Source organism: Brachyistius frenatus, unplaced genomic scaffold (assembly GCF_029030835.1).
Source record: "Brachyistius frenatus isolate BFR_SWC_R1_liver_20210118 unplaced genomic scaffold, ASM2903083v1 Contig_5, whole genome shotgun sequence".
Lineage (NCBI taxonomy): Eukaryota > Metazoa > Chordata > Actinopteri > Embiotocidae > Brachyistius > Brachyistius frenatus.
This window is the reverse complement of record NW_027210604.1, coordinates 6896024-7037205: the sequence shown is the minus strand read 5'-3', so window position 1 is coordinate 7037205 and position 141182 is coordinate 6896024. Positions and strand designations below refer to the sequence as shown.

At 40.5% G+C, this 141182-nt stretch overlaps 14 protein-coding genes, 1 long non-coding RNA gene and 1 other non-coding gene across 20 annotated transcripts; 5 read left to right on the top strand and 11 right to left on the bottom strand.

Annotated features, from left to right (window-relative positions):
- Window positions 1-4781: 4781 nt before the first annotated feature.
- nf2b (NF2, moesin-ezrin-radixin like (MERLIN) tumor suppressor b) lies at window positions 4782-15157 on the bottom strand. Its single transcript, XM_069719822.1, has 17 exons — window positions 14817-15157; window positions 14435-14550; window positions 13545-13670; window positions 13207-13329; window positions 13022-13105; window positions 12699-12767; window positions 12462-12544; window positions 12272-12347; window positions 12026-12163; window positions 11160-11234; window positions 10940-11053; window positions 10687-10809; window positions 10232-10449; window positions 9169-9271; window positions 8277-8407; window positions 8021-8186; window positions 4782-6662 (listed from the first exon to the last, which is right to left on the bottom strand). The coding sequence occupies exons 2-17, from the start codon at window positions 14522-14524 to the stop codon at window positions 6615-6617; spliced, it is 1767 nt and encodes a 588-aa protein (XP_069575923.1). The 5' UTR covers window positions 14525-14550; window positions 14817-15157; the 3' UTR covers window positions 4782-6614.
- Window positions 15158-15268: 111 nt separating this feature from the next.
- mettl27 (methyltransferase like 27) lies at window positions 15269-19303 on the top strand. Of its 4 annotated transcripts, none has more exons than XM_069719752.1 (6): window positions 15524-15592; window positions 15753-15877; window positions 16212-16340; window positions 16608-16743; window positions 17103-17198; window positions 17329-19303. In XM_069719752.1, exons 2-6 carry the CDS (start codon window positions 15764-15766, stop codon window positions 17535-17537), a joined length of 684 nt encoding a protein of 227 aa, XP_069575853.1. In that variant the 5' UTR covers window positions 15524-15592; window positions 15753-15763; the 3' UTR covers window positions 17538-19303. The 4 variants fall into 4 exon arrangements, with proteins under 4 accessions (XP_069575861.1, XP_069575853.1, XP_069575849.1 ...); XM_069719748.1 differs by having other exon boundaries at window positions 15542-15598; XM_069719760.1 differs by lacking the exon at window positions 15753-15877 and having other exon boundaries at window positions 15269-15602.
- Window positions 19304-19305: 2 nt separating this feature from the next.
- On the bottom strand, window positions 19306-21275 carry LOC138633483 (claudin-4-like). Its single transcript, XM_069719737.1, has one exon. It carries the CDS (start codon window positions 20780-20782, stop codon window positions 19814-19816), a length of 969 nt encoding a protein of 322 aa, XP_069575838.1. The 5' UTR covers window positions 20783-21275; the 3' UTR covers window positions 19306-19813.
- A 1512-nt stretch (window positions 21276-22787) lies between these two features.
- LOC138633513 (claudin-4-like) lies at window positions 22788-23540 on the bottom strand. Its single transcript, XM_069719785.1, has one exon. It carries the CDS (start codon window positions 23538-23540, stop codon window positions 22908-22910), a length of 633 nt encoding a protein of 210 aa, XP_069575886.1. The 3' UTR covers window positions 22788-22907.
- A 4309-nt stretch (window positions 23541-27849) lies between these two features.
- LOC138633473 (claudin-like protein ZF-A89) lies at window positions 27850-30795 on the bottom strand. The gene is made up of 2 exons (XM_069719725.1): window positions 30238-30795; window positions 27850-29110 (listed from the first exon to the last, which is right to left on the bottom strand). Exons 1-2 carry the CDS (start codon window positions 30718-30720, stop codon window positions 28550-28552), a joined length of 1044 nt encoding a protein of 347 aa, XP_069575826.1. The 5' UTR covers window positions 30721-30795; the 3' UTR covers window positions 27850-28549.
- A 1563-nt stretch (window positions 30796-32358) lies between these two features.
- On the top strand, window positions 32359-33374 carry LOC138633523 (claudin-4-like). The gene has a single exon (XM_069719796.1). The coding sequence runs from the start codon at window positions 32397-32399 to the stop codon at window positions 33027-33029; it is 633 nt and encodes a 210-aa protein (XP_069575897.1). The 5' UTR covers window positions 32359-32396; the 3' UTR covers window positions 33030-33374.
- Window positions 33375-33515: 141 nt separating this feature from the next.
- Window positions 33516-37936, bottom strand: LOC138633529 (claudin-4-like). The gene is made up of 2 exons (XM_069719809.1): window positions 37261-37936; window positions 33516-35581 (listed from the first exon to the last, which is right to left on the bottom strand). Exons 1-2 carry the CDS (start codon window positions 37734-37736, stop codon window positions 34936-34938), a joined length of 1122 nt encoding a protein of 373 aa, XP_069575910.1. The 5' UTR covers window positions 37737-37936; the 3' UTR covers window positions 33516-34935.
- Window positions 37937-45113: 7177 nt separating this feature from the next.
- Window positions 45114-51575, top strand: LOC138634932 (uncharacterized). The gene is made up of 2 exons (XM_069722169.1): window positions 45114-46055; window positions 50897-51575. The coding sequence occupies exons 1-2, from the start codon at window positions 45388-45390 to the stop codon at window positions 51573-51575; spliced, it is 1347 nt and encodes a 448-aa protein (XP_069578270.1). The 5' UTR covers window positions 45114-45387.
- Window positions 51576-58426: 6851 nt separating this feature from the next.
- On the top strand, window positions 58427-64908 carry abhd11 (abhydrolase domain containing 11). The gene is made up of 6 exons (XM_069719713.1): window positions 58427-58670; window positions 60407-60542; window positions 60924-61097; window positions 61312-61482; window positions 62192-62373; window positions 62856-64908. The coding sequence occupies exons 1-6, from the start codon at window positions 58540-58542 to the stop codon at window positions 62989-62991; spliced, it is 930 nt and encodes a 309-aa protein (XP_069575814.1). The 5' UTR covers window positions 58427-58539; the 3' UTR covers window positions 62992-64908.
- Window positions 64909-64997: 89 nt separating this feature from the next.
- Window positions 64998-73448, bottom strand: bicdl2l (bicaudal-D-related protein 2-like). Of its 2 annotated transcripts, none has more exons than XM_069719693.1 (7): window positions 72905-73448; window positions 72232-72815; window positions 71129-71248; window positions 70887-71045; window positions 70040-70122; window positions 69791-69911; window positions 64998-65976 (listed from the first exon to the last, which is right to left on the bottom strand). In XM_069719693.1, the coding sequence occupies exons 1-7, from the start codon at window positions 72936-72938 to the stop codon at window positions 65614-65616; spliced, it is 1464 nt and encodes a 487-aa protein (XP_069575794.1). In that variant the 5' UTR covers window positions 72939-73448; the 3' UTR covers window positions 64998-65613. The 2 variants fall into 2 exon arrangements, with proteins under 2 accessions (XP_069575794.1, XP_069575803.1); XM_069719702.1 differs by having other exon boundaries at window positions 72232-72737.
- Window positions 73449-76041: 2593 nt separating this feature from the next.
- Window positions 76042-79507, bottom strand: sumf2 (sulfatase modifying factor 2). Its single transcript, XM_069722472.1, has 9 exons — window positions 79289-79507; window positions 79058-79205; window positions 78841-78955; window positions 78577-78621; window positions 78324-78474; window positions 77353-77408; window positions 76831-76915; window positions 76390-76531; window positions 76042-76296 (listed from the first exon to the last, which is right to left on the bottom strand). The coding sequence occupies exons 1-9, from the start codon at window positions 79326-79328 to the stop codon at window positions 76194-76196; spliced, it is 885 nt and encodes a 294-aa protein (XP_069578573.1). The 5' UTR covers window positions 79329-79507; the 3' UTR covers window positions 76042-76193.
- Window positions 79508-80056: 549 nt separating this feature from the next.
- cct6a (chaperonin containing TCP1, subunit 6A (zeta 1)) lies at window positions 80057-86197 on the bottom strand. Its single transcript, XM_069719683.1, has 13 exons — window positions 85978-86197; window positions 85361-85424; window positions 84711-84845; window positions 84360-84533; window positions 84014-84117; window positions 83660-83930; window positions 82990-83072; window positions 82228-82324; window positions 81934-82081; window positions 81051-81184; window positions 80812-80914; window positions 80546-80618; window positions 80057-80451 (listed from the first exon to the last, which is right to left on the bottom strand). Exons 1-13 carry the CDS (start codon window positions 86112-86114, stop codon window positions 80379-80381), a joined length of 1596 nt encoding a protein of 531 aa, XP_069575784.1. The 5' UTR covers window positions 86115-86197; the 3' UTR covers window positions 80057-80378.
- Window positions 83164-83300, bottom strand: LOC138635288 (small nucleolar RNA SNORA22). Its single transcript, XR_011312111.1, has one exon. It is a non-coding gene; the product is annotated as a small nucleolar RNA SNORA22 (small nucleolar RNA).
- A 499-nt stretch (window positions 86198-86696) lies between the features above and the next one.
- LOC138633438 (protein NipSnap homolog 2-like) lies at window positions 86697-94890 on the bottom strand. Its single transcript, XM_069719669.1, has 10 exons — window positions 94663-94890; window positions 93115-93242; window positions 92967-93012; window positions 92725-92819; window positions 91583-91653; window positions 90337-90477; window positions 90185-90216; window positions 89202-89296; window positions 88786-88869; window positions 86697-88038 (listed from the first exon to the last, which is right to left on the bottom strand). The coding sequence occupies exons 1-10, from the start codon at window positions 94752-94754 to the stop codon at window positions 87974-87976; spliced, it is 849 nt and encodes a 282-aa protein (XP_069575770.1). The 5' UTR covers window positions 94755-94890; the 3' UTR covers window positions 86697-87973.
- Window positions 94891-95156: 266 nt separating this feature from the next.
- Window positions 95157-97229, bottom strand: mrps17 (mitochondrial ribosomal protein S17). Its single transcript, XM_069719657.1, has 3 exons — window positions 97141-97229; window positions 96627-96770; window positions 95157-95912 (listed from the first exon to the last, which is right to left on the bottom strand). Exons 2-3 carry the CDS (start codon window positions 96747-96749, stop codon window positions 95595-95597), a joined length of 441 nt encoding a protein of 146 aa, XP_069575758.1. The 5' UTR covers window positions 96750-96770; window positions 97141-97229; the 3' UTR covers window positions 95157-95594.
- A 34045-nt stretch (window positions 97230-131274) lies between these two features.
- LOC138635124 (uncharacterized) lies at window positions 131275-132118 on the top strand. The gene is made up of 3 exons (XR_011312061.1): window positions 131275-131312; window positions 131677-131709; window positions 132060-132118. It is a non-coding gene; the product is annotated as an uncharacterized lncRNA (long non-coding RNA).
- Window positions 132119-141182: the final 9064 nt, after the last annotated feature.

The following is a 141182-nucleotide window of genomic DNA, read 5'->3' as shown; positions in this document are numbered from 1 at the left end:
TTCCTCATCAAATTCACCAGGGCGATGACACGCAGGGAAGCAGCTCGCTTTCATCTACGGCGTAGCAGAATGGCCACGAAAGGATCGATATCTGTGAAGAAGCAATACACCTTGTGCATCCCCCCGGTACCGGTGGATAACTTGGCTTCTTTCCTAGATACAATTCTGCGGAGAAAAGTGCCTTAATTTTGTTTCTATTGAATGTATGATGTACTGAAAAAGAAAAAGATATTAAAACCCCTCTGTTGTGGTTTCGTTGGATGACAACCCTCGTCACCCAATTTTTACCTTCTCCACATGCCTCACACTCAGAGAAAGAATGAGGTTTGCATTCTTGCTTTTGCTGAGACAAGGCCTCCAGCATCCAATTATTTCACCCCTTTTTAAATGCCTTCACAGCAAAACCCCTTCAAAGGCCTATTCGCTCTTTCTCTCAGTGTAGGACGTGATTCCACTTTTATATCTCTGTGGCCCTTCCTGTCCAACCAGTGCTGCCTAGAATGCAATTCGGCCTCTAAATGCCCCTTCTCCCTTCCTCCTCAAATCTGTGTGCCAAATGCCGTGGGACAGATCGCAGTTAAAACAGATGGGAGAAACGGTCTCAGGATGTCCAGAGCTAAAGCGTTAGAAAGCCCACGTCAGGCTAAATTAACTCCCTGAATGATACTCATTCTCCCAAATCTGATATTTCTGTGGCTGCTGGACATCACGCTGTGATGAATCCCTGTGAGGGAAACTCTCTCCTTCATCTACTTATCTCCCTCCCTCTTCTTTAGTTCTTTAAAAATCCTTTTTAGCGTGTAATCCTAATCTCATCCGAACAGATCCATTATGGCCATTGAGACAGTTTATGCGGCAAAAGGCCCCCAATGTGATTGTCTATTTGGGAAAGTTTCTTTTTTTTTTATTACTGTGGAACACCCTGTCCACCTTATTTCAGCATTTCCCCCCTTCACATATAGGTCAGTCACGATCATGAAATTTTCATTGATGAGTAATTCTAATACAAAAATTGTGCCCAACGATTTAATTGTTTTATTTTGTAAATTTGATGGAAAACACGCATCTGTTGTCTCTGGTTTGGCTTTTGCAATTACATTCACTGCCAACAGATGCTCATAGAAATACAGTCGGCCCAACATTACAAGTTATGTGCCTCAAGATAAACAGTTATTGGTGATAATTCTCCACTGATGTGCCATTAACCAAAGCAGAAGAAGAAGGTGCAACAAGATGACGTCAAAGAGATTAAAATATAAAAATTCTTTTAGTTTCATCCAGCTGTTTCTTTAAAGATACGGTCGGTCTGTGTTATATGAGCTACAAACTACAACTGCTGAACGAATGTGAAAAACAACAATGGCTTTTGTTTGACAGTTTGACAAAGGGGCCGGATCACTGACAAAAAGCAAGCTGTGTCAGGCTGGTGGAACACTTTTGATGTGATACAGTGTCTTGCAGTCGCAGCTGTGCACACATAGTGTGTAACAAAACACAGACACACACACACACACTTAGCATAATGCTTAGGCCTTTTAGTGGGACTGAGGGTTATCTGATTCACTTAAATCCAAAACAAGTATCTTTTTCTTTACCTCACTCCTTATCTTGCATTTTGATAAGAACTGTGATAAATGAACAGACAAAATTGTCCGTTGTTTGTCCACTGCGATTGATTCATAAGCTTTACAGGTTTTGTTTTTTCATCAATGGGGCCAGGAGAAAATAAAACTCCCTTGTTTGGCACCCTTAAACAAAAATATTTGAAGCTAGTTTGGATTCCAGGATTCTTCAGATTGAGACAGATGTTCATTTCTTATTAGGTCTTTTTTATCGTATCAAAAAAATTATCTTTTCTTCTTCATCTCTTCTCTATCTATTTATAAACACTAGAACAAGAACTCTTGATTAAAGAAGTAGGATTATTATAAAAGACATGATATGTACACATATATTTAAAGGAGACACATTTACTCCGACATGAACATGAACTTGCATGTGATTGAATTAAAAGTAAAGAACAGCCGGTGCAGGACAGGTAGGAGGCTAAAGAATTCAAACTGTGTTTTTCTAAACTCGTTTCCAAACAGCTGTGATCTACTCAACATAAATTCTTGACACAATGCGAGTTTATTTATCACCAAATTCTCGTGTCTGACTTGAAATTTTGCACAAATCCATCCTTGAACAGAGCGAAAACAAATCGTGATCAATATCAGTCATTTAGCATAATTATCTTCACGCATGTATTTGGATGCAGATCCCAGTATTTTTTATTTTTTTTTGTGGGGGGGGGGGGGAATTGGGTTTGGTGTTGCTTTTTGAGATTTCTTTCCAGAGAGATGCAGTACTAAACTTACATCACTGGAGGGTGGCATTTTCATACTGAATGAAAGTTATCAGCTATGGCTAGTAACACAGATTTTGCAATTACTTGATGTTGTGTTTAGGTGAGATCATTTTCAGTTTACAGAAAATCAAATATGATAAATACCTGAAACCCTCCAGAGTCCAGAAGAGCTCGTCACAGGACGTAAAGGATTCTGCTGGTGTTCCTGAGCAGCATCGTCAGGATGCATTGTTCACTGAAAAAGACATAAAAATATGCAGCAGGTAAAAAAATTACTGTCCTCATCAAAGATATAAGTACACAAAAAGAAAGAGCCTTTTTTTTGTTGTATTTATAGAGCTGAATGTACTACAGGTACTTACATCTGCTTTTACGGAGCACTGTAGCTGAATACAGCTGCTTATTCATAAAAACCTGCCTACACCCCTAAAATAAAGTGACACACTTCAATAATATACTCTACTAGCAATATTACATCTTGCGCACAACAGGAAACTTTCAGTAACAGTGATATTGATGAAAACGGTGACATTGTATAGTACAGATATCCGTACAGAACAAATTCATACAGTAAAACTAAACAAGCAAACTTTAAACAAAAAGATAAAAGACAGAAAATGGAAAAAAAAAAAAATAAATACTAATGGCCAAAAAAAAAGTGTTGAAAAAAATCTTACCTTGTCTCTTTAGTTGTTCTTTGTCCCCATCTCAGCTGTTCAAAGATATTGTACAGGTACTGAAGAAATACAGACGTTACGCAGCCTGAATAATTCCCAAGAGCTGCATGGGTGAGCAGCATCTCAAAATGCAAACAAATCTCACAAGCTTCCATATTTTTGAAACAACCCCGCAGGTTTAGCAGACACACTTTGAAACGTTTTAGTGGAGCGAGACGAGGTCAGAACTTAGTATGCGGGTGAACCGTGTATCAAACGCTGAAGGGCTTTTCATTATAAACAGATACAGAAAACGATGGCCTTCTGCCAGCCGATGGCATAACTTCATCTCACAGTCAATCAGTGACAGATGTAGACGTTCATTGGACTGATGATGAACTATTTGTGGTTTAAGTATCAAAATGGTTTTACAGAAGATTTGGCCGAAATCTCCCCAGACAGCCGATGCTTTCTCCACCTGTCTCCTGAGTGAAGGGGGCGGGGTGAAACATTCAAATTGGAAACGAGCCAAGTGATTGGCTGCTTTTGAAACAGGAAGTTTGACAACCAATCACAAATAAATTAAATTTGTAATCACAAATAAATACAACAACGCAAAGGAAATTCAGTGATGTCCCTGCATTTGTTGTATTGACCCATCTTAAAATAAAATCTCAGATAAGTACAAATATAGTGGTTTCTAAGATGAGATCTTGAAAACCTAAGTATTCAAGAAACGTTTTGATACCAAGACCGATCTCAAGTACTAAAACTTGAACTTGCATAAAACTAAAAAAAAGTCGCAATCACTGCCGTTACATACAAATTCTTTCTCTTTCTCTATCCAGATTGCTTACAATTAATAAACTATGTGTGCAGGCCATGGTGGTATGTTTTGGTTTACACATCACAAAATGCTGCACTGTACATTAATAAAGTCTAAAAGGGGTATAATAACACCATTGTAACAACGTTAAAGTAGCAAATTTTCATCTCAAATCCTACAACTCAAAAATGATAAATTTGGTAAACACAAAAAAAATGCTCTTTAGCCTATATTTTGACACCAATATTTCAGAATGCCGACACACTTTGCAGTTTCCCAAAGTATTTTTTCTTTATAGTAGCCAATCTGCATAGACTCATGTTGCATTAAGTGCCCAGCTACAGTATCTTCCAATTCAATGAACCATTTCTTCTTCTGAAATAGTCATTTCAGGTTTGTACCTCAGCATTCAGCTCTAATCAACAACCCTCTTTTAGACTTTAGGTAATCAAAAAAGCAAACAAGCAATTGTTTCTTAAAAGAAAGTGCTTTCTCAACTGTGTGCTTTGTAATTATTGTAAATTTAAGTTTTCAGTTCTCAATGATATCAGGTCAAAACACACTCAAGTAATCCTGAAAGATTTAGCTCATCCGTAGACTGAAATGTCATTACACAAATCTACGTAACTCTGGTCAAAAGTCTGTCTCTTGAATTTGGGCGTTTTCCAAATTGGAAATAATCCTGGGCAGGACTTTCATGATACCAACATCACAGTCACTACCAGCAAATCAGACATCAGATTCTCTGCAAGAATGTGTATTTCACTGCATTTTCAATTGCATTTTACAAATTTCTAAAATGGATCTTTCATAACAAAGCCTATTAAGAGCATTATGTGGTCTTGATGGAGGACTTCGTGTATTTTACTGACACATTAGGAAGAAAGAATGATTAGATAATTGTGTGAGACAATACCTAATGTGTGCACAAACATCAAACAAAACACTGTTGTATCATCACTGTTGTAATTAAATGATATACACGAAGTAACTTGAGGTTACAAAGCACTGAGAAAACTCGTTGACAAATTGCAACATTTTTGTCACTTCAAAGTAAACATAACCTCCAAAGGTTTCCAGATGTGATATTATTTTTTAACACTGGGTGTGAATTTGGTAGGAAAATGTCATTAACTAAACACAAAATTACAAAAAGTCCCTCCACAATCATCGACCTCTAAAATGTGATGGTGATGTTATTTGAGGATTCATAGCACAAATAAATAAAGTTAAAGAAGCAAACTGAGGCACTTGTGCATTTCAACTGCCAAAATACCGTTTAGATAAGCTCAAGGTTAGCGTTACTCATTGATAACTCCATAATGAACCCATCATTTGTCACTGTTCAGTCCATAATTAAATCATTCTAATAGGCAGGTCCAAATAAACAAACATGCAGAATCACTGGCTGAACATCCAGCCTTTCCCTTTTTTTTTTTTAAGGATGTAACGGAGTAAAAGTTCACTCTACTTGTGAAATGCAGGGTATCCACTGCTGTCAGAGGTCTTTAACCTGTGAATTACCATTCTACATATCCTGGTTACACACAGGATACCATACTGTATATCTTAGGGGGAAAACGAATGCGATTTTACCTGCAGTGATTGTCTCCAACACTAACCCTGAGAAGTGCATGAGCTGTGAAAGGTATCAATCAGCTATTCTGTAAATTAATGAAAGGTGGATATGAACTCCAAAGTTAAAGTAACCCTAATGCTAAGAAACATGGGTGCGATGACACCAAAAAAACCCCTCAGCATCTTAAATCATCAGAATAAAGTTCAAGGCACATCAGCAGTCTAGAGTACAAAATATGAAGCCTTGAAATGACAGAGCTCAAGCTTGTAAGTGTGCACTACTATTTCTATCAACTACCATGATGAGGCACAACAAACAATAAAGGCACCTGTGCTGTTATCAGTAAAGGCAGTTCATGAAGAGAAAGAAACAAGTAAATACAAAATGAAAGAGCAAAACAAACATCAAACACTGAATTTGTGATGGAGTGTTACATCCGGACAACGTCCCTGTTTACATCTGCTTCTCAAATGTGGACATTTGTATGAGCTGCTTCTTTTCTTAATTACGTTTACGGGCCATAATCACAATGTTAATTTTCACATTACATGTCACTGTTTAACAGTTATCTTGAAAGTTCCAAGCCACATAGTTTGGTTAATATGAAATCTGGGTTTCATTGATGTACTTTTTTCAAAGTAAAGTTGGAGAAACATTTTTGCTGGTTTGAAAGAAAATGACCAAATAATTCCACATTTATAAAATCCCCTCCCCCCCAGCCTGAAAAAGCTTATTTATCGAATTATACTGGACGCAGGAACTTTCAGAATCCCTGACCCGACATGTTTTAAGGCTTTACAATATAACTCATTAATAAGGCAAGCATATTTCTATATCAGACCATCTTACGGCTAGGTATCCCTTAAAACCACACGGAAAATATCATCAAAAAATAACCTCTTAATCTTCAGCACCATATCCTGAATAAGTGTTATATGTCACACAGCAATATGTGTTTTACATACAAAAGAAATGTCGAAGGTGCTGTAGTGTAGTAGGTGATACCACCTAGCATGACGGCCGTGTGCAGGCAGCCACACTACTGTGTTGTTGTGGATAGACTTGAAGTCTTTTACAAAGCACAAAGTCTAGATGTATGTACGTGTCTGTCGGTTGTTAGTTTCAGTCACGTAAAAATACAGGTAACGTGTTGAGAAAGTCACAGCAGCTGGTGCCCTCCTTCCTTATCTTGCAGGACCTGGATCACACTTCTTCAAAGAAGGCCATCTGAGACATGTACGCGGAGTTTCGCTGCAAAACAAGACAAGTATGAGCCGTTTGAAAGCAGAGACCAAAAACAGTACAAAGAGTGTCAAGACTCAGAGGAAAAATTTACACCATTTTGCAAATATCAATACTTGTGCAATTAATATATTCAATTATTTCATCTCTCACATCTTAAATGTTTTTCACGTCACAATTCCCAACGGGAACCCTTTAAACTGTTGGCTGTTTTTACTCACTTTGTCTTTATTTACAGGCCTTTGAAATAGTCACTATGTCTTGGCCACGCATGCTACAAACTGGTATTTTCAGGATAAGTCAGGCTTCCCATTGGATGGAGTTTTAAGATGTTAGTTCGGATCCAAACTGGTTGCGAAATAAAACAAACAAACAAACCGATTGAGGTAGACCAGCAACTCCTACATTCTGTGAGGTAAAATTACTGTTTTTCTTAAAGGAGTCTGGTGGCTTTGAAGAGTGCGATATTATTACATTACATTCAGCTGACGCTCTTATCCAAAGTGACTTACAACACACTGATGGTACACCATCAGGAGCAAATTTTTTTTTTTTTAGGGTTCAGTGTCTTGCTCAAAGACACTTGGGCATGTGGACAGGAGGAGCTGGGATTGAACCACCAACCTTCTGATTAGTGTGCAACCCACTCTACCGACTGAGCTACAGCCTCCCAGCTATATATATAGAATCAGATATCTTCCAGATATGAAGAATTCAGTGCCCCATTTGGAAAGGGTGTCTGACAGTAAAGTAAAGCGGTGAAAATATCTTAACCCTCGTGTTGTCCTTGGGTCAAAATGACCCGCAGCTGTGTTCAACCAAGTTCTATTTTATTTCTATATTTTTTGGGATCATTGGTCATCATTCTTCAAATAAACCCTCACAGCCTCCTTGTCACCAATGATCCCAAAAAATATGATATATATGTGTTTGAACACAGCTGCGGGTCATTTTGACCCAAGGACAACACGAGGGTTAAATATCACTTTACACTTAAAACTGATATTGATTTAAATTGGGCTTTTTTTTTTTGTGGCTAAATTACATTTTGTCACCGACACCATCCACGGCAGTGCGTTTCTTAGCTGCCTGCTTCTCCTAAACTGGGGACGTCCCGACCCCCATCAACCGCAGGTATTACACTTACTACGCAAAAGCAGCTCATACGACCACAATTCAAGCAATCTTAACTCGTCCCTTTAAATCAAAAGGAACTTGTTTGTGCCCCAAGCATACAATAATCATTACGACGGGTTATCAGTCAAATTGGCACAGTCAAAATAAAATATTCTGACAGGTAACCAAACATCAATAAATCTCATAATTTTCACAATAATAAAAAGATTATGTGAAGTGATCATAAGTACATTGCTGTGAGGTATGTAGACAGGCTCCTGGATGTATCCCCTCGCCTCACCGGGGAGGCTGTAGAGGCCGGCCTGTTGCTGCTCCTCCAGCTTCAGAGACTCGATCTCCGACTTCAGCTCCTTCAGCTGGTCCTGCAGGTGTTTACTCTTCTCCATGTACTCCAGCCTGTATTGACAGCGACAAGATATCGTCAACAGAATGAGCACAACTTTCTTTCTTAAAGCAACGTTGCAGGAGATTTAAACTCGAGCTCACCTCTCTCTCTCAATCTCCATAGACAGCCTTTTCATGTCAGAGTCCTTGAAGTCGAGACGCGTAGATGCCGATTCGTAGGCAAAGTCGGCTGCTTCAGGAGGAGCCGGGGGAGCGGAGTAGGCTGCTATGAGCTGAAAGACAAGTGAGCGGATGTTAAAAAAAAAAAAAAAGTAGATTGATGAAAGGGAAGCACGGCGCATTTTGACACACGGTGGCCAAAAAAATATAAATAGATTGTTGAAGTTTCACTTGATGTAGCGCCTCAAATGTTTTTATTAATGTCACTATTTGACAGCTGTCACTCTGAGTGACATGGCATGAATGATACAAACTATTTATATTGAACTGTACCCTAAATTCCAACATTTAAACAGTTGGTGGTTGCGGCGCCAAAATTCCTGCTTTTATTTTCTTGTTGGTGTAGCAGCGCTCTCAACTTGGTTGCTTCAAAACAATTTCTCTGTCGCAAAAACTCAATTGTAATTCCTTTTCCGAGAAAAACCCTCAAAAACATTCGTATGTCAATACTTGTTTGTTGACAAGTACCGATGTAAATCAATATCCTTCGCCAAGTCTCATAAAACCAGAGGAAGAAATTCCCACCTCGATCAAATCAGCAACTTAAATGAGGCAAGAAGTGGAAGAATTACAATAACCCACTCTAGAAATATCTCCTGAAATGCAGTGAGCATCACATATTGGTGATTTATACTGTCACAGTATTGAAGCGCACAAATTACCTTGAAAGCACAGCAGCTAATCAATAACCTTGGATATTAAATTGACTGCGCTGTAATAACCTGGATTTATATAAACTGCATTCATCCATACAAAAATAAACAACACAGGCATCACAAAGAGCACAGCAGCAGCAGTGTAATCATCACAGTACAGGGTATGTTGTTTTGGTGATCTCCAGCAGCTTCTGCTTGGCTCGCCGCTCAGCGTCCTTTGCCTCCGTCAGGTCCTGTTTCAGGTGATCCGCTTCCTTCAACCTGAGACCAGAGGTTTACTTAGTTAACGGCTGACAAAACAGAGTAACAGTGTTGTCAATACTTAGGAATTGTATCAGCAGATCACTTTTCCTTTTTTACTTATATTGGTTTCTGCAGAGCACGATATGATATATAGTGTAAGTATTGACGGACTATTTACTGAACAGATTTTTGAAATGTGGAACTGAAGCAAAGCACCAGACTGAGGGAGAGTGTTTGTATTTGGGAACCGTTTCAATCCCTCAGTTTAAAAGGGAAAAAAATAGGGAACAGGTGGACTGTGCGTACTTTGAGGTTTCATGTTTTTGTCCTGAAATTCAGTCTGAATCATGGGGCCCTAAATAGAAATGTGTGTATTTGTAGACTATGTCAAATCAATTCAGTTTTCCACAGCTAGACTCCATTCAAGACCTGATTAAAGCAAATAAGATGTACCTGAACACAACTCGGTATGCCACAGCAAGCGACATGAGTACTGGTTTAAATGAGATTTCAGTTTTTATATTTTTAATAACTTTATTTAAAAAAAAATGCACTTCATCTTAATGAATTATTGAGTGCAGATTGATGGGCAAACATGGAAATTTGATCTAATTCCACTGAACATGATAGAATGTTTGAACTTTTAGAAACGAATAAAATGAAATGATCAGAGCTGTATTGTTAGTCAGTTAAACCATGTCTGGTTCATGACAACAAATGTCTGCTGAAGGTTTTGGGAGATACCACTATATACGCCGGGGGGGGGGGGGGGGGGGAATCATTTAAAGCCTTCTGTGGCTCCAACCGCATGAAATCTAATAAATTACCTCAAGTGATGCCTTCTGAGTCAACATTATGAATTAATGGAGAAATCAGGAGAAGCATTAGATAAATGTTATGTGGAAAGAAAAGCTTTAAGGCAGGTAATTAACTAAAACTATATCAACTGAAACAAATGCTTTAAGCGACATTTCAGACCTCCTCTCCGACTGCTCCACAAGTTTTACAGCCAGCTGCTCCGCCTCCCTCATCTTCTGCTCCATCAGCCTTTTCTCCTCCTTGGTCTTCATGGCTGTGACCTCTAACCTCTGCCTCTCCTGCTCAGCTTCGGCAGCCTTGTGGGCCAACAGCTTGGCTTCCTCTTCTGCAATCTGGGCCTTCTCTGCCAGCAGGTCTGCTGTCTCCTCAGAACGTAGCTGCAGAAAACGAAATGTGACATTTATTTCATGTTTTACCAAGCAGTATAAAATGAGTTTAGGAGATAGTATAATGGAGGAATCTGGCCCTTATTACATCATGTTGTTTGTTAGGTTTTTTTTGGCCAGTTTCTATCAACACTTCTGTCATGTAAGAGGACGATAAAGCCCGCTGGCCGAACATAAGCTGAAAGATCAATTATCTCAATTATTTCGTGTCAAGGACGAAGCTCTCACCAGTGCCTCATTGGCCAGTCGTGACTCGTCCTGCAGCTGGAAAAGCCTTCGTTCCATCTCCTCTTTTGCTCGTTCTGCTTCCTCCCTCATCTGTTTTTCCCGCGCCAGGATCTGACGCTCCATCTAGACAGAGGCCAAGAAAACCAATTACAGTTAAAACAATCAATCATGATCGGATGATCATGACTGAACGGTGTATACATCCCGTTTAATATTATATTCGCATTGCCAGTGGATTTGATAGAGCACTGACCTTCTTGCGGGCCTTCTCCTCTTTCGCTTGAGCCTTCATCTGCTGCACTTCAATTGAGTCCACCTTCCTCCTCCTCATGAATAGATCATGGTTTCCGATGCATAACTGCAAGATCTAAAGAGACGGTTAATTAAAAAAAAAAAATCAGCAATAACTTACTTCATATAACTCTAATGTAACTTTGTGATAGTTGAACATACAGACAAGAGGGGAAACCAACCAGCTTGTTGACACGTAGTTGAGACGAGTAGAACTTGAAAACATCTTTCTTCTTGTCCAGGGGTTTGATTGTGAACTACAACAATGGAAACCTTTAGTTCAGTCAACAGTGATGACAGCTTTAATGCATTAACAACAGTGCAGTTGACTGGTCCGAGTGAAAATCTTCCACCGAAAGATTCGAGGTTTTATCAAACAGCTGAATGCGTTTCCATAAAGGCTAATTCATGCTCGTCTCCCGAGGCAGCTGCATACTCGTGATTAAAATAGCTGACTTGCACGTGTTTCTATACATTCTACGACCAGACTTCAGAGGACCTCTGATCACAACCTCCTGATGGCAAAATGATGACTTGCTTTGTTTATTGTGTTAGGCTGGACAGCATTAAACAGTCAAAAAAAGAAAATAGTGTAAGAACTCGCTTAACAAGAACATAGCCAGGATGTGAAAAACAGTGCAAACATCACGAAATACAAGTGCTCCAAGGACTGTGGAGCAGAAAGTGCAGTTTTGTTCTCCCAGTCAGTGCGGTTTCAAATTTTGGACTGTGGACGTCTCTGCGGACGTCTCTGCGGACATCCGTGTGGACCCTCATGGACATAGGCCGATTTGGGCCAAAATTTACGTCACGAGAACCCATGCAAACACAGACTCAGAAACCACAATTATGCCTAAATAAAAACAGAAGTGTCTCAATTCAGGCAGCCGAAAAGTAACACAAAACTACTTATCATCTTTGGCTTTGCACTCTAAAAAAAAAAAATCAAGCATATTTGCTTGTCATTATGGATGATGGGTTTGCATCCAGGTAGACAGGTTTCAAAAACTGAAGAAAAGCTGTAAGAAAGTCCGCTGCTGGCGCTTACCTCCTTTTCACTGTAGGAGATGTTACGGATGCCGCTCCAAGGAAAAGACTTGTTCGGGTTGAGTTTGCTGTTGGGGCTGTAGATGTGAAGTCCCTGAGCGTCCACTCCAAGTAACAGGTCTGTGTCCCTCTTGTTTTGCTGTCAATGAACAGACATGACAGTAATGTTAAAGGCTTCAGATTTCATAAAACAATGCAAAGTTTACTTATGTTGACAGAACATCAAATGACAGTAATTCACACCCACAGTAATGGCAAAGTAGCTGACTCCGTACATCTCAAGGTCCTGGGCGATCTTCAGGTATTCCATCTCAGCTTCATCCCTGTATGGATGGTATAAAAAAAGATTTATCACACAATCCAGAAATACACCTTCGTAAAGGTGTTCATTTATCTTCATATGCTGGATTTCAGGAGCCCTGCTGGGTCAGTCCTACCTGGCGATGCCTCTGTGTTCAGCGTACCAAGCTGTGATCTTCTCCTCCCACATGTCAGCTGTCATTTGGTACTGCATGAGAACCTGAAATACAGACACAGGATCACAGGGAATACATTATATACTGACTGCACAGACACCAGTGAATACACACGGAATAAGTGCTGTAAGATTAAAGCACTTCAACCTGACAAATACTATGAGTGAACAACCTGTTTTTATAGCACTGTGGACTTACTCTTTTTGGCAAAAGTTCATCTTGTGATAGGAAGCCCGGCTTGTGAAAGTTTGGGTCATAATCCCCATACTGTGATTGAGATTTAGGAAGAGAGAGTGGTAAAAGCATTAAAGTCACACATTGAAAAATTTAATTCAGATTTTTCTTGTGTTGTAAAAAATTTGCCCATTATCTCAAGCTGACCAAAACCTTGTATTTTGTATCTGAATAAAGCATCAACATTGAAATTCAGATGGACTGTAATGGACAAAATGTTTCAAGACAGAGGAAGGTCAAGTTCACTGTAGGTGCAACAAGAATTTAACTGTACGCAGCTTTCTTACCTTGGCTTGGACAGCATACGATGCCAACAGAACAGAGGCTTCAGGGGAGCAGAATATCTCTTCATCTAATATCTGTTTCTTCACCTAAATAAGAGTTTGTGTGAACATGTATTAAACCACGTAAACACATTTCAAGCAAAGAGATCAATTCTACCGAGATGTCAAATTAAAACAGCCACCACTACCTGTAAGAAAAAGAGGTGCTGAGTAATTTCTTGGACCAGTTCTTCTTCTACTTTTTCGGGGAAGAATTTAGCCAGGAAATGAAATGTTATGGGAGAGTCTTTAGGAACCTCCTGGTCCAAAACCTTAATGAACAAAAAGGCACCGGAGGAGGAATGAAGGGAGAGAAAGGTCACGTCATTAACAGTGTCCGTGCAATTGGATACTCGCAACATACTACACACTTAATCATGTGCTGATAATTTATCAACAATTTAAATAATCAATGAATTGCTGAAGTATTTTATTGAGAAAAAGATGGCAAACATCAGCTCATCCCAGCCTCTCAGATGTCACTCACCCGTTTGTCTGGTTTCAGCCAGGCGTAAGTGTCCTTTACCGTGTACCTGAGTCCAAAGAACCAGGTCTCCCTCAAACCAACAGTGCGACACACCAGGTCAAACAGATCTTTACCTTTCCACTTCACCTGAGAAAAACAGTAAGTAATAAAGGACACCAGTAAGTTAAAGATGCTGAACGCTAACGTGTTTGTTTGCAGCTGCTGTTCTGTACCCGTCTATCAGTTTAAGTATAAAACAATAACCCGTCCTCGCTTTGTAAAAAGTGAAACATCTCTAAACATTTCGTTAAAATTCTGATGCGAGTGTTTTTCTGCAGTGTTTGACAGCGAGTGCGAGACACATCCCTTAAAATAAACACCACTTCCACTCACACCACGGAAATTAAATTCGGTTTAATGAGATAAAACATGTACTTTTACAGAAAGAAAATAGAAAATACTATTTGTATTAATAGATCAAATGGGTGCAGAACATATTGAGTCACTTCGTACCTAAATTATCATATCAAATTATGAACAGGATCTGTGCAGCTGATGATGAAAACAAAACACGTCTGATGCTTTCCCAAGAAGGCTGCCTGGTGTTTTTCGGGAGGTGTGCGTCTCAGATTGCAACAAGGATGCTGAGCTCTTTTCTCCTTCTTTCTAACTGTAGTGCACGGGTACTAAAACTCATGAAAGGTCACTGAAAATACTGCAATTTACGCAAAGCGAATAATATTATCGTGCAAGGACGTTTCTGCCTTTGCTTCAAGTGAGCTCGGCCATGAATTTCATGCAATTGCTACATACAACATATGACTATGCATTGACCTGTGTATGGGAATTATCCACACAGAGTCAAATAAAGCATCATTCAAGGCTCAAACGTTGCCTAAAACAATCCATACCTCACAGCTAAACTCCATTTCAGCATCCATAGTGATGACTTTGACTTTGAAAGTCTTTGGCTGCTTCTTCTTTAATCCTAGGATAGACATTTTCAGGGCGTTTCTGTTACAGAAACCTGTAAAAAAAAAAAAAAAAAAAAAAAAAAATCAACACGCAGCTTTCAGGGGCAAAACATGACATTTTACAAGTGAAAAGACCGGACGCGACAACAACATGTAAATGTTATTTTAAGAGCTTGACGAGATGTGCAACTGGATCGAGTTTCTGAGCACATCAAGCGACAAGAATTTAAATTTTCAAGTAGTTTTACAGAGATAAAAACACGGCATTTCTTTGTTTAACAGGCATTTAAAAAAAAAAATGTAAAGGAGGCCCCATTACCAGCGAGTGAAGTCACGAACTTCTGCCGTCCAAAAAGGCTCAGAAAAAGGCTGAAGGCTTTTGTGTTGGGGAGGGGGAGACCAATGCTAAGCTAACTTCTATTACCGCAGTAAGCAGCGTTAGCTTTCCAGCTATGCCACGAAAACGGACCAAAACAAGTTGCAGAAAGAGCGCAACTTTTGAGAGACCTCCATCATGAAACGTGTCGAATTAAAGATATTCTGGATGTTAAAGGAACTTTTGTTTAAAAAAAAAAAAAAAAAAAAAAAAAAATCAGGCGACTTTCCAGAAGATTTTGTGTGTGTGTTGTTTTGACTCCCAGTCACTCTACAGGTGGGAACACGAACAGCAGCTCGGGATGACGCCGCTGCGCATGTGCAAGAATTTTAGAACGTCTCCTTCAATGGTTGTCGGAAATATTGATTTTGACGTTGGGAGCCGAGAGAGTGTGTGGTTGCCGTGAAGGCAGCAGCAGAGACAGTCTAGTCCAGGTCCAAGTCTCTGGGGCAGTATAGTGGCGGTCTAGACTCTGGGTCGAATTATTAGCTATAAAAAAAAATATTACATAAAGGCAACAAAACGTTTAGGCAGGTAAGAGGACTAAAGCTGTTTTTGTGGGACGTTCACGCTCCTTTCCCTGAAAGTCTTTACTGGGGGAATAGAAGAGACACAATATGAACTACTGTTACTTCCTGGTCTACTTTGCTGCAAATATTTCATATGGAGAGGACTGTGAGCTCAGGAAGAAGAAACTGCTCGATAAGACAACCAGCAAGGTTACTGTTGGTAAACTCATTTTGTCTCTGCAGGTCCATTTCTTGTGTATAAAGAACAATATAAAGTGATTTGCATTTTAGATGAAGGATCACTTAATCTATAATGAATGATGTGTTGTTTTTATTGCTTTACTATATTATCTTTGATTCTTTTGAACAGGGTTTTGAAAAATGTCAACAAACACATTTGAAAATGTGAAAAAGGTTATATTATCAGCTCATAAAGGCTCCACAGCAAAGGATAAAGTCACGTTTTACAACTCCTGGGCAGAGAACTATGATCAGGTAGGATAACTAAAGTAGGTGCAAAATATTGGCTTTAACTTATTAATGTGCAGAAATAATTTAAGGAAAAAAATGCAGTACAAGAATATAATGTTGCTCTGTATCCATATAATATTTTTAAATGATTACTGCCTCCGACCATGTATCTTGCCAAAGTGTAGAGTACCATGCTCAAGTAAATGTTATATCTTCATGTTATGATTGTATTTCAGTCGCTGTTAATAATAATTTTATTTTATAGTTTTTATACATGATTCATTTATATGTTCCGATATCTGTCCATATTTCTCTTCTTCTGTGTGAAAAGCCACTGCTCTTTCTTAACACTGAATAGGATGTGGCTGTTCTGGACTACCGTGCACCAAGTCTGGCAGCAAACACCATTTCATCCCATTTCAGTGGTGAGCGTGAAGCAGCTGTCGTGCTGGATGTGGCATGTGGTACAGGACTGGTGGCCAAGCAGGTTAAAGAAGATTCCTGCATATTAACAGTCTTGACATCATATGTAATTCAATATATGATAAAAGCCTTTTTCAAAAATACTTTACAGTCTTTCCTGTCAGAATGAGTACATAAACTATGACTTCTGTGGTGACATCTGTACTGTTTAAGTTCAGAAGATGTTGTAGTTTCAGCTGAATGTCTATAAATTTCACATAATGTGATGCAGCACTGACTTTGTCTCTTTAAGTTTGACTGATAAACAACCACATGCATCTCTATCACACAGATGAAGAAACATGGATTTGGACATTTCGTGGGTATTGATGGAAGCGAGGCTATGTTAGAGATGGCCAGAGAGAGCGGCTTGTACCAGGACATGAAACATTCCCTGCTGGGAGAGGAGCCGCTGCCTGTCCACTGGGGTAGTTAAATCTTTATTAATTCACCACAGTCATTGATCACTGTCCTGATCCTCAGGCAAGGTGGTTTCATTCAGTTTATGTGTGTCTTTAGTCTGTCACTGCTGGCTGCTGTGGCAGATTTATTATGTTCATTTATGATTGTATTTCAGTCACTGTTAATAATAATCTTATTTTGAAAAACCCTAGATGTTATGACTATTATTAATCCTTTATATTATTATTCGTAGCTGTAGAAACTGCTTTTGGAGCTACAATGATTTCATTTGAATTGAAACCCTTTTCTTTGATAAAAGAAAGGGGTTTCAGTTTTACCAAATCATGAATATAATTTGTACTTCTCTCCTCTTCACTTCCTCCAGCGGCTTCGTTTGATGTGATTGTGATTGTTGGAGCACTGAGTGTCGGTCAGGTGCCTGTTTGTATGGTCAGACAGCTGTGCAAGTCTGCCAAACCAGGTGAGAATATGTGTTTTGGTTTGTTGTTGTCTCAACTTCAGTTGTGATCTTAAGTTGTAAATCTGCTCCCTTTGCTGTGGCTGAGCTCAAACCACTCAAACACCACTGCACTGTCTATTCTTTACACTAGGTGGCTACATTTGCATGACAACCAGAAGTAACCAGGACAATGTGGAATACAAAGCCGCCCTTGAGAGCGAGCTGAGGCAGATGGAGGAAGAGGGGCTCTGGACTCGTGTAGAGGTCACTGAGGTGAAAGACTGGGAGAGAGCCGTGTCCGAGCAGGAGGACGGCTACATATCGGGTGCCGTGTACCTCTATAAGAAACTACGGGCATAACACATCAGTGTGAGAGGATGTGGCATCACACCAGCAAATGTGCTAAACAACATTATTGATGAAGAGACAAAATATACAAATAATTCACGAGACACTAAAAGAAATTGGCACAGCCATATAGACCCAAAGATGTGGAGCTACATTCACTGATAATATGTTTACTATAACCAAATTGTTGCCAAATTATTTTCTGAGAAAAAGAGATTTTTATGTTTTACTTGAACTCACTCACAGTCTGAATCTGCTCAGTGACTTTACTGATATACTGAAAACCTTTCTGATCAAGTTTAAAATAAAAAAGACCTGACCAAATTTTGTTACAAACGTTGTAGGTATCACTGCCGAAGATAACCAGCTGTCTCATGCTCTCATGTTTTGCTGCATTTGTCGCATGTAAAGATTGGTGAAGGATTACTGACAAAATATGGAAATTTCCTAATTAAAAAAATGCTTGTAAAATGCAAATTAACACAAATGAGTCTATATAAAACAAAATGCATTTTTTTCCATGGTATAAAAACTGTGTCCTGTAATTGGACAGGGGGATTTTTAGTTATTTTGAATGAGGCAGAACAGCAGAGACTTGTTCAAATCACATGTTGCATCTAGACATTTTTTGTACTATAGGTCAACCTAATACTGTTGTCATATTATTCAACCATTTAGGAAGATTTCAGTGTATTTTACTCTGGCAGGGACTGAAGTGTTCATGTGCACAATAGACCATGAGATGGCAGTGTTTCTTCAGCATGAACATCCACCCTGACCAAAGCTGAGGTCTTTCAGCCAGTGTGTCTGGGCTGGCCTGCCACAGACATTTCATTTAGATCTACATTCTAATACCAAACACACCAGGCACACTTTTAGGGAAAATATGTATAAAATTAAGCATTAATGATATTTCTATTTAATGAACTGGTGAATTCATAAACACAATATATTTATATTTATTACCCCAGACATTGTTAAGTAAGATGATTTTAACATCCTTAAAGTGCCAAAATGTAGACCCAACTATGCACCTTGTGATATTGTCAGTATTTGCTTTCAACCACTCAGGATAAGGCAGCATCCATCTGATAAAATTATATTTTATGAACAATTTCAGCAACCTCAGCTGTGTAGTAAAGGGAAATGAAAAATGGTGTATTATTCACACATTTTTGCATTTTCTTCCTCTTTTTATTTTTTTATTTTTTTTTACAATATCTAGTAAATAATTTTTACTCATTAAAGTCACCATGTATCTGTCCACTACACCAAGTCTTCATTCAAGTAAAACATTTATATTTTGTATTCTGAACAACTGACTGCAGCACATCGTAACCAGATAATGATGCTCCAGTGCACATTTAAATAAGAAAAACCAACATGTTCCACAAACATGTTTCACCGAAACTAAATGTTGAATCCTCAACAAACACAATATGCTTCCCCCTGTGACATTGAAAACCTCTGCTGTAGTCACACTCTCTGTCAAACCAGTTTCTCCTGTGAATTTAAAAAGCCAGAAGTAAGACTGAACTTCCACAGAGATCACGAACGGCTCCTCTCAGCACGTCTCACATTTGTTGCATTACAGTCATTTATTGAAAAGTAAATGTACAAATGTCTGTCAGTAAGCTGTTCAAATAAAATAAAAATACAAAGACATTTCACAATTGTGACAAAAAGCATAATCTTTACAGAAACTCCTGTTGATGACGACAAAATGACAAAAACTTGTTCAATGCAACAAGTGAAGTTTTTCATGGCCACAATCTCATCAAATAAGCACATTAAAAATATAATGCTATTAAATCTGCTATCATATTGACTGAATTATGCATTTACTTCAGGCTACTTCATCACTCATGTTGCTGTATGTGCAACAGGAACAAAAACCTAAAGAGGTAAAATTCTTCATGCAGACGGACTCATCCTCGTTTAGTGCATTCAAACACTGACAGAAAAAGTTGATACCAATGTCATTTTCTTCATTAACATGTCAAAGTTAATGCCAACAATGTTTAGTTCATTTGGAAAGAAGAAGATAACTACAGCAAACTTCACTTGCTTTACTTGTTGCAGTTACATGTTAAAGCTGTTTCTCCTTCATGTTATTGAATCCAGTCCAGACCTTTAAAAACATGATGGTGTATATGAACTATGAACTAATTTTCTTAAGTAAACAATCACAGAATAGGTAAACTTCTACGTCTAAATAACCATTACAGTAACAGTAAACTATATTGTTTGTGTAAATGCATATGTATTTTTGAATGTATGCGGTCATATTATAGGTATGTTCTCGCTGGATTCGAAGATACATCTTCATTTTCACTCTGGACAGATGAAATCTCCTCCTTTTCCGCTCGTTTCAGATGAGACTTTGTAGACGGTGCCTCACTGTGTTCAGATTTTGTCGACTCGGGTCTTTGCATCTGTGACTTTGTTGATGGTGCCCATGATCTTTCTGACTCTTGTCTCAAGCCCTGCTCAGGCCTGTCCTCCCAGGGAGGCCTGTTCAGCTGAGACTTTGCTCCCTCGTAGCTTTGAGACCTGGGCAGCACTGCTCCGACAGGCTGAAACTTTGCTGATGGCACCCTGCTGTGATAGGAACCCGCCTGGCTGGACCTGTTCGAGGAGCGGACCACCAGGTAGCGGACAGAGGGACTCTTGTCTGCGCCGTGGGCATTGATAGGGCACGCTGAGCTGATGAATAAACCGCCTCCCAGAACGAGCAGGATGGATGCTCCCCAGCCAATGTAGAGACAGGCTCCAATCTCCCTCCGTTGAGCATCAATGGAGGCGCTGTAGAACTTCCTCACCACTGCCCCGGCTACCCAAGATGTGGGAATCAAACAGAGCAGCCCTGTGACTATCAGCACAGCCCCTGCTGCCACTGCCACCTTTCCCTTAACGCCACCTCCCTCATCATCTAAGAAGCGAGTGCACTTCCCTCCAACGAAGGCCAGAATGAGGCCCATGCCACCTGTAGTGATTGCAAGGATGGTGAGAGCTCTGGCGGCCTGCAGGTCAGCGCTGAGAGCAAGGAGGGAATCGTAAGGTTTACACTGGATCTGCCCCGTGCTCTGGATCACGCAGGTCATCCAGATGCCCTCCCAGATGGTCTGCGAGGTGACGATGGTGCTGCCAACGAAGGCCGTGACTCTCCACATAGGAAGCACGCAACTGATGATGACCCCTGCCCAACCCGCGAGGCACAGGACGCTGGCCAACATCTGCATCCCCATCGAGGCCATGATGGTGTAGAGGTGGAGGCGAGATCTCTGGAGTCGAATCAGATATCCTCACAGACCTTTGATGTTTTTCTTGCTTCTGTGGAGCTTCTCTAGCTTTCCCTTCTGGTCTCTTTGGTCACTCTTCTCTTCTCTTGTCTTTCTGTGAGTTTCTGCTTTGTCAGTCTTTCTCAACATGTGTTGCCGTTTTCAGACGCCTCCATTTCTGCGCAATAGTTTGGTCTCAATACAGTTGCAACGTTGTAAAGTATCTATCCCAGGATCGCAGAGCCTTCCTCACTGTTTCAACTGTCCGTCCTGCCTCCAGTAAATTCTACTTGATTCCAGGTATGTCTCAGTTCAGCCTCACTTCATTTGTTTACTGCCTGTTTTCCATCTCTCTGTCCCTCCCCTTTCGTGTCCCAAACTGCTCTCTCCCCCCCTCACTCTGTCCCTTCTCTCTTTATTTCTCTGCCTGAGAGACTTCTGTCTTTTTTTTCACCTGAGTGGCAGCCTGTGTGCTACTGGTCAGGTGTTGATGCACCACACCTACTCTATGGGGAAAAGAAAGGGGAGGAGGCTGACAGAGAGGTAGAGAGAGAGAGAGAGAACTGCCTGTGACATCATCTATTCCCTCCCACATTATCGTCATCTGATGAGATTATTGTGGAAACAACAAGCATTAGATAAAGCAGCGAAAACAATAGGCCTCTGGGCATGAATCATGGTTATAAGACACACTCCCGTGAGGGACTGTGTTGTTTGTTTGTAAACAACACCTTTCTGGAGAAATGCTGAAATTGAATAAAGGGGATTTGATTCGATTAAATAAATGTATTAATGTTCAGAGGTCAGTGTGTGTGTATACACATCATCCAGCAATACATGTGAATAATGTGTGCGTGCAGAATGTGTTTGTGTAACGAGAGGAGAGCAATGTGCAACACAATGTTTTGGAAGAAAACCAGTTTCACTGTAGCAGCATCTACTGAACAGAAAAACCTGTTTGAAACATACAAAACCCTTCCCAATTCACAAGCAAACACACACACACACACACACACACACACACACACACACACACACACACACACACACACACACACACACACACACACACACACCGCCAAACCGAACCTTTTAATCAGGCTCAAAATAATCTTTAATCTCTCTTGTCCTTGGAAAGATCAGACAAATCATTTTTGGGCCCATTTTTTTTTTTTTCCAACATTACTACAAACAAAAATGAGATTTTTTTTTTCAATAATTTGTCTGACTTGAAAATCAAAATTCAGCATTATTTTCGAAGGAAATAAAACCTGCACACACAAAGTCAGCTATATTTTGTCTTTGCCTGTCATCTCATTCTTTAGAAAAAAACCGATCCATCTTATAAGAATGGAGAAGATTACATAGACACAAACATAATTATCATTCAGTCTGTTTATTTCTCCATATTGCATTGGCAGGCCTGATACACTGTCACACAACCTGTTTGTAAGGATTCCTTGATGAGCACTCGCAAAACCAGATCCACTCTGCAAGTTAAACTCTTCCTGTCTTTCAAAAAAAAAAAAAAAAGGCACCATGACGAGATGGAAAAAAAGGAACACATAATCTCAGATGCTCAGAGATATGTCGTACAGATGACCTGGATTTTAATGGCACACAATAATACAGAGAAAAAACATCAACCAAACAAAATCTTAGGATGAATCTATTCAAATAATCAACAATATTTTAATGGTTTGATAAAGGAAGATAATCCACTGATTAGATACAGAGGTAGATTTCATATTCATCAGTTTTTAACACGTTTCGATTCTCACAGATCACAGAAAATCCAGAATGAGTTTGTGGGTCTAATAAACAACATAAACAAAACCATATAAGAAAAACGGTGAGAAAGTGTCCATAATGGTGTGAAATAAGAACAAATACATCCATTCACAGATAGAGAGTCAAAATACTGCACATTTTACAACATGTATGAATCTTCCAGAATGACTGTACGAGACTAAATCACATGCATAAATTACACACTCATACTGCAGACGATCCAACATTTATAACTCTTGACTCGTCTTTATGGCACAAACGGAGGGGGGAAACTTTCATAAAACCTTTGTCTTATTTATTTCTAATAGAGCTACACGTAGTCCTTGCTGCTGTCCACAGAGCGCGCCTTGGAGTACTTAACATCATAGTAATTCTCATCCCTGGGGGCACAGGAGCTGCAGAGGAGGCCTCCGCCCAGGAACAGCAGCCCCGCGGAGCCCCAGCCGATGTAGAGCGAGGCTCCCAGCTCCCTCCTCTGAGAGTTGGTCAGGACCGGGTTGTAGAAATCACGGATGATGGTGTTGGCGGTCCAGCAAACAGGTATGAGCACCAAGAGGCCTGCAATGAGGAAGATGACTCCAGAGGCAAGAGCCACTTTGCTTTTTTCTCTCTCGCCCTCCACAAAGTTGGTGCACTTGCCCCCAACCACGCTCAGCAGGATCCCGAAGACCCCAACGATGATGGTGATGATGACGAGTGCCCTGGCGGCCTGCAGATCTTGAGGCAAAGCCAGCAGAGAATCGTAGACTTTGCACTGCATTTGGCCTGTGCTCTGGGTCACACAGTTCATCCACAAACCCTCCCAGATCACCTGAGAAGTGACGATGTTGGCACCAATGAAGGCCGTGACTTTCCAGGTGGGGAGAGCGCAGATGACGATGCTCCCCAGAAAGCCAATGGTGGCCAGGACCAAACCCAGAATCTGTCTTCCACCGGACACCATGCTGAAGCTCTGCCGGTCCCTTCAAAGAGGCAAGACTGTTTGTTCTTCCGAGCTGGAGAGCTATTATCTGAGAGACAACAGAGCGGGCAGTGGTTTTTACGACCCACTCACAGGAGAAGTCAACAGTGGGGTTGAGAAGTCAAGGGAGGAGTTTTCTAGTGTTACCTCCAAGCTGAAACTGGTTTGAGAAGAAATCTCACCTAACCAGGTTTCTTCACAAAACCAGTGGAAAGGACAGCAGAGCTTCAGAGCCCCTAATGACAAAAACACAGAAATCCAGCACACAGACAAAGTGTTTGTCAACAAGACACCATCTTGTTCCGTAAATTTAAAAAGAAATCCGAAATCATCCACCAGAAATAAAGACATGCAGTATATGTTTGGATTATAAACATTTTACAAAGAGGGACTTAAAGTATGAATTTTGATCCCTTAAGAGAAACCTTTTTACAGTTTATAAACCAAGATTGCCACAGAGCATTGGCATTTTGTCAGTGTTGATCACCAGTGTCTCTGAAATGTGTGGGAGTAACTGACAGTAACACACAAATCCTCAAAATAAATAGTTTGTGATAGTTTCCAGACAGAGCACATGACTTCTCAAATGATTGCATTGCCAATCGATACTAGTTGAGTTTGATGACATGCAGTTGTTTCAATCTACAACTTCCTGCAGGGAAACTCCCACTTCTCCTCCTGGCAGTGGTGAATCAACTACACAGCACCACATCAACAGAACCTTTGAATCTGGTCAGTGTTCAGTTCACTGTGTTGAGGGCAGATATTTGCTGAACTGTCCTGCAAGTGTCTTTAGACATAAATCTGAGGAGTACTCCAGGTGACCCTGATTCAGAGCCTGACTTTCACTAACTAAAAAACCATGAATAACAACTTATGAAGTATAAAATATTTAAAATTCCCTTCGGTGTACTGTGAATTATTCTCGTAAATCTCACTGTACTCTTTACTAAACTGTACTCTTTTGGCTAGGTTGGTACTAGATTGGATCAGCTGGAGATATACATAGTCTAAACTCTACTGTTGCTGTGGTGATTGATTGCTTAACTGTTAATTAACTTGTCCCTGACACTAACCCCAACCTTAATCATCCCATAATCTAACAACCAATCACAGGCAAAGTGTCCCTCCTGTTTATGGAATCTGGCACTAATTGTGACCATTGGTCAGCCAAATGTTGCAAGTTCTTGTATCTGTTTCAAATTAAATGCCCTTATTTAAAATTAAAAGCCCTCCAGTGTTTCATACATGGTCCAGACATATACTATGTTTTGACCAGGCCTTGTTATGTAATAACGGAAATGTTTGTTTGTATTTGTATTTCATGAATTTGTGGTGGTCTTAATGGGTTTGTTCACAGAAGTAGGCATTCATTAACATTTAGATAGAAAAGATCAGTGACCACATTTAATAACTAAGTGATTCCTGAACAGCTAAAGATCCAGATCTATTACATTAATATTGGACATTTGGCTTCATACTCATAAATAAGCCCCTCCCCTTATCTGGTGTCCCTGATCTGTTTGATGAATAACGACCAAGCATCCCCTGCTCAGATACTGACTGTGTCCCTTGAGGCTGATTATAAAGCCCAGCCACTCTTGGAGACAGGGAGTTATTGTTATGCACTTGGGCTACATGCTCTACCATCCTCCTCTGATCAAACATCTGAGGGGTGTTTGATGTTATTGCATCAGACCTCAGAGTGGCTGAAAAGTCACTGAACTGAGAGCTGGAGTTGTACGGCATGTAGTAGTAGGAGGGTTGGGGTCTCTCCTTCTCCCCACAAATAAAGCAGATCAGAGCACCACCGAGCAGGAGCAGCACCGAGGAGGCCCAGCCTATATAGATGAAGGTCCCCACCTCCCTTTTTACGGGAGCAGCCACCAAAGGATCATTGAAGAGCAAGGTGGTCACTCCTGCTGACCAGCTCACTGAAATCAGGCACAGGATGCCAGCCAGGACACACACAGCTCTGCCAAGCAGACACGCCTGGAAAAACAATATACAGTATAGGCCTTTATAAAATTCATCAACATGCAGAATTGTTGATTATACCATACTATATTATTACGATGGCCTAGTTTTTGGTCACAGTTTCTTTTTGATAGTCACACTAAAATAAACTAAACTTAGAAGGTTTTTTTTTTAAATCCCACACATAATACTGTCATAATATTTTACATATACAGACCGTCAGCTGCTACATCATTTCACCATAAAAACTAGACAAGGTTTCACCATAAAAACCAGACAAGGTTTGTATGTGTTTTTTCTTTCACATCTCCAGATGAGTATGAGTGCCAGATTAGATTAGAGAAATATGACATCACATGGAAGTACCGTTTGACACAAAAGTGTTTTTCTGGTGTGTAAATTAGGGGCATTTATTAGAGACAATGAGTCGTGCAAGTAGGCTCAACGTCATAGAGCACCTAAATGCTACTTCACTCTCAATAGTACAAAAGCCTTGATTTTGACGTGATTTCACTGGTAATGTCATTTAATCATGCTTTAGTTAGTTTTGCAATACAAATAAGGTTACATTGTCATGAAGTCACTAGAAGACCTTGACGGTCATTTTGAGGAGTGTCACAAACAATAGATGTCTTTCTGTTTCTACTTTGATTTGGAATACCCAGTTAAAAGATTAATATAGTTATGATAGTCATTTTAATTATATAAATAAGGTGTTGGACTTAAATGCCCTGGGTTAACTGTGTGGGCAATAGATTGCCAACATGAGCCACCAAAACACAATCTAGATTGAAATGGTAATGACCTGAAGGTTCCTGCATTTTTACCAAATTTTTGAGTCTCTGCCTTTGAGATGTGTCAAAATCCAAATACCTTTACTATCTAATTTAATTTAATTTAATTTAATTCCTACATGATGCATATTTCAAAATCAATTTCTGTTAACTCAAGTACCACAAATTCACAAACAGGATCAACATCCTACAGTTTATTTCGCCAGGTATGAGATTAATTAAGCCCTGCCCTCCATTTTCATTGTCAGTACATTTTTGGGCTCAAACCGCCTGCTACAGTGCTACAGTATTACTACAGTGCTTCTCTGTAGGCCCAAAACACCGGGTACACATGGCAAGAATAACTCCATTACCTTCTTTTTGGAGGAAGAAGTGGACGGAGGTTCGAGTAGGTCAGGTGGATCTCCGCTACAGTTGGCTATTCCTCCTCCTCCGAGGGTGACAATGAAGCCCAGAAGGCCGACAATGATGGAGATCAGTGTGAGGGGACGTCCCGCTTGGATGTCAGGGGTGAAAGTTACAGAGGTTGTGTGTCTCTTGCACTGCATCTGACCGGTTGCTTGCATGATGCAGTGTAACCACAGACCGTCCCAAACCTAAGACAGAGACACAGGAACTCTTCATTGAGATTTTAAAAGCCAAATAAGATTTAAATTGAGATATAATGGAGGAGGAATGATGCATAAACACTAAATTCCTGTTATTGGGTTGAGAAGCCGCTCATGTGCTCAGTTATTCTCAGAGGCAATGAAGTCTTTTACGTTTTGGTAAATAATATAATCCAGAATTATGACATGACAACATAATTTACATAATTTGCATTGTATATTTAATTTATACTGTTTCATTCGACCCTGCATGCTTCGCTGATTGTTAGGCCTTGTTTTCAATTACAAAATAGTCGAGCTGCTGGTCAACTTGATTGGAAATGATCAAAATCTGTGATGCATGTCGACTTACCGATTGTGCAGCCACAACATTTGCTCCCATAAAAGATGTCTCACGCCACATTGGGAGACCACATGTCAAACACACTCCTAAAACACCCAACAGACACAGCGCCAGGCCCCCAATCTGCTTGCCTTGACCTCCCATTTAAAAACATACAGTTCTGCAGCAGTAAAGCAAAACCAGAGCCACAAGAAACAAGCCGAAACTGTCCACTGTGATTCCAGAAAAACAAGAATTCAGGCAGTTTTTCAGAGAAAATGATTAGACGGCATTTCTCTTGTCTTGCGCCAGTTGAAACAGAGAATAATGCTCTCTTCAGCTGGTTTGTTTTCCTGTTATGCTAAGTCGTCAGATGACACAAAGATCAATAGAAGTGGTCCAGAGAGGGGGAGCTGGTGAGCTGTCTGTAAGTAAATAAATATTCAAACACCTCTGAGCTTTTTGAAAATCAAGTTTTTCAGGCTTTTAGATACATGGAAACGGTTGATGTGGAGCCCTAAGCCTGTTTTCTCAAACTTGAATTATGCTAAATAAATGTGAATGAGACAAATGATGCAGAACTTAAAAAATACAAATGTACATAAATAATTTATTGGTTTGTTAAGATACGAAACAAATCACAGTTTTGTCCTTTTGATGTGGCAAAACATCCCCAGCAACTGGACAACTTTGCAATCATATACTTCAATTAGTCACTGACTAACACAATGATTCAATAGTTAATTTGATAAACAATAATAATATCTTTTCATTATCCTGATTGATTTATTCTGCTTCAATTTGCTGAAAGTCCAAAGTCATTGCAAAATTAAAGTTTGTCACTACACAAGCAGTTAAAAACAGAATACTGTAGAAGATTATGGTTAAACATCATATTTGATAGTCTTAGAAATTATCATTATTCTTGTAGCATTAATGATTTATGCTATACGTACAAAAGTGCTTCACATAATCTCAGATATCCGCATTAAGAGACATCTATTTTATTCAGCTTTATTTTTCCTTTACATCTTTAAACACAACATAAAAACTGCTTGGCCTGTGTGTGCAGTTTATTATACACTTCAATATGCAACATTTTCTACACTGATTTGAAACTGGTTTGTTAAAAAAATTCATATAGTGCAATTAAAGTTGAAATAAATGAAGAAAATAGAGCTCTAATCAAAGCCCAAAACAAATAAAGTCAATCACAGTAAACACATCATTGTCCATGTTCCACTACTGAATTGATGGTACTGTCCAGTTCATTTTGTCTTCTTCTCGTCCTCAGCATCTGTAGGTGCTACACAGCACCCCTCCTCCAATGACGAGCAGAGCTCCAGACGCCCAGCCCACATAAATGGAGGCCCCCAGCTCTCCCCTCCTCTCCGCTGTGGCCACGGGGTTGTAAAAGCCTGTGATGATGCTGTAAGCTGACCAGCTGACAGGAATAATACACAGCAGCCCTGCTAATATAAACACCACGCCTCCAGCCACGCCAACATTGACTTTGGTCCGCCAGTCGTCACGAAAGAAGTTGGTGTAGCGGGCCCCGACCACAGTGAGCCCGATGGCCACCACGCCAACAGCAATGGAGACGCAGATCAGAGCCCTGGAGGCCTGCAGGTCTTGTGGTAGAGCCAGAATAGAGTCATAGGCTTTACACTGAGAGTGACCCGTGCTCTGGATCACACAATTCATCCATAAACCTTCCCAGAAGACCTGAGAGGTGATGATGTTTGACCCAACAAAGGCCGTCACCTTCCACATGGGCAGCCCACAGATAAGGATGGTGCCAAAAAAGCCGATGATTGCCAAACACACACCAACCAGCTGAGTGTGCATGTTGTCAAAAACAATCCACACAATGAATTTAAGTTTGTCACAAAGTCAAAACAAAAAAGCTACAAAAAATCAACCCTCAGTTGAGACCATTTTTACTTCAATCTTTCCCTCGGCTGTAAACGCGACTCGTTGTGTTTTACTGAATGGTTTTGCGCTGCAGGTATGAGAATAGCAACAGGGAGGGGACTCGCTAGTTTGTGTATCAGGTTTCCTGCTTGTCCTGATTCCTGCTGGCCCTGAAAGAGAAGGAGGGGAAAGCTTTTGACAAAAGCCACCGTGTTTGAAAAAGGTTTTGTGATCCAAAACAAAAGGCTTTGATCACAAATCTTAAACACATTGAAACACATGTTAATCATGGCCGGCAATGTAAAGACAAAAATGCACATTTGGTCAGGTTGGATTTTACATAAAAACCCATTTAAAGCTCAGTTTCAGGGTTCTGCATCTGCTTCCCTGTCACAGAGCCATCGGTAATGTGATTAGTAAAACCTCTTCTGAAAAAGGGCTTTTCACATGTGTGAATTAATGGTCGTTACTCTTCTCTCATGTTGCCTTATTTAAAATTAGGATCAAATCAAAGATCATTCTAGTCTGGATCACTCAAGTGATAGACTATAAACTTATGACCAGACAATTTAGTTGCCATGTCTGCTGAACTACCTTCTTTCCCAGCCAAAATGATACATTTGCCAAATATAAACTTAGCAATTTTAATTTCTAGTAGTGCTAGGTCAGAGGCATTTCCTTGTAGTATGGACGAGGTTGTCAACTTTTTCCAACATGTAGAAAAGCGGGGAAGGGGCCAGTTCAAGCTTTCAAGACCAAATCACCACTTTTAAATATTGGGCACCACACAAACAAGAACACGGGGATTAGAGGCCAGAAATTTTTATTAAAAATTATTAGTAAAAGGCTGACATTAAAAACATTACTTGAAGTACATATCAGTTTCCTGGCGCAAGAGACTTTCAGTCACTTCAAACATAGGCTCTTCCGCTGGCTGTTGAACGCGGGCCTATGTATTTGACGGTCGAGCGATCTCTTTCCTTGATCTGCTGACACTGCAAGCAGAGAATAACCCCTCCAAACAACAGGAATCCTGCTGATCCCCAGCCGATGAACAGCGACATGCCGAGCTCCCTTCTCTGTGCGTCGCTTACAGTGGGGTTGTAGAACATTCTGATGATCACGTGGGCAGACCAAGTCACCGGGAGGAGGCACAGGATGCCCCCGACAACCAAGAACACCCCCCCAGCAATGGCTACCTTCTTCTTGGACTTCTCTTTTTCAATGCAGTTGGTGCACCTTCCCCCTGCGACAGAAAGCACGAGTCCCAAGAAGGCAATGAAGATGGAGAGCACAACCAGGGCCCTTGCCACCCGCAGGTCTTGGGGCAGAGCCAGCATGGAGTTGTGGATCTTGCACTGCATCTGTCCTGTGCTCTGTTTCACGCAGTTCATCCACAGGCCCTCCCAGAAGACCTGTGCCGTCAAAATGTTGTTCCCAACAAAAGCAGACACCTTCCACATGGGCAGGGCACAGGTAATGATGTCACACAGAAAGCCAAGGGATGCCAAAAAGATGCCACACAGCTGGACACCTGCAGAAGTCATTTTGTCTCACGTAGAAAGAATCAGCTGCAGCAGAAAATAACTATTGAGAGTTAGTTCTCACCTGTAGCTTTTATATCCACATGGTATATGCTGTGGTTTCTCCTGATTGGGTGTTCAAAATGTGTCAAACTGAAAACACCTGTGGCTGTTAAATTAGTCCCAGGTTGCGAACAACACCCTGGTAAAAGCTGAGACCTGTGGAAATTGAAATATTGTAATTTTTTTTTGAAGGATTTGTTTGGGGAAAGTGCAGCTGTCCATAGATTACATATTTAGCTTCAAATAAAATTACAAACTTTTATTAGAAAAATGTATTAATCAGGTTTGAAATATATTCACCAATTTGGTATTATGTTTTATTAATTTGAAACATTCTTTATTATTCATTTTTCTTTTTAAATCACCAGACTCACTGCATACTTTCTTTAAAAAAAATATTTTGTGTTATTTTGAACGAACTGGGATTTTTTTTTTTTTTAAAGTGCCTGTGATGATTTTGCTCTGACTATTTGCTCATTTAAAAATCCGGCTTGGGAAGAAATGTGACATTAAATGATGTATGTCCACATAAATTTGTGTTACTGCCAAGGTGTAATATGTAAAACCAATGAACATAATATTTTATTGATGACCTCCTGGTTAACTCCTCATTTCATGTTCTTTTACCAGTGCAGCAATTAAGCTGAGTGATTGCAGCTGTGCTAATTATCCAGCGATCCTCAGCTGACCTGTTGGATTGAGTTTTCTTAGTGTGTACACAACGTTAAAATGAACAAAGCTAAATATATCAAAACAGACAAAGGGAAAATGTGAAGGAATTTCCAACAGATATTCCATGGGAAACAATGGTAATGATAAATGGTGATATCTTACACATAAAAACACAACTTTAAGCTTTATACATTAAACTTTCAGCAAATAAAGTGCAAATATGTTGAATTAGGTATTTCTTTCCCCCTGCAGTTCTATGAAATGAGCTCAAGCTTTTTGTTTAGTATGCAGCCTCACTGAGCCACTTGTCTGAAGATAAATATTTCTCTTCTATGCCTTTAGCTGGTTTCATAATCTGTTAGTTGTGTGCAGTAATCCTCTCCTATCTGGTATTTTAGTGGTTAATGTGACAGTTTTAATACTATTTGTATATTTAATTTCCCCTTGAATTTAAATGTGTGGATATCATTTTTTTTTTTTTTTTACCAAATCAACATTTCTACTTTTTCTGACTGGCATAACTTCCCAATATTTCCACACATCCAGTAGCAATGGAAAAATCTGACCTGATTAGAAATCACTGCTCCTGAAAAAGTTTTATTATCCCACTACTGCAACATTTGTTTGTAAAGGAATTTGAAGTTCATGATTTAGAGTATCTTTTTTTCCATAAAGTGCTATTTTCATGTTTCACTTTTGGACACCCAAGCTTTTGAACCACACCGTTACAGCTTCTTTTCTTCCTCTGAGCTCTGCTGAGGCCTCTTTGTTGGAGAGACACCTCTGAACTCAAAGGCAGCATGATGGATGTTTATATCTGAGCAATAGAGCCAGAGCCCACCCAGAGGAGGGGAGAACTTCGGGGCATTTGTAGGTCATATAAAACTTCCCCATAGACGAAGAGAACTTTTAATCGGCAGCCCAGCAAGGAACTGAGACACAAGGAGAAAAAGAAGGAAACTGCAATGGCATCTTTAGGGCTGCAGATTCTGGGTGTCGGGCTGGCAGTGCTCGGATGGATTGGAAACATACTGATCTGCATGTTGCCCCTGTGGAAGGTGTCTGCTTTCATTGGGAACAACATTGTGGTGGCTCAGACCATCTGGGAAGGACTGTGGATGACCTGCGTGGTGCAGAGCACAGGCCAAATGCAGTGTAAGGTCTACGACTCCCTTCTGGCCCTGCCTGCGGACCTCCAGGCGGCCCGGGCCATGGTCGTCATCGCCATCCTGTTCTCCCTGTTCGGCCTTCTGCTTTCTGTGGTCGGAGGCAAATGCACCACCTGTGTTGGGGACAAAGTAGCAAAAGCCAGAGTGGCCATCTCTGCTGGTGTTTTCTTCATCCTGAGTGGGGCTCTCTGTCTTGTGACCGTGTCTCTGCCTGCGAATACGATCATAAAGGACTTCTACAACCCCATGATTCCTGATGCTCAGAGGAGGGAGCTGGGCGCCTGTTTGTACATGGGCTGGGGAGCAGCAGGACTACTACTGATTGGTGGTGCTCTCCTCTGTTGTCAGTGCCCGTCAGGAAGAGACCGCTATAATGGAGCAAAGTACTCCCCGCCGAAATCCACAACTCCCGGGAAGGAGTTTGTCTGAGCTGCTGCTCATGTAAACCTGTTGCTTGTCAAGTCAGGATTTGCATTGTGACTAAAGTCTGTAGACTAACACACTGTGGCCTGTCTCTAAAAGGTATATGAGACACTAAGGCATTCATCATGTTAGATTATCGCAGCATGGGTTTAGGTTTTCAGTTATTTTTGTAACTCATTCTTTGTTTTGTATGGTGATTTCAATATTAATCACAACTCCTCTGATGTTTTCATGAACTTTTTGGCAACATAAGCACTTCAGAAAGGTTCATGTATATTTGTTATATGAGATGTATTTTACATTTTTTGTTTTGTTGATCATTCAAACAATAAACAGTATTTTTGTCCACAATGTTGTGTGAACTTTAACAAAGTACCTTTAATTACATGCACTTTAGGTAAGTTTTCCCACTTCCCTTGAGAACAATCATTCGACGCTACATTTCAGAGTAATATTGTATTATTTAATATTTATTTGATGGTTCTAGTTTTTTATTACTTTAAAGACTAAGTTTTTCACGCGGTATAATGAACATAAAAAAATATGCATCATTATTAATTAGACTACAAAACAGTAGGGTGTAAGGACAGTGGGTGTTGAATACATAAAATTGTCCAACTTTGCTCCGCTACAGTGAGCTAAAACATTTAAATGCAGGTTAAACATTCATATATCAGACAGAATAATCCAATACTGACATGCATTGACTGAGGCCATGCTGCATAATGTGTACGTTTACATTTGAGGCCTCAAATTAATTTATTTTTGTGGATAATAGCTCTGTACTTTTACAGAATAATAAGTAATATTTTGGTACAGTACTTTTACTCGTAATTAACTATTTTTTATATTTTTGTATTGCTCCTTTTACCAAGGTAAAAAAATCTGACTGGCCTGATTTCAGCCGAGAGGGCAAAATGGACACCGAAACAATGGTTAAAAATTACAGGGTCTTATTGTTTTTTCTTGCCAGACTGCATTCAAACAGAAATTCAGTAAACAAAAGGAAAACCATTGAGGGGGTTTAGGATATATCGTCCTGACAGGACTTGGCAGATGTGCTCTGACTGGGCAAAGTGTAAATATCCATTCTCTGCAGATATAAGACTGTTCCTTAGCAACATGAATCCAAGCATACACTGCGCACTGTTGTCTCTGTCGGTGACATCCATTTTACTCAGGACAGAAACCGTAAATTACAGACTCGATACAAGGGCGGTTCATTACAGCATGGCAAACATCTCGACCAGATACAGTAAAATTCCCAGGAGTTGACTCCCCTGAATTCCTGAACGCCGCAGTGAGAAGTACAGTTTCAGTTTTATTACGGTGTGTCTGCAACTGCAGTGACCTCGAGAAAAACTACCCAGCAGGATGAAAAAATAAGCTTTATTTCTGACATCTAAAAGACAGTTGAAAATCCAGCAGAGATCATTATATTATCAAACAGATAAATAATTGTTTTTGTCTAATCTCAGAGTGAGCTTTTTGAAAAAGTCTACATTCAATTGGTTTTCATAATTGTTCTGGGTTGCAACTCATGCAACAGTTAAATTGGGGCAATTTAAGAAAGACCATTTGTATCACACTATTCAATGAGAGTATGTCTAGACTGTGTTGACTCACAGTAGGGAAAATATTCATTTTTGAAAAATAGAACTGAGAAAATGTATTTGAAAGGTTTTCACTACCTAAAATAACTTAAATGTTCCTTTATATAAAAAAAAAAAAATCATTCAAATTTAGAAACTGAGGGGAAGAATTGTCCTTAATCAACCAAAAGCTAAATTAAGTGTTGTCTTCTTTTTTCTTACTTTATTTAGCTTTAGCAACAGCATTTTTTTTTTAGCACTCTGGGAATGGATCTGTTGTTGCTCCTTTTATTTTAGAAAAACCTCTGGAACTGAAACACTCACACATAGTCCACATTTGAAGATGCGGTTCTTGCAGGGGCAAACTTGGCAGGTATGTAGGGTCTTTCGTCTTTTGGGGGGCAGTTGTTGCAGAGCAGGCCTCCTCCCAGCAGCAGCAGCCCAGTAGAGCCCCAGCCGATATACAGTGCAGCTCCGAGCTCCCTTCTTTGAGCCGTGATCACCATGGGGTTATAAAAGTCCCTGATGACTGCATGAGCTGACCACGACACCGGAATCATGATCAGCAAGGCAGCTATGATGAATATCACTCCAGACATGATGCAGGCTTTGGCTTTGGCCACTTCGTCCTCCATGCAGTTGGTGCACTTCCCTCCAATCACGGCCATGAGGACGCCGAACACCCCGATGATGACAGAGATGATCACCATGGCCCTGGCAGCCTGCAGGTCTTGAGGCAGAGCCAGCATGGAGTCGTACACCTTGCACTGCATCTGCCCCGTGCTTTGGACCACGCAGGTCATCCAAAGGCCATCCCAGATCACCTGGGCGGTGACGATGTTTGCCCCGACGAAAGCGGTGACTCTCCACATGGGCAGAGCGCAGGTGATAATGGTGCCCAGCCAACCAATGAAGGCCAGCAGCACTCCCATGATCTGGAGGCCCTGAGAAGCCATAGTTATGTTGCTGCAGCCAGGATTCTGCTCAGTAAACTAGGAGAAAGAAAAGGTTGCTCGAACAGAAGTCTTCGCGTCTTGATGATTATCAGACTCCAAATGCATAAAAAATGCTGCAGACTTCCTGTTTTTGGGGTCTTAAATATTGCGCTGTCACTTCTGCTTGAGGATGTGTTGGCTCTGCTCTGATGCTGAGGTCCCACTGTGAGAACATAACTGCCTCCTGTTATGGTTCAAACTTTCAGGGTGGAGTTTCTCTCCCACCAGACAAAGAGAGAAAGCTGAGACCTGATATCCACAACTCTTGTTCTCTCTCTGTTCATTGTTCCCACACATACAAGCTTTGTTACCTCAAGCAAGCCTTCAAGAGTGGAGACAATGGGCCTAGATCCCAGCTGTGCTCGCACACACACACACACACACACACACACAAAGCTACACACAAAGGTGTGGTCAAGCTGATCTCCAGAGTTTTTGTCAGTGTGTTCAGCTAAAACAGACGAAATATGGGAATATTCTAAGAGAAAGAAAACATTTACAAAAGCCAATTTTGATTCAGACAACAGAGAACTAACCTCTAAGTTGTTCTTATATTTACTTTGGGCTTGTGTGTAATACTGAAGATGATGCAATGGAGTAAAGGCTCTTAAGAGGAAGGAAATGCTGTTCACTTTACCTCAAAACAGATACCAACAGCTGATAATTACTGCAGTAAAACCTCAGGGAGGTGAACATTTCCTTTTCAATATTTATTCTCTTAACAAATTAAAAAATGGTCCTGTGAGTCCACACAAAGTCCAAACACCTTTGCCTTCCAGCTCACAGTTTGAACAAAGCAAAGGTTCCATCCATCTTGCCTCTTTTGCTTTCTGCCACACCTAAACCTGATCAACAAGAAAGTCAGACAATAGATGCCTCTTAAATGCTGTAAGGGTATTTTCAAAGGGATCCTTGTTTTGAATATAATTCTGAGGCAAATGCAGACTTATTTATCAATAAATGTGCAAAAAGTATCATTAATGTTCAAAGCAAGTGAATATAAAGTTTAATGAAATATTTCTTGTAAAATATTAATGTTTCATTTAAAAAAAACTTTGAATGGATTATGTATGTTGTGTGATAATAAAAAGCAAGTGATTTCGGATTCGTAAACAATAAAAATATTTATTTACAGAACTGGCACATACTGAATTGCATACACATGATTCAAAACGATCCACATGCATAGTTACAAAAGTGAGTACTATAAAAAAAAAAAAAAACTTAGGTTATACAATAAACATAGTACAATAAAAGACTTACAATCTTCAACAACCAGATATATACAGGAAATTAAAATTAAAGTGAACTTCTCCTTTGGGTGTGATTCCTTTCTTTCTTCAAAATTCCTTTGAACACTCTCATGAGGAGTAAGGTTTTCATAAAATAACATCCTGAAATTTCAACACTCACAACCCAGCAGCACCAGTACATATGTCCCAGTAAATATTGATCTGTAGAAGCTGATTTCTAGAGCTGTTTCAGACATAGTCTTTTGTAGACGCTGGTGCCGAGGCTTCAGATCTGGCAGCTTTGTACCTTGTACTGTAGGAATCTTTATCTTCGCGAGGGCAGTTGCTGCAGAGCATCCCCCCTCCAATCAGCATCAAAGCAGCTGCTCCCCACCCAATGTAAAGCGCAGCACCCAGCTCTCTCTTCTGAGCGTTGACCAGCACCGGGTTGTAGAAGTCCCGGATGATGGTGTGGGCCGTCCAGCAGACGGGGATGAGGCAGAGGACTCCAGCTGCGATAAACACGACTCCAGATGCAATGCCCACTTTGGCTTTAGATGCCGGGTCCTCCACACAGTTGGTGCATTTCCCCCCAGCTACGGCGAGCAGGATAGCCAAGATGCCCACCACAATGGCGATGACAATTAGGGCCCGGGCAGCCTGGAGGTCGGAGCTGAGGGCCAGCATGGAGTCGTAGACCTTACACTGCATCTGGCCCGTGCTCTGAATCACACAGTTCATCCAGATACCTTCCCACGTGGTCTGCGAGGTGATGATGTTGCTGCCAATGAAAGCGGTGACCCTCCACATGGGAAGGGCACACACGAGGATGGCACCGATCCAGCCGATGATCCCCAGGGCCGTGCCCAGTATTTGGAACCCAGCAGACACCATTGTGGGCAGCGGATTTGTTTTTGCCTCAGTTGTTTCAAAAGAAACGTGTTCCTCTTTTCAAAAGCTCTCTCTGTCTACTGTAATTCTTCTTTTGGAGTGGTGTAGGCCCGTGGGCGTTTTTTTTTCTCCTTCTGTGATGGAGGCAAGTCCTCGTTTAGTCAGATGAGTTTGCTGAATGGGTGAGGATGCAGAGGGGAGCAGGTACATATGCCGGAAGGTGGAGGGGCCGTGGAGACAAACAGCTCAACAGTCCCCTTTTTTTTAGCTCCACCTCCAAACTCCACAAGCCCAAAACCTGTTTACCCTCCCTCACCCAACCATCCTGTATTATTAGGTTTCAAAAAGGAAAACAGCTGAACCACCTTTGCATGTAGCACCACATGGAGAAGAACACACAAAATGTCCACACAGTATTAAACAATGTGTTAAAAAAGTTGAGGCTAAAAGGCTATTTTTTGTTTTAGCTTGTTTTTTTCTTTCCCCCTCCCGGTTTCACCTGAACCAGTAGGTGGGTGGAGTCATGTTCTGAGTGACACATGGCTCAGTCAGATTTCAATGACAAGCCCTGTGACGAAAACTTCAGGCTCACCAAATATGGGCTTGTGATCAGTGATTTTGTTGTGTTACACCTTCGCAAAGTATGAATGACGTGCTGCTGGAAGCAAAAAAGAAAATCAGAATGTCCACTCTCAACTAATTAGCCCTGTGACAGACTTTTCAGGGAAATGTTACCGCAGTTTTATGGTATGAAGGGTGGTTGGGGTGGACGGTGGGCAAAGAAAACTCAGGAGTTTAATATCGGGGTTCACAGCACGAGATTCAAAGTCAGAAATAGATTATTACTGACTGGAGATGAAAAAAAATCAACCAGGAAAAATAACAATGCTAATTTCAACTGTAACTAATAATTCTAGACATGCGGGGGGCAAATACAGCTTGAAAAACCTTGCTCACATCTTTACACTTAGAATAATTTAATAAGGAGACACACAGCTTACTAGATGTAACCTTGTTCTGTTATAACGCAGGTTGATTCTTCCTCAGGTGATCATTATACACCTATATGATTTAATGAATGTCCCAGAGGTTTAATAATGAAAGACTTTCGGAAACGGTGTTTATGATGAAATCCGCCTATGGTCGTTTTGTTACTGTAAGAAATTGAACTACTTTTCTCAAAAGGGACAAATATGATTTATTGGGAACAAAATAATGAAGTGAAAAAAATGTAGAGAGCTGAAGTCTAAAGTCAGAGTTCAGAGGAGCTCTGTTACGTTTAGTCTGTGTGTTCTGTTAGTTAGACTGAAGGCTGATTGTAAGTGTGAACATACAGGAGTGTTTTGTTCACAGAAGATCAGAGTAAAAGAGAAGTGAAATTGCTATAAGCGGAACAGGGAGGGGCAATAAAGAGCGGTCAGTCAGATGATGTACAACAGATCTGGCAAGTCTGGATTTTAAACTTAAAATGTTGGAACATTGACATTAAAGAAAAATGCTGAATTCTCTGAAGTTGTGCTGTTCTGTCTGCTATTCTCCGCTCTGCCCGAGAGGAGGCAGCAGCTTTACTGTGTGTGTGTGTGTGTGTGTGTGTGTGTGTGTGTGTGTGTGTGTGTGTGTGTGTGTGTGTGTGTGTGTGTGTGTGTGTGTGTGTGTGTGTGTGTGTGTGTGTGTGTGTGTGTGTGACTGTGCTGAAGATTTGATATGAAGTTTCATATTTGATTCACAGGCAGCCTGATGAAGCCAGTATTAAAATGTAAATCTTCTATTTAAAATACAAATAGTACTCTTGGTATAGTTCCATGCAGTTTTGTTTGAAATTTCACGTTTTATCTGTAAGCACATAATGCTCAATAACGCTTGACTTACTTTGTATGTAGGCCCACAAAGAGAAAGAAGAAGGACAACTGGACGATTGTGAAATTGCATCGTGTGTTGTTCAAAGAGTTTTTAACTGCAGTTCTTATGTGTCCATAAATCTCTAAGCAGCCATTAAATCCAAGGCTCCCTACCTCTTTTAAAGCACTCATTACTTAGTAACTGAGATTCTCCTTGTAGAGCAGCAACACCACAAACAGGTGACCTAACAAACCCTGCCAGTGGAAATCCCCATCTCTCTGGGCAGTTTGAAATGAAAGTGATTAAATTGTTAACAGGCACCCGGAAAAATAAATTCTGGTGTATGTGGGTGTGTGAAACTGTCTCATTAAAAATTGTTTTACTTTGTTTGCATTTTTTTTCAAATTTGGGGTGAATCATTTTTATGATCCAGATGTGCTAACAGTTTTGATTACATTTTACTGCATCTAACATGACGAATTAAGTGTTTGCTGTCCTCAATAGGATTGAAGAGGAGGTGTTTCAGTTTCTATGGTAGTTATGCACAAGTTCCATGATTGTCAATTGTGACTTTTGTGTAATCTTCTTCCTTTTATTTATTTGACATATATTTTAAAAACTTGTAGTTTTAGAGACTAAAAGACTCATTAATTGAAATCAAATTAGAATTTTGGAGTTTAAGAACAAGTGTGGTGGCACACAGATGGTTTACATGGAGTATTCTTTATCTGAATTATCACTGTTGCATGTTTAAGATGAAGTATTGTTTTAAATAAGGAACTGAAATTAAGCCCAGAAGTCATAAGTAACAGCATGTACTTAAAAGGTGATATTATGCAGAACTATTAGTGTTATATTACTACCTCACTGGGTCATCATACTTGGATAATTAATAAAGGCTCAAAATAATATTTTCATGTTGCAGAGTGTGTTGGAGGAGCTAATTAAAAATACTTTATAAACTGGCAACAACAGTTGCTTTACTTTCGATTTTGCCGCCATTACAAGTCTTGCTGGAAAGAGTGGACAGTTTCTGGGACAGAGGAGCAGAAGTTATATACAGAAGACGTCATTTGTTATACAGGTAATTATTTGTAGTTAAATTAAACATTGCAGCTAGCTGACTGCACTATTTGCATATCAGATGTTAATGTTAACTTCTGACTTTTCACAGTCAGATGATAACGTTAGCTTCTAGCCAATTAACGTACAGTGTTTTATTCTGTGGACCAATCGTTTTTAGCAGCAGTTTGTTGGGGCACACACACGTATTTTAGTCTGAAAATTGGCTTGTATTTAATGAAATATATTTTTCACCACTAATTAAGTCTCTGTGCAGGAGAATTACTGTGTAGGAACTATACCAAAAACAACAGAGTTAACAATAGGACATTATTCCCAAAAATGACTGTGGACGAAGTTGAAAAAAGTGCAATAAAGTGCTTTAAAAGCTTTCACCAATGTTTTTAAAAACAATAGATTCTTACATTTATACTAACAAAATAATGACGACTTATTCTTTTTCTGAACATAGTCTGTTTAAGCTTTGTGATTCTGCATTCATTTAAAAAAAAAAAAAAAAAAAAAAAAATTTACCCCTCTAATGATTTTGACTCCTCTCTCTCTCTCTCTCTCTCTCTCTCTCTCTCTCTCTCTCTCTCTCTCTCTCTCTCTCTTCTTCTTCTTCTTCTTCTTCTTTCTCCTTCTTCTTCTTTCTCTCTCTCTCTCTCTCTCTCTCTCTCTCTCTCTCTCTCTCTCTCTCTCTCTCTCTCTCTCTCTCTCTCTCTCTCTCTCTCTCTCTCTCTCTCTCTCTCTCTCTCTCTCTCTCTCTCTCTCTCTCTCTCTCTCTCTCTCTCTCTCTCTCTCTCTCTCTCTCTCTCTCTCTCTCTCTCTCTCTCTCTCTCTCTCTCTCTCTCTCTCTCTCTCTCTCTCTCTCTCTCTCTCTCTCTCTCTCTCTCTCTCTCTCTCTCTCTCTCTCTCTCTCTCTCTCTCTCTCTCTCTCTCTCTCTCTCTCTCTCTCTCTCTCTCTCTCTCTCTCTCTCTCTCTCTCTCTCTCTCTCTCTCTCTCTCTCTCTCTCTCTCTCTCTCTCTCTCTTTTTTTTTTTTTTTTTTTTTTTTTTTTTTTTTTTTTTTTTTTTTTTTTTTTTTTTTTTTTTTTTTTTTTTTTTTTTTTTTAATTCGAGAAGAACATAGAAGGTCAGATGCTAATCACTTTTATCACACTTCTAAATGACAAAAAGAAACTCGTGATTTACATGTAGTGTACCTTCTACAGTGCTTCCAGCCTGGAAGGATATTTGTATAACTATCCTTCCTCCTTTTATAATCAGTATGTTGGCAGTAGTTACAAACCTGAGCACGTATCTGAATTTGCTTTGGCAGTTCACCAAATAGATAAGGCTGTTATTCACACATTATTTCCTCTGAAATACGCACCCATTTGGCTATGATGATTGTGATTGTGTGAGTGTCTGGAAAGGAGCTCACACTTACAAATCCACTGGTGGACATGCAGAAAACAACAGGGAAATAGATAATCCATCTGCTAACTGAAACTCATTTATCAACTTTTGTGAGAGACCAGTGAAACTCCCCAAACTGAACATATCTACTTCTATGAAATAAATAAATACTGTTGAGAAAGAGTATTTATAAGCAACGAAGAAATTAACTGAATGTCTAGTTCTCTGGGTCAATCAATATGCAGGAAGTACAAAGTGATCGTGGAGGTTTTTTTTCACAGTTTTCCGCAGAGCCCCTCATCTTTTGCAATTGTTGCAGTACACTCCCTCCACTAGTTAGGTGCTATCTGGGAATCTCTTTGATCCATCATTGATTAATCTTAGGACGTCTGTACAGAATGATCTGCACCAAAGTTCATCATAACAATAAGCTTATGCTTCGCTTCATCGTTCTTCTGTTGCTATTCCAGCAGTGCAGCTTGTATTTTTCTCAGCACTGACACCTATTGTTTATGAGGAAGACGGCTTGACAAATGGGTACAATGTGAGTATAACAGGTTATGTAAAGGATGTAAGATGGCGCCGTGCTAGTGGCAGCCTGTTACAGCAGCTCCCCCGAGTGTGTTTTGTTTGAAGTATTTTTCTTTCTTTCTCCTCTCTTCGGAGTTGTTGTTTTTTTTTTCTTCACGTGTGTTATGTGACGGTCAGACAATGGACCGTAATTTTTCCACTTTTCTGGTGACCGCAATAAGACTATACAATAACTCACCTCTGGCAAAATCCATCACACAACAATAACACTGTTGTCTGTGTTTCTTGGTTGTTTGTATATAATATATATATACTGTACTGTATATACTGTATATACTGTGCATTTTATATTTAAGATTTTTTTTTTTACTGCTATTTTATTGCTTTCTATTATTCTATTATTATCTTATTGCTTCCTGTATGCTGCTGTAGCGGAAAAAAAATTCCCCTTGGGGATTAATAAAGTAACTACCTAAAACCTAACCTAACCTAAATATCAGAGGACCACGGTCATTGGCTAAATTGAAGAAGAGATTTGAACTGTACAATTTGTTGGTAGATTGTTTGTTTCCTTCCTTAACACAAGATGATCTCAATGATTTGCCTTTTATTAGACTTTATCTTATCGTAGTAGCTGGCTCAACCTTTTTTTAATACGTGTAGTGCACTAATATTATAGCGTGATAATGTATGTACACGTATATGAGATAAACGTGTTTCAGATTGGGAGAGTGGCAACAAGCACTGTAGTGATCATTTGGATGAAAGTGTTGAAATACAAACACTAACTCACACAAACAGATTCTGCTTGCTCGCCTTTAAACCACAAAAACCAAGAGGCTCACTTATCTTATTTTCAGGGGTCTTCCAAAACCTGGGAGGAGAACTTAGTTCATGGTCAAAGTTTGAACATAAACTGTTCATGTTCAAGGAGGTTTTCAACAAAGGAGACAGCACAATAACATTTTACTTGCTAGCTTAATGCTTCTCCAAAATATAAACCTAAAACATTGCATGTACCGGTTCTGATTGAAAGACTGAGCTTACGTCGTACAAAAAGCAATTAGTGAGCATAATACTTACGAGAGAGGTCCTACTGTAATTTTATTTGCTGTGAATCTTTGTCCTGTCCACTCTCGGCCTCAAACATGTTCGGATGGATTTGAGAAGTTGCCATTTACAATCAAGAGCAAGAAATTATGTCAGTTAATAGGTTTACGGCGGACTTTCGGTACAACCACATAAGCAAGAGAATGAGGCACGAGTTTGCCACTACTTGTATGCAATCTTCCTGGAAGTTCACCAATCAGAAGAAAGAAGGATTTTAGGGAAGGGGGCCTTAAAGAGACAGGAGCTAAAACCGATTATTTCAGAAATAGGATGAACTGTGGGGGTGAATCACATGAGCATGAGTCCCCTTTAAATACACGGTGATGACCCACACCATTATACAAGGTGACGTGGTTCTACACAATCACAATGAACATAGGTGGGCAGTGAAGTTCAGTTTTACTGCATATCATTAACACCACTGCGTCGTCCTAGATACTCTCTTGCACACCAAACACCTTTTATTAGACAGCAGAAACCAGTCCACAACAAATCTATTTTTCTCTACAGATCCCCAAGACAACAACATCCAGCTGCTTTAAGACACCATCTATGTATCTGTGACTATTTTTTTTTTTTAAGGTTTATGCCCTCATGGGCTCGGGGCTTAGTGCTACTTGAGGCAGAAATAAATCATTAATGTTTCTTTCTTTTTATCACATTGCCGTTACTTAAAAACTTTGATATATTGTAGTTTGTTATAAATGCTCCCAAACAGGCTTGTTTGTCCCATTTTTTTAAGCTAAAAACAGAATGATTGGTTGACAGAAGCCAGAGTTACACACCCATAAAATATATTCCAAGCATTTCTAGTTTGTCATTAACTCAGATTTTACTGTTAGAGTGTGTGACCTAGGTAGCTTGGACATGTTTCTGCTATAAAAACTAACATGTTGGAGGTGAGGCAATAAAAACATTACACATTGCTACCATTGCTTTAGATGAAAACAATAATATAAAGTGGAAAAAACATGAAGTTTGCTCATATTTAATATGTTCTCAATTTCTCCTTTTGTCCTCCTCTATCTTTCTCACACACTCACACACATACACACATACACACACACACACATTTATGACAAAGTATGTTTGTATGTTACAGTCTCATGTAGTCACTTATCCACCACATAACGAGGTCTGCCTTGGCCACTCATTACCTCCTGACAGCAAATAAGCAAACACACCTCGAGCTACCATGGTCAAAAGGTTAAACCATAAAAACAGTCTTCATTTCAAAAAGCACACAAATGAACGCCAACACACCCAGGTGATAAATGAGGTCAATGCCCTGGACTCATCTGATTGGCTTAGTTTGGCGAATGATGTCATCTCCTAGGTGGGCCAGACCAAGTCGTCATCAAACGATACGCAGATAAGGGGTATTGACTCCTTAAGAGCAGCAGATCACAGGAAAACAGCATTTGAGCTGGCAGGTACATGCAGCAGAGAGTTTGTGGAGGAAGACAACTTTGACAAATCGACACTTCTTGATTCAGCAGCAAGTGCAACAGCTACAACTTCCGGAGGAGAAATACTTTGTGGAAAGAGTAGTCGACAAATAGGAGCTCGAAGGACAAAATAAAGAAGGCATAAATATAGGGAAAAATAGAAAGGTAGAAGGAAAGAAAAGAAGATCAGAAGGAAGTTGATCTTGACTTGAACCAAAAGGGGAAAAAAAGGACATACTGAATCAAGGAGAGTCTGGGTGCACGATGGCGTCTTTTGGACTTGAGCTGGCCGGCATCACTCTGTCGGTGCTGGGATTGGTGCTGAGTGTGACCAGTTGTGCCTTGCCGATGTGGAGGGTATCTGCCTTCATTGGTGCCAACATCGTCACCGCTCAGGTGTACTGGGAGGGACTGTGGATGAACTGTGTGTTCCAGAGCACGGGCCAGATGCAGTGTAAGCTCTACGACTCCATGCTGGCTTTACCTCAGGACCTGCAGGCCGCCAGGGCCCTCACTGTCGTCTGCATCATTGTGGGGTTGGTGGCACTCCTAATTTCCATGGTGGGAGCAAAGTGCACTAACTGCATCGAAGATGAGGGAGCTAAAGCCAGAGTGATGGCCTCCTCTGGAGGGGCGTTCATCGCAGCAGCTCTGGCCTTACTGGTGCCTGTTTCCTGGTCAGCACACACCATTATAGTTGAGTTCTACAGTCCACTCATCCCCGCTGGGCAGAAGATGGAGATCGGGGCAGCGCTGTATCTGGGATGGGCTGCCTCTGCCCTGTTGCTGACAGGGGGGTCCATCCTCTGCTGCAGTTGCCCTCCAAAGGAAGAAAAAACACTGAGGTACAGCATACACCCCCAGAGTCATATAGCATACTCTGCTGCTCCGAGGTCGGTGGCTCAAAGCTCCTACAACAGAAAGGACTATGTGTGAGGGAAAAAGACCACACAGAGGAGATCCTCTTCATACCATTTTCACATGTATCCTACTTATTTGTACATCTTCAGGGAGTTTGTATAGAAATGTAGCCAAATAATAATCACGCTGGTTTAACTCGTACGAATTTTTCACTGGAAAAATGGTAAAAGAACCAAACCAGGTTTTATGTGTTTATTAAATGTGTCTCGATGTTTTTGACACTCCTGACTGGATTTAAAAGCTTTTCGCAGTGGCTTTACGATACTGTTTACACATTGCAATTTGGTCTAAAGCAAGCAGGGGAAAACTATTTCAAAAGACCAAATCCCAGAGAATTTTTTTTATTTTATATATTTATTTGTGCTCATAACATCTGGATCCAATGTGGATATTCGTCATTGTACTTATAATTGATCAATGTGCACATATTACGTATGATACTCGCAAAGCTAATAGAGACACTGTTGTAACTGGAAATAATTTGCATCTGATATTTTTATTTATGTTCTTACAAAACAGGACAGGCTGAGTCACAGATACAGAAACAGTATACAGCTTAGCAAAACAGAGCTTACTTTGGGCTCCAGAGGAAGGTCAAAATGGCGGAGTGGGCTGTAAAAAGAATAAGGGAAGTCATACAAAATCAACATTTAGTTAGTGATATGTGACTGATTTTATGTGTTTCATCTCTATCACATTTCAGCATTTAATGTTGCTGTGCTCAGACGCTTTCTACAACAGTTGAAACTTGTATATTTTACTTGGTTTTGGCATTTGTTTTTTTTCATTTGTATTAACTTTGTGTGTTTGACAAAAATGTCACATCTCTTCTGAGAGTTTTCAATACAATATATATGTTGCTTGCCATCCTGAATGTTTTGAGATTTACTGATATGATTGAAAAAAACTTAAATAATTAAGTAATAAAGATTTCTACTGGTAAACACTGATTTATGGTGGTCTGAAAATATTTAAGATGATTGTTTAATGTAAAAACCCTTCTGATAGAAAAGAAACAAATCATAAACTGCAGCATTTCATTCTGTATTGTTTTGAGATATAAGAGGAAATTAAAAGTCAACAGTCTTTACAACTTTAGGAAATTAACAATAACTTTTTTTTTTAAACTACAGCATGAGATGAATAGGTCTGTAACGTGACACATCAGAGCTGCATGTGAAAATAATCATGTCATCAAATATGTCATTATGGGAAAGAAAGTTCCTTCTTTTTGGTGTCTGACTCAGAGTCTGAGCCACAGATACCAACTTTTTCCTGTTTTGAATAGTCAAATACTTAAACACATGACCAGTTTCTGCTCCCTACGAACAACACTGAATAAACCTCTTTTAACGTTCAGGAAATATTCTTTTAATTTAAGCGTTTGAAACTCCTCTGTGAACATGAAGAACCCCATCTGTGTAAAAAAACAACAACAATACCACAGTCTGGAAATACTAAGTATCAGCAGGGAAACTCCTTGGAAAGTTGCGCAAGATTGGGGACGTTGTAAAATTATACAACTACAACAGGAAGAGGAGAGAAAAAAAGGAAGAAAGCGGCTCCCCATGACGTTCGTTGGAGCATTAAGCAATTTTGAGTCTGTGGCAAAACATTCTCTGGCTAATAAGAACACTGTGTAGAAGGTGGGAGATGTCCATGAAGGAGAGTCTCTCAGCAGTGAAGATGGGGAGGGTTTCACCCCTCTGTAAAAGACTACGTGGGTAAATAGTGCAACAATATAAGAATAGTGTTCCTCAATGTAAAATTGCAAAGAATTTGGGGATTTTATCATCTACGATACATAATATCATTAAAAGATTCACAGAATCTGGAAAAATCTCTGTACACAAGAGACAACGGCAAAACCCAATATTGGATATCTGTGATCATCGGGTCCTTAGGGGCCACTTCGTTAAAAACAGACACTAGTCTGTAATGGAAATCAGTGTACGGGCTCAAAAACACTTCCAAAAACCATTGTCTGTGAACACAGTTCTTCGAGCTCATTTAAGATGGACTGAGGCGAAGTGGAAAACTGTCCTGTGGTCTGACGAATCAAAATGCTTAATTTTTGGCCGCTGCATCCTCTGGGCGAAAGAGGAGAGGGACCATCAAGCATGTTATTAGTGCACAGTTCAAAAGCTATCATCCACGATGGTATGGAGGTGCGTTCGTGCACATGGCATTGGTAGCTTGCACATCTGGAAAGGAACCATTAATGCTGAACAATATATACAGGTTTTGAAGCACATGCTGCCACCCATACAACATCTTTTTCAGGGAAGGCTTTCTTTATTTCAGCAACACAATGCCAAACCGCATTCTGCACATATTTAAACTGCATTGCTCCATAGTAAAGGAGTCCAGGTGCTAAACTGGTCTGCCTGTAGACCAGACCCATTGAAAACATTTGGCATCAAGAAAAGAAAAATATGACAAATGAGAATTTTGAACCGTTGAGCTGTTGAAATCCTATATCAGGCAAGAAGGGGACAACATTTCACTTTCAAAACGGCAGCCACTGGTCTCCTCGGTTCCTAAACCTTTAAAGTGTTATAAAAAGAAGAGGTGATGTAACACATTGGTAAACATTCCCCTGCCACAACTTTTTTGAAAAGTGTTTTGAAATGGGCATATTTTACTATATATATATTTTTTTTAATCAAATAATACAAAGTTTCTGTTTCAATATTTAATATATTGTCTTTGTTCTATTTCCAATTCAATATGGGCTAAATGATTTGCAAACCATCACATTCTGTCTTTATTCACAGATTACATAGCATCCAAATTGTTTTGGAAATGTTGTTGTAAAATTAAGCCTTATATTAACCTTCAGAATGGGTGTATTTTGTTTTACTTTTCTGAACCTGCTGTAACAAGTAAAGTAGCTGAATAAATATTGTGGATTAAAAAGCACAATATTTGGCCCTTAAATGTAATGGAGTAGAAGTATAGAATAACAGAAAGTGGAAAAGGCAAAGTATAAGTATCCCAAAACTGTATTCAGGTACTTGAGTTGTACTTCCACCATTGGTGAACTCAATTTACAACATTACATTTTCTCAGTTTTGACATTCATTCTCGCGCTTTGATAATATGATACATGGTTTAATAATAAATAGACATCTAAACTACTTTGTTTTGCCCTCAATATCTTTATATGTTGGAGAAATGTTTAAGTTAACTTTTGAGATGTGTTTTATTGTTTCATGCTTAAATGGGTGTGGTGCTTTTATTTTGACACCTGTAATGAAGCAGGAAGTGAGAAACAGGAAGTAGGAAGTTGAGAACTGCAAACTGCAGAGAGCATGATCTCAGCTGTATGGCATCCCATGTCTAATCCGCATTAATCAACGATGTCAAGATGATTTAATTTGTATGAAGACATTAAAAGGAGCAAGAACGCTCACAATCCTGGCTCTTGAAAAGGAGTTTGGCTTGCTGTTTATCTATGTTAACACTTCAGAAGTAAAACACATAGAGAGAACAGTACATACTTGCTTTATTTTCAGTTCATACCTGTGTGGTTGTTTTGATAACACAGGTAGCCCGAAGGTTATGACTGTTGTCTCAGTACACATGCAGCGACTGATGTTGCTACATAAACACCAGTAACCATCTGGTGGGGATGCTCGTGATGAAACAGCTTCACTGTTGCCCAGCCATTGTTTTTGTTAGCGTGTGTTTTTCTATCTTTGTAAAAGCTATTTTGGGCCCCACGCTAATGATTTTAGGATGTTTGTGAAGAAACTTTTTACAACATAAATGAGAAACAATAGGTGACAATTCGTTGATAAACACATCGATGTCTTTGAGAAACAATGAATAGAATGACGTTTCCAATAATATAGCAGTAATTAATTTATATGTGCTTTGGTTTAAATTCAGATAAAATAGCTACTTAAAACTGGTGCAGAATTACATTGTTTGTTCATAATGAATAAGAGCTTTCCCCAAATTTTTATTTGTGACAAAATATCAAAAAATATCAAGTTCAGTTATTTAACTCAAATTTAACATTTGTAAAATACATTCTAATTATGAGTCTTATAGGTTTATTCCTTGAAAAATCTAACTACATATAGTATACATATTGTAGACTATATATATATTAAAAAAAAATTTTTGCTAAATTAAAAAGATAAATATTTAGAATGTCACAAACTAAATTGTGCCGGTATAGTAACATTTTTGGTCAGAGTCTAACCGATACTAAGAAGATCACATTGTCTGTATGCTAAAGGTGTCTGAGAACTGGCCTATTATGTTATCTCCCTGCTCATATTTGCTTTTGGTGCAGTTATTCCGGTTTCAATCAAAGCTTTGGGATTGTTTTCCTATCACTGAATCCTGATTGTTTAAAAAAAAAAAAAATCCACACGACAGTAGCCAGGACAGGAAGTGAAAAAAAGATAGGGACCGTCTAGAGGCTGAAGCAACCTCTTGGTCCTTGTTATTGTTGATTTTGGAAGTCAGGAAACAGCCATTTTACCTGTGACCAACCCCCACCAACCACACACGCACACACACCTACACGCAGACAAACCCAGCCTCCATCACGTCTCTCCTCTCCTGCCTTGCCTCCACCATCCCTCCTCCACTGGATGTGCACTGTTGGTGGGGTTTTTTTTGTTTGTGGTTAAAGACGACTTCCTCTTTACATCATCACCAGAGGACTCCTCCTCACTCCCCTGAGGTATAAAGGATCTCCTGTTTCCGTGGCAGCATCTCATTGCTACATCACACCCTCTTGCAGGTGCTCACACTTTAACGGACGCCTGAACAACAAAGTAGGAGACTTTTTACTGTGCTCTGAAAGGCTTTGTTTGTTGGACGATCCGTAAAGTCTAGCCACATTTTGCGACACAGCCAACATGTCGATGGGTATGGAAATTGTGGGCATCGCCCTTGGATTCATTGGATTTGTCCTTGCCATAGTGACGTGTGCCCTGCCGATGTGGAAGGTGACGGCCTTCATCGGAGCCAACATCATCACTGCTCAGACCATCTGGGAGGGTTTGTGGATGAACTGTGTCATGCAGAGCACAGGCCAGATGCAGTGCAAGATATACGACTCATTGCTGGCCTTGCCTCGGGAGCTGCAGGCCTCCAGGGCGATGGTCATCATCGCCATTATACTCGGGGTGCTCGGGGTCATGATCTCCATCGTCGGCGCGAAGTGCACCAACTGCATCGAAGACGAGCCGTCCAAAGCCAAAGTGATGATCATCGCTGGAATCTTCTTCGTCCTTGCTGGACTTCTGGTCCTCATCCCTGTCTCCTGGACCGCCAGCGTCACCATCCGGGATTTTTACAACCCCATCCTGGCCGACCCTCAGCGGAGGGAGCTGGGGGCGTCACTCTACATTGGCTGGGGGGCAGCCGCCCTGCTTCTGATTGGAGGGGCAATGCTGTGTAGCAGCTGCCCGCCAAAAGAGAAGAAGTACCAACCGCCCCGGATGGCCTACTCCGCCCCGCGGAGCACCAATGCAGGTGGAGGGTACGACAGGAAAGACTATGTCTGAACAGTGCTAGAGTGTCTGCTAAATTGCTTAGGAAAAAATAATAGTAGGATAAAATGAATGAATGTTTGTTGCACATGAGTGTGTGTGTGTGTGTGTGTGTGTGTGTGTGTGTGTGTGTGTTTAAACCACAGGGTGAAAACCCTCTAAAAGACTCCAAGATGAAGATGCTTGTTAAAATATTAACCTTTCTGCTTTGCTCTTGGTTGACATCCTTTTGTCTTGTTAATAGCCCACCAATTTTCTAAATAAGCGCATGTTTTCCAGCAAATTTTACTTTTACTACTTTTGAAATGTTAAACTTTATCTCTCTTAGTACGTGTTGTATTTATACTAACCACTTCTTCAAAACTACTTCTGTGGCGTTGTGTGAATTTAAAAACACCTGTTTCTTGCATGTCATGTGTTGCTCTATCATTAGTTGTTAGCCGGCTGCAGGGTGTCCTGTTTCACTGAAACTGGCTGTCAAAACACTATTTGTCATTTCACCGACAATGAGGAGGAAGAACCAGCTCTCATTTTACATGGATTTACTTGTGTGATTGTTTAGTGCGCAAATGTGTGTGTGTGTGTGTGTGTGTGTGTGTGTGTGTGTGTGTGTGTGTGTGTGTGTGTGTGTGTGTGTGTGTGTGTGTGTGTGTGTGTGTGTGTGTGTGTGTGTGTGTGTGTGTGTGTGTTTGCTTTGCATGTAATATTTGCTTAGGAGAGTTTCTGCTGAGACTGAAACTAAAGATGGATCCATGTTATATCCCCAGGAAACAACTTTATCTTCCTCCTCACTATTTCATTTCATTGTTTAAGGATACAGAAAAGACTGTTTCAGTCGGCACCCAAAGTCTAACTTTATATGGGTCCATATGTGTGAGTTTATTTTGTTTCTGTAATAAAATGTATTTGAAATGTATTCTAACATGTTAGCCATCCACCATGTCTTTGTCTTTTTATTACTGATATGTATTGTGTCTTAGTGTAAACATGTTTGTATGTTTTTGTATTATTTGGGAATTTAAGTAAAATATGGTCCACTGTTTGTCAAAGAACTACCCAAAGGACCTCTTGTGTATGTATGTGTATGTGTGTGTGTGTGTGTGTGTGTGTGTGTGTGTGTGTGTGTGTGTGTGTGTGTGTGTGTGTGTGTGTGTGTGTGTGTGTGTGTGTGTGTGTGTGTGTGTGTGTTTGTGTGCGTGCGTGCGTGTGTTTCACCCTGAGGGAGTATAACTACAGCTGTTGTAGGATGTTTGTTTTCAAATCACTATGTATTTTGTTTCCCATCTCCATCTATTTTTAGTTAAAACTTTGCATTCAAACATAATCTTTTACTCAAACACTCAGAGATGTATCATCAAATAAAATGCTTCATTAAATGTTTTCCAGTCGTGCTGGAATTTCAGACGTGTTGAAGATTTCAATAAAAGTCATCTTTGCTCAAGAATGAATGTTTAACTTTCTTTTTAGAGCACAAAAAAACGACAACAGGCACATCACAAAGCGTGAGCTACCAAGACAAACAAAGATCAGTCCAAATCAAACAGTTTTGGCTTTAGGAGTTGGGTTCTTTTGTTTAGCCAGCAGCTGAGTTAGATTCATCTGTCAGTTTATCCAGCAACATCCATAATGTTTAGGTGTGGCAGGCTATGTAGGCTTCATTTGGCAGCCACACAGCTGAAGTTTAAAAAATGTCTGTCTGATGGCTGTGTTTGAAAGACTGGAATCAACAGGTAAAAGAGCAAACTTAGCAAGAAGAACCCCTGAACTCGTACCTTTCCACTGAAGTTTGGACCAAAAGCTACACACAGATTATGAGCATTTATCTAGTTATAATCTTGTGAATGCTTCTTTGCTCATAAAATGTTTGTTTAATAGATGAACAGATTAAACAGGATGTGATGAGTAGCAGCTGTGAACACAGTGAAAATTGTAGATGCAAACATCTTGTTGAACTTAAAATGTATGAGTATAACGCAATTGTATCTTTGCATTTTACAGAAGATGCTATTGTTCATAATTAAAGCAGCATTTTGTTGTTTTTCTGACAGGTGAGATACAATATGTACTTAAAACAGATAAGGCCGAGCTGACTTGTCAGTGTCCTTATTAATGCAGAGTCAGGAAATACAGGAGGGTCACATAAGCATCTTGACCCACTAAATCACAACAATTTACAGCCTTATCTGTAGAAAAGAGAACCAAAGGTACTTTATCAGTGAACAGTTCTCCAGGTGTTACCTACGCACACAATCGCATACCTTGCCTTACCTTATCCTGTAATCTGAAAGGACCACGATCGAGCTGGGTCACAGAGTGTAATTTGACCAATTCAAGTGAAAAATGTCTGTGACATATGTGATTGCAAGTGGCAAAACAATTTCTTCATAATACATTACACTAAATATGAATAAATCATTTTAGTGCAGTTCAGGTGAGGAAGTAATTATTTTATTTTCATCCGAGCATTGCGTGCCACTGCATTGTCTGAGTAAGACAGAAGAAGTTTCCATCAAACTGTCAACTTTTCTGTATAAAACAATGGAGTATGTTGTGCTGCGTGTTCATAGAAAAATTCACCATAAAACATTTGAGTACAAAAGACAGCAGTTGGTCAAACACTATTTCTAGTAATTATCTGACAACAACTGTAGTACATGATAAACTGTTAATTTATTTTGCAATAAATTAGTTACTCAGTAGTCTGACTGACTGGATGAAGAATGTTGGTATAAACCTGACATTGGTCAACTATTTCAGTCAATTTTCTCCTCCCCTTCTGCTATCTGAGTGTTATCTTTTTTCAAAATCCCCGTTGCTACAGGAAACAACAACAATCTCGAACTGCATCACAGGCCTATCAATCAAACAGATAAGCCTCTGTATATGCTGCTTTTCGAGGCGTGATATCAACGTTTTGATGGGATTATTTTCAGATAGATTGGCAGAAATCTAAGAGGGACTTTTGTGATTGACACCATAATGACTTGTGGAAAAAAGATATTGATTTTGTTTTTCATGAGTGAAGTAGAATGGGAGTCTATTGAGCCAGAGCCTTTTTGGAGCCAACCCGTTGTGGCACTCTGTGGTATTGCAGTTTAAGGCACTCACTTTTCAGACCGGGAAGCTATGTCCACTTTTATGTACAGTCTATGTTAATTCCCCTATACCAGAATGACGTGCAGCCACATTTCCACATGTAATTTATTCTGAGGGTCTAATAAACAATGGTCAAATGTGTACAAATCAGCATCGTCCACAAAAGTCAATTACAAATCACAAAATACAGAAAAGTTTTTTTTAACCCAATGCTGCAGAATCCCAATGTTCAATTGATCAGTGTGCAGCTGATGTTGGTTACTATGAAGTAAACAGGGACCCACAAAATGTAATTGTTTGCACACTTGAATGCCAACTTCTCTTTCCAGCAGGAACACGTGAAGTTGACAGGTAGTCGATTCTTTACAAACAATGACAACCGAACAGCAAAGTCCAACAGGTGCCTGATAGAGACATAGGAAGCATTAGCTGAGATTATCTCTGATGTTTTAACCTCATCACCTGATGGATAGTAAAGTTGTGTCAAGCAGATAAACTATCAGCTGCATATATAAATATGTTATATATCAGACGTAACCAAAGTTTGTAAGGACCCAGGAGAGATGTGATCAGGCAGCAGTCCCACACAAAGGTTAAAGATATAAGTTTAATGAGTTGAATGAATTTAAATGTGTTTTTATTGTGGTTTAAGAACCAATCATTTATTCAAAATACTTTTTGACATTTCTAATTTAATGATTTCAAAGTTTTAGAACTAACTGACAATTCTAAATACATGGCCTGGTTAATTATTATAGAAATTATGTGGGATTGAAAATATTTTCTATATCTTTATGGATACAGGAAACTCTGTTTGCATCTATTAGGCTCAAACTTCTACAAATTCTTTGAAAAACTTCTAATTCAGAGTTTCCTAGGATGCACAGTGGATATCAGATTTATCACAGCACCAGAGCCAAGAACATGAACATGACCTGAGCTTCCACCATTACCACATGTACTGAAGAGTAAAGAGCTCTGACTCTTTTGCCACCAGTGAATGTTTTGCTGGTATAGCTAAACAAGACTTCAGCACTGTGATCTGAAATGATTGCAGTCTATCCACACCATGAACTGACGTCTGTCAGGATGTGCTTTATTAGGACCGACGCCTGTTCAGTGATTTCTGACACTGTCTTCCATGAAAAGAGAACATTCCTCTCCAAGAGTATCCTGATAAGTGTGCTGCTCTTATCAGGCAGCTCTGAGCTGTAATGTTATGTTGTTATGACTCGATGAGTTGCAAACTATTTATATCTGTAAATACAGATAGATCCTATAAATTGGAACTGTTGTGAAAGGCTAAAATGGCCACTAATTGGACAGAAATATTTTGGTATCAGTATTTATGTCATAAGTAGATATACAATAAATAATGCCTGACTCTGTTTTGTAATCAGGATATTGACAAGACACAGAGTGTGTGGCTACAAAAAGCCACAACAGACAAGTAGATTTGCTTTTGAGTTTATACATAGTGAAATGCAACATTTGGGCACCCCTGGTTATAAACAGTTTCTGTGAATTGTGAAGTGAGAAGAAAAAGATCTGATCTCCAAATTGTGTAGAATTAAAAATAAAACGTTCTTTACATTTTAAGCATTATTAGCGTTTTTTATTTTTGTTTTGCACAATGAGTGAAATGAGGGAAAGAGTCACTTTGCAAAAGCTCAGGCCTCCGTAGAGATTTCAGCCCTCAGATAACTTTGACCAAGGTCTCAGACCTGAATTAGCCTGTTAAAGCTTTGGCTTGTTCACACTTGTTGTTTGGAAAGGTCAAGTGATGCAAATTTCAAAGCTTTGTAAACATCCTGACCCCTCAAAACCTTGTCCCAACAATCAACAACCATTTGTTGTGAGAGAGTTTGCAAATTATTATTCATTTCTCAATATAAATAATCCTTTGGACCCTTTTTGAAACCCCACAATTATTTTCCAAATCATTCAAGATAAAAACAGGTAAGTTCAGAAAAGCTGACACAGACGAGGAGCCATCATGGAAACAGAAGTATCAGTGAAGAAGAAGTTCAAACCTACTGTAAATCTGAGTTGTGTCAATAATGTTGTCAGTGAGGAAACATTGTACTGGTACAATCAGCATTCAACATTTCCCCAACAAAAAAACAGATCTGGTGTTGGTTCCTTCAAAATGTACTTGCTGTTGCAAATTATTTGGATAAAAAAAGTTATTTCTAGGAGACAGAGCTTGTAACTTATATTAATGTGTTTTTCATGGTGGGCAAATAACATGTCCGGCTTTGGCGTGACTTATCTTCAAATCCCTCACCAGCTGAAACAGTTTCTGTTTTTTTATGGTGCTGCTCTGTGATTTCAAAAGTATACTGGTAACTCACTGGGACATTTTCATCGACACTTTGGTATCTACAGTATGAACTTTAATATAGATTGTTGCCTACAACACATACAGTATGCTATCTATAATATTTGTTGTTTTAATCTATAAGGAGTCATTTTAACATCCGTCCAGGCACAACAGACGCATGCAGCATGTGGGACAATAATTGTTATGATTTTGTTGTTAGACATCTGAAATTTAAAAAAAAATAATAATAAAAAGACGGCACAATATGTAGGGAGAGAAGGAACAAGTTTGCCAAAAAACATTTTCCATTTACTTCCTTCATAGATTTTTTTTTTTCCCCTTTCCTGATGTTTCTCTAATGAAAAACTATAGAAATATCACTAACTTGCATGCAATATATGTATGGGAACAAAAGGAATTACATTATTATGAAATATATATGGATCTTTTTAGTTTTACTGTAATATTTGAAAGGCTGTAAAAGACACACAACATAACATGAAGAATTAGAGATGATTGAAGAATATTGTTGAATTAATTAGCATCAGAAACACTGAGCTGGAAGTTTGTTTTCTGTTGGTTTTTTTTTACACTTGTTCTGTGTCAAAGCATTAAGTCGTGACACAGTAGTCAGAAGAATAAAAAAATAAAAAAATGGACAGACTCATTGGCCACTTTCCTTTTCTTCTCTCAGTGAGGTCTGTGCTGTGCGCTTCCCCAGGGCCTCTGTCTCATGCCATCACTATGGAGACAGCTTGCAGCGTGCTTTGTCCCAGAAGACGCATCTCCCATAGCAATGGATGTTTAGAGATGCAGCAAAGAGGGCCAAGCTCTCCAAAGGCTTCGACTGATGGTTTGTTTTTATGTTCTTATACTAGACACACAAATAGCAGTGATCACAAACATATATTGTTCTAATTTGTCCCAAAGTGAGAAAGCATCCGGTGAGGGATACATCCCCATAACGAAACAATCAGAGGTTTGATCTCCACAGAATCTCCTGCAAATGTCCCTGCAAGACAATGAATTACTCTTTCAATCACTAAAGGATGTGTTCCCACAGGAAGCCATTCTGCAACTCAGTAAGAAAATCATTTTGTTGGGGTGAGCAAGTGTAGCACATAGTAACATTGTGGCTTCACCCAGTGGCTTGACAACGCTATTACATTCATTTAATTCAGTGGGTGTATATTATCAGATCTAATCCAGCTCTGTGGGGTCGAACTGAATTTTAATACAAAATCAACGCAAAAAAAAACAAAAAAAACAAAAATAGTACATATTAATGTTCGTCTTGTTTGTAAATGTCTCAGTCTTCACTATCAGACATTCAGACGGTTCCTGAGCCTGACAGACAAAACTCAGGGGTAAACAAACATACGCCGAAAAAAAAAACCCACAGAAAATGCGTCTTACGTCATGACGTACAATCAGCTGTTGGCACCGTTAAGTAGCGACCTCCGGCCGTTCTGCAAGCTCATTCGCTCTTAACTGTCTTTGTGGCCGTTCTGAAACGCACATGCCGCTTGTCGACCGCACGGTAACAGAGCATATGCTGCCATGAGTGTTTTCTGTCGTCTGGTTCAGAGGGGACTGCTGAGCGGCCGGTCTCTGTGTCGTTTATTCCCGGGACAGCAGGATGCGTTCGGCGCGGTGGCTCCCACGGTCCGGACAGCCAGCTCCTCATCTAGGTAAACCGTGCTAGCTCCCCCGGCTAGCTGATGTCCTCTGTCTCCCTTTGAGCTGGGTGTCGCGGTGGAAGTGACAGCCGGGTGTTTTTGCTGTAAAACAAAAACAAACCCCGGATTATTTTACCGTTGTAATCTGTCACCGCGTCCTGTCTCTGCATCTTTTGTTACCCGCTAACTTTACACGGTTAAAATGACATTCAGACGTCTGGTTAGCAACACGGTAAACCTAAAGCTAAACTGCAAACACAAAACAAGGATTTTTGGATTTCGGGCTTTTCGTTTTATGATTTCACAACGCAGCTAAATTTAAAAAAAACAACGTAATTTTCTATCGTATCTGGCGTTTGGTTACGCTACGCAACATGTGCGCCAAATTACCAGTTCATTAGGTAATCCTAATTGGCTAATTGATGCCACACATCTGTAATGCGTCGTGAACGATAGTTTCTTTTTTCTTTTTTTTTTACGGTGGTTTAGATGTGCGTTGTACTAGTTTGTGAATACGTTCACAATCTATGACTTTTTACATCTCTAACCATTGGGCCCTTTAAATCAGCATTGGCGTTTAATCATTTATTAAGCAAACTTGACAAATATAAACCGTTTCCAGCTTTTTGTGTGTGTGTGTGTGTGAATATGCTGTTTGTCTTGTTTTACATAATTGTAAATTGATCTCATCTTCGTGTTGTGGTCGACTGATTTGAACAAAAGTATTTTCAGGTTGTCACCTCCAGCTCTGAAAGCTTTTTTTTTTTTTTTTTTTTTTTCGTAAACGCTGAACAAATGAATCCATGTTGGAAATATTTTACAACTAGAGCTGCAACAATTGGTCTATTAGTTGAAAATTAATTGGCAAATATTTAGTTAATCTTTTTTTAGCAATTTGAATAATTTTTTTTTTTATTTTTTTTAAAAAAAAAAAAAATTAAATTCTGATTCCAGCTACTTAAATGTGAATCTTTTGTGGTTCCTTTAGTCATTCATGATTATAAACTAAATATATTTTTGGGTGTAGACTGTTGGTCGGGACCAAACAAGGCTGCAACTTGGGCTTTGGGAAACACTGGTCAACTTTTTTTTTTTTTTTTTTTTTTTTTAAACCATTTTCTGACAATTTTAAGATGATATAATGAAAATAATAGTTAGTTGCAGCCCTGCTTACAACCACAGCAGAGCTAAAGCAACACTTTGTCTCGGTAAAACCCAAACGTAGTAGATTCACAAAGTTCTCTTATCAGGGCTTTTGTATTGACTTTTTTTCATTCAATAGTGGGTCATGTAATTGTATCCTCTCCCTGTGCAGTGTTACATTAACATCTGCAGTGGCAAAGATTTAAAATCACAATGAATTAAAATAATTTCTCTATACCTACCCATGCAGCACTAAATGCCAAGATGACATAAACTTAATATATGTTTGGTTACCTCTACTTTACCAGTAGGTGGAAGCAAAACAGTCTTCCCCCCCAAAAAAGAAGTCACAAATTACTGAGCAATGCCTCAACTGCTTTCTCTGTTATTAATATCCCCTGATATGCTGTTTGAATGGGATATAGGGAAAAAAACAAGTTTTTAAAAAAGATACTAATTTTTTTTTAAGCATCTCTGCTTCCCGAAAGCAGTTTTATTAACGTTTCTGTCTTGCGTAGAGCCATAATTTTTCTCACCACAGATGTAACCGGAGAGATTCTTATTATTCACCCCGGACGTGTTTTTTTTTTTTTTTTTTTCCTCAGCCCTGTCAGCTTGACCTACGATGTCTTCGATGGGAAGGGAGAAAGCACTCCCCTGGTGTTTCTACATGGCCTCTTTGGCAGCAAATCTAACTTCCACTCCATAGCGAAGTCCTTGGTGCAGCGCACAGGCCGAAAGGTGAACACATCAGACCTGTCTGCTCTGACACCAAAAACAATTCGTCCTTATTTGTTTGAGTTCGTTCTCAGCAGCCTGATAGCAACCCTCCTACACGAGCAGGCTTAGGAATGTACAGTCAAAGTGTGTGTTCCTTGTCATTTGATACGACGCCGTAGCAATCTGTGCTGGACTAATAAACACTGACAGATAATCTGCCTATTGGCTGGCCTGAAGAACTCGTTGCCTAATTTTCACAATACAGCCTTTGTATGTGCCGTCACCCTCCTGAGCTGCGGCCACATGAAAAGATGCAGCCAACATGAAAAGTTTATTTTTGTTTGTGCTCTGTTGCCTCCTTTTCCCCATTCCAAGTGTCCTAACTGTCCTTTGTCCAGTTAGGTGCTGACTGTAGATGCCCGTAACCATGGCAACAGCCCACACAGCCCCGTGCTCACCTATGAAGCGATGGTCAGCGATTTGAAACACCTCCTTGCCATGCTGCGCATTGAGAAGTGCGTCCTCATCGGCCACAGCATGGGAGGGAAAACGGCTATGACCACCGCTCTCACACAGGTTAGCGATGGCAAAATGTCACCATGAATTTATCATATCAAAGCAGTCCCCTCACTGAATGCCACCTGACCTTTCTCACTGCACATTCCTCTCTGATCTTCATGCCACACTGAGCTTGGCCTGTTTCCACGTTGTCATTGGTTTCCCACCAGTGGCACTTGTATTGCCTCTCTCTTTCCTTCCCGTTTACCTCAGTCAGTGTCTCTGTTTGTAGCCTGGTTTAGTGGAGAGGTTGGTGGTCGTGGATATCAGTCCAGCCCAGACCACCACGCGCACCAATTTCGGCTATTACATCCGGGCAATGCAGGAGGTGAAGATATCCACTGACATCCCACGTTCCACTGCCAGGCGGATGGCTGAGGATCAGCTGCGCAGTCTGGTCAAGGTCAGGACTGCTTTTTGATATAATACAACTCGGTATGTATAAAATAGGTAAATCAATTAAAGAACCCGTTTCCAAAAAAAGTCTATTGTCAAGTAGTTTCCTGTATCTACAATTATACCTGCAATAGCTGATCTTTTGGGCCATTTAAGGGTCCGAATTATTATTTAACAAAGTTGAAAGGTAAACTTGTTAGCAGCCAGTTACCCATTTACAAATCCTGGACATACAGAATAATATAAACATTCATTCCATTTTTTTTTTTCCAGTTTTGTTTCCAGCCACCTGATGAATGTTAAGTCCCATTACTGACTCTCTTTTAACTGTGTTTTGGTCTCAACAACCTCTTGAAGGAACTAGCTCACTCTGTAGCTGCAGAAGGCTTACGGCTTTGTTCATCAGCTGGTCTCTAACTGTGTCTGTTGGCTGTTTAGTACAGGAAAAGGTACAGTGAAGGACTAGAGCTTTTTGGTGAAAAATTGCCTGCCGTGTCTAAAAATGACACCACACAGGAAAGTGAATGAATGATCCCAAACACCTGAACGATGAGCTGCCAGCTGTGAAACAAACAAAAAGCGGGGTATGGTGGTAAATTTCTGCAGGTTCATCACACCAAGCAACCCCCCCTCCCTCCCCCCTTTAAATACAAGTAGACGTGCAGTCCAGCTCGTTGTTAAATCGGTGACGTCACAGGCTGTCTTTCCTCCCGCAGGAGCACTCTGTGCGTCAGTTCTTGCTGACTAACCTGGTGGAGCACAACGGAAAATACGCCTGGAGGGTCAACTTGGAAGCCATCTCGGAGCACCTTGATGACATCATGAGTTTCCCAAAATGTAACTCCGTGTATGAGGGGCCTACCCTGTTTCTGGGAGGAGCCAGCTCTGCTTATATCAGGTATGGAAACAGACACAACTGTAGAAGTATAAATTAAGAACCAAACAAAAGACGTAAAGAAAATTAACAAAAAATTATAATGTGAAAAAACCCATATATATATATATCAGTTTTTCTGATATATTATTATTATAGGGCAGGATTTTTTTTTTTTTTTTTTTTGCCTTTCATACAGCAGAGACAAACAAGTAAGGGACTGAGAGGCGAGAAGTCATGCATTTAATCCTCGGTTACCTAGATGCCCCATGAAGAATCGTTTTAGCCATACTTCAGTCTTATTTTTTATACGTATTGTATCTATACAATGAATAGAAAATACAATATATATATATATAGTAAATATACTATTTATCTTCATAAAATCTGAAGGAAAAAGCACCTCAACACCGCTAATAATCTGCTTTCTCGCCCTTCATTTACATCCACTTTATTCTACCTGATTTTTCTCATCCCCCTGGTCCACGTCTTCCCTCCTGATCCAGCTCCGACGATTACCCAGAAATCCAGAGGCTTTTCCCCAGCGCTGACATCCAGTACATCCCAGACGCGAGCCACTGGATTCACGCTGACAAACCCTTAGATTTCATCAGCTCCATTATCTCCTTCCTCCAGTCCTAGCTGCCTGCAGCCTGCTCCTCAAAACTTTGTTTTCATGCTCGGCCCCTCTGAGCATCGTCTCACTGAAAAACTGACGAGCGAGAATTCAGCAGCTTCAGCAAGTGGAGTCATTAATGATGCTAGTATTTGCCAACACTGGACCAAACTCGCCCAGTTACAGCAGTCAGTTCTTAACATTTAATAATATCAAAGTGAGTGTAGAGTAGGTCGAGTTTTTTGTTTTGTTTTGTAGAGTCTCTCTGCCAGACAGGTAGTGTTTACTAGATTGGCTGGTTTGTAGATGTGTTTTTGTTGATTTTTCAGGTAGACGGTAGCAATGAGAATTCACCAGTTTAATATAACGGGGCTGTTTTTGGACGTGACACACTAATCCAAAGAAACTCTCATTTGCACAGTGCTTTCTGTATGTTGATACATTTATGCCAGTATAATAGAAAAGTGGCTTCAGGCCCAGTACAATCTGGGACTGCTGAAGAGGACCAACAGTCAGAGAGCAGTCGAGATATGCAAGTTGTGATGGCACTGCAATCAAACAAATACTGTATAACTGAGAAGTAAAAAAAAAAAAACGTGAAGCAAAAACAGTGTTAGGAGGTTCGAGCTCTGCACAGAAGTTGTCATACAGACATTATGCGTACAGATAGTTTGTTGGTAATGTTGATAATAGCGGTATATTCAGTCACTCCTCCGTGTCTGCTGTAGATCAGACTCAAGGATTTACAGGTTGGTCACATTGTCACAACTCGAGGTCGTTGAGAGCCCTATTTTTATTTTTATGCCAACATCGTCTTTCTATGAAAACCAAGCTGACACTCTGAAACGCAGTATTATCATAAACTATTCCCTGGATATCTCAGGCTACTACTGGATATGCTAGTCATTTATTATTATACACTTATACTATTCTTTTGTCTGTCTGGCTATTAGCTGTGGTACCGTTGTAGTGTCTTTGTATTTGGTCGGTCCAATCTGTGTTTTGATGCAACTATGGTTTACCAGTTTATTATGTGTATCTGGCTTATCTTTACAAATAAGGTCATATGGGTATCTCGCAAATTTATGCTGCAGCAATGTACGTTATTTAATCGTGACAGTGTGAATATCATTTGTTTCCACGGGTTTGAAAAGTCCAGTCCAGTAGTGAAACTGCCATCTGTATGAACAAGCAGGGTGTTGTGAATCTGTATGTGCCTCTTTTGTCGAGAGCTCCTTTTCCATGTCTAAAGCTTTATAAAAACAAAACTTTTATTCTACAAGAGTGTCGAGTAGACTTTAGATTGGCAGCTGGGTTGCCAGTTTTGTGTGAATTTTCTCACAAGGAAGCTTAACAGCTGAGGCACTTGGTGTTTACTACAATCAGTGTTTTTTGTTTGTTTTGGTGTCAATACAAAAGTCTTAATGCTTGAAATGGTCACAATTAAGTCGAAGTCCGTATTTTTTCTTTTTTTTTTATAAAGCTTCAGTTTGTAAAGAGTCAACCCGTCATCCTCCACCACAGGACGAGAGTTGTCTTGTTGCACAATATGAATAGATTGTTGGGTGGTGCTCACATTTGAATGCAGGTCTCGCCTCGGCTTCTGCAGAGTTGCAGTAGCACAAGATTATTTCAAAACGGAATTTGCTGTCAGCAATATAGAAAATTTAATTTATTCAGACGCATTGAAAAAGTGGTTTGAAGACTGTAATCATCTGTTCAGGATTGTATGTCGTTTCACTATGAGCATGCCTTTTCTCCTGTCATCAGGTGTAACTTTGCTGTGCTATGTAAGTCTCTGTTTGTTGAACAAGTTGCCAGTGTTGGCATTTATTCCAGATAATGGCATATATGTACATTTTAAATGTGAGCAAGATGCATATAGAAGTGGATTATATATATATTGGTGAAAAATGATATTATACAATAAAATGGGAAAAATCTGAGATGGTTTCTTCTTTTTCTTTTGACTCTTGCAACAAGCTAAAGTGCAGACAATGAAGCAACTAACGTGATGTGTTTAAGTGTTACATAAAATAGTTTGACTGCAAGAGATTTGAAGGAGCTTTTGAATAACAATTTCATTTATTTACAACAATATTTGGGAAACAAAATGTCTGGCATTTAAGCGTCATAGTATTTATCACGACTCATTCATAATCAGTTTCATCTCATGCATAAATTACTAGATTCAAGATCCAGCGCTCGTTTCCGGAGTGTGTGTGTGTATATATATATATAAAACTTCTTCTCCAGGCATGTTTTAAGATATTAAAAAAAGATTCTCAGCTTTCATGTCTGACTTGGGTTTTTTTTCACCATAAAAATGTGCTTATAATGGCACTTAAATCCTTGATAAATGAATATGCAAATATTGGTAATTTCTCACATTTTGGTTTGTCTTCCAAGCTAATTATGTTGTCACAAAATCCTGCTCACGTGTGTTAACTCGGATGTAAAGTAAGCACAGAAATACCCCCCCCCACCCACTTCAGCAGGTTTGCGAAAACAGCGTTATAGTGTGTGTCTGGGTCTGCACAAACATCCTGCACAGTGAGGCTCTCACAGGGACAGCAAGCGACATCTTTTCACTCAGACTTTAAATAGAGGTAAGAGTCGTGCGTCAGAAGGAGCGTTAAGTCACCATCTCAATCGAGGGACACGACCTGGAAGCCGTCATTCCGGGCACACTCTGAATCCTGCCCTGCTGCATCCTGGTCTCCTTGATAACTGCTCTTGCCCATCTTCAGTATGTCCCTCCAGTTGCGTTGGGAGCCAGTAGGAGGCGGCGCGTGGGGAGTCGGGGCGGCAGAGGCCGTAGATCTGGAGGTGAAGATTTGGTTTGGGTTGGTTGTGGGAGGGATGGGTGTAGGCAGAGGGAAGTTTGACGGCCTCTGGATGGGCGATTTGTTGGTTCTCCTCAGGATGCCCAGGCGAGAGGATTTCTTCTGGGCCTTCTCTGCCTGCTGCTGAAGCTGCAGCTGCTGGTGGAGGAGCAGCTGAAAGTCCACCTGAGGCATGTCGAGGAAAATGTGGGAAAGATACGAGACAAATATGGTGATTAGCCAGATTTCAAACCTGTGAGAGGGTGATTTATTAGGGCCCGAGCACCGATGGTGCGAAGCCCTGTTGTTTTTCGTTAAAAAAAAATCTTCTTGGACGTTCTTAGTTCTTACGAAAAGTGATTTTCCTTTTTGGAGGCTTTATCATATTCAAAAACTCATGAAAGTGGATACACGCATGTCTCCCGGCGAAAAAATGTCATATTCTAGTGGAGTCGCGAGTGGGCGCGGCCAAACGGCTCGAGAGCGCCCCCTAAAGAGATGCCCCGGCGTTCACATTTACCTAAATTCGAGAAATCCGGTGGACACGTGTATCACACCTAGACGCACAAAAAAGTTACATTGCACCGACTTGAATTTAGGTTCTATGGATAGAAAACATGTTTGGGATTAAATCTTAAAATAATTCGTTTTCGTCGATACGTGTCGAGGTGGCCATTTTGAGCGTCTCGCCATGGAACTACGAGTTGCTTTAAATCTTATGTACATGGACCGACCTTCTCCAAACATCGCAGGTATGATAACAGCCCCGCCCTGAAGACCCCTGTGTGGTAATATTCGCTCATAGTCATAGCGCCCCCTGTTGGCCAATGGAAATGACACTTTTCATACTTTCATGTTCTACGTCGAGCTGGTTGATCACATGAACCTAAAGTCGGGTCACAATAACCTAAACATGTAGTTGATGATATATTGAGACATTCGTTAGACTTTGTTAATGGGCATCGCCGTGACGATGCGGCAAAGTTTGATGTCTCGCCGTGACACAGGAAGTTGACGTTTAAGGTCAACGGATGCTTGAAACCTCACGAAACGTGTCACATACATCCGGCGTGGTGAGACGATACATCTGATGTGTTTTTTACGAGTGGGCGTGGCTAAACGGTTCGCCAGCGCCCCCTGCTGGAGACAGGAAATGAGACAAAAATAGCAACTTTAAGCGGGGATATGCGGTCCCTGGTGCGCTGCATGTCGGGGAGACAGCTTCGGGGAGACAGCTTTGGGGAGGCGGCGCGCAGGAGTGCGAGGGCCCGTACATCACTGCTTGCAGTTTTAATTTTACATTTGTGTTCTATGTGGCTGCTTTCAGAGAGACAGAGTGCTTCTGGTGAATAAAGGAACTGCACAAAAATGATAATGGGAAGGGTGGTGAAGCAGAGGAGGGATATTTAATCTTTTATTAACCCAACATTTATTTTTTTAGACTCTGCTTGAGGGAGGAAACATGATTGATGGGTTTATAAGTGATGGGTTTATTTTACACAGGGAGTCAGTGACAACCCAGTCCCTGAGTGAGGGTTTAACATAACAATTGACGTGCTAAGAGCACCAATATGTCAGTTATGAGAGGTGCAGAATATGGTGATTTATGAATTACAAATAACAGTGATTTAATATTATCTCTACCAGCATTCATTCCCTCTTCACCTCAGTCCCGATCATAACTTGATTTTAAAGTTGGAGTTTAATCATTTAGTGTCTCCTTCCTCTAAAATTGAGTCTGTCTGGAATATTCATAGTTGTATATTTGCCCTAAATTTTTACATTGATAATTCCAAACAAAATAAAATGCACAGAAAACCTACAGGAGGACACACATCCCATAAAGCAGGCACCACACTGCCATGTACTCAATCAAAAATAGTACAAAACAGCTGCTTTGACAAGCCCCCAAATATGTTACAGCCACAGCCAAACATTTGGTTCAGCCTTGTGACCACCATGTAAAGAGGACCGCATACCCTAGCAAAGGAAGAGTAGTTTTAGTCTTAAACCTGACCAGAACCATGACAGTATGGAGGCCAGACAACAACAAAAAAAGTATGAGGAGAGTCTGGGCCAGCCACACAATGGGCCGTCGAACCCGGAGATTCCCCGCCTAAACTAACCCAGAGAACGAAAATAAACTACAAAACAAAAAACCCCAAAAAACAATATCACCAGACCTCCGACCTCAAACGAAACACAAATGAAAGAAAATGGTCACAGAGCTGCTTCATGTGGGAGCCCAAGAGCTCTGCAACCGCCTACAACCTCTTTTAAAAAAAGCTAAGTGGGCGGAGCCATCCACTCATCACAGATCAGAAACACCTGAGAAGGGAGAAAAGAACGCACAGGGGAGCGCACCGCTACACAATCTGTCTGATTGTGAAATAATGAAGTCTAAAGTCTTCAGAGATGGTTTTGTAACTTTTTCCCATGTGATGAGCATCAAAACCTTTTCTGGTCTCTTTTACACTAATAACAAAAATGTGTTGTAAAGATCAGACTTTGATAAATCCCTGTTCCTTAATTAAAACAGGGCTGCTACTAACACCTGATTGTGATCCCGCTGATTGAAAACACCTGGCTCTGATCTTACCATCAAATTATCTGCTGACCCTGGAGGTTTGCATACCACTCTTAGATATGTAATGTTGGATTATTTTCTTCAAAAAAATAATGATAATCAAGTATAAAGTTTTCGCCTCATTTGTTAAATTGGGTTCTCTTTATCTACTTTTAGCACTGGTGTAAAAATATAATGTTTTAGGTCATATTTATGCAGAAATATGGAACATTTTAGAGGGTTCTCAAACTTTCAAACACCACTCTGGGTTACATTTCATCTTAAATTATTTTACTTTCAGATAATAATGGTGAAACAAGTTGTTCTATATTTTAAAGGTATAGCTAAGAGTAAAGCATGAAGACTGAAAATCAAGATTAATACTCATCTCCAATTTCCACCAAATCAATTTTTGTACAGCCCTAAGATTAACCTGTCAGATTGCTGACATTTAACAAAGCAATCTTTACTGAGAAGAAAATAAATTGTGTGCTACTGAATGGCTGAAAGATGGTATAAAAGTATAAAGAAAGAAGGATGCAGAGCTCTACTAAAAATAAACAATAAAATACACCAACTGATACCAAGAAAATGGAGCTCTAAAAATAAAGGGATCCAACTAACATCTTTTAAACCCTACAATTACAGAGACAGATACATCTCTATTGGATTTTATGTAAAGATACATTTTCAGATGACTGACTCCAGTATACACCTTTCCCCACCAACATTAAGCCAAAAATAAAAACAAAAAATAAGGGTACAACCATGTCCAAATAAGGATTTCACCATAACTTTTGTACCGGTGATACAAATGTTTTGGTATTTTGGTTCCAACTAGCATTTAAAAATTCCCTGCAAATGTGTGATATCCTTAAATCTGGGTATTTTTTTTGTCAATTACCAAAAATATGGATTTTAAACCATCACGGCACACTGAGACCCAAAAATGAATACTCTCTCTTGTAGTTTACATTAAATCAGTTTGGATTTCAGACGCTCCTGCTCTCACCAGTTAACTTACAATATGCAGTGTAGTTTTATTTCAATGTTGCGGGGCTCTAAGCGCTCACCAGATGAAGACATGGGCCTGAGGCCAAAACACTGTGGCAGGAAACCAGCTGGCATTAACGCCTGCATGATCTGTGTGTGTTAAATGTAACGTGAGCGAGTATTAATTGCAGTTTCTGTGTGTGTTTTACGGCCGAACACTGAGAGCAATGTGTGTTTGACACTAATTGCATGTGTTTGTGTTTGTGTGTGTCCTACTTTTCTCCACTTTTCTGGCTGGGTCCCATATGTTCACATGTTCCCACCATCTCTCTTTCTCTCAGTATGACGTCACGTTTTCGTTTAGAGTTTAGTTGGTGTGTTTGTCCAGTGAGCACACCCTTCCCTTCTCTCGGTTAAACATTAAACTCATCGCAGGTTTACCTTCCATTCCTCAAGCTCCATCGACATCTCCAGGCGCTTCTGCACAGCCTCCAGCAGCTGGTTGTTCAGTATCATCAACTCCGTCTTGCTCCGCAGCAGCTCGGCCTCCATCGCCCGCTTCCTGAACAGCAAAAACAGAAAGAATGAGACAACTCCTCAAAAATAGATGCAGGACTTTCAGCTTCCCTTTTCTTCCTTAAATCTTGATTCATTTGTTATTTAGAGGAGTGTGACTGTATGTGTACTCACTTCTCTATGGCCTCATCTCTGTCCCACAGCGCCTGCTGCAGAATAGCACTGTCCTCTTCTCCCTTTTTTCCAGATTTGAACTCCTGAATGCAGAAATGAGAAAAGGAGGCAGGTCATGTTTTGCTATAACTCCTGATACTCTTCACCTTTAACCTCACTAACTTCACTCTCTCTTATTTGTCTTTTAACAGGACTAAAATCTGATCCCAGCTTCGGTCACATACCTTGTGACTTTCTTGAAACGCCCGGCAAACACCAGTTACCAGACAGATTCACTGTTACTAATACTTGTAAACTTGTCAGGCCACATACCTGAGGTTAACACCTGGTTGGATGAATCTTTGTTTCAGGGAAACAGTGAACATGCTTCATCAGAAGGGCAAAGGTGACTCTCACTTGTGCATTAATATCTTCGTACAAGCCTCAGGACAAATTTTGAGGTTGCAGTTTTCAACTACGTGGACTATATAAATACTTTAATGAGTCTTTTATCATTTGCAGGTGAAAGAGAGTGAGGAGTGCTCAGTGAAATAATAGTTAAGTAACACTGATCGGTGATGTTTAAATTCTCATTCGCTCCCCTCATTTCCTCTGTATTACCAATGCCATTATAAATAAAGGCATAAATACGAAGACATTTTTAAATGATCTGATAAAATAAGATTAGGAATAAAACTCAAATTTTATGACCATGTAATTTACAACCTTTGTCACCTGACCCAGCTCTAGTATGAGAAAGCAAATATTCCTCTGAGCAACAAGCCCACTAAAATCAACTCAAACTATGATTGCAGGGGAATAAAAAGGCTGGCAGCATTATTTAAGTGCATGCCAGAGTTGTCCTGACCTGTTTGGTGTGGCTGATTGCCAGTTTGCGAGCCACATTCTGCAGCTGGACCAGGCTAGCGTCCAGGTGGTTTCCCCCGTCAGAGGGCTCCGGCTGGCCGGCCTCGGGCTCTGTTAGTGGATTCAGCAGCCTCAGAATTGAGAGAACATCCTCTGTGACCTGAGATAAAGACAAATAAAAAGAAATTATAATACTCCTGCAGATCTCTGCAGATATGTGCTGGCACTGCGTGTGGCCTTTACCCTCTCCCTGTGTTGGCTCCAGCCCGGTCCGTCTCTGCTCTCCTGCAGTTCGTCCACCTGAGCCTTAAGCCTGATGCTCCGTCTCCGAGACAGCTCCACTTCTCTGCGTACTTCTTTAATCTACAAACAACATAACAATATGCCATCAGTATAGTTTAACAAAGCCCGTCATCGTGTTTGGTGTCAAGATACTTTCAGTGACGCTTGAAAGTTTGTGAACCTTTTACAATTTTCTATATTTGTGTGTAAAAATGACCTACAACATCATTTTGATGTCACCCACACACACACTTGATTATCATCCCACTGATTGTAAACATCTGAATCTAATTTCGCCTTCAAATTAACTGCTAATCCAAAAGGTTCACATAGTTTTGCTTCAGTTATATAATATTAGATCATTTCCCTCAATACAGAAATGATCACGTATAATATTTTTGTCTGATTTCTTTAACTGTATTCTCATTGTCTACTTTGTCTGTTGATGTTTTAGATCATATTTATGCAGAAATAAAGAAACTTTTCAAGAGTTTACAAACTTTCAAGCACCACTGTGTAAACCCGCACACAAAAAGTACAACCTCATTACATTTTAACGCAGTGTAAACAGAAACTGCTGATCTAGATTCCTCAGTGAAACTGTAGAGGAGAAATCCAGTCATACTGGCTGAGATGTTGTTCAGCAAACATGCACACTTGAATCCATTTGATAGAAACACACAAAAGATTCTTGTGTAATGAAAGCTACGAGGCACAAACGATTTTCCACCAACGCTGTTCATACTCACGAGCACAAATCAAGCGCTGTCGTCATCAGATGATAAAATGTCCCATATAAAAATCACTGCAAACTGAGGTTTACTGCACTTTGACATCAGAGTATTGATCATCGTTCACGATTTGTAAAACATGCTTCCCTGTGCATTAGAAAGCTTTTTAAACCGTGTTTCCTTACTAATTTTGTGCTTTTGTGTATGTTTGTTTGTTATATTACTGAGCAACAGTTGAGGCTGTCACCTCCCAGTATTACAGGTTTCACTGTTTGACAAGCCTATTTGTTGCGGAACAGATTTAAATGCATGCACTGAACACAAACATCCTACCGCGTCTGAGACGTGTCCGAGTGTCCTGCGTCTGCCGAGCGGCCTGCCGCTGTTTATCAGGTCTGGTAGGGTCCCGTTGAAGTAGCTCCTCTGGAAGGAGCTCCCACCTTCATGAGCCAGAGCTCCTGACTTTGAAGAATCCCTCGTCCCTTCTGAAGCCAGCTCACCTGGGCTGTCTTTTTCCTCAGACTGTGAGGCGCCGCTGTCTCTGTCCACCACGTCCTCTTCAACCACATCTTTTAAATGTATTTTAGTCACAAGGCATGAGTTGATAGTGGACAGAAGATCCTCTTCTTCTAGGCTGTTAGGGACCAAATCCTCCTGCTCTGCATCATTTTCAGGTTCCTCAGGATTTCCTGGTTCTAATATAGTCACAGGGACATTTGGTCCGGGTTCTGTTGGTAGAACTGTTGAAGCTTTGCTCCTGAGCGAGCCCTCCAGTCTGTTCAGAGAGGAGTAGAGCTGCTCACTGGTGGTGAATCGAGGTCTCAGCTTATCGTTGAGGACTGTGAAAGATTGAGAGAAGTCCATGATCAGCTTGGAAGCAGTAGAATCAATCACACCATCTGCAGATTCTGTTCGCTCTAAAGAAACATGTAAGAGCAGGAGGAATAAAACAATAGAACAAGACAGCGGGAGGCTGACAAACAGAATGTCACTGAACTGGCTTTACCTGAACTCTGTGCGTCTTCACAGGGACATGACATGATGTGATGTCACTGGAGGCTGTGGCTTCACGTGGCTTGTCTGGCTTTTCTTCCTCCTTTTCAGCCGCTACACAAACTCATGACATGCAAACATACCAGAGCAGCAGGGGAACAAAGGGAGGAGGGCTTCTAATCCTTCAAAACGATCAAATAACCCAGGCTTGACGCATCACACCACTGTCCGCTGATCTTTCATCGAGCAAATCACACACGCAGGGCAGATAGTTGGCAGCGAGGAGACGGTAAACAAAAACAGACAAGATCATTTACAGTCGGTGTCAGAAGAAGTGAATGCGGTCAAAAGTCTTAAGTTATACTAATTTATGACTAGTCAGCGATTTATTTTTGGTATTGCAATGTGCTTTGGGGAAAACACCAGTTTTAGTCATATCCTGGAATTTAAGCAGGTGATTTTTGGTGACGAACCTCCTCCATACATGAGCAGAGATGAGTCAGTAACCAACTGAATACATATGTACAGGGAGGAGGAGGAGGAGGAAGAGGAGGAGGAAGAAGTAGAAGAAGAAGCAGGTTAAAATGACTATTTGCAATACTCCGTTATTTTACTGTCAATGTTATTTCCTCGTTTTCAGAAGTTAAATCTAATTCATTTAACTGTGATTAAAGACCTATTTTTTTTTTTGTCTAGATTTAGCATGAGGAAGTGGTTCCCGTGTGTTTTCCTTCCAAGTTTCTCTCTTGAGCTGTGCACCAAACTCCGTGTTCACTTCCTTTAACAAGAAATAGGCCACCTTTGATTTAGAGAATATTCAGGAAGACTTCAGAATATAACTGTTGATTGTTCTTTTCTTCACTGTCATAAATAGGTCAAACCAAAATAGGGCATGTTGGCAACCTTGTCTGTGTCAGTATTTATAGATCAGGTGCTAATACCTTCTTAGTCTTCTCTGTGACAAACATGTCTCAACAAGTCATTTAATTTCATAATCGGCCTCCAAGACCTTTTTCTGGAAACCTGTGGGGTGAGAGAATACCACGAATTCCTGGTGTTGTGTTAGTTTAGATTATGTTTGGACAGCTGTCAAATTTTCAATAACCCTAAATATTCATCATAAACCAATGTTCATTCACAATTGTTCAATTACGTTTTGGGACCAAGAGAGTCCATTTTCATTGTTCCACGGAAGACCGACTCTGTCGCATCCCACAAACAAGGAAAAGTTCTGCGAATGTTCACAATAGAACCTTCGCACGGACATTCACGAGGAAATGTTCCACAAACGAGAGAACGTTCTCTGAACGTTTGTTATAAAACAATCCAGGAATGTTCGCAAGAGAAAGTTTGCTTGTGAATGTTTCGGGAGACATTCACAAGAAAAATGTTTCTTGAACGTTCGTTATAAAACAATCCACAAACATTCACGGGAGAATTTTTTTTTTTTTTTTTTTTTTTTGTCATGGAACAATCCGCAAACATTCACAAATACATTTTTCCGTGAATGTCCGCGACAGAACATTTCATGTACGTTCACAAGAAAATGTTCCGCAAACGTTCACAAGAGAACGTCCGATGAATGTCCGCTCTTGAACGACTGTTCATTATAGAACAACTCACAATGATCCAAGACACTTTCCGCTAACGTCCACAAGAGAACATTTACCTAAAGGAAATTTAGATGTGATTATATGGCCTACCTACCTCGTGGTCCCATTCACCTCTGCTGCGGTCTACTGCGTTGACATCTGGGCCACCTGACCGTGCCAAGCATCGCCTTCCCCTGCAGCCTCCTCCAGGCCGTGCCCAGCGATCTGCTCCTGGAAAATTTGGGATAATTCATCCAGTCTTGTCCCGTCCTCCTCGGTCGCTGTCCGTAAAACTTTTGCATTAATTAATCACACTAATAGTTCCATATTCATAGTGTAGTGCTGCCAGAGTGCACATCAGCCATTTTTTTTTCCCACTCAAGTGAGGAAATTAAATGTTTACTTCTTCCTGTTACATTTGCTGTTGATACAAATTTGTTTCCTACATCTGTTTCAAAATTAAAAGTCTGATATATAAACATACATTAACTTCATTATTATTGTTCATTTTGCTTTATATTTATTTACGTAATCTTATGTAACTACAGCATAAGGAACACTCCCGTGACTACACTGCAACCAGAACAAAAGACATTCAACAATAATTAGGTCAAAAATAAAAGACTAGTCATTACGCAATTTTTTTCACAACATAAGACCAAGTCAAGAGGCGGCATTTCTGTAGAAACTCTGTTCAGATGTACTGATTTTTTACAAAATGTGCAGATTTAAAGCAGTATTCCTTCATTTGCATGATTTGCAAAACTGTCTCTATTGTATTATCAGTGACTCTATTATAAAATTGCATGAGTTATAAGAAGAAAAAAGAGCTTTCATTTAGTCTTGTATAGATAGTTGGCAATGAAAGAAAAAAGTCACGGTCAATAAAATCCCATTTAAGTCCTTCTCGATGTCTCTGGAACAGCTTGTGTGGTCAGCTCAAGAGTACTTGATAATTTCTTAAGGACAGACAGAAAGCTTGGTTTTATACAGTTACTTAATACTCAAGAGAAACTGGAGTTTTGATCAAATTTCTTCCCTGTTTTGTTCAACAGAATGAATCCAATCAGCCGGCCAGTCATGATGAGAAAGTAAAACGTACAGCCAAGGACAGGATTACTCAGAGAAACTGTGTCCAAACTGATGGAACAATTTACTCTCCAGTCACATAAAAACCCTCAACAAAGACAGATCCCTACATGTAGAAGGAAGACTACTAATGCTGGTAGTCAAAGAGTGTCCCACTTCTTCCATTTAGTGAATAAATTCAGTGAGATATTTAAGAAAGTCTCTTCAGTCTGGACTATTAAATCCTATATGATAGAATTATATGAGATTCTTCTTGTTTCATAGAGTGCTCCAATAGTAAAATTTATAGAAAAAAGTGAGACTGAAAGTTTTAAAAATTATTCATTTATTGAATGTTAAGTATTAGTATGTTTGCCTTTATTCTTTGTCAAATTCATAAAAAAAAAAAAAGAAAGATCTAAGTTCTCCACAGGAGAAACAGTTTGTTCCTGCACACACTTGTTCCCGACACCTTTGTCATCATTACCAGTCTTAATCAGAGCTGTTATTTTTCAATTAGTCCCTTCCATTTTCTTGTTGTCAACTTGAGGGTGACCAGATGAATAAATAACAAATGAATCACTGCTGTTTTGAATGAACATAATTGTCCCTTGCTTAATATTTCTGACTCCCTGTTGGTTGCTATAGCTCTGCTTTGTCATTTCTCCTCCTTTGTTTCTCTCCATCGCTGGCAGCACACCTGAATCCCAGGTTATCAGAGGCGGAGTCGGGAGTGTTGCCCATCCTGCAGGACACAGAATCATAACCAGCAGTCAGTCAGTAGGGCTGTACAGTAGCTACGTCAGCTCTGTGGTTTTCCTTGTCACCGATAACTCACTTGGTTGTGATTCGAGCCTTGTGATTAGCTGAACCGTCCACCGTGTCGATCCAAGAAGCACCACGCAGCACATACATCGGGCGTGCTGAAGGAAAGGGTGTGGATGTCCATTCCCATGTGTTTCCCATCATGTCATACAGTCCTGCAGGAAAAATCAATATTGTACTTATAAAAAGAAGCATAGAGTAAGAATCTATCTTCATAATATGTACTTTGCTTTCACTTCATAGAGATATGAGAGGATGAGTCAAATGTTTCTCAAAGCTTAAAACTCTCAGCGGACTTCCTTATACTTATGTTAACAAGCATCAATGCATTTCTGGAACATCTTTTTAATGCGTATTGCTTCCAACTAAGGCCATCTTGGTTTCCATGCCACACATATATAATCTTATTAATGTTTTGTTTTTGTTTTTTTAACTTTAAGTCAGGCACAATTACCATAACTGTTCTGGGGAGGAAATGCTGTGACAGGAGAGATGCCATGGTATCCATCTTCTGCAGTGTCTCCATCTGGAAACAATCCCTAAAACATACAAAAAAAACCAACAACTTTCAAATAGTTTATTACAAAGTGTGTTTTTTCATATGAACGTGATTTGAGAGTGTCTGGTTTTGTTCGAGATTTCTTCCTGTTTAAAGGAAGTTTTTCCTCTCCACTGTTGCCAAGTGCTGCTCATGTTTTTTTTGTTTTTTTTATGGGATTTGTCTGTAATCCTGTAAAGTCTTGAACTTATTATGCAAGTGCCTTGAGATGACATGTGTTATGGTTCGGTGCCATGGAAAGAACATTTATTTAAATCACGCTTTATCAGTTTTACATCAAAAAAAATTTTTTTTAATTTATCCTAAGAGAGTGGTATTATTATCTGCACAAATAAATGGAGAACTAACATATTCAAAGCTTTCTATGAGGACAACAAACAGTGTGATATGCAATATGCTTCGCTGTGGTAGGCTGACCTGCCACAGGTTGGTTCTGTTGGCCTGGAACTTGTTTCCCCAAGGATAGGTCCGACCTGGAGCACGACGTGCAGGAAAGAGATAAGAGCACAACAAACAATAAAATTATATAGAAATATATGAAATTATAAAATGTAACAATTTGTACACCAAGGGAGGAATATTTCCACAATATACTTTATCTTCAACAATTCATCACAGCACCACTATTTGGCCAGTTTGTATCAAATTTGATATCCTGGCTCTGGACTGTATATGGCCAAAAAAATGACTCAAGTCACTGGCAAACAAAGTACAAAATAAAAATGTGGGCACATTTTGCAGGAAAGAAATTACAGGTGGAAATGGTTGTGGCCTATATCAGCAGATGAGGCTTTATTCAAAGAGGACAGTGAAATAAAGTATTTATGCGATCTACCATATGTGAGTTAGCCTATTCAACAAAATGTGTTCACATTTATTACAGCTCCCTCTTGTGGTTTCAATGGGTAATTTTTATTCTGATGAAAATCTTAGGCCCTGTTATCCTCCATCAAAATTCCCCTTGTCTGCCTACAGTTTAGTCCCAAGATCAGTTTTTTTTCCAGCTAAATAAAAATAAAAATTGAAACATGCACAATAGGGTACCACCACCCTTGTTATTTGGACCCCTGATTTTCAAGCAAGGTTTTCTAAAAAACGTGTTTCTGCTCTTTACTCTGTGACTTGTAAAGACCGCTCTCATTTGCACTGTGTCTGAAATACTTGCTAAAATGTAGTTTAGGGTGTCTCTGTTTAGAAAAATAATAAAGAGCTGCTCCCTCCGTAGAGCGCACCAATCTGAAGAAGCAATGTAAAATAAAATGTAATACCATCTCTGTTTAAATGTTGTCCATCACAGCAGATAAGAACAAACCATTCAAAAAAATGCTGTAATGGGGGTACATGCAGTAGGGGTTCTATGTTTTCGCTGTACAAACTGTGTACCGTACCTTGCAGCCCCCCACGTGCAGCCCACTCCCACTCCTCCTCTGTAGGCAGTCTCTTTCCCTTCCACTGGCAGAAGGCCCGAGCATCATTCCAGCTCACCTGAACCACCGGGAAGTCCAGGCGCTCCCGAATGCCTGAACCAGGTCCTGCAGGCTGAACAGTGGAGGGTCAAAGGAGAGAAAGACGGGCATGCTGGGATATATATATATATATATGCAACAGATACAGATACAAATATAAAACTCACGACCTCACCTGTCTCCAAAAGACCCGCTCTATAGGCAACCACCAAGGAGCAGACTGGATGGGAAGAATAAGGGAATGAGTCAAAGGTTATTCACATGGTAGTTAGAAATGGCAGCTGGTATCCATAGTTTACTAAGTGCTCTGCAGTAGTGTAGTATGTGTAACAGACATCTTTTTTAATAACTCTGCCAGTCCAAAAAAAATGATTTAAGCTCAATATGGTAAATTTATATTTGGTTATTAATGGATTTCATCTGACCAAACTCCCAGTACCTCTATTCTCTGAGTGACTTTGCTCTTCTGCTCATCTGACACAAAATCTTGAAACACAAAACTCCAGCCAAACGTCTCCGCTTCCGTTTTGTACTTCTGCGCCCTCACAAAGTCTCTGTGGCAAATAAAAAAATAAAAAACAACTAATAATTATCGTTGTTGTATTATTTTTAACACCACGTCATCTACATTAATGTCATGTTTCCAGTTTGATCACCTGAACTCGTTGTTTGTGACAGGATATTCATCTATTTTAAAAGGCTGCAGCTCCAACTCTCTGGTGGGAGACTCTCCATCTCTCCCATCTGCAGCGCTGGTTCCCATCAACAGCTTTCCTCCGGGGATGTTCACCATCTCCTCCGCGACTGCCACGACGAAAAACTCTTATTTAATTCAATATACTTTTTTTTTTTTTAAGTTAAATTCAGAAATGAAACGGAGCTCTTACCTGCAACTGAGAGCAAAAACACAGCGAATATCCAGAACATCCTTTTAACGTCCTTTTTTTTTTTTTAACAGGTTTGTTTGTGCTGACATTGATTTGAAATGACTCTTCAATATAAAAATATAAGTTTTATATTTAACTAAGTACAATAAAGCGGCACAACTTCTCAAACTTTGACTGTATGGTTTACATGTCTGTCGTTTCAGTGTCGGACAGATTTCACCATCGCGACGGATATAGGTTCAACCATAAAGAGGTTCCGTGTAAAACAAAAAAAAAAAACAAGGTTCCGCTATATTTAATACCTCAACTGTCATTTTGTTTGCATGAGCGACACCTTGTTTTTGTTCTATAAATGAGCTGATGATTTGTTGGATTACCGAAAAATGCTAAATTATATACAGGATACATCTGAAAATTTTAACATTGTGGGTCAGGAGTTTATTTCCATGTTAGCTGGGTAATTTAACACTGAATATCAAATAAGCATTTGTTTTGTGCGTGTTAACTCTTAAATAAAGCTTGTACTTTTTCATGGTGTAAAAGTAGAATATTTCACCATAAATGTAATAGAAAATGGGTTCAAGAATCAAACATTACCGTTACTTACTATGGGAATGTTCGTAAACTAGATTTCCCCCACTGTTGGTGCGTTACTGTTTGCATGGCTTCTTCCTGATGTGGTTCACGGCATTCATGAACAAAGCACCCAAGGTTGAATCCATTCACGCTTCACATACACCAATTTTTTTCCAAAAAAAAAAAAAAGCATTTCAAGAGCCAAGAAGATCTTTAATGGGCAGAAACAAAACCGAGTGGCAGAGGTCAGAGCTTAAACAAAATCTCATAAATAAACCAATCACTTGAGAGGGAGGCATTGACAAATCCATGAAAAAAAAAAAAGGCATGACGACCGTAACAATGAATTCTGACAGACGGTGTGATGGATGCTGTGGATGTTTACAGCGGGCTGTCAATCAGACTGGGGTGCTTCAGAGTGCTAAGAGTGGGAACATGTTGACTGAACCGTCCGATAAACAACTATCCGTGTGTGTGTGTATATGATAACAGCTGCAGGTTCTTCAGTTGACCTTTAACCTTTGAGAGAAGACATTCCAGCTCGCATGATTTCATCCACCAACAAGATGTTGCTGGCGATCACCGTGCTGTAAGGAAACACAGTAGAGATTGATGAGAACAATCCATCAGGATATGATATATTCCATTAGTCTTGTATAACTTAGACACGCATCATCTCACCATGAATGGAGAAGCTGTTTCTTGACACTGTAATTATCCCATACACCTGCCTCTCCTGCCACCATTGGTTCCCCTGAAAAACAAAAAGATTTAAGTTAAAAAAATTTAAAAAAAAAGAGGTTCTAACTTCTATTTTTTTTTTGCCGAGTCTGAGTGTTAAAAATTCTCTTCACTTTATTATATGTAGTTTAATTTCAAACTTAAAAATGGGAGCACTTCATGATTCATTAATTAAAAAGTATTGTGATGTTTGCTGTGGCTCTGACCTGAGCTGAGGTCAACTCCAACCAGCTGACCGGACTCTTTGTACTCTGTCTGCAGCTTCAGCAAAGTCTCCTGTGGGTCGTAGCCAGAGTTCTGGGCCAAAACCTAGAAAGGGAGATACATAATTAAAAAAAAATCAACAGATTTAGATAGTGTGAACATGAACAGATAACCAAATCAGACTTTTGCATAAAAGGTAAACAAACACTGAACGCCTGGGAGGAAAGTCAAAGTCCTTCACCTTGGGGATGACAAGGAGAGCATCTGCAAATGCCTGCACTCCAAGCTGGGCTCTGCCTTTCACATTGGGCTTGTGTTTTACCAGAGCGTCTGCCACAGCAACCTCGAACGCACCTGCGCCAGACACCACGCTACCTGGAGAGACAAAGAAAAGATATTCAGCATAACCGCATCGCCTCAGTGAGGGAATAACAACGCATTTCAGAACTAGATGAATTGCTGGTCAAAAATACATTGTGGAGTTTGTTCTGATCAGCTGAATGCACGTAGGTGAGACATAACTCTCCTAATGCAGAGGAAAAGATCAGAGTCACTGTTGCACAGACATCAGAGACCGGAGAGAGCCACGTTAGCATCCCGGGGTGTTCGCTGTGCAAATAAGACCAACTGCATTTCACCAAATGTAAAGAATTACCGCAGTTACATTGACATATCGTTTGTCTACTTAACATTTGGATAACAAGGTCTAAAATAGCTTCACAAAGTCACTTTGAAAGGAAAACTTAACAACAGAAGATGGACAAAAATGATCTTAAGAAAAATATAATTTTCCTGAATGACAATGGAGTCGGCTTTAAAGACCGCAATAGTAAAATGACGGGAAAAGGGGCACAGAACGTTTGATAAACTATCAAATGTTTTCAGGCAAACTGCATTAAGATCAACCGATGGAAAAAGTGAAAAAAAACTAAAAACAATTTTACTGTCAACCCTGAATTTAATTTAAATTAGGGGCATTGGTGAAAAAAAAAAGATATATATATATTTTTTTGTAATTGTAATTTAAAATGTTCAAGTGAGCTGCAGTAAATGTTCCATAAGTGGAAAATACAAGTCAAAAGGTTCGAGCACGTCGTATAATTTCAGGTTACGTCGTGTTTTACCGTCTTCGATGGCGTTCTTCACTGCCCGCAGACCGTCCCTCACGGCATCTTTGATCTGCGTGAGTGTGTGTTTGTTGGGTCCCTTCACCAGCAGGGTCACTGAGCGAGGGTTCCCGCACTTCTCAATGAACGTGTACTTTTCCTCTCCCTGCAAACATGATCGGAGGCAATTAACATCTTTAAAATACAAAATACAAACACAAGACTACGCGCGCTCGGGGGGGGGGGGAGAGAAGAAAGTCTGAGTGCTTTTCGGATTGAAAATGTCACAGAAAACCAGAGCTAGATACTCACCAGTGTGTGTTCGTAAACCAGCCCAGCATATCCCAAGCAATCAGACGTGAGGTCATCTACTGAATTCATAGCAATGCCACCACAAGCGAGACTGAGTCTGCGGAGGGAGCAACACACTGTATGAGTTAATCAATTCTTGGATGTGATGCAGCAGGGAATACCCACAGTATCTCAAACCAGAGCAGCATCAGGTGCTGTCGGTACAGGTGTCCCAATTTCAGTGTATAAAGCTGAAGTCTACCGAATCTCTGCCTCTTCATCAGTGAATCGCAAAAGATTTGCTATTTTCAACATTAGTGCAAAAAGTCACTGGGAGATACGTGTTGACTGAAGGACGTAAAACAATAAATTATACTTTGATTTACATAATTTAAGGGGAAAAAAAGTTACTAAATGGATACAGGAGGGTTGAGCCGAGTCTAAATATAGAGGAGCTGAAGGTACAGCGACCAGGAGCCTAGTTTGTTGCCATGCTGTTTAAAAGGCGCTCGTGGCTGGAGATAGAAAATCTGTGCAGGCAGTCTTAATACTGATGGTTTGACAGTTGTTAGCAAACCAGCACCCCCTCTGACAACATTATGGGCTTCTTAGTTCCTAATTAACTGATTTGTGGAATTTCATTTCCTTTCTTCTTCTTGTAAATAATTTAAAACATTCCGTTTTTGCACAGCGGCCTGTCCCAAAAAAAAAAATCTGTCACATCTCAACTGTATAATAAAGGCCACTTCTACTTTTAACATGGAAAATATGCTAATTTCTTACCTCTCCATGTTCCTCCTCTTTGCCCTGCGCAGGGCAACAATGCCTTCCTTAGCGAGGGAATCCAGGGAGAACGGGTCGATACCCTACGCAATACAGAGAAAAGACCAAATCAAAACTTCCATTTACAAAAATCAATTAAAGAAATAATGTACTTTTGTCAGTTTCAGAGATAAAGATTATTCTGATCCGTTGAATACATGTAGGGGAGGAACATGCTCTCCTAATGCAGAGGTACAGATCAGAGTTACTATTGCACAGACACAAGAGACCAGGGGGAGCTACGTTAGCATCCTTGGGTGTTCGCTGTGCACATTATAGTCGATTTTTCCTTTATTTTCACAAAAAAACCAACTTATTTTTGTTCACGTAGAAATGACAAAATCTCAATATACGTGAGCTGACATGGTGAAAATTATTACTGACAGGACCTCTAAATTCACTTTTATTGAGACAACATATATTGTATAGCGCATGTTTGGAATGACAGGCTTTGTATTCCTTTAAAATATTGTCACTCCACACAAAAAGTTGTTTCACTTTATATATTGGTTGTTTTTCAAGCCCATTTCAAAATGCAGCTGTAAATGAGCTACTGTCTGAACCACACTCAATACAGACTGTAACAAGCCTGCAGTTACTCAAAGACAGCCCCGGTCCTCCTCCAGCATACCTTCTGGTTAATGATGACAAAACCCTTCTCCCCATTGGGACAGACTTTGTTCTTCAGGGCGATGATCTTCTGCACACGATCCTCGATGAACTTCCTCTCTGCAGCCACGAGCTTCTCCCTCTCCCCCGCGCTCTTGTAGAAGAAGCCGGAGTTGACCTCCGTCTTTTCATACTCCAAAGAGACATTGCATGTCAGCACGTAAGCATCTTCCACCCTCTTCCTCATGTCTGGGTGACGGGCTCCGTGGTCCAATACCAAACCTCTGATCAATCTGAGAAACAAAGATGTAGCGTTTAGATTTCTCAGTCACAAGACGAACCACCTTCCGATTCCAGCTCCGTGTTAAAAACTCACTGTGTATCGCTGTCGGTCTTATGCTTCATCTCCATGATTTCCACCATGTACAGGTCGATGGGCTCGTTGGGTTTAGTGATAGCGAGCACAGCATCCACGACAGCCTGCAGACAGACAGACAACTCGATCACGGTCACGTCCAAACGTTAGCTAGAAATAATTGGCTCACTGCACGGCACAACGTGAAGGTTCAAACTACTATACTAAGAGTTCCTTAACTCTAACTAAGCCCTTTGGTCTGTGCTAAACTTCAACATTTAACATCTTGTGACTTTAAGATGCCTGTTTGGTACCGCGGATTAAATGCCAACCTTCAGCACTACAAACACTGAACTTCGTGTCTCACCTCGGTGAGCAGGTCTGCCAGCTCTGCGTGGACCTTGGTCCTGAGGGAGGTGCGGGCAACGTTGAAGAGGACCTCTCGGTCCATTTCCCGAGTCACCTTCAAATCCTCCAGAACAGCCAAGGCTTTCTCCTTCGCTGCCTCAAAGCCCTCAGCGATGATTCTTGGATGAAGACCCTGCATCAGGAAATCAAAAGAAAGTTATGGAAGGAACTATATCCAGTTCTAACTACAGAGTATTTTCATTCTTCTGGAGAGATTCACTAGCCAATTCAACTAGAATTATAAAACCAGACCAGTACAACAATAAAACATTTTAAAAAAAAAAGACTTTTCGTGAACAGTGCCGATTACCTCCGACACGTAGAGGTCGGCCTGCTTCAGCAGTTCACCGATGATGAGGACGTTGGAGGTGGTTCCATCTCCCGTAATGTCATCCTGCGCCGTGGCAACCTTAGCAATCAGTGACGCCGTCGGGTGTTGAATTTGCTGAGAGAGGGAAAACGGGTCGAGATCAAACACTGAAAACACAGCAGCAATAAAAAGCAATACCTCCATTATTAGTGTCGATACAAAACCTCAGCAAAAACATTTTTTTTTTTTTTTACGACATCAGGGCTGCATCTAATAAAGACTCAATCAACTTGCTCATCGTTTTAAATGACCAATCAATTCATTGTTTGGTCTGCAAGATGTCCAGAAAATCATGAAAACGGCTCGTGATAGTTTACATGCAATGAATTAATGAATTGTTCAAGGATTCAATTTAAGGTTTTCATTAATCAAGACACAAAACAGCCGAATTAGTATCGCAGTTTCAATTCCAGTCATTTAAAAAAAAGACAAGTTAATCCTACGTGTTTGTTTTGTTTACGAGAACATCGGGGTAGATGGTGCATAAAGCACATCAGGGGTGCGGTCACTCCTTGTTGAAGAAGACGGGAGAGTAAACCGCGAGACGGTCGCACAAAACCAGTCATCGTCGCACCACAGCACTTCCTTACCATCTCGTGGAGCAAGACGTTGCCATCTTTGGTCAGTTTGATGTCTCCCGCACCAGACACCAGCCTGAGGGTCCAAACAGACACAGAAGGGTTAAAACGTCACCCGAGCACAAACTTACTGCGTGTTCATGAGAAGTATCCGTAATCCGTCCCGTGTGCAAGAGTCGGCGCACGAACCGACGAGACGGCTTCGTATTAGCGCCGGTTTTCTGAAATAAACCAGATTTAATTTTGACGAGCGGGAACTCAATTAATTCATAATTGAGTTAACGCGAACGGCGATTATGAGACTTTTAACTTTAATCTGATAACCGGGTGATGCTAATACGCTAACGTTAGCTCGGTGGCTATCGGCTCATGACGATGACTGGGCAGGGCAACGTGCGCCAGGGAAACCCGCTATCCGCGCAGCGAGGGACCGGCTCCGGTTGAACTCAATTTTTTTTTTAAATGCAGTTTTCGCGTTTTCTTACACGCAAAAGATGCTTTTCAAATTGTTTAAACACGCGGGAGTTATTTAGCGACATTGCGGCCAACTGCGCCAATAGTCCGCTGGCTAACGTTAGCTACTTAGCATTAGCAGGCGTGCTGCACAAAGGGCTTCCGGCGGCACTCACATCTTCATGGTCCCTTTCGGTCCCAGGTTACTTTTCAGCACATCCTGAAGCCCGCGGGCGGCGCTGATGTTAACCGCCAGGGCGGCCTGGGCCCTGGCCACCTCTGCTTTGGGGTTCAGCGCTTTTACGGCGGACATAGCGAAGCGGCACAACCAGCGAAGTAAAAGTAAAAAGTCTCGCCGGTTGGGGAGTCTCGGCTCGGCTGCTCTCGAAAAGGGGGAGTCGACTTCTCGAAGGCTCCAACACGTGCTCTCGTGCTGCCTTTAGGTAACCGGGCGGGGCTGGGACATCCAAGACTCCGCGTACAGCGGAGAAAAATAGTTGACTTTTCACCCACTTGTGGAAATATATGGGAGTAAAAGTGACACAGCACCCACCCACCCCCCCACCCCCCCCCAAAAAAAAAGAAAAAAAAAAGTGAAATAACGGTGAGAAAGTGACACTAAAATTAGTTTTCTTATTAGCCATGTTTCCACCCACTTAATTAGTAAACAATTTAACTTTATTAAGTTTCATTTGCCCTCCCAGGCTTTTGCTTCTTGGTATGTTTATTGTGTGTGTGTGTGTGACATTTCTTCTACTGATTTGGATGCAGCTTCGTATAATAAAATCCTGAGTGACAACATTTTCTTAGTGGACTTGGGACAGGCTGAAAACTAAAGTCGCCATCTATTTACTAATATTTCAAACAACACAAGATACAAACGAGTCAAACAATCTTTTCCATTTTCATCCGAAGTTTAATTAAATATGTACAACTAATCTTATTAAAGCACTGCATTTTACATTTACCACACTGAGATATCCCCTCCTCTCCTGTCCACTTGTTTATCAACATCAGATAGTTAAAGAAGACTTCATGCATTTACAGATACAGTAGTGACCATATCTCCGGCTTGGTCAATAAGACTATATATCTACAATCTGAGCTTTTAAAAAAAATACCATTAATCTCAGTTTAGAGCAGACATCACCCATTTGACAGTAAGTGCTTGATATAGGGATATGCAGTCAGTGTACAGCACTTTGTACTGTAAATACTGATTAGTTTTGCTGAAATCCAAAACATTTTCTAATCATTTGAATCATCCAGTCCCCCTCTCCACAGCTGTGAAAGCCAGAAATGTCACAGAGTTACATAGAAAATGTGAAATTGGGTTCGCTTAAAGTTTAAAAACAATGTAAATGAACAAAATATTCAGATTTCCTGTGGTAAAAAGACTGCGTTGTAAATTAAAGCCTACAAACCTGTTCTGACCCTCATGGTGTTTTTCATTAACATTAACAGTGCTGTTGTAATGAATTAGTTCATCCAGCCAACTGATTTTGAAACAAATTACCGGTACATACCTCAATCAGTTGGCTGGATCAAGGCCATGTAAACATAAACCATTCTGTGGAGGAGGCGACACATGAACTTTTAATGAATATCAAGTTTTGGTGTGCCTGTGGCTACCATCTAGGACCATCAGCTTCACTGTTGATTATAGAACACCGATTTGGAAACGGCATGTTTCTTTTTGTGAAACATTAAATATTTAAAGGTATTTTTGTTTGATCCGTCATGAATTTCTAGTGCATTATGGCTCACAAACCTAAAAATTTTAAAACATTTTCGGGCTCTGTGAGAGACACTCAAACACTGATGAATCTCGTTTTTAAAAGTTCATCATGAGAGTTTGAGACAAACCGTTAAAAATCTGACCCTTTACATGACTAAGGCAGTGAAGAGGAGAAGTGTGCTGAATTATAATACCGTCTACATACACACATCAGTCACAGGGCAACTTCTGTAACTACGATCATCATTTTAACCCCATCATCTGGATAAAACAGCCCGGACAGAAAAGGGGTGTAAAGAAACAAAGAAACAAAGAAATGTGTTAATGTCGTGCCGATGTCCCTGGCAGTGCACACTCCGATGGTTGGTTACACTCTCTGCAGATCAGTGTAATAGTTGCAGTGGCTGCTGAGAGTTTCCCCGCGGTGTCTGTGGCTACTTCAGGGGCGAAGTCTTCATAGGAATCATTATTCTAGACTCCATGTGCTGAATGAGAGGGACTGTGGGATGAGGAGGAACCAACAGTCTTAGCAACAGATTTATGTCATGTGTACATGCTTTGCAGACAAACAACTTCATCTCAGCTATTTAGTTAATATTTCATGTATTTCTTGAGCTACAGTGGCTTGTTTTTTTTATCCTTCTAAAATATGTTTAGTGAAGTCCAAGGACGACATAAATGCCAAAAGAGTGGAGTGTTTTTGTAATGTCAGTGAGCATAATGATCAGATTAGCTCAAATTAATTCAATCCTTTGTAGACTTCTAAATTGTAACGTTCTCTTTATGTTTCCTTTTCAAGTCCATTCATCCATACACTCTTGATTAATAATTTAAAATAAATTGTTGGCAGCTTGGTTTAATCTCTGCATTTTGAGTCTATATAATAAAAATAATATTATTAAGAAATTATTGTTATTAATGACCTATCACAGCTTGAAAAATATATGCAAGATTACAGATACACTCTAAAACTGATGTTTTATAAAGTGAACGCTGTTGCACCGTTATGCATAACAAGATTTCATAAAGTGTATAAAATAAAAAATAAAAAAAACAAACAGACAAAAACAACTCAGTAAAGTACTTTGCAAAGTTTCAATTATAATCAACTTGAAGTCATTAATTAGGAATTACTTTCAGATCATGTCATTCATATAATCAGATTTGTGGCTGATGTTTGATATTATTGACCAGCGCTATCAGAAAGGTTCAGAGAGGAGAGATGAGACAGCAAACATAGACTTACCCGTGTAGTAAACAACCTTGTCCCAGCCTTCACGGTGCCACGCTGCATTTCTGGTGTCTTCTCTGGACTGCAGATCTTTGTAAGCTGGGAGAAAAAATAAATACATCCACATTGGTTGGTTTAACTGGTTAGAAACGGTTTTGACTCAGATCCACACATCTATTCTAAAATCTCCAGTTGACTCCAGAAAAGTGCTGAACGCGTAAACTTTTACATAAATTTATTTAGACCTCTAACCCATTCATATTTCCTAAAGACACGCTGATACTTGGTATAGACATTGTTGAGATCACCTGATGGATGCAACCCATAAACTGTTGAGTGTACTACAAACATATTGTAAAATGTAACTTTTGAATCTATTTGTCTCTAAAATTATCGCATCACACTTCATTAGTCTTGAAAACTCTGCTCACCCCATAAGTGGTGAACTGTGTACAGACTTCCTATCTGTGAGAAAAAGCCTCCCACCGCCTCCTGGTTCTGCTGGCGAATGTCAATAGCTCGAGCCCTGCAGAGCACAAAAGACGTTACGTGAAATAAACAACTACAAACATCTTGTTATCAAAAGTTTGTATCGATTAAACCGCCAGCACGAATGTATGGCGCCAACTGTAACCAACATTCACCAAGATCCCAATAATTTACATCAAAACATAAAATTTGTATGTTACAACCATCTTTTGTAATCCCTCCAGTATGTTTGGTTTCATTACAATAACAGGCACATTCTCCCGTCATGATCAGTTCAACGTTCAATCAGAAACATACATCTATTAAATACAGGGCAAGATAGGTCAATTATGCATGAGATTTACAAATTATGTGTGATATATGTGGTCATGCTCAGGAGTCATGCACAGGTTGTGTGGACAGAGTACCGTGGATTCATCTGCAACAATCTGTAAAACCAATGAAATGGTAGTGAGGAACTTTTACATGGTGCATAACAACGGTAACTCCAAATTGAGAGAGCTTATGTGATGATTAGGTTCACTTTTAGATTAAATCTGCTTTGGTGACTTGTGATATTAGGTAGGTAGGTAGGTAGGTAGGTATATACTTTATTAATCCCCGAGGGGAAATTTTTTCGCCACAGCAGCATACATACAGGAGCAATAATAGAAACAATAGAATAAAATAATAATAGAATAGAATAATATAATAGAAAAGCAATAAAATAAAAAATATAAATATAAAATGCACAGTACATACAGTATATATACAGTACATTAAATATCTATATATATTATATACAACAAACCAATAAACACAGTCAATATATATATATATATATATACATACGGTACAGTATATATCTATATATATATAATATACATACAATATTACATGTAAACAAAAAAACAAAACAAACAAAAAGACTTAAATCAGGCCGTACCAGTAATTTCCCCACTCGATCATCGTCCCTGGCTGCAGGAAGAAGAGATTGAGAATAAATGATCTGCCTGTTCACTACAGCCACAAAGAAAAAACCAGATTCATACATATTGGGAGGTAGCTGGTGAATGTGCTAACGTGGGAGACGGTTACCCTGAGCTGGTATGATCGGAGTTCGTAGATGTTGGGTCCTGGACGAGGGACGGGCTCGTTCCAGAAACTGAACTCCAGCAGCAGCTGGTTCCTGCGAGACAGCAGCATCTTCCCTCTCTCGTTCCTGTAGTCCATAAACTTCTACAGACACAACAAACAAAAGCAACACTGCAATCAGTGAATCTGGCTCCGCCTGCCAACTCATAAAAACATCAGTGAGATATTAAAACTCTGATCAGCGAGATCAAGACAAAAAAAAAAGTCAGCTGGTTTCAGACTGTTAAAGAGCTTTAGAAATTGTATGACCTGAAACAAGGAATAACCTCTTCTTAAGAGAGAGTATACAGGTCTTTACACACTGGGGTGTTTTTTTTTCTCCAGGTAATTCATTTGCACACACACACACACAAAAAAAAGCACTTCAGTCTGTGAAAACCTTGATAACAGTCGTAGTAGCATAGAGGAGAGAACATTTACAGTTGCATGGTATAAGATTAGCATCTGGTCCCAACACATAAAATTAACTTTGTGTTATTTAATATGAACAGTTTTGTGGAATATATAGGAATAATACACATCAACCTTTATGTTGTGTTAAAGTATATATTACTGTCATTCTGTTCTCTCCAAATATTTGGACAAACTATATTTTGATGATTTAGCAAGATTTTTATTTTATTTTATTTTTTTACTTTCATTTCAGTAAAGTCTTTAAAACTTAAATTTTATAAATGTTTTCAAACATCTTGAGTAATATGAAGTTAGTATGTTTTTATACCCTAAAACTTATGTGGAAATGCACAAGTTGAAATTGTAATATTCAGGCTTCTAGTAAGTGACATCAATGCGAGCAAGACACTGAGGATAATTTAAAACGTACCTTTAGTTTAAATCATTGTACCCTTTTCTACACTGAACAATGCTATATTCCTAAAGTCTCTAAAACTTAGCATTCATTGAAACCTTTAACAAAAAAAAAATCCAATACTTGAAGTTCAAACACAAATATACAGCATGAATGAGGCAGCATTATGTGCCTGAAGTGCATTTACCTTAAGTACAGCATACAGTGTAATTTCTGTAAATAAGCTTTTAACTGCACAAATATTACAATCAAACCAAACAGCAGAAACAAATCCAAGATGGTGAAACACTCGGATGGGAAATTGGTCAGTGGATCTAATTTGAGGGTGCACCTACAGGTCACCAGCTGCCAGTAAGCTGAACTATACTGAGCACCCGTTACCTCATTCTGCCTGAGTTTGTTCATGACTTCGGTGAGAGCCGGGTATCCTCCCCGATATCTCCACAGGTGAACTAGAATAGAAGGAGCAGAAGAGCCAAAGATAATGCAGCTCCTGAATATATCTTGTTTTTCTTTGGATGAGGTGTTCTTTCACATTAACATCTGTGGGTAACTCTCTCTAGATCATTTGAAGCACGCACGATGAGATCCAGTATAATAACTGTGAATCTCAAGTCAACTTCCATGAGGATACATGACAAGAAGTCACATCATCTCATCACCACAATCACATAAAATGTTTGTAAATGGGAAAATCAGTGGTTTTGTCCATTTGTTTGTTTTCCTTGTTGTTTGGCTTTTTAGTAAAATGAAAACAAAACCATTCAAACATTCTTTCCATCATTCAGAGAAGCCTTTACTCTGCTAATACAAACCATGTAAATCAGTAGTAAACCTTATCAGTACCATGAAGCCCACCACAATGCAGTGATATGTTGAATCCAGGGATCAAAGGATCAAATTTAAAATCTGAATACAGAAAACAACCATGAAAACTGCTACTTTCAGTGCCAGAAAGGAAAACCACATCCCGTTTTCTAAGGCACACAGACCTGTGTATTGTTTCAATAGTCATATGACATAAATTGCGTAAGTTGCAGACATCAGTGCACCGTATCATTAGAGACAGATCACAGCTGAGGAACGACAAATGTCACCACGAGAACAAAATGGACAGCAGCCAAAAAAAAGGGCCCAGTTATAAATAACTAAAATTGAAAAGCTATGGAAGCACTGCTCTGTGTCAATTGTTAAAAATGTTTCTCACAGTTTCCCTAAACTCAAGAGTAAATCTCTAAACTTCTTATTTTGAAAAAAATTACACTTTAAAGCCACACAAACACAAAGAATCCCCACATTTGAGAGGGGATTGTCGTCAATTTCTCCTTTTGTCACTTTTATCTTCCTTTTAATTTTCCACGTTCATATTTTCTACTCTGAAAATAAAGTTCGGTTACATGAGGCTCGTAGATTGAATGAGCTATCAATCATTCAGTCGAATGCCATTCAAACGCTTGTCATATCACTTGCACATGTTTAAAATTGAGATCAATATAACGTTCAGATATGGCTTGTGGTCTTACCTGCCTGATCCTGCTCTCCGTACCACGTGTTCCAGGTGCCCACAAGCTCACAGGGGTATTCAGGGTCGGCGTGAACGGAAGACAAGACTTCCTCACTAAGGATACACACACACACACACACACACACACACACACACACACACACACACACACACACACACACACACACACACAAATGTGTAAATAAAGGCGCTTTGATGAGGCATCTGAATGAAGTTAACGAAGGAACAGGACGTTCTTACCAAAGTTCATTGTAAGCATCAAGGCACTCAGGCTTGACATTGTGAACTGCGAGAAATAAACAAAACATGAGTAGATAAAACGCCATTTAACCGATTTGAAGGAATTAAATGTATCACTCAGCCAGAGCGAGTCACGAACAATACATACACTGTATTTTGTACAGATTGTTAATTTCTTTCTTGGAGAGCAGATGAGAGTGAGCGTCTGTTCTTGGGTCGACCTTTCTTACAAAAAGAGATTTGAACCAGCTGTCGTCCTTGAAAGCCGAGAGGCTCCTGTAGTGGAACAAAAAAAACAAATGTTGGATACAACCAGCATTTTTTTCTGCCACACAATGCAACAACGCAACACTAACAACAACAAAAAAGCAGTGGACTAGGTATTTCTATTTATAGCCCGTGAAAAGTTACCCGTCTTCAGGTGAATGTCTTTTTAATTGTATTCTTTCTTCTTTCATTTCTATTTGACAGAGCTTGTCTCGTATATTGGCAAGATAAGCTTTTTGTAAATATATTGCCATCAGTGTATATGTAAATAAATAACACAAAAAAATGTAAACAGAAATCCAAAAATATGTCTTCCTTTACTAGAATGTCTTTTTCAATGGAAAAATGTCTATCACAATTCTTTAATATTCAAGAGATCGACATCAAAAAGGTTTAATCTTTACGTTTATGGAAAAACCCTACACAACATATTGTTTTTCAACCTATCTAATGTCCTACTCAATAACAGCCTCACAGATACAGTACTGCTCTGGCTGTATTTCTATAACTATAACTGTTATGCCGTTAACATAAATGACACACAGTGAAACCAGCAATATAAAAAGAGAAGACCTCAGTCTTCACTATAAGACTCAGGTAGGTGTCATTGCAGGAGTGAGCTGCAGTGCCCACTTGTAGATATGGCGGCAGTGAACTTTGCACACACAAAAAAAAAAAACTACCCAACTTTATTTTGTGCAACCTGCAGAGCCTCCAGCTCCGAGACCAGCAGAAGAGAAGGCTCTAAGCTGCATATGAGCTGAAGATTAGTCTTCGTGGTAATTTAATCAGCCTTCCCACATGCACAGTATTTAGTTTTCCGACAATTATCTAAATTTAAAAGCACTTCACGCAGATGATGAATGTTGTTTATCAGGAAGCAGTCCACCTGACAGTTTGGCTTCTTGTGCGAACACAAACGTGAAAACAGTGATTTGTCACCATGTTAAGACACATCTCAGCATTTCAGCGGCGAACAAGTTCACATTTGTTCACACAAACCCGCTGCTGCGAGGAAACCCGTCACATGCGAATCAAAACAGATTCACTGCGAATTGACCTTGAAGTTGAATTCAGTTCGAGACGGGACAGAAACTCTTTGTGATTTTTGCAGCGTTTCCTAATAAATCGCCCTTAACTGCGCGCACGCATCTATAAAGCACGCAAGGAAACTGTTAACGCGAAGTTGCTTCGCAACTTTCTCATTCGGCGGGTTAATAATTAGCAGAAAGTTAGCACGTTTGGAGCTACGGGGCTAATGCTAGTTACGTCACGGATATGCACGCGTCGCCTTACGACGGCTTTGGCGTTAGCTTAGCCACCTAGCACCCCGGACCGTCATCGGTAGTCACTCGGAACTGGAGCTAAACACGTTTTAAGTCAACATTTAGTCATCTGCGCGGGGAAATCCCATCTGCGACGCCCTGACCTGAGGAGGACGGCGACCTGGCCGTTCGCCCGAAGCCCGCTGCCCGTGTGTTTGAGGCCTTTCCCCGCTCTTTGAAGGACTCGGGTCGCCATGTTTCCCCTGAAAGCTGCAGTCTGGAGGCCGGAGGCTTGAGTGACACACGGCGCTGCAACCGGAGACCGGACGGACTCTTCACGGAGCAGCTGACGTTGCTCACGGTAACGGAACCGAGGCTTTTTTTTTTGTTTTGTTTTTTTAATCCCAACTCCAGGAATCAGTTCCTTTGGGAATAATACAACTTTTTTTTTTTTTTTCAAAATAAGTGAACTTTAAACCAGTTTTCAGAATTTGACTATCAAGCCTGTTTTTTTTTTTTTTTTTTTAAAGGACAGTATGTATATTACTTTTTCACAAATAAGGTTGTTGTTACATTTTTAATGTGTACAAACGTGCTTTGTAAAATGTACAATTGTATAAATTCCATCTGTATTTGGCCTCGGAAACATCCAACGTACTGCTTTTCCATGTCAATTTTAATGTACTGGAATAAAATAAATAAATATGGGCAACAGAGAAATTCTGGGAACATTTTTAGATTCAGCATAAAAAAACCCACAGAAGAATCAGGTATTTTTATTTTGCATGGGACAAAATCTAAAATTATATTGGTCACATCCTGTGTTAATTAGATTAGATTTAAGCCTACAATGACTGATATTGTGAATGACATTATTTGTTCTCAATTTCATTTTATTGTAAATTCTTCAGAAAAGTGTTTTAAATGAAAAACTACCCGATGATGTAGCAAGGAAATTGTATTCAGGCTCTCCACCCGTACATACTGTACAACAGGAATACTGGTGTATAAACGTATGTCTACATAAACACCTGAAATGGAAACATTGCAGAGTGACATTGAAGTCAACATTAGAGCCTGGAGGAACAGTTTTCTATCATGAAGTGGGAGTTTGAGCTGGCGAGACATCAGCTCCGCTGGATGCAGCTGAAATGTTGAGCTCCTGCAGTTTTTCTGATAACGTTGTCTCCTCTTGAAGCGGCAGGTCACCCAGAGGCTCCATAAACTCAGTTCCTCCAACACTCTTTCCCGTCAGTGGGTCGACCACCCGCCCCACTTTGTACACTATCTCAGCCAGTTCGTGCTTCACATGTTTGGATCTGGCCTCGGGCAGAGCCTTTAGAAGGACGATATCTCCCACGGTGGTCTGTTGCAAGGCATCGTGGGCAAAGTAGGTCTTCTTCTTATTGTAGTACTATAGGGGAAGAAAATATAACATTTAAAAGAGCATTTCTCTGTGATTTAAAAAAAAAAAAAAATGGATTGGTTTGACTATTTATTATTCATAAAAAAAATTTAAAAAATCGCAAATTATATGGTACCAAAGCTCAACAGATAACAGTCAGACTGCAATTGAAATAACACCAACGCAATGTTTTAAATTTCAAAATAAGGCAGGAAATCGCCTGAAAGTGTAAAACCTGCGACACTCTATACGTAACAAGCTTTAAAATGTAAATACCCCTGCAACATGTTTTCAGGTTTTATCTCTTCAAGAGAAAACGAGAGGGTGACAAAACTATGGGATGACAGACGGTAGTAGTCTCAAAGTTGATGGTCGCCGCAGCGAGCGGCTGCTGTGAGGAACTAGGGGCCAAGACACCTAAACGTTTGTGTTTCCTGAGGAGAAGCTCCGACACTACTGCTGACATTACAGGAATATTATGCACCAAGATGTTTGGCCTTTTTTTTTTTTTTTTTTTTTTTTGTAAAATGAAAACAGTGCTTTGTTGAAGAAGATCTCTCGAATCCTCAGTTTAAAGCACCGGGAAAAGAATTGCTTTGGCGTTCATACCAAAACTCATCACAACAGTCACCGGATTGCTTTGAGTATTTGCTTGTGTAGAAAGCAGTCGCGTGACCTCCCTGTGGGCATCAGCAGCGAAATGATCGATGTTAAATGGTTCACCTTGAGCAGGTAAGGGTCCAGCACCAGTCTCGTGACTCTGACTTTGGCAGTTTTGAGCATCTTGGTCCCGACAACTCTGCCGATGATCCATTTGGCATGGACTGATGCATGTTTTACAGACATCCTGCAAAGCTTTACTCAACCCTGTAGAGGAGAAGACAGAAAACAATAACAACATGTGAGATCTTTGTAACCCAAGTTGTCATGACGTCACTGTCACTGACTATTGAAATCTGCTGGCTCGGATTTTTTTTTTTTTTTTAACTTTTTACAGCTTCGCACTGACAATTTAACGTAAAACTGAGAATTGAACTTTGATGATTTATTCAATCATTATCTTTGCAAACGGGTCACGTTGTCAAAAGAGGAAGACGGCTGCGTAATTAAGTCTTGTGTCGCGCAACGTTAGCTTGGACTTCAAAACCGCATCCGTTCAGATGAAGGAATTACAAAATACAACGACTTCAATTGACACGAACGGATATTAACAACGAGGTAAAATAAATAGACTTACTGAAAATAGTGCTGAGAAACAAAATCAGAAGGTCAAAAATTCCTCAATGAGATAAATCTTCCATGCTACTCAGGTCGGCTTGTTTTGATGACGTAGGTACGGAAAGTAACGAGGGACGAACCGCAGCGCTTTAAACAATAAGTCACTTTTTTTTGTGTTTGAATTCAAATTGTAATGTGTTTCTGATTAAGTTATGTTGACCTTCATTGATATACTTGTCCACTCATTAAGTTATAAATCTTATTCAATAACATTATGACAAACATTATTTTATCTGTAATTTCCCACTCTATTGTTGTGTTTATTGTCGTTGTTTTCTACTGATTTAGACTATTGAAATCGATAATGGTTTGTTATATCTATATTACCTGAATTGTTTTAAAGGTTGAATCTTTGCTTTTACTTTCTGTTTTATTAAAGTTAAATTCTGATTTCAGTCAAAAAAACAACTATGGCTATTTTCATAACTGTTATTTATATATGTCAATTGATGACTATATTGCTTGGTAAAACGCCCAAATATTCTTACTGAATTAACTCTGCTTTACTGGTTATTACCCATGTCTTTTGAGAACTAAGCCATCACACGTTTTTCTCCTTAGAAAGGGACATTTTCTTTTTAGCCACAAGATGGTGGCAAAGAAACATCTCTTCCTATATATGAAGGCAGGACCTCAAAGCACAGGGAGGATGCCCCAGGTGTAATTTACATTCCTGTTCTGCGACTGAAATGTCCATCATGTTCCCATTCAGCCAAGGAAGTGTCAGTAGTGTTCCCATTTGTTGAAAGGCTATTTGGGAACACTTTTGCCGTTGGGAAGCCCGCGTCCCAAAGAGCCAAAAGTTTCCTAAATGGCACAAATGTTCTGGAAATGTTCTTTTCCGATCGCTTGGCCACCTGGTGGTTGTGTCGTGCAACTGTAGGGAAAAGGAAGAGAAAAAAGTCATATGAAAGTGTTCTGTACCATTATGAGAATGCTGCAAAACACTGAAATGGTAAAGCAGGCAAGTATAGTCAATAGACAGAAGATGTCTGCAAGAGTTCCGAGTTGAATACATTTTATGTTGAATGATATAAAACCATCAATATGAGAAAAATAAGTTGATAGCACGGAGGCTGAGAGCAGCCGTGTTTTCAGTCTCTTTTTTTTTTCCAGCCCTGTCCTCTGGAGATTTTGGTTTTCTCAAGATAACAAATATTATTACAACATAAGATATTTTTTTAACAGGCAGCGTTTGTGTATCTCTGATGGTCGTCCTGTTATATTGAATAGTCATCTTCAGCTAAAACAAACCAGGCTGCAGCTTCACAGAGCAATGCATTTAAATAATTTTTTAACTTTATTAGCACTTCAATTAATGATATATGCACACTGTAATCAGAGAGATAAATATTATCTCTGCTAGAGCATTCTGGAGTCATACAGCATCAGAGCAAAAGAAATGCATCCTCTAACATCCATAGAGTGAACTACTGACAATTGTCATGACTTTGATAATGATTTCTACAGGCAAGATTTTGAGAGGTCTGCAAAATCACTAATAAACTATCCATGCGGCATTAAAATGAGCTCTTCTGGATCTTCACTAAAGCTGATATGAGTGGCTGAAAGGGGGAGAGATTAACATAGATGCACACATACCACAACGTTAACAGTCTTGTCACTGAATAGGAATTGGCTGTGGCTCAGAACCAACCACAGGCAGACCAATCTGGTCTTAATCAGAGCCATGTTGTAGTAAAGCACAGGTCTGGGCCTCTGTTTCCCATTTAAGGCAGTGCAGCATTGGTTTACCTCTGCCAGAATTACAGCATTAGCCAACTTTAGTCTCCTTCATACAAGAACACTGAGACAATTCACATAATACCAACTGTTTTCATACGGTTCCCTGTTAAACTTGTTGTCTGACAAATAACGTAAGGCTGAACTAATGTTGAGCAGTGTGGGTCAAAATGCTGCATATACTGACTGCTACCAACATCATAATCAAATACCACATAGTTATGGGTTTATAGCATACATAATCTATTTTAATGCACCACGTAAAAAAAAGCAGAGGAACAGCTTTACTGTGAGATGTAACTCTTATCAAATCTGTGTGAGCCTACAAGTGCAAATCACATGGTATCAATGGCCATAATACAATATTTACATAGAGATAATCATATACATACCTAATTGTAAATGCAGCCAATGTTTTTTTTATATGGGAGGGTGACATGGTCAGTTATCAGCTCTGAATCATGTGAAAGCGCTGCTGCTGTGATATAAAGCAGAGGCCTGATAACATACAGACTGGAATTACATATGTATGTTTTCTATGATAACAAAGTGACCTCTTAATCAGCAAGTTTTATATTTTCAGATTAACATGCTGGAATAATGTTGGCCTAAATTCTCTGGTGTGAGTTATTAGTCTCCAGATATGACATATTTTAATAGATTAGAATATTTAGCCAGTGTTTGTACATGACTTTGACTGAGCCGATCGCAGAATTAAAATCAGCCCTGAGGACCTGTGCATGGGGTCGTTTTAAAGCTGGGGAACGTTGAGTGTTTGTGTTGTGGAAATACTGGGAAGATGTGGTTATGAGAGCACGTTTTGTTGTTTTCAGAGTTTACAAAAAGGTTACAATAACTAAATAAAACTGAGGGTGGATCGTGGAATTTGGGTCTCTCGAACAGCACTTCTCCCACTCCAGGGATGTAATGTGTCATAGACAGTTACTGTTAAGTTTGGGCTTATGTTTGCTTAAAACGAACGAGGTTGCATGACATGTCATTTGACCACGTCTCCAAGCAAAAGTTTTTACCTGTTCTGACTGGAAATAACCAAAGGTGCGATGAAAATCTTGCCATCGTAGCCTCTTCTTGGAGGCATCCTGTGTTGCACTTATAATATACCTACTATACCTAATCATACTATACCTCCATCACGTGTAAAGTGAGTAGTTATAGAGTGCAAGTAGATATTTAGAAATATTTGAACTTCGCTGACTGTCACATCTCTGCACATCTCTGCCAATCTTTGAATTAAGAGGGTTAAGTAGCTGCAGGCTTCACTCTGCAGTTGAAAAGTGAATGTCAGGTCTAACAAGCTCTTTGTTTTGAGAAAAGTAATGCCTTCAGTGTTGGCATATTCTGGTTGAGAATGAAATTTGCATGCACCTGAACAGAAGGTCTACCTGGTAGGACTATAAGGGGAAAGAAATCGCCTTTGCGTGACTCTAAATTAGAATAATCACAAAAGATTCAAGCTGAGAAGATCATAAAACCAATTACTCTGAAATGATTGCCTGTCACATTGATTAGTAAAGGGGGTATCCACAGCTTGGCACATAGCTGAATGATTTGTTGGCTTGTTTGGCTCATTATTTTGAGAGGATTGCTTCAATAATTAAGTGATTAAATTTTTTTAATAGTTGCACTGTGCCCTCATTCCACATAATATGCACAAAAAACACGTTATGATACAGTCTTTTCTCTCTGTTCAAGTCTTTTTTATTTGGCTAAAAAAATCTTTTCTTTCCAGTCCCTTGTGAAAACGAAAATGTCAGCCAGTCTCTGCCTCCTTCAGCTTCCTTTCAAAAGTTGAAAGTGAGATAGTAGGGCAATCACAGCAATGAGCAAGGAAGGGTGAGGCACGGTGGACAGGAAAACATGGTAGATGGGAAACCTCCGTGAGTCATGGCATGACCGGCTAATGTGTTTTTTTTAATGGTGGACCAACTGTAGGGTTAATGAACGGGTTCCCTTTTGGGCTGCAGCCAAAATTTAGACAGAGCTGGTGATGAATGGACGGAGATCCTTGAGGCCCTGTCTGTCTCGGGTATCTGTGCACTCTCTCTCATCTTTTGTCCTCTTCATTACTGTTGGTTCAACCTCAGTTACTGATGATTTCTTCTCTTAAAGACAATAAGCGGCGGCACGTGGCAGGTTTTATCTGGACAGAGTTCACAAAGCGACACAGAATAAGCAACATGTTTGCCAGGCTTGTTTGATTACAACTCTCTGTGCCCTTCAGGCTTTCTACAGTACAAAGTATATGAGTAGTGCTCGTTTATACGGCCTGTCTATAGAAGTTATTTAACTTTAAGTGTCAAAACTTAGGTGTTTTGCAAATTGCTTGCGTTGACTGACAACATAAATATGATGCCAGGATACCAAAAGCACCGTATTAAAAGCATGAATAAAAACCTGCTGTTTTAAGCACTGAAGAGCACATTCATGCACCACAAGTCAACAAGTTTGTCTCATAAAAAAATTCCAACATGTAAGACGTTTAATTGAAACTTAATGCACACTTCCACTATTACCACTGGGAAGTGGTACACAGAGCTTCTGTGAAGTTAAACCATGACTCACCATGGTCGACTGAACCAGGCTTCCAGGTGTTGGTGGTAAAAGACTCGTGGTGGCACATTTTGCAATTCAGTCAAACTGTGAACAATAAGAACCATGTGTCACGATGCTCATGGCTTCAATCCTCATTCTTAATCTCAAAATCACCCTGTGATTTCCCCATTATCTTTCTGGCCATTCCGACTACTCAGACAAGCTTTCTAATATTCTTGAGTCACGATGATGTCAAGTGAAATGTTGACACACTTTAAATCTAAAAAAATGTGGTGCATATTTAAAGGGAAGCTTAATCAGCTGTCCAGGGCTTTTCAGAGAAGTTTGAATCTTTTAACCATCACAACATTAATTTAAGTTCAACTGGCCCTCTTATTAAATTCTGCTGGGGAAGAATCATAAATTAAGGGCAACTCCACCAATTTCACATCAAAATCTGTTTAAATGTCTTAAGGAGGACGACTAAATAAGTAGTATGAAGTTTTCTATAGCTCCCGACAAAGCTGTGTACAGTTTGAGTATCTAATCTGGGGATATAGATCTATAGTCCGCTCCTCATCTCGTTTTGAGGCCAGCCACTAACCACCAAACAATTACAAACACACCCACAGACCTAACATTGGATGAGTTGCATTGTGAGTCTGCTGCATTGACTTTAACCTCTCTTTAAAGTGTGCATTATGAGTCTGACAATGTTATTGAAGTGCAATGCTCCATCGATGAAATAAATAGGGTAAACGAGGTCCAGACACAACACTGAGCCCTTGAATTATTACTGGGAGACGCCTGGAAAATATAATAATGAGTAATATCACTAAACACTGGCACAGTCTCACCACATCCAGCATAGGTAATTAGTCCCTTCTACTATAAAAAAAAATCTTACCAATGTGGTGCCTGCTCTGAAATACTTTAGTATTTATGGAGCTTTAACATATTAAAGTTTGGCAACCACTAGGTTCACATGTACAATGACTCCAGCCTCCTATAGTATTTAAGTCCTAGGTGGGAATTTAAACTCTCTCTAAGCTCCTTGACAGTGACACAGTCACAACACATGACATCCTGTCTTTTCCTTCACACTCCACTTCATGCAGCGCAGTACAACGAGCAGTTCCAGTACGTTCCTACTCTCTTGCCTCCAACAACATTTGTTTTTACGGCTAATGATAATAATTAAAAGCGACTGTTTACTTAATATTTTGCATGTGAGTGAATGTGTCACTGTGTTCCGTTCATGCTGGTGTGCATAGGCCTTCGTCTGTGCCCGGACAGACGTGAATCTATTACATCAACATGGAGCTCAGAGTCCGCAGAGAGACAGGGGCATAAATAATTCAGTATTTTCAAAAAATATTTGCAGTTCTTCTGGATCACGTGCTGAGAAATGAGACAAGCTCTCTGTCTCTTTGTTCTAGTGTCTGTAATGATGGGAGAGGATGGAAGAATACAGCAAGTGTGTTTACCTTTCAGAAAACATTCTGCGGCATCTCTGAATGTTTGGCAATGCAACATATTCAGTGAATGTCGAGGGCATTTTAAACCTTACATTATTTTTGGTAAAAAACCTGCAAGTTAATCTGATAATTTAGTCTACTGGCAGTAAGGAACCCACTCAAGGGGTTTGGGATGCTGTCCAAATTCCATTTTTGTATGTATCATCTCTCCCCACTTTCTGTCGAATTTTGACTGTGTACTGTGAAAAAAAGTCAAAATGTAAAATATGTTTTGTATTATTATATGATGGTAGTGTCTCTCTTCAACTGTCTCTACATGTTCTCCAATATCTGAGTCACCTTCACATGCACTGACAGTCATTGGCTAACAGCACAACAGAATAAAATATGCCCATAGCATGTTTCATGTACAGTTGGTGGGCAAATGTTAAAACGATTGGGGCTGAGTGGAAGTTGTGACACGGAGGCAGCTGAGTTCTGTCATCTTGCCTGTAAAGGCACCAGACAGAGTCATGGTCAGTGCCACATGTTCGACTGCAAACACACATTAAACATTACAGTGGGTCATAGGTAACAATATGGTATCACTTTAGCTAATGTGCTGCAAATTAAACATCCATAGTCATGAGGGATTCAGATATATTCCCCGGCCAGTGACATCATCTCTTCCTGTCTCCGCTGCCAGCCCCCTGACCTTGTACAGTGCATGTTGTAAGTGAATACTCCCTCTAAATGGAGTGTCAAACACTTGGCCCTCTCCAGGCTTCATAATGGGACTCTATGGCTTGATGTAGGTGATATCTTTGTCAATACCTATGGCAGAAACACAGGAGATATTCCTGCCTGAGCTGTGTGTCATACTCCTGATGAGGGCAGAGCGTGTAAAACAGGCGTGTTATTGTAAATCCCTCTGCTAAGATGTCAAGCCGGCAATATGGTTCATATTTACAATTTATAACTCATGGTCAAACTGTTTGATTGGGTTTATGGAGTCATTTTCCTCAACAATCGAGGCTAACTTCTTGCATATGGCATTCAGTTCTTCATTTTTTTTTTTGTCATAGTTTAGATTTCTTTCTTTTGTTCTATTGTCAAAAGTGGAGTAGAAAAATCTGCAGCTGTGTTTCTGCTCGATATGTGCAGCATTTTCTGTGTTATATTTAAAGTGGGGTGTGTTTTTAACAAGTCAAGAAACTACCAAGGTTATAGATTGAATTACAAGATGATTTATTGTGGTAAAGAATCCCAAAGAGGCCAGGCTGAACAGTAAGATGAGTGAAGTACTAAGCAGTTTTTCAAGCCTTTGTCTTGGACAGATGTTTGCCATAAATGTTGACAATGTTGCAATATTGTGAAAAAGCTCAGATTATGACACTATAAAGAACTAAATCCATGAAAATTTGTATCAGTGACTTTCAGATGTTTAATCTCTGAAGAGAAAGATGTTTAATGTGGTGTTAACTTTATATAAAGTGCCAATAGCCTTTTTTCTTTTTTTGGTTGGGGGCAACAGAAACAACTTGTGAACATAACATCGACATATTACAACCTTTTAAGCTGCTATGGCAAATTTATGAGCACACAGTTGCGTACTTGCACATCCAGCAATCTGTGTTTCTGGTCATCTGATTAATTTAAGTCCAATATTCACTTTCTTTTAGCTCTGCTTTTGGTTTTTCAAGGAAATTTCTAGCTCTTCAGCTGGTGTATACTTGGCAATTTGGTGCTCAGAAGGTAGTATACAGTTTGGTTTTATTGTAAAAATGATAGAATAAGAGCAGTGAGAAGGAACCAAAAGAGAGGAGTTGCAGCAAGAAAGCAAAACAATAAACTGAAACTCATTGTAAACCACTGTAAATTGGTGGAATTTCCATTTAATATCCCTCCTTGAAGAGGTGTAAATCCAAACCGATCACAGTTTATCCCTAGAAAAAGAGCGACATTCAAATATTTCAGCCCCTTTTTTCTAGAATTTGGGGTAGTGTTCGTTTAAGAGTCATTGGGAATCCCAGCGACCTCTACATGAATCTCTTTCATTACACCAACAGAGGAAAAACATGATTGAATTAAACAGTGATGGAGGCAGTGCACCATTTCTGACAGAGCAGTTAGGTCATGGTTTTGGCTTGAAGTCTGCTGAGACCACCGCTGATAATGAACCTCTATCTCTGAATATATAAAGCAAAGATTCAAGTCTCCATTGGTTTGTCATGCTTGACAAATATCGGTCAAAAAAATTACTCACGTAGTAAATATGGAGCCCAATGATAGAGATAGTCTGTCAGACCCACATGAGCAATGATGGCTGCAGAAAAGTTTTAATCAAGTGCTAAAAGCCGGGTCCTATCGAGCTGTATACAGTGTATATTTCCAATCAGTGTGGCTAAACATAGAAAATATAGAGAAATTAAGTCAAACTTGAAGTTTACTCTACTCATTTCTACTTGCTTTTTTTTTTTTTTTTTTTTTTTTTTTTTACCAGGTAACAAAAAGGTGACACAAACACAAATAGAGAAACCTCCTTAATTTATAACAAGATGGTTTTGCTGGTTGCCTTGAATTGACTAGTCCAGTGAATTAAAAAATTGCAGCTACTATCCTAGCTTGACTCATTAACAAGTTCCTGCTGATAATGACCCTGATGAAGACCTATGTACGTCGCAATCAAGTGGCAACCAACAGTGACATCACCCATTGGTTTGTGAACTGCCGTTATGAGGCCTTGAGTTAGAAACTTGGCTGTCACCATCTTGCTAGTTCACAGCGGTTTGGAGCCAGAAGTGACCATGTTTGGACGAGCCAGGGAGGAGTGAGCGGTAGATCTGACTCGATCTGTTTGGAAACCCGAAGACACTACACTCCACCCACCTATAGCACAAGTCTAACTGTGCCACAGGCCTGTCAATCAAACAGATACAGCCCTAAACATATCATCGAATTAATGCCGGGACTATTTTCAGATGGACCGCGAGAAAACTAATAAGAAGGAGTGACTTTAGCGCATGACACCATAATGACTTTTGGAAAATATGTATTGACTTGGTACTTTATGAGAGAAGTTGAATGGGAGTCTATGGAGCCAGAGCCTTCATGCAGGCAACCCCTAGTGGCTTTTGGTGGTGTTGCACCAAGTCACTTCTGCATCAGCCTCAGTTTTCAGACCTGAAAGCCCCATCCACCTGTATATACAGTTTATGGTTTTTTTCCAGCATTGTATCTAGTATTCTGGCCACCGATTCATTCACATCAGTGAGGCTAAACTCAATACTAGAAACACCTGCCAGTAAAATGCAATTCAAATCAGCAGCACCACAAACTACGGACACCACAGCACCATAAAGTTGAATCAACACCTCCAAAACAGTTCCAACAAAAACTAAACATTATAACCTTCATTTATTGAAGGACTGGTGTAGTAAACTGTGTTAGCTTCAGCTATGAATGTAATAAACTGGTAGTCAGGCCAAAACTCAAGACCTGGTCCTGTATGTCTGCCTGTTGCTGTTTGTTAATGTTCCTTTTCTTATCCCCTCTGTAATGTTCCTCCAAAGTCTCCGCAGATCATCAGAGCAAATTTTTGAATCCATCCACCAAAGTCAAAATAAACTCTCCAAGAAACCAAACAATGAGAGCAATAAGAGGAAAACATCTCCATGGACACTGTTGCCCATCAGAATTGCCTCAAAACAACATCTCTGAATCTACATGTAACACTTTACGTCAAACCAAAGTTTCCACCCAGCGAAGGCACCCTGTCACCGTCTGTGATTAATGGCACAGCCGAGCCGACAGCTCAGATAGTCTATAAAAAGAATACAGTAACTTCATTAGTTGTATTTTTCCTCCTGCTTCTAAGAAACAGCCATCAGTGCTGTTCATAGTTTCAGCATTTAGGTCACAGCTTTAGCTGCCAAAATGTCTCAGCTCAAAGTTTATATCACGGCTGCTCGATTGTGCCTCATTCTATGTATGGTCAGGACATATTGCAGGTATGCACCACAAGCAGAGCTCATAAATTCTGCTGCCAATGTCTGAGTGGCAGCTCGGGCCAGTTGTCTCATGTCTCTCTCTCTCCACTCATTCTTTTTGCTTTCCTGCTCTCTCTGCAAAGTGATTAAATTCTCCTCTCATTTTTGGGATATAATTCAAAGATCAGACGTTTTGCGGTCATGAATGCGGCATGCTCTGGTAACACACATTTATCGTACACATTTCCGCACTGCACACGCATCCATGTGGAGAAGACAAGTGAGTTTTATGCACTCAGTTTAAAGTACAGACTATCACACAGGAAAGAGATAATGATGATTGCTGCATTAAGCCATCCGACAAGCTATGAATCCAGACTGTCAGGCACGAATTTAACCTAGTTTTTAATCACAGCATTAGTCACGTGCCTTTGGCCTCCTCGGAAAGAGAAACAATTTATCATCTCTTGACAAATAACAGCAAATAGGCTTAATATACCATTTATGTCTACAAGGCAGATTTGTTACTCAGTGATCGACATTCACTTTTACTGACTAACCTGTTGGGGATTCATTATTCTGAGATTTTTCTACATTTAAACATATTCAAAAACACTAACAGAGGCACTGATTAGAGGTTTTTAAGGCAAATTCAAACTGTAATTTCTTTACTTCAATGTTGCCTCATTTGTTTCTTTGTCTCAGGTCAGGTTTTAGAATATAAAAGTCACCTCTTTATTTATGTGATCACGGCACCAAAAAATGCTGCTCTCTTTCCTTTCTTTCAATGTGTCCTCTCACTTCGTTGGCAGATGCTGCAGAAAACTCAGCACTGTTGAGGCAACACATCCGTGTCACGGTAATGACTGTAATTGCTGTGTTTGCGATACTGTAGTCATCGCACAGGTGAGTGATGTTATCCTCACACACAGACACGGCAGAATCCTTTCACTCCAATAGTCACATGCTGTCTGGCTCAAACATAAAGAAGTTAAGAGGCCTGTAAGAGGGGTGTCCACAAAAAAAAACAGGGGGTGGAACCGAGACTCCGAAAAACATTTCCATTTAAGTCAGTTTTATTGAAATTCAGTTAGACTTTTAGGCCTTCAGCTAAAGCTATACTTTTTTATTTCACTCAGTTATCCAAATCTACTTAGACTGTTGCTTCAACTGTGCGTGCAAATGTAACAACTTCATTGTATTTTAGGCAGTTTTAAAAGATATGATAGTTGTCCACTGCCACAAAACAGAGTAACCACAACATGCTGTGGGTCTGTTGAGGTACAGCACGGTTAAGGGCCACAGCTTTTGCTAACGGCAAATCTTTTGACACTTCTCCTGAACAAATCCGCTTTAATTTACTAGATAACTTCTCAAAATTTGCCATTCTAACCTTTCCTGATTGAACATCCCGATGAATGTGCAGGAAACTTGGACCTGTGAGCAATGAAAGAGTACACAGTGGAAATAAATGTAGGTGAAAAAAGTTAAATGATTTTTAAGTAAATGAATTCTGCTAAATTACTTTTAAAATGTCACTTAAAATGTCTTCTGGCTCTTGAAGCAGCACATTAAACTATAAAAAAGTTTCAGTTTTTAATAATGTTGCACGGATACGATGCACTGATGTGTTTTGAGCTTGAACATCAACTGACTGATGACAAAAGAAGGTCAAAGTTATGATTACATGTGTTTTATCCATGCCACTGTATAGTTTGGGCAGCAGTAACTAAACCTATTTACTCGTGACAGAATAGAAGATCACTGTTAAGACTGAGGATACAAGTAAAATGTTGGTAAGCTTGCAGGCTGGCACACATACTGTATTTCCACAGCAAATGTTTTAAAGTAACTGATGCAGGCGCTCCTTCTGTGTGCCCTCTGTCTCCAAGATAGCAAATAGGACTAAAGCTGCGGTAGTCCTGCTCTGACCTTTTGTATCAAGAGTTTCTCAACTCAGCAACATTTTTATTGTTTACTTCAGCATATTTATTTTATCAAAAGTAAAATCTCATCATATTTTTCTCACAGCAAGTTAAGACAACAATAAAACAGAAATCTACTCTGCCAACTAAAATGTCTCGGGCCGAGCGGGCTGTTTTGCAGAAATTATGCATTTGCTGTATGTGAGTAATGTGTTCAGACGTGGCTCTCTGGATCCGATACGCTGAGACTCTGTGTGACTGTGTAACATCATGTGTGACGGCCCTGCCACCTGCCCACTGCAGCAGTGGCATTTAGATGACATTAATCACGGCGATAAGAAGCTGACACATGCAGGTCATGTGGTTCATGTGCAAGTCCAAACAGTCAGCAGCAGTGAACAGCCTGTAACACTGTTACTGTTTAAAGTTAAAGAGATGATAGTGCTTCAGGACTAGTTAAGGTTACATACATAGTACTGCTGTGGCTGATCAGTTGGCCATAAGGGCCAAAGACATTCTTGACCATCTTAGTGCCAAGTGAAGACTGCATTCAAAAAAAATGATATCAAGTTTAAAGTAGAACATGTGTATCCAGAGGATCACTGGTAACCGTGGATGTGGATTATGATACGGAGTTATCGTATCTCAGAATGGCCTATTTTTTGTCACTTGTAAAATTTACTGCCATATACTGGATTTTAAGATGTATGGCATTTAGCAGGCCTGTCTATTTCACAATGTTAAGTCATTTGTAAATCTGCCACATGATTTGGAGCCACTTTAAATCTTCCTTTGCTCATGCTACAGCCTTCCACCAAGTTTCATGAAAATGGTCCTGGTAAATGTTTCTGTAATCCTTCTGACAAATTGCACCGATAACATAATTTCCCAGGAGGAGGTAATTAGAAAGCAACTAGAATGTGAGCAGGATAGAAAGATAAAGAGCGATACACAGTTTATGAGCTGTTGATGAAGTCAGAACAGTCCATGGTCTGCACTAATATTATGTGCGGTCAGTACAGTTTTATGTCTCTTCACGTGATACTGGCGGTCTGGTTGAAAACAGTTACAAACAAACTTCTGGGTATTTACTGTCATACAAAAAAAAAGACCTGAATGATTCTTTTGATTTTCCTCTCATGTTTTTTTTTACTATTGTAAATACAATTTCTGGGATCACTGTGTTTGTTTTGTTTTTTTGGACATTTCAGTCACTATGAAAAAGTGTTGTTACACAAATCACTATGTACAATATTACGCATCAAACCTGACTATTGACTGATGACATACAGTAAAAGAGGCATAATTTATGATGTGATGATTGTTACTCATAACCTCAGTGCTGTGAAATGTGGGTGACATGTATTCCTTGTGCTGCAATAAAACAATGCCTGCTTAAACAAGCATGTTCACACAGACATCTGGTGGTCTCATACTATGTGAATGCTAAAGATTTACTTTAAATAGTTGTAGAGTATTTCTCACTTGTCTGCGTTAATGTTTTGTAATTCTCACCATGTTCCTGAAGGCTGTGTCAATGTTTTGTTTCTCTGCTGTCGACTCAATTCGAGCAGCGGCTCATCATTCACTCTGAAAGTGACGACAGCTCCAAGTGTGCTCTTCATCAGACTGGCCAGCATCCATCTGTGCCCCTCTGATGATGAAACAATGAACCATTTCCTGCTGGGACGTGAGACATCCTATTTTAATCTTTGATTAAGTGCATTTACCTGCATGTAAACTGCATGATATGATTATATAATTTAAGTCCTCATTGTGTGAATACAAACAAAGCTGGATTTACATGTTCATGGCCTGGTCAGGATATCAGTAACCTGCCATCTCGCAGCATGGTGCACCTCTTTGACCCCTTTGTGATATTTTAAATTCCTCTGTGTTCATACCCTGTAAAGCAAATAGGTTAACAGAACATCATGAATCATTTTTAAACGAGACTTTCCACTGTGAGTAATTACTCGCTATCAGATGTCAGCATCTGCCTCCTTGTGCCTGAAAAACTCTGCATTTGAGCGTAGTTTCCTGTATCTGGTACAATTATGGTCTCAGTCGTCGTGAACTGCAACACAGTTCACTTGGAAAAGGACCAAGAGCTACGTATCCAGGTGGTGTGGATACAGATTGATTGGCATTTGTAGCACCTGACCAAATGAGGAGAGCCAAGGGCGAGACTAATATAAACATGCTTGGGTGAAAATGGCCTAAGACTCAAACACACGCACACGCAGATAGTACACACTCGCTGACGGAGTGTTGAATGAAGTGCTAAACAAAGCAAATTGCACTCCTCCTTATCGTCACGTCACCCAAATCAGACTGCACCCAATCGCAAAGGGGCTGATAGATGTGAACGCTGCAAGCAGAGGTTGCATCAGGTTTTCAGTGTGGACATTTAGAAGTGTAAAATGCTATCTGATCGGACAAGATGATAGATGAGCCGGCTGTCTAATTGGACTCTTCTGATGATGTCAGCAGGAGAATGAGATGATTTCCGCGTCATAATTGCCTCCATCTGGTCACTCGGTCCTGATGTTGTGGTGATGACAGAGATGGACTCATCATCAGGGTGCTCGGTTGGGTGATTCTCTGCTAAACGGGGAGCTGAATGACCTCAGATTGCATGATGGGGGTTCCTGTTGCTGGGATGTAGTGTGACACTTACATCAGCTAAGATTTAACGCCTGCTAGAGGCTTGACCCATGCATGACTCTGGATGGATTACAGTGTTGGCAATGGTCGTATCTCTGCTATATAAGTGTCTGCCACCGAATCTGGTGAGACAAGGAAAAGGGCAGGAGGTTGAAAAGTACAAGGGATAAGGGGACTATATGTAGCAGCCGGTTCGTGTTGAGCTTTTGAGGAGATTTACAGAAAAATTATTTTATACTCAACATAAATATAAACACAACACGTTTTTTTTTTTACCCCATTTTTTCCATAGGTTGATGTAAAATATTTAAGACTTCTTTTATGCACACAAAAGATTTATACCTCTAGAATTGTGTTCATAAATTTGTTAAAAACCTGTGTTAGTGACAAGACAACAAATCCATCTACCTGACATGTGTGGATGGATGTGCACATCAAGATGCTGATTTAACTTCTGAAAAACAGTAGCGAAAACAAAACTGTTGTGTTTATATTTTTGTTACGTGTTCTTCAAATGAGTGTAAGTTGTTTCCTAACAGTGTCATATGCTGGTTCCCAACAGTACAATATGACATTTTCTAACAGTTTCCTAACTGTTATAATTATATACAGTGCATCCGGAAAGTATTCACAGCGCTTCACTTTTTCCACATTTTTTTATATTACAGCCTTATTCCAAAATGGATTAAATTAATTTTTTCCCTCAAAATTCTACACGCAATACCCCATAATGACAACGTGAAATACATTTTTTTGAAATTTTTGCAAATCTATTAAAAATCAAAAACGAAAAAAAAAAATCACATGTACATAAGTATTCACAGCCTTTGCCATTACACTCAAAATTGAGCTCAGGTGCATCCTGTTTCCACTGATCATCCTTGAGATGTTTCTACAACTTTTGATTGGAGTCCACCTGTGGTAAATTCAGTTGATTGGACATGATTTGGAAAGACACACACCGTCTTTATAAGGTCCCACAGTTGACAGTGCATGTCAGAGCACAAACCAAGCCATGAAGTCCAAAGAATTGTCTGTAGACCTCTGAGACAGGATTGTATCAAGCCACAGATCTGGGGAAGGGTACAGAAAAATTTCTGCAGCATTGAAGGTCCCAATGAGCACAGTGGTCTCCATCATCCGTAAATGGAAGAAGTTTGGAACCACCAGGACTTTTCCTAGAGTTGGCCGCCCGGCCAAACTGAGCGATCAGGGGAGAAGGGCCTTAGTCAGGGAGGTGACCAAGAACCCGATGGTCACTCTGACAGAGCTCTGGCATTGTTCTATGAAGAGAGGAGAACCTTCCAGAAAGACAACCATCTCTGCAGCACTCCACCAAGCAGGCCTGTATGGTAGAGTGGCCAGACGGAAGCCACTCCTCAGTAAAAGGCTCATGACAGCCCACCTGGAGTTTACCAAAAGGCACCTGAAGGACTCTCAGACCATGAGAAACTAAATTCTCTGGTCTGATGAAACAAAGATTGAACTCTTTGGCCTGAATGCCAAGCGTCATGTCTGGAGGAAACCAGGCACCGCTCATCACCAGGCCAATACCATCTCTACGGTGAAGCATGGTGGTGGCAACATCATGCTGTGGGGATGTTTTTCAGCGGCAGGAACTGGGAGACTAGTCAGGATGGAGGGAAAGATGAATGCAGCAATGTACAGAGACATCCTTGATGAAAACCTTCTCCAGAGCGCTCTGGACCTCAGACTGGGGCGAAGGTTCATCTTCCAACAGGACAACGACCCGAAGCACACAGCCAAGATAACAAAGGAATGGCCTCGGGACAACTCTGAATGTCTTTGAGAGGCCCAGGCAGAGCCCAGACTTGAATCTGATTGAACATCTCTGGAGAGATCTGAAAATGGCTGTGCACCGACGCTCCCCATCCAACCTGATGGAGCTTGAGAGGTCCTGCAAAGAAGAATGGGAGAAACTGCCCAAGAATAGGTGTGTCAAGCTTATAGCATCATACTCAAAAAGACTTGAGGCTGTAATTTCTGCCAAAGGTGCTTCAACAAAGTATTGAGCAAAGGCTGTGAATACTTATGTATGTGTTATATTTTCGTTCTTTATTTTTAATAGATTTGCAAAAAATTTAAACAAACTATTTTCACTTTGTCATTATGGGATATTGCGTGTAGAATTTTGAGGAACAAAATTAATTTAATCCATTTTGGAATAAGGCTATAACATAACAAAATGTGTAAAAAGTGAAGCGCTGTGAATACTTTCCAGATGCACTGTATGATTATAATTATAATGATGCTATTCTCTTTTGCATAAAGGCAGTATAGCGCCTGGATTATTAGGCAAAGGACCATGTTAAAATGCAATTAGCAACAAGGCATCAGAATTCACTGGGTTGAGCTTTATGTTGTGTAAAATGAACAAGAAGGTTCTAATATGATATGAAATGTACTGCAAAAGACCTCAAATCTATTTCTTTTCTTTTTTTTTTCACAACGTATGTGTCGGTATACAATGTGTGTGTCGTGTCAAAGTACTTCTGGCATGAAGTGAAACATTGACCTCATCATTCAAGTTACATCAGTATGCCTGACAAAAGTTCAACACAAAACATCTGACAGCTAAAGTGACACAGGCACGCACGCACGCACACACACGCACGCACGCATACACACACACACACACACACACACACACACACACACACACACACACACACACACACACACACACACACACACACACACACACACACACACACACACACACACACACACACACACACATTTATCACTGAAGGGAAGAAACTTGGCAGGAAATAGGATTGTCTCGTTTTCATGTCCTTGTATCTGAAATCCTATCTCTGACATCACGGAGAAATTACCTTCTGATTTATGCTGAGTTCACAGCCTCCCTGCAGAACATGTGTGACTTAAACACTTGCACAATCAAAAGATTCTGAATCTCACTTTAAATAAGCTCAAGTACTCACAGTGGACACAAGACTAACACTGCCGATCCTTCAAACACAGTGATCTGACCACTTCTTTGCATGACCTCCTCACCCAGCTTTTTCCTGTGTCCCCCTTGTCTTTCAGTCTGTTTTTTTCTCCTGACTGCACACTGATGGATAGTCCCTCCATATGTTACAGTACTGCAGTGTTTATGTAAGGCGCCGCTCTTGATTCAGTGTTGTTTCAACCCTCCAGGGAGGAGAAGCCTCTCCCTTTTGTGTCGAGGGTCGTTGTGAGTCATGGGAAGGGGCCTGCTAGTAACATGCGACAAGGTTCTGAATAACACATCTGATGTGACACTGCTGTGCAGCATTTTGTGATACAAAACATGTGTGATTATGTACCTTTGTCTATTTGTGTGTGCGTACACATATGCTATTCCTATGTTCTTTTTTTTTTCTGTTTGAAAATAAGAGGAGAAAACACATTAGAGCATTATAAGTGTTCCCATGCTATCATGACGTAATTATACCTCAATGACTTAATTAAACCACTTGAGAAAATGCTCAGTGTCTTCACTTTAAATGTTCTGCCACATATGACTGCTAATAACTAGGCCGTGCCCCACTTCTCCAGCAGCAATAAAGTTACTATGTATAATTTTCTGTATTCATTGAAATCTTCAGTGTCCAAACGTTATTTCTTTGAGATGACTCTCTACAGTATGAGTCTACTGAGGGTTAAATGCCTTTTACTGTAAGACAAACTTACAGTATCACCACACTACAAGTATGAAAACATCAGTCGTTGTGTGCTTGTCCTGTGGCCAACCTTTCCTCAGAGTGACAGACAAAACCATCACAAAGCAACACTGGCGGCCTTAATAATGCTGCTGTCTGCTTGACATGTTAAACAGTTTCTCATGTCAGCCTCCTCATGGCCTCATAAACTTAACAGCCCAACTCTGTCTCATCACTAAATATGCAAACAGCTGCTAATGAAGCAGTTGGTAAATTAAATCAGTTTCTCTCCACTTGGAAAGAAGTCTGAATTATAGACCCCTGCAGAAGAAAATGAATTCTTTAACCTTGTTAGTATGTGTATTCGGTGTTTTTATAAGTGGGAAGACAAGTCAAGAGTATAATTGGAAGTCAACATTATGAGTGAGCATTTCCACTTCAGAACTGCAATGCCAGTAACAGTCTTAAAAACACAGATTCAGACAGCCAGGGTTTCATACGCCACATGCCGAAGGACCCAATCCCTACAACTTCCTGGGTGGGGCTTTCCTTATCATCGAGCTGCCAGCTCAAGCTCCAGGTGAGCGGCAGAGAGCTGGGTAGAAATAGTGACAGGGACTATAAGGGGAAATCAAAAGGTTTCGCCGCTGCTCCTGTTGTGTGCGAACGGAGCGCAGCACCGTGACGTCTAGAGAGCAGGGTGAAGCCATAACCTTTGTGAGTAAGTATTCCGACTTATGTCGCTTCATCAACGTCAGCACCTGACTTACGCACGTTTTTGTGACCACTATGAGTGCATTTGTGATTTCACCATTAACATGAAACTTGATCAGAAAAATTTTGTGTCGAAGTTGTAATCAGGCTGGCTATACTTTTGGTATATTGTGGAGAAAAAAAAACCCCACAAAAAAACAATGTCATGTTGACATTTTTGCAGAGTTAGGAGTTCTGAGCAGTAATAATTGCACAAAGGCTGAAGCTATTGTCATTTCATTCTTGTGTCTTTAGAATTATTGATGATACATCACACAAAGATCTAAACTCCTTTATACAGACAACTATTGGACACCTGGAAACACTGCCCTGCACTGCCAAACATCTTATGAACGAAGCTCACTGGTGATGCAAGACTAAAGCCAAAAAGGCCACATGCTGACTAAAACTAAAAGTCCCTGATGTTATGCTTTAAAAGGGAACACATAATTCCAAGCTGTAGGCATAATGCACCTGCCTACATCCCACTGTGCTGCGGAAGATAAAGTATTTCCACAATAACCTGTTTTTAAGGGTGGGTGGGCTCATTTGCAAATAAAAGCTCACTGCCGCGGGACTTGCAGGTGAAATTGTTTGGCACGGAGTCATGAAAGTCATTCCTGCCTCACATTCACCAGCACTGTGGCCAGTTTATTAAGGCAAACGAGCGCACGTGTGCATGTTTTTCTGTCTGGGTCACACCTTTACTGACTCCCTCTCTCTCTCTCTTTTCTCTGCCTTCCTCCCCATCAGTTGCTTTCTCTCCCTCCGTCACTCAAAAGGGGGTAAACTACCCGTCTGGAGGGGGTGAGCGGTCCTCCACTTCACACATGGCCATATATAGGCAGCAGACGTTAGGTAAACGCTAGGTAGACGTTAGGTAAACTTAAAACAGGCACCACAGTCAGCCAGCTGCTTTATTTGTAACACTGATACGCTTCTGTGAGCTAGCAAACATGGGGCCACATGGCAACGCATGTTGCGTGGATGGATGTGGGAAGTGGACGGCAGGTGGATGAGAGAGACTGGGAGCGTTTGTGGTGACGATGACTGTCAAAGTTTATATGAATCACTCTATTTACACACATTAGCACACGGATGGCCATGTCCATTCGAAGAATAACATCTTAACTTTGTTGAAAAAAATTGTTGGCTATGGAACCTGCATGTCTGTGCCCAGTTTCTTCTTATTCCAAATACAGACAACATGATGTCATGTCTACATGTTTCCACTGTAACTACAGTACAATAGAATTTAATAGCAGTACTATAACATTATTAACCAATTCCAATTTTTTTTTTTTTACTTTTTACACAGTAAGACGACAAGAGAGAAAATACCTAATAAGCAGATAAAAATGTTTTAATGCCCTGTCTACTCTCAATACGACATTACTGTTGCTTTATCCTACATGTGTAACCCATATTTTACCTATTAACTGTCGATGTATGTGTGTGGATGTGTGACTTTTCTTGAAATGAAAGCATCCATTTTTTACCTAGTTATTTCTATTATTGGTCCAGAATCATAGGAAGACGATAGGACTACATAGTACAGTATTACAACTATACAAAATGGCCTCTAGGAAAAATCTGTTTGAATTTTGAAACAAGTTTTGAAAGCTGAAATGTACTTTGGTTCATCACTGTTTCCAACATTGTGCTGTAATAACACTGCTATGGGTGGTACGGTTTTGTTTTGCTCTGCTTCTATGCAGGACTAGTTTAACGTTGAGGATATGGACGACAGTGTGTTAGAAAGTCAGCTGCTTTGTTCAAATGTGACAACACTTCCGTCCTCCTCCGACAATCATGACTCAGCGGCGGCAGGATCACGCATTTGAACGGATGTCGGAAGATGCCCCCGTCCATCCCAAGACTATTAAGCTTAAATTTACAGTTTTACAGTCCATTTCACGAGACTTGCAATTAACCAGAAACCCACATGAACACTGGGAGGACTCTACAGAGGAAAAAGAAAAACTCTTGTGTCCTACTGACCATACTGATTTAATTTTCCTCTGGTGTTTACATACGCAGGTGCGAATGTAATTACGTCACTATGAATGTAGTGGAAAGTTGCACTCAGAATGAATAAACAGCTGGAGTTTTTCTCATTGTAAAAACTAACTCTGAAACATTCCTCTGACTACTTCCACTATGAGAGGCTCTTCTATGTTGCTTTTTAATTAAGGTCAGTCTCATGTGTAAGACTGAGGGAATGATCTGAGATTTTACCTCCCTTGCAAAGAAGTACATTCATATTTTAAGTGTTGGAGAGACCTGATGAAGATGTTGTAAAAGAGAAAAAGGTGGTCGATATGAGCACTGCACTCCAGATTCAGGGAGTTTTCAGGTAAAACCTATGGATATAAGTCAAATCTCATATGCCGCTGATTCACTAAATGTGGTCCTCCACCTGGTGGCAAAAGTATTTCAAAGGCCTAACAAATGCACTGCAACTGGTCCAGTTCCAAAAATTACATATTACAATGATGGAAAAATGAGTGGTAAATCATTCTGTTAGCCACATACAACACAGTATAACATTAGTCGAAATGGCATTTGGATTCCTCAGTTGTTGATTTTAGAAAGAAGAATGAAGGAAAATTTTGAAACAGCTTCTCGGTCCAAAAAGCAGTCGATAGGTCAGAGACAACGCCGGAGACCTGACAGGTCAGATGAATCTTGGACAGAGAGCTGCAGCGGCAAAAAAAAGCTGCTGCTATGTGCCTCCCTCTGCTGATTTTTTTTTTATTTTTGTGAATTCTCTGATTATTTATCTTTGACTTTGAAACAGGAGCCTTATGTTGTTGTTATTTAGTCTTTCTGAGGAATATTGCAGTGAATTTTATTTCATGAAAAAAAGCATTGGCATCTGCAGTGAGAAGTAATACTTTGGGAAATTTGGTTTGGTGCATGGTTCAAATACTTAGGAAACCTCTGACATATGCACCATATGGCTGTGATTGTAAGTCGTGGTCGATCATAATGTTCAATCTAAGTCTTAACTTCACACCTGTATTAATGACCATTAGAGTAAAAAAATACATATGGCTCTTTGAATGTACTTTTCATTTTACCTTCATTCTACGATTACTATTACTTCAGTATTGTTTCACTGCATAACTATGTAGTTCCATCAAAGTTAAACACAAAGCATACCGGGTCTGAAAACATAGCAATAAAACTACACTTTAAGACCAATTATGGGTGCTCAGGTAGCACTGCCTCTCTCCTTCTCTCTCTCTAACACACACACACACACACACACACACACACACACACACACACACACACACACACACACACACACACACACACACACACACACACACACACACACAAATGTACACATACACTCGTACAGAAATACAAATATACAATTACACTTATTTACTAATTGAGCCGTTTTGGACTGAACTCAGAGCCGAAGGTTTCCACATGATCACATCGCAGAAACATTTGCCACATTTCAGATTGGTGTAAACTCAGATCAGCCTGTGCGGCTGCTTCAGTCAGTCATTGTTAAAGACAGAACACTGCAAAGCAACTTTGTTTGATAATGAGATTAATTTTACTGACCACTTGTAGCTCAGAAGCCTTGTTTGGCTTGTCCACGAGTCCATGAGACGAAGGATTACAGCTCTAAGTTACTTAAAGAATTAATACTCATGTTCTCCTCTAAGAGGGTCAGTGGGATTGTCTGAAAAATGTCCACTCAACAACTATGAGGCTACATTTTACTGCCAAAGGATGAGCACAGAGATCTCTGAAAGAGAATTCAAGTGTTTCTCTCAGTGTTTGGGTGCCATTAGCTCATTTTCTTCAAATTTCAGGGCCCATTACCTCCAGAGAAAGAAAATGTTTCAGCAAACCTGCCAGACTCAGACATCAGCCCTCAGGAGCTGCGATGGGACCAGCCAGCCCAAACATGGAGAAAAACCCCAGGAATACCACTGGTCGAAATAAAAACACTGATTGTTTCCAGGTATCTGGACTTGCCTGTCTCTCTGGCAGCTAGGAAACAAAGCGGTGAGACACAAAGGCTTTGTGGGTGAATGTCTTAAGGTGATGCCACTCGTTCTTGTTAAACACCACACATTTGACTTTTCACTTTCTTTCACTTTTCTGTTCTTTGTCTGCTCTTTTTTCTCTCCTATACTTTGCCGTAACTTTTAAGTGTCTTCTCTCCTCCCACAGACGTGTTTTACTCATGCAGAAAACACTATGATGTGACTTCATTCTGGGATTCACCCACTTCAGGTATAAATATTTCATTTGGCATGAACATCTGGCGTGTGGACGCCCGCCACACTACCTCCACCTCCCACCAATGTAATTCACACAATAAGCTGCAGCTACAATGTTTATGTCTCTGTCCATCATCCATATCTACGGTTACATGCCAGTCTCACAATGCTTATGTTATCATAATTTAATTTTTAGGAAAGCTCATCCTCTGAAGCTGCATTACATTAGTAGCTACCAAAGACTCATCATATGTGCTTTATTGAGTCAGTTTTTACGAGATTTAAACATGACACCGTTTGGAAATCCACCAGACACTTCTGGCACGGTTCCCTTTTTCTGTTTGAGATGTGGAGACAAAGAAAAGCAGTGACCTGCACTTTTTTTTTACAATTCACAGACTCCCTTGTCACTCATTCATCTCCTTCCTCTCTCACTCGCTCTCACTCTCTCTCACCCCCCACCCAGCCTCCACTCCAATGTCTTGGCAGTGGAGTCAAATAAATGCAGCCCAACAGTCATTGGAGGGGTTAGAACAACCCACTTGATTTAATGAGGTGATCCAGTGTGTTTTCTGCCCCCCCTCTTTCCTTGTCTATCTTTCTCTGTGTCTCTTAGCCAATTACACAGTGTCCTGTTTTGCATTCCCCCCCCCCCCCCCTCTTTCTTTCTTTCTTTTTTTTTTTTTTAGCTCTCACTCATTTTTCCCTCCTTCTTTCTAAAGGCCTTGTTGAGTCCTGATAGGCTTGCCGGGCATAAAAACCTGGAGCTCAGGAGAGGAGAAGGACATTTTGAAGCGAGATGGCAAGAGGGACGGTGGCCACGTACCTGCAGGGAGTCCTTCTCCTGGCGCTGTGGAAACCCTCGCTGCAAGGAGGTGGGTTCCCCCGCTTTTAGCATGTGTGTGGCGCTCAGCACTGCAGCACCTGTGGATCAGTTGTCACATAAAGTTTATGTAGCAGAAGAGAGATGCATGCACTTTGTTTTACTGGTAGTTCAGTAAAATCTTTCATGAGATTTAGAAGATTTTAGATGCTGCAACTAATAATGATGATGATAATAATGTTGTCTGGGTACCACTGAATTTCTCAAGCATGCACGCTGTAAGAAATGTCCAAACACCTACCAAAGAGGTGAACTTACTTCAGACTGGTTTCACTGAAGAGAATCACAATATGTTTTGTTAAATTCATCTCCAGTGAGGAACCTGACAGTGGAGCATGTTGGACTGAGCTTTCAGAAGAGATGCTTTAGCCTCCATGTATCACAAAGGTTTTAAGAAAAGTGAAAACTCCTTTCAGAGTAAAGTATTTTTCTCCTAATAATGAAAAAAAAAATCTGTCAATTTTTTTTTTTTTTTGTCGAAGAATTGATAACTACCTACACACTTTTTAAAAATGCATTTCTTCGTGTTTGTCTGGATGAACTTTGAAAGTAATTAAGTACACACACCTGTCAAATGAGGACGTCTCTCTTCCAACAAAACACTGTATGACAACACTGTCACAAAACCCAGGTGTATTTTTCATTCCAGCTCTTCCTCCTCTTGAGGCATGACGTCTTGACAGCAAGGTGTAAATTAAAGCTTTTAATGAGGTGCTACACCCTATAAAATAATGTCATTATGCCCACGTGGTCCAGGGCTTTTTTCATTGTCTTATCTGTTTAAGCTTTGAGTTGGCCGATGAGAGGAGGTTCCCTTCAACTCTTCCTTGTCTTGTTGGAGGAGAGTTCGGGTGGTTAAAAGGCTGTTGTGTAATTTGAATTCATACAAGGTCAGGCTGAACCTCTGCACACTCAGTGGAGAGTAAGTACACATGTCATTGATGGTTTGTTTGTTTTGGTTTTACTAAAGTGGACTGGATAAGTATCTAAAGCTCTGTATTTTTTTCGCCATTAGCTTGAATCAAAAGGAAACTGAGAACTTCTTAGGACAGAATATTCACTGAGTAACTCAGTGATGAAGACACTTACATTTTAGAAGTGATGTGCAATAATGCAGTCAGAATACCAAACCCTTTGGCTTTAATCCACCTGGAACAGAACAGGGATTTTTAGGACAACTTAATCTACTTCTACTCGGGAAAGAGGCTGAAGCCATGATGCTGCATTTACTGCTGGAAAAAAAAAAAAAAAATCTAAATTCACTACATTTTTGACCAAATTCTCGACATCTGCAACAATATTGTAGCAATGATAAACCATGGTAACTTTAAAACCAGTATATTGTGACTTTTTATGAGTCTTCATAACATAATTGGTGGTGAATCCATACAGGTTTTCCTTGATCTGAATACAATTTACAGTCTACAGTCACACAAGCAGGTCTGTAAAGTTTTAGCATTTGCTGTCAAGAAAACCAGACTGTTACCAGATACTAAAAACCAAAACACTGAACAAACTAAAATTTTGAGCTGATGATGGCAACAAAGTTCACAAAAAACATGGATGCACTGAAGTGCATTCAAGGTAATTCATTCAGACACATTTCATCATGAACCACAAATGTCCACCAGCTGATGGCGCTGCAGGAAAGAATCACCAAATCCTTTGGGATTCGATCCAGGTTATCATGCCGTAAAATAGCAATATTTAGATAGGAGCAGAGCAATAAATTGAGACAAACACCATTAATCCATAATGAGATATTAATGACAGAGAAGAAAAATATCCTTTCTACACAATGAACAAATCATTCGAGTATATGGTTGTACCTGTCCAGTGTCTCATTTCAATAAAGATTCCTCCAAAAACAACAAAACCGTTCCTGTCCTGCACCATCCAGCTGACAATGAATGACTGAAGACTTCAGTTATTTACTGTGTTGTTAATGTGCTGTACATTGCAATACTGTGAAATCAGTTACTCACATTTTTTAGGAATCCCTACAGACCTCGTCTTTTCACATCTGGACTGTGGGATCTTGAAAAACTTTTCCTTTTATAGCTGTGTTTCTATTTTGAGCGATCATGATTTGTGAAACACAACATAGGTGCAGAAAAGTGTGAGAATTATTTCTGCTTTTTGGATGAGGCGGCATTTGTTATCAGCTACAGAAAGACTCAGACACCAAGAGAGCTGATAGTAGCTGTACATAGACACACATTAACACACTCAACACAAGGACACACACACACTCTGTCTCTCTCTGCTTGTGTGGGATCTGATCTTATTATTTTTGTGCAATCCTTGTTATTTTGGCAAATTAAACGAGTTAAAGGTTGGCAAAGAGGAGAAAATGATGCCTTATTAGTCATCAGTCATGACTCATGGATTCCACAAATTCTATCGCCTGTTTGGAACCAAAACAATGAAAACACAGTTCAGCATTAAACTGATGTGTATAAATGTATTTTTCTGCTTATAAAAAGAACAATGTTAATCATTTTATTCATAAAACATTATATTTTAACAGGAACACAGCTGCAGAAACTAAATATCATACTGTAAAAGGATTTTGCACATCTGTTTGTATCAGGTGTATACATACCCACTGGTGGTGCTGCAGGAGGAGCTGGAGCTGGGATAGGACCAGGTGGGACTGGAACAGGATTTGGTCCTGGAGGAGCCGGGACAGGATTTCAGCCTGGTGGAGGAGGTGGACCAGGAGGAGCTGGTGCTGGTCTAGGAGGCTTTGGACCAGGAGCTGGTGGAGGTAGATCACATTTGTGTTTTGTGCTGAATAACATTTGAGTTTTAAGTTATAAATCAGTCAAGAGTCTAACTGTCCGAGAGAAGACTTGGACTTAAATCACTAAATGCGAACACAGACATCAGCATTCCTTTCAAATGCAGCTGAGCTCATTAAAAATGATACTTAAACATTTAAGATTTTGTCATCGCTTATGCCTGAGCTACGTATTTCAAATTTTCACTATCTTTTGTTTAAATGACATCAGTTTCTTGAAGAGATCCAGGTTACGAGCCAGAAAAAACAGACGGTGTGTTTTAATGTCTCACAGATAATGAATTCCTCATGCTGACTTCAACCACAAGAAAAGATTTGTCTGCAAATTTGCAATTGATGTTTTTCTGCTTTCTCTGTGCTGATTTCTGGTCTGACTTCGTCTACATAAATATTGTGTTTTTTTCAATTCACAATCCTTCTAATCCTCAGGTGGATATGGTCAAGGACCTGGAGGTGTTGGACCAGGTGGAGTCGGACCAGGAGGTTTCAGACCCAATAACTTTGGTCCAGGGAGTGGTGGATTGGGAGTCGTACCCGGAGGTGTTGGGGCTGGTAAGACAATGATAGCTGGCTGACATCTTTCTTCCACCACCTGTACAACAAATTCTTGCTACACTTTAATCATGTTACTGTTGATTTAATTGTCATGATTTCATTCTTCTAACAGGTGGAAAACCTCCAAAAACAGGTGAGACTTTGTTAGAGCTCTGGTTCAAGACTGTGGTTTTCATTAAGACCAAAAGAAGCTTCTTCAAGACATTAAAGCTCAAACGTCATGGAATTTATGCATGAAATATGTTCAAAGGTTGTTTTTTAAGGTGTGGAGGAGCAACCCTACAGACCATTGAGATGGCTCTAACCTCTTAAAACAAAGCAACAGCGACTTGTCTCAATATCTTACTCCTTTCAATATCTTACTTCTCTCTAGGAGGTGGTTACGGTGGTCGTGGAGCAGGGCAGGGAGTTGGAGGTGTAGGAGGAGGACTGGGACCTGGCGGAGTCGGGGCAGGTGGTTTTGGACCAGGTGGTGTTGGTCCTGGAGGCTATGGAACTGGGCCTGGAGGAGTTGGTCCAGGTATGAATGGTTGTTTTTTTTTTCATTTTTTTGGCAGGATTAAGTAATAAAGATTTGTCTCTTGCATCCAGGACCTAATGGAAAACTTGGGAGTGAATTATTTGAAAGACAATATTAAAAAAACATCACCCTCATTACGCACACATGGACTCAGTTTACATTGGGATTAGTCATGGAAAAGTTTCAAGATAGCATGGGAATAACTAATAACTGCTACAGCCTGTCCGATCACTCAAAAGATGGGTGTAAAATTGTCACAATAATTCCCGACTGCATAAATACTGGTAATCTTTTGAAGGCCTGGTAATTTAGTTTTTTAAAGTAAGAGTCATGAACACAACCATCATTTGAAGGTACGATTCGATCATCTAAGACGCCTGCTAGATTTACTTGCATCCTCACAATAAGAGGAAGTTATGTGTTCACGTCAGCAACTCTACTGTAAATATTGTTCCTGTGGTCAGTTCAATGCAGCAGGATAAAGATTGCATACATGTACCATTATTTCATTTCCTCACTACCTCAAGGTTAAAAGCTATTGTTGGGGGGCCACCCACCCTCTCCCACACAGATGTGCACACACACAGTGATAAAGGCTAATGCATTAGGCATGGCAGGCCCCTGATAAAGGACGGAAGTCATCACGTCAGTCACAAAGACTGATTTGCTTTGGAATTTCAGGCCTCTCTGTTTTTCATCCCCCAAACATGCGAGTTGCCTGTGCAGGATGAAGAATGTTGGTGATAATATTTCTTGGAGGTTAAGCCTCGGCTTTGTGGAACCTTTTGAAATCCACCCATTATGCCGGTGGGTAGGAAATAGGTCAGTGTTAGCACAGGAAAACAGACTCATGTGTCACATTTTCCAGTTTACCAAAAGTCTGGCCATCTTAGTCGAACATGTTTTTCATCCACGGCACACAATAACTTACATTTTAATGTGGTGTGGTGTGTTTTACTTTGCTCCATCCTGAAGAACAAAATGCAAACAAGTTAACCTGAACAAGTAACAGGAGGCGTGAATTTATAAAAGTAAAAAAAAAAAAAAAAAAAAAAAATCCCTTCAAGCAAAAACTGTGCAAGTGAACACACTGACAAGGAGCTGCTTACAATTAGAAAATATTGCAGAAAATAGAAACAAACAAGATTAAGTTGCTGCGTAAAGCTAGAAATGACTGACCAGGCCTCCACACACACTTCTAATTGATTTAAGAGGTTTAAAAGTCCAGCACCTAAAACAAAGACCTTCATGGAGAACAATTTAAGTGACCTTGTGAGGTTTATCTTGGGCAGCCATGATACATGTGTAACATCACAAAAGGGTGTTGTCGCAAAGGGACATACTAAATTGATTAATGTATGATTTAGTGTATTATAGTCCCTGAGCCAGGAAGTGCTACTGTAAGTACTCCCTCTCTTTTATCTCCTCACAAGGATATGGAGGCCTCGGAGCAGGGGGTTTGGGTGGAGCAGGCCTCGGAGCAGGAGGCCTTGGGACTGGTGGAGGTCTGGGAGCTGGAACGGGCTTCGTCCCTGGAGGTCAGTGGTTTTCATTTGTTTACATCTGTTGTGACTCTTGCTTGTGTAACGTCTATATACCTCCCGGGTAGCTGCTGGACCATAGTGATCCATAGATTACAATTTGCCAAAGCAATTAGTGTGGTACAAAAAAATACAAATGAACCTGTCCAGCAGCTACAGAAAAGTTCCTCACAAGTACATGATAATACTGCTGAAATATGATTACTGTTCCCTTCTGCTGTCATTTACTCTACAGTTTAATATATTGTTTAGCTCGAAGGTGTATGAGTGGTAAAGAAGGTTCTGTCCTGATGCAGGTGGCTATGGAGGATTTGGAGGTGGTTATGGACCAGGTGGTGGAACTGGTCCAAAACCCCCTAAAACAGGTAACTACTGTTTATGTTTCCACATCAAAATTATAGTTTTAATCATTGCAGTGTCAGTGACTATTTGTATTTTTCACCTTAGGTGGTGTTGGAACATCGCTTGGAGGAACGGGTTATGGACCTGGCGGTGCAGGATTTGGACCTGGTGGTGCAGGAGTTGGGCCTGGCGGTGCAGGATTTGGACCTGGGGGTGCAGGGGTTGGGCCTGGTGGAGCAGGATTTGGACCTGGTGGTGCAGGAGTTGGGCCTGGCGGTGCAGGATTTGGACCTGGGGGTGCAGGGGTTGGGCCTGGTGGAGCAGGATTTGGACCTGGGGGTGCAGGGGTTGGGCCTGGTGGTGCAGGATTTGGGCCTGGGGGTGCAGGGGTTGGGCCTGGTGGAGCAGGATTTGGACCTGGGGGTGCAGGGGTTGGGCCTGGTGGAGCAGGATTTGGACCTGGGGGTGCAGGGGTCGGGCCTGGTGGAGCAGGATTTGGACCTGGGGGTGCAGGGGTCGGGCCTGGTGGAGCAGGGTTTGGACCTGGGGGTGCAGGGGTTGGGCCTGGTGGAGCAGGATTTGGACCTGGGGGTGCAGGGGTCGGGCCTGGTGGAGCAGGATTTGGACCTGGGGGTGCAGGGGTTGGGCCTGGTGGAGCAGGGTTCGGGCCAGGCGGAGCAGGATTTGGACCTGGTAGTGCTGGGGTTGGGCCAGGTGGAGCAGGTTATGGACCTGGTGGTGCAGGATTCGGGCCTGGCGGTGCAGGATTCGGGCCTGGCGGTGCAGGATTTGGACCTGGCGGTGCAGGAGTCGGGCCTGGTGGAGCTGCTGTGCCAGGAGGAGGTAGATAATATGATTTAGTTATACTATAATGTATACAAAAACATAAACTGTATGTATTCTACAATAGCGAACATGGTTTTGAAGATTAAATGCAATTCATCAAGCACAAACATGAACAAGAGTTAAAACAATGTATATTTTATTTCTAAAGGAAACTTTATCTCAAGAATTAAACACATATTTTAAAGTTTCCTCTTGTTTACTGTCAACTTTTCAATAAAATATTTTCTGTTCCCATTAAATTCTGTTTACAAAATGTTTTGTTTACTAAAGTGACTTTTCTGTTTCAGTTCCTGTGCTGCCACAGACTGGAACCACTGGGGGAGGACCTGGAGGAAAGAGCGGTGGTAAAGCATCAAAACAAGTTCCAGGTAAACTCCTAAACATTACAACTCATGTGTTACTAAAGGTTCTACGACATCAGTTTATAGTAATCAATCAATGTTATAAATATGACTTTGGTGACACAGGTGTTGGAGTGCCGGGACTCTATCAAGGTGGATTTGTACCAGGCCAAGGTATGTTGTAACACAAGAAACTTAAGAATATGGGTACTAAGCAATACAATAATATGCCATTATGAGGAATTCTATGTGCTTACAGAAAAAGTTTTATGTGTCTTTCTGTCTCCTCCTCTCAGGTTTTGGAGGCCGTGGTGTTCTCCCTGGAGTGGCCACCGGATCTGGACTCGGCCCTCAGACTGGTTTGTAATGTGTTATGAATCCTGGAACGTGACATCTTTACATAGCACACCTGCCTAAAAATAAAAATTATTGTCTCATTCCTCGCAGGGGCTGGAGTACTTGGTCAAGGGGGTGTTGGACAAGGAGGAGCAGGCAGTAAGTGTCATAAAGTCTTTGCAATATTACAAGCAGATCTTTTGTATTACTTGAACTTTCATATTAAAAGAATAATAAAGAATAATAAATGCTAGTCCAGAGTGCAAGTATTTCAAAGGATGAGTATCTGTGTTAAGTGTATTTCTCACATTAGATGGTCGTGGACAGCAGCTGCCTGGAGTCTTCCGTGGTTATCCTCTCATATCACCAAAAACAGGTACACGGGAACAATGTTCATCTGCAAGTAACATAACATGAAATAAGTGATAAATGTAGATGAGGAAATCTTGTCTACAGTAAAAATTATTTATTGTTTCTTTACAGGGGCGGGAAAATCGAAGAAGCTGGCCAAAGCTGCAGCAAAATACGGTAAAAAGACATTAGTTGAGGCATCAATCTTGTTTTCAAAATAACGGGCATAATGTGTTACCATCATCAAATAAGTAAATATTCACAACTGATATTTTTGTACACTTTCTTGAGGTGGAGGTGGAGCTGGAGGTGGCGCACTTGGCCAAGGAGGCACTTTAGGAGGTGTGGCTGGAAGACTCCCTGGAGGTGGAGTCACACCTGGATTTGGAGGCGGAGCTGGAACCGGAGGTGTGCCTGGATTTGGAGGCGGAGCTGGAACCGGAGGTGGGCCTGGGTTTGGAGGCGGAGCTGGAACCGGAGGTGTGCCTGGGTTTGGAGGCGGAGCTGGAACCGGAGGTGGGCCTGGGTTTGGAGGCGGAGCTGGAACCGGAGGTGGGCCTGGGTTTGGCGGTGGAGCTGGAACCAGAGGTGGGCCTGGAGCAGGCAGCGGCTTACCTGGTTTAGGTAAATCTAAGTATACTTTTTCCAGCTCTATTAAGTAATTTTTCAACTCATATAATGTTATTTCCCATTCTTGGAAAAATTGCCTTTAATGACACACTCAAACTGCCTTCAATTTTTCCAGGCAGCGGAGGAGTTGGTACAGCTGGAGGCCTTGGAGCTGGAGGACCTGCCTCTGGGATTGGAACAGGTGCGGGCTATGGTTTTGGTCCAGGTGGTGTCGGCACTGGCGCAGCTGGAGGCCATGGAGGCGGACGACTGGGAGGAGGAGTTGGCCTCGGCACTGGTGTGGGACCAGGCTCTGGGATTGGTTTTGGTCCAGGTGGTGCTGGCACTGGGCCAGGTGGTCTTGGCTTTGGTCCTGGTGGGGCCGGCACTGGATTAGGAGGAGCAGGAACAGGACCTGGGGGTAATTATGAATAAGCAGATTTATGGTTTTAGAAAATTCAGCCAATAATTATGCAACAGTAAAAGCTAAAAAAAAAATACAGTATCAGTACACTGAACAGTAACAACTTAACAGTGTCCAGTACTTCAATGTCTTTCATAATTTATGTTTGTATTTCAGGATATGATGCCAGTGCCAAAGCTCGTAAATACGGTAAGAATAATAAGATAACGAAACAACTGTAGGCCACTGTATTACCATTATATTTTTGGATTTAACAAGAACTTCAAAACAAATAAAAGATGATGGTTCTCTCCATATAGGCATGTTAAGTGGGGCACTTGGAGGTCAAGGAACAGGTACTGGAGGAGTCAGGCCCGGTGGTGCTGGCACTGGATATGGACCAGGTGGAGTTGGGCCCGGTGGTGCTGGTGCTGGCTATGGACCAGGTGGAGTAGGACCAGGTGGAGTTGGACCTGGTGGTGCTGGTACTGGCTATGGACCAGGTGGAGTTGGACCTAGTGGTGTTGGTACCGGCTATGGACCAGGTGGAGTAAGACCAGGCGGAGTTGGACCTGGTGGCGCTGGTACTGGCTATGGACCAGGTGGCGTTGTACCTGGTGGTGCTGGTACTGGCTATGGACCAGGTGGAGTTGGACCTGGTGGCGCTGGTACTGGCTATGGACCAGGTGGAGTTGTACCTGGTGGTGCTGGTACTGGCTATGGACCAGGTGGCGTTGTACCTGGTGGTGCTGGTACTGGCTATGGACCAGGTGGAGTTGGACCTGGTGGCGCTGGTACTGGCTATGGACCAGGTGGAGTTGTACCTGGTGGTGCTGGTACTGGCTATGGACCAGGTGGAGTTGGACCTGGTGGTACTGGCTATGGACCTGGTGGACTTATACCTGGCGGAGTTGGACCAGGTGGTACTGGCTATGGACCAGGTGGAGTAAGACCAGGTGGAGTTGGACCTGGTGGTGCTGGTACTGGCTATGGACCAGGTGGAGTTGGACCTGGTGGTACTGGCTATGGACCTGGTGGACTTATACCTGGTGGAGTTGGACCAGGTGGTGCTGGCTATGGACCTGGAGGTAAGATTAAAAAAAAAAAAAAAAGAAACCCTTCAAATCAGGAAGCCTGTCAGAATTCAAACAGATCCACTGGCTAATATTCTACTTTTACATACTTTTGACGTGTTTGCAGGTTACGCTGGTGCCAAAGCCCGAAAATATGGCAAGTTTAAAAAATGTTTTTACTAAATGTCTTTTGATCCTTAAATTAAATCTGTGATTGCATGACGTTTGTATAAAGAGACAAAAATGGAACTGCAGCCGTTAATGATGTTATTTATTTTTCCTATTGTGAGAAACGACTTGTTTGTCAGTCGAGTCTTGTCTGGCTGCTTTATGTTTCATAAGATGCTGCTCTTGGCAGGTCTTCCTGGAGGTGCTGGAGGTGCCCTGGGGGCAGGAGGACTTGGGGCTGGAGCTGGGCCTGGTTCTGGGCTCGGAGTTGGAGGAGGGGTTCCTGGACGAGCTGTTGGAGGTGGACCGGGAGGCTTTGGACCGGGTAGCTTTGGACCAGGCGGAGCTGGAGGTACAAACAGAAAATCAACACTGTCGGGTTTTTCCTCAGAAACTTTAGAAAACAAACAGAAAGAGAAAGATTATTAAACACATTGTGCACATGAAAAAAAATACAAAATTAGTAAATAAATAGTAAATATTTATAAACTAATTAGTTAACATGTCTGTTGCTGTGTATATAATTGTCTGTCTGTTTCTTGTGGTCATTGTTGTGGAGTTTTAAGACCAGCGTACTGCTGCAAAAAAAGGCTCATTAGAATTACAGGACTTAATAAAAAAGATCTTAATGAAAGTACATCAAACATATAAAACCAACACATTTATATGAGCTCCTTCTATGCACATCTTTTAATTCCCTGGTGTTTTTCCTGCAGGATATCCTGGGGGACCCAAGTCTCTCAAATATGGTGCGATTTATACATTCTTTTAAAACATCTAATTCATTTAAAAAAAAAAAAAAAATTGTCAACATGCCAATTGCATGATCTCTCAAAACCTATAACACCTGTGGCAATGTACTGTGTAGTACAAGTACATATTTTAGAGTGGACTTTTATGGTGACCAGTTTAAGACACACCTCTGCAGTAATTACTCTGTGATTTGTGAACATTTGAGAGAAATAAACCTTTTTGTTTGGATAGATCTTTTTCTTCAACTCGTGAAAAATGGATGCAAAAACCAGAGTAGTGCCTTTATATTGGATGTTTTTCGTGACCTCATTAGAGACGAACTGCTCACATACTTGCTCCTCCCCAGGGCTTCCTGGTGGTGGCGGAGCCCCTGGATCTGGTCTGGATGGGAGATTCGGTGGTCCGGCAGCAGGAGGCTATGGCCCAGGGGCCGGGGGAGCACTAGGGGCTGGAAGAGGATATGGACCGGGTGGATATGGGCCTGGAGTTGGATCTGTGGCTGGGACTGGTTATGGACCAGGTGGAGGTTATGGTGCAGGACCAGGGGCTGGATATGGAACAGGTTCAGAGGGCAATTTTAATTTTGTTCAAGATTAATTTTGCCACAGTTAAATTAAAACAACTTGCTAGAATCCTGAAACTAAATTATTTCTGTTTTTAACAGGTTATGGACCTGGATCAAAACCTGCTAAATACGGTATGAAAATGTTGTTAAAACACAATGGATGTTTAATAGATAGATAGATTCTTTATTAATCCCGCAAGGGGAAATTTATTAATTAATAATGAAGTCATTCTAATTCCTGTAAAAGCTACATTATTTTCATGTAATTTTAGGTCAAGGTGGAGCAGGTGCTGGAGGGGTCCTTGGAGGTGGAGCAGGACGAGGTGGCAAGTTGTTTACTTATAAAGATATCAATATTTTTTTGGAGTTTCTTATAGACGTAGGTCAAACTATTTTTTATTTTGTACAATTCAATAGGTGGCTACCGACCAGGAGGCTTCGGAACGGGCACTGGAGGTCTAGGTTGGTTTTCACTGGTGTCTGTAGTAAAGTGTCATTTTATTGGGGTCACGTTAAAAGTGAAAGTCACATTTAAGTATAAACTATTCCTTTCTTAACTATCTTATATGTCATTTTCTCTGTCGTGATCCGCAGGCTTTGGTACAGCTGGATCTAAAGCTGCAAAGTACGGTAAGGTTTGACAAGACTCTGTGTCGAGTGTGTGTACAGTAGTTTGGGTTTATAAGCACTTCTTTTGAATTTACCAGATAACCTCTTCTATAAACTGTAGGGAAACCAGGTGGAGTTGCACCAGGGACAGGAGCAGGTACTGGGACCGGAACTACAGGAGCAGGTACTGGGACCGGAACTACAGGAGCAGGTACTGGGACCGGAACTACAGGAGCAGGAACAGGGACCGGCACTGGTGTTTCAGTAAATGGCACCGGCAGCAGTGCAGGGACAACAGCTGGACCCAGTGGTGAGCCTCGTTTTGAAGACTAGATACTTTAGCTACAACTGATTATTAGCTATTAATAAGATGATTTATGTATTTATCAGGAGGAGTTGGAATCACAAGAGGCACACCAGCTCCAGGATCAGAAGGTATCACATACAGTGTTACAGTACACACAAACAAAATGCAAATAAGTCACATATTACAAGAAAAATACATTTGCTCATTCCAGTACATTAGTTTTAAAATAAAATGCATCCAACAAGGGCAATAGATGGTGACTGAATGAGAGGTGAGACAATTATACCATTGACTTTGTTTGATTTATTCATTTATAACTTCATACTACTCTATACTGTTTTCCCTCAGTTTTTAATGTGGTTATTATCTGATTATTGATATGACAAACCTTTTTAATAAAAAGTACTTTTATGTTTTGCCTGTATTGCAGGTGATGGTGGTGCTGGCAGTGCGTTAGAGGGGTCTGGAAGTCCTGGAGGGGAAGGTGTGTGTAAAACTTTCTGGACTCTTTTCGTACCTTGAAATCATCCACAGAATTTGTGACATGTGACAACAATCATCACACAGATTCAGGTCAGGGATGTAATAACCTGATGGTCACACAAGATGCTGCACAGACTCCATGACCTGTAAAAATTAAGCAACAAGTTTTTACAAAATCAAATAAAACTTTATTTTAAAGCATTTAATAAAATGTATTTAAGTTTATACTTTTTTTATTTTTTAAATCTTGTATCTCCTGTTAGACAGTGTCTGCATGTAAAAAGGTTCTAACTTCTACATTAAAACAGGAGGTGCTGGAGCAGGTGGCAGACCAGTGGGTGCAGGAGGTGATGGAGATGGCCTCGGTGAAACGGGAATCCCAATCATTGGAGCAAAACCAGGTATTTTTTGTCATTCATGCTACAGATTCAATACACAAAACAGTATATGGACTATTTCCTAAATATTAGTTTATCAGTGAAAATGTGTTATGTCAACTGCTGTGTTGTCTTATTATTATCTTTATAAAACAGGACTGAACGGGACTACAGTTCCAGGTCAGACACTGCATGTTTGTCTGGAAGCACTGCATGTTCTTCCATTTCTGTCAGAGCACAATCAGTAGCTGTGTCATTGTTATTGTGTGATGTAGGCCGGGGAGGATATATATTTGTCCTCTGTTTCTTTGTTTGCCTCTTCATGTCAGCCAAACATCCCCAAAACTAGATTTACATTTTTACATTTTAAATTACATTTGCTGTAAATGAAAAGAGCAGTGTCTCTTAGATTTTGGTGTTGACAGCACCTCCTTGTGGTGCTTTATAAAACGCTTCACTTTTTTACTCAACTCCTTAACTTTGAGGAGTGGAAGAAAATCCTCCACATTCCACAGACTAATTTTGGATCATTGCTAAAACCTTTCATCATCATTTCTCTGACCAAGTTCATCCAGTCTTTTATAAATTTTGTATTTAACACATTGCTAATTTAACATAATTCTGCCTCAATGTTTTGATTGAAAAATTCTTATAGATGACAAATTTATGTGAGAAGTCTCAAAATGCAGTTTGGATGCAGAATAGAAGCAAATTGGAGGAAATTATGCAAACTTGTATTGCCATAAAAGGAACTTAATGAACATCTTTGAATAATATCAGTGTTATAAAGCATTTGGGGTGTGTTACTACAGACTGTTTAAGCTTTAACGCAGTTAGCTGAATGTGACAAATAACTTCATCTCGTGTCCTTCAGGCTCAACAAGAGACTCCTCTGGTAAGTTGGCATTAAGTTTAATGAACACAGAGATGTCACATGTAAGAGGTTAATAGAGCTTATTATACACAGCAAGGGACTACAGATTTTTAAATAGCATGGGCATAATTTAAAGATAAAATCTGTTCAATAACATACAGTGACATATCACACTGTCACAACTGCTTTTAATCTGGATGCAGATCACAGTATTTCTCCATTCACATGCATTCACAGCTGTCACTGGTTTACCTGTACCTGAGAGTAAGTGTTTTTCCTGCACTTCCTATCACTGGCACTACAGAATATTGCATGGCAGTCTAAAACTAGCTAACGACTGAAGCTTGAAACATACTTATATTGAACATGTATTGCCAAACTGTTTCTGATTGATAGCATCCCAAGATAATCTGTATTCCTGTCGTTGCAGTTGGTGGCGGGACTGTACAACCAAGTGGTAGGTAAACCTCCATAAACTGTTTGATTATACTGTAAACAGTGTTGTTGGGATTTCTCTTACCAGTATTTCTACTTGTGTTTTAAACAGCTGGGACAGGTGTTGGTAAGTAGACCCGAGTGGCTTAAACACTTATTAACAATTGCTGCAGTCCCTGCATGTAGTGTCTACTGAGCTGACTGGAGACTAACTCTTGGTTTTCTCTCTGAAATTCCGGTGGTACAGGACTTCCCTCTGGAGGTAAGATTTCCCAGCAGACACATACAGTGCACAGCAGTTATTTGCTTCATGCCTTACTCAGTTTCAACATCCTCTTCGTAGAGATCTTGTGGCTAAAATAGAAAAGCAATATTCCCTGATTTCACATTATAATTTTTGCAGGTACTGGTGGTGATCTCTCAAATGGGGCACTTCCTGGAGCCAAACCTCTCAAACCTCCAGGTGAATAAAATAAGATACAATTTATCTTTTACCATTTATAAGTCAAGTTTCAGGCTAAATTACTTATATTGGGAATGGAAAGGGGAAAACACATTTAATGGGTGGTAATCACAAGCCAAACAGCAACCTATTAAAGCCTGTTATTACCTATTAAAGCAGACTGGGAGGCAGGCTCCTTTTCTGTGGAACCAGCTGCCAGTTTGTGTTTAGAAGGCAGCCAAATCTTTTATTCAGGCATAAAACTTTCCTACTTGACAAGTCTTATGTTGTTGTCATGGTACTGTAGGCCTGGGATGTTTTTAGTGTGTTTGTTGTCATTTTGTTTACCTGTTGTGTGTTCTTTTGTCTATCTACTGTGTTTTGGGAGCATGTTGCAGGATGATTTTACACTTAAAATTGAACTGAATGAAACTTTTACACATTCAGAACAGAATTAAAAGTTTCCTTTTCCCCCTAAAACCCATTTATCAAAACTTACATCTGTCTGATGTCATTCATTATGTTACAGAATAGATTATGCTATTAAGATGTCAACAGAGCGGTAACAGATGGTTTGTGTATCACCTACCAGGCTCCTTCTCTGGACCGGATAGTTTAGTTCCACACTGAAAAAACTGTCTTCTGGGCTCTGTCTGCAGGTGTCCCCAGAGGTGACACACCAGGTGAAGGAGATGGAGAAGGAGGTCCTGATGGAGAGAGAGGTGGCACGGGAGGCACAGCTGGAGGACTGGGAGGAGTAGGAGGAACTCCGACCACTGCAGGAGCAGCAGGAGGTGTTTCAGGCGGTGCAGCAGGAACAGGAAGAGGAGACAGTCCTGCTACTGGAACTGGAGTTGGATCAGGCGGTACAGCTGGTGGAGTAAGAGGAACACCAAAATCACCAAAAGGTGCAACTTTTTGCTGTCTGAATCTAATCACATTTAAATAGTATTACATCTACCTCCGTCTACGATCAATAACTGAAAAACCTTCCATTTTGATCACTATGACGAACATATATCATGAAAAACATACATGAAGGATCCAAAATCCCTACCCACTAGAGAAGAAGATCTATTATATGTATTTTATTTTATTTTTTTTTATTTTTTTTTTTATGTAGCATATGGACCTGATGGGACTGTAGCTGGAGGCGTAAGTGGTGGACCTGGTGGAGTTGGTGGAGTGGCAGGAGGGGCTGAAAGGGGCCCTGGGTCGGTTGCAGGAGGTCCTGGAGGTGTTGGAGTTGGTCCAGGAGCAGTGGGAGGAGGCACTGGAGGAGCAGGCTTAGTACCTGGTGCTGGTGGGCCTGGTGGAGTTGGAACAGGAGTGCCAAAACCTGGAAAAAGTGAGCTGCCGTCACGTTTTGGTCTCGGAAATGTTTGCGTATCTTCCTCAAATTTACATTCCTATAATACAGTGAGATTTCTAATTTGTACGTTTAACACATTATCCACCACAGGTTATGGTGCTGGTGGAGCTGGAGTCTTACCAGGTGGAGGTATGCTCACTAACACAATCATTAACATTTCAGTTACAGCAAACAGATGAAACAAACCTCATTACAGTATATTTCTTTTATCCTTCACAGGCCTACGTTACCCGACTGGAGCTGGACAAGGAGCTGGAAAAGCCGGCAAAGGTTCTAGAAACTGTTAAACTTCATTCTCCTCTCTTAAATAAAGACTTATGTTGGCCTCAGAAATGAAAGAAGCTACATGATACATTAAGTGTTTTCACCTTTCAGTATATGGGACTCTTGGAGTAGGAGGCCAGGGTGGAGTTGGTCCTGGTGGCTACGGCACTGGGCCTGGTGGTTATGGTGCAGGACCCGGAGGTTACGGGATTGGCCCAGGCGGCTATGGTGTTGGACCTGGAGGATACGGAGCTGGACCTGGAGGCTATGGCAGAGGCATTGGCGGTGGTCCTGGGGGAGCTGGAGCTGGTCCGGGAGGAGTAGGTGGTGCGGGAGGAGGAACAGGAGCAGGCCCAGGTGGAGTCGGCGGCGGACTGGGGGGACTTGGTGGTGGTGTGGAGTCTGGTGGTAAGTTGACCTCTATGAAAATGTACTGTGTGACACATAAATATTTGTAAATAGCATGTCACTGATTAGCTGTTCATTTCATACACTCCCAATCAGGTTCCAGATATGGCACAGGTCCAGGACTGGGTACTGGAGCTGGCAAACCACCAAAAAGTATGATAAGAATGCACAGACAAACAGAGTAAACATAAATAAGAGCATTTATGAAGAAAACTGTAATTTAACATTATTTGTTTTCAGGTTACGGAGCAGGAGGTGGTGGTGCTAGAGTTGGGCCTGGTGGCTACGGGACTGGACCAGGTGGAGTTGGTTCTGGTCCAGGAAGTTTTGGACCAGGTGGCCTTGTGCCTGGTGGTGCTGGTGCTGGTAGTTATGTACCTCGTGGCACTGGACCAGGCGGATATGGTCCCGGCGGAGCTGGGACAGGACTCGGTGGTGTCGGAACCAGACCAGGTGGTGTTGGACCAGGTGGTGTTGGCACAGGACCAGGCAGCTATGGACCTGGAGGAGCAGGGGCCATTCCTGGTGTTTATACTGCTGGAGGTCATGGACAAGGAAAAAGAAAACCTCCCAAAACAGGTATAATGAGATTGTGTATTTTCATAATAACAACATTTGATAACATGTTATAATAAATATTTAAGCTGTTAACTCCTACTGACAGGCTATGGATCCTCCTCACTGGGTGGAGCAGGCTATGGACAAGGTGAGAAACCTACATATTGGGCTACATAGATGCCTGCACTGTGGTGTGTCATGATTAACTGATTATTATAATTAAGTGCAGGAAGTGTTGAAAGAACAACTCCATATGATAACTTGTAAGTTATACAGGAGGTTCAAATCTTTACGGTAGAGAACATGGCTAAAGCCATGCGTGTCAGCGTAAAAACAGTTTAGGGTTACTAAAACCTTGGGTTGTTTTTCAGGTGCTGGAGTGCCGCCTGGTGGAACTGGTACAGGTACTGGCAGATATGGGCCTGGTGGTTTTGGACCTGGAAGTTTCGGACCAGGCGGTGCCGGGACAGGAACGGGAGGGTTCGGACCAGGCGGTGCTGGGACAGGAACAGGAGGCTTTGGACCAGGCGCCGCTGGGACAGGAACAGGATTTGGACCAGGCGGTGCCGGGACAGGAACAGGATTTGGACCAGGTGGTGCCGGGACAGGAACAGGAGGCTTTGGACCAGGCGCTGCTGGGACAGGAACAGGATTTGGACCAGGCGGTGCCGGGATAGGAACAGGATTTGGACCAGGCGGTGCCGGGACAGGAACAGGAGGCTTTGGACCAGGCAGTGCCGGGACAGGAACAGGATTTGGACCAGGCAGGGCTGGCACAGGGACAGGGTTTGGACCAGGGGGTGCTGGCATAGGAACTGGTTTTGGACCAGGCGGTGCTGGGACAGGAACGGGATTTGGACCAGGTGGTGCTGGTACAGGAACAGGATTTGGACCAGGGGGCCAAGGATTAGGAAAAAGAAAACCTAAAACTGGTACGTAAGGATCACAAGTAAAAAATGCCAGGTGATACATTGCAGTGATGGAAACACCTATTTGATGTATTGTGTTGTGACCAGACACTAGTTGGACCAAACCTTTTTTCATCCGTTTTTTTTCAGGTTATGGAGGAGCTGGTTATGGATCAGGTGAGGTCGGAGTTAGGATTGGGGATCTTAAATGTCTTTTTAAACTTTGATGTGGCATATATTTGTGTTTATATCTTTACATCTGTTTTCCAGCTGCAGGTGCAGGAGCTGGTCCTGGTGGAGCTGGAGTTAGACCTGGTGGCTATGGTCCAGGAGGATATGGACCAGGAGGTGCTGGAACCGGTGGATTTGGCCCAGGGGGTGCTGGAACCGGTGGATTTGGCCCAGGGGGGGCTGGAACCGGAGGGTTTGGCCCAGGAGGTGCTGGAACCGGTGGTTTTGGCCCAGGAGGTGCTGGAACCGGAGGGTTTGGCCCAGGAGGTGCTGGAACTGGTGGGTTTGGCCCAGGAGGTGCTGGAACTGGTGGGTTTGGCCCAGGAGGTGCTGGAACCGGTGGTTTTGGCCCAGGAGGTGCTGGAACCGGTGGGTTTGGCCCAGGAGGTGCTGGAACAGTGCCAGGGGGTTTTGGACCCGGCGGGGCTGGGGGATACAGACCTGGTGGCCAAACAAGAAAGCCTTCTAAATCAGGTTACGGCTCATCGTTGGGTGGAACTGGCTATGGACCAGGTAAATTTCTTAGATCAATATATATATCTATATATATATATATAGATATATATAGATATATATATATATAGATAGATAGATAGATAGATAGATAGATAGATAGATAGATAGATAGATAGATAGATAGATAGATAGATAGATAGATAGATAGATAGATAGATAGATAGATAGATAGATAGATAGATAGATAGATAGATAGATAGATAGTTACTTTCTTAATCCCACAAGGGGAATTTTTTTTCGCTACAGCAGCATTATTTATATGGTATATATATATATATCATATAAATATTTCACCAAAAGCTTTTGATAATTACTGATACATGTTGCTGGAATTTGGCCCGGCAATAACAAAGGTATTACTGCTTTGCATAATAGACCACCAAATGTCTGAGTTACAGCAGGGAGATACTGAAACACAAATCTAATGGCTCTCTGTGGCAACATGGCACGCCTCATTTGCTGACTGGATCCACAATTTATCATATCCCCTGTGCAAGTATGCTGCAATTCAAAGCAACAGGACGTGAGTCATGAGGTCTGGTCAGCAATAAGTGGGATCCCATGAAAAGCAACTCTGGCTACTTTGCAGGGTAGAGAATGGCGTACACACCAAGCAGAAGGAAAGCTATAACCTTCGTAAGTAAGTATTCGTATTTATGTTGCTTGATCAACATCAGCACAGGAGTTACAATTTGTGACCACTAGTTCGGCAGATCAGTAATTCAACCACGTACATCAAATTATGTGTGAAATTCCCAAAATCAGCAATGGAAGTCTTGAAATACTTTAGAACATCTTCAGCAATAAAGCAATGAGCCGGCCGCGTTTTTAAGAGGGGCAGAACGTCGCCTTCCAAGACCAACGTCTGGTCAGGAGCACTTAGGTGGCATTTCTTTGACAGCCACAGGGTTGCGCAGCGTGAATTTATCACCCAGGATCAGACTGTCAGCTGGGTCCTAGTGTGATGTTCTAAGAAGTCAAAGGGAAAACATTCCATGCAAATGAGCTGAACTCTCGCTGGATCGCAATTTGGTTCTCCAACTCGACAATGTGCTCTTTTACAGCATGTTGGAAACTCTTAAGGTCTATCACCCTAAACAAACAATCTCTGCTCCCCGCC

Bases quoted from the DNA above. Each gene is read 5' to 3' on its own strand.
- cct6a (XM_069719683.1), bottom strand. From the start codon at position 86,114: ATGTCCGCCGTAAAAGCGCTGAACCCCAAAGCAGAGGTGGCCAGGGCC. The intron at 84,846-85,360 runs GTAAGGAAGTGC...TCCCTCTCTCAG, and splicing joins ACGTCTTGCTCCACGAGATG to CAAATTCAACACCCGACGGC. The intron at 82,082-82,227 runs GTGAGTATCTAG...TCATGTTTGCAG, and splicing joins TGGTTTACGAACACACACTG to GGAGAGGAAAAGTACACGTT.
- LOC138633513 (XM_069719785.1), bottom strand. From the start codon at position 23,540: ATGGTGTCCGGTGGAAGACAGATTCTGGGTTTGGTCCTGGCCACCATT.
- mrps17 (XM_069719657.1), bottom strand. From the start codon at position 96,749: ATGTCTGTAAAACATGCATCAGTCCATGCCAAATGGATCATCGGCAGA. The intron at 95,913-96,626 runs GTGAACCATTTA...CTTCCCCTATAG, and splicing joins TGGACCCTTACCTGCTCAAG to TACTACAATAAGAAGAAGAC.
- LOC138633483 (XM_069719737.1), bottom strand. From the start codon at position 20,782: ATGGCCTCGATGGGGATGCAGATGTTGGCCAGCGTCCTGTGCCTCGCG.
- abhd11 (XM_069719713.1), top strand. From the start codon at position 58,540: ATGAGTGTTTTCTGTCGTCTGGTTCAGAGGGGACTGCTGAGCGGCCGG. The intron at 60,543-60,923 runs GTGAACACATCA...TTGTCCAGTTAG, and splicing joins TGCAGCGCACAGGCCGAAAG to GTGCTGACTGTAGATGCCCG. The intron at 61,098-61,311 runs GTTAGCGATGGC...CTCTGTTTGTAG, and splicing joins TGACCACCGCTCTCACACAG to CCTGGTTTAGTGGAGAGGTT.
- sumf2 (XM_069722472.1), bottom strand. From the start codon at position 79,328: ATGTTCTGGATATTCGCTGTGTTTTTGCTCTCAGTTGCAG. The intron at 76,916-77,352 runs GTCAGCCTACCA...TGTATGTTTTAG, and splicing joins ACAGAACCAACCTGTGGCAG to GGATTGTTTCCAGATGGAGA. The intron at 76,532-76,830 runs GTAATTGTGCCT...TTTTTCCTGCAG, and splicing joins TCCTCCCCAGAACAGTTATG to GACTGTATGACATGATGGGA.
- nf2b (XM_069719822.1), bottom strand. From the start codon at position 14,524: ATGTCTATCCTAGGATTAAAGAAGAAGCAGCCAAAGACTTTCAAAGTC. The intron at 13,671-14,434 runs GTATGGATTGTT...TGTTTTTCTCAG, and splicing joins AAATGGAGTTTAGCTGTGAG to GTGAAGTGGAAAGGTAAAGA. The intron at 9,272-10,231 runs GTCTGAAATGTC...CTCTGGTCTCAG, and splicing joins GTGGAGCAGTCGGAGAGGAG to GTTGAAGGAAGCGGATCACC.
- LOC138633438 (XM_069719669.1), bottom strand. From the start codon at position 94,754: ATGGCGACCCGAGTCCTTCAAAGAGCGGGGAAAGGCCTCAAACACACG. The intron at 92,820-92,966 runs GTAAGAACGTCC...GTGTATCCTTAG, and splicing joins GATGCTTACAATGAACTTTG to TGAGGAAGTCTTGTCTTCCG. The intron at 89,297-90,184 runs GTACGGCCTGAT...TGTGCTCTGCAG, and splicing joins ATCGAGTGGGGAAATTACTG to GGCTCGAGCTATTGACATTC.
- LOC138634932 (XM_069722169.1), top strand. From the start codon at position 45,388: ATGGCGTCTTTTGGACTTGAGCTGGCCGGCATCACTCTGTCGGTGCTG. The intron at 46,056-50,896 runs GTGAGGGAAAAA...CGATCCGTAAAG, and splicing joins TACAACAGAAAGGACTATGT to TCTAGCCACATTTTGCGACA.
- bicdl2l (XM_069719693.1), bottom strand. From the start codon at position 72,938: ATGTCATGTCCCTGTGAAGACGCACAGAGTTCAG. The intron at 71,249-72,231 runs GTAGGATGTTTG...TGTTGTTTGTAG, and splicing joins TCGGACACGTCTCAGACGCG to ATTAAAGAAGTACGCAGAGA. The intron at 69,912-70,039 runs GTGAGTACACAT...TTTGCTGTTCAG, and splicing joins AGAGATGAGGCCATAGAGAA to GAAGCGGGCGATGGAGGCCG.
- LOC138633473 (XM_069719725.1), bottom strand. From the start codon at position 30,720: ATGACTTCTGCAGGTGTCCAGCTGTGTGGCATCTTTTTGGCATCCCTT. The intron at 29,111-30,237 runs ATGTCGCTGTTC...ATTGTTTTTGAC, and splicing joins CACAGAGAAGGGAGCTCGGC to AACATGCACACTCAGCTGGT.
- LOC138633529 (XM_069719809.1), bottom strand. From the start codon at position 37,736: ATGGTGTCTGCTGGGTTCCAAATACTGGGCACGGCCCTGGGGATCATC. The intron at 35,582-37,260 runs GCTGGGTGCTGC...TCCTGGCTGCAG, and splicing joins GTCAACGCTCAGAAGAGAGA to CAACATAACTATGGCTTCTC.
- mettl27 (XM_069719752.1), top strand. From the start codon at position 15,764: ATGTCAACAAACACATTTGAAAATGTGAAAAAGGTTATATTATCAGCT. The intron at 15,878-16,211 runs GTAGGATAACTA...AACACTGAATAG, and splicing joins GGGCAGAGAACTATGATCAG to GATGTGGCTGTTCTGGACTA. The intron at 16,341-16,607 runs GTTAAAGAAGAT...TCTATCACACAG, and splicing joins CAGGACTGGTGGCCAAGCAG to ATGAAGAAACATGGATTTGG.
- LOC138633523 (XM_069719796.1), top strand. From the start codon at position 32,397: ATGGCATCTTTAGGGCTGCAGATTCTGGGTGTCGGGCTGGCAGTGCTC.